The sequence below is a fragment of the Scyliorhinus torazame genome, chromosome 8, assembly GCF_047496885.1.
Source record: "Scyliorhinus torazame isolate Kashiwa2021f chromosome 8, sScyTor2.1, whole genome shotgun sequence".
Classification (NCBI taxonomy): Eukaryota; Metazoa; Chordata; class Chondrichthyes; order Carcharhiniformes; family Scyliorhinidae; genus Scyliorhinus; species Scyliorhinus torazame.
This window is the reverse complement of record NC_092714.1, coordinates 51826076-51970254: the sequence shown is the minus strand read 5'-3', so window position 1 is coordinate 51970254 and position 144179 is coordinate 51826076. Positions and strand designations below refer to the sequence as shown.

General features: G+C 49.7%; 2 protein-coding genes across 2 annotated transcripts; both read right to left on the bottom strand.

The window, feature by feature from the left end:
- Positions 1–7587: 7587 nt before the first annotated feature.
- Positions 7588–61739, bottom strand: LOC140427841 (NXPE family member 3-like). The gene is made up of 6 exons (XM_072513606.1): positions 61587–61739; positions 37629–37805; positions 33850–34637; positions 21377–21450; positions 13624–13833; positions 7588–9032 (listed from the first exon to the last, which is right to left on the bottom strand). Exons 2-6 carry the CDS (start codon positions 37746–37748, stop codon positions 8482–8484), a joined length of 1743 nt encoding a protein of 580 aa, XP_072369707.1. The 5' UTR covers positions 37749–37805; positions 61587–61739; the 3' UTR covers positions 7588–8481.
- A 21667-nt stretch (positions 61740–83406) lies between these two features.
- Positions 83407–141363, bottom strand: LOC140428851 (NXPE family member 3-like). Its single transcript, XM_072515505.1, has 5 exons — positions 141322–141363; positions 120990–121777; positions 106416–106489; positions 96027–96236; positions 83407–85049 (listed from the first exon to the last, which is right to left on the bottom strand). The coding sequence occupies exons 1-5, from the start codon at positions 141361–141363 to the stop codon at positions 84496–84498; spliced, it is 1668 nt and encodes a 555-aa protein (XP_072371606.1). The 3' UTR covers positions 83407–84495.
- Between the last annotated feature and the right edge of the window lie 2816 nt (positions 141364–144179).

Sequence of the window (144179 nt, the reverse complement as noted above, 5' to 3'; positions counted from 1 at the left end):
TGGGCCCTGTGGACTACCTTGAACTGAATCAAGCTGAGTCTAGCACAGGACGAGGATGCATTTACCCTTTTCAAGGCTTTTTCCCAACAGTTCAGTTTCCAGCTCCCCTCCCAACTCCTTGTCCCACTTCCTCTTCACCTCTCTGATAGGGGCCCCTTCCCACTCTAACAATTCCTTGTATATGTCCGAAACCTTGCCACCTCCAACCCCTGTTTTTGACAGCACTTTATCCTGTAGTCCCCTCAGAGGGTGGCGAGGAAAGCTTGGGACCTGCCTCCGTACAAAGACCCGCACTTGAAGATACCAAAACCCGTTCCCTCCCGGCAAGTCAAACTCCTCCTCTAATGTCTCCAATGTCGGGAAGCCCTCCTGGATGAATACATCCCCAAACCTCTCAATCCCTGCCCGCTGCCATACCTTAAAGTCCCCATTCAGCACCCCGCCCCCGGAACAAACCGGTGATTGTCACAGATCGGTGACCACACTGACGTCCCCCTCCAGTCTCATATGCTGCGTCCATTGCCCCACGCCCGCCGGGCTGCCACCGCCACAAGACTTGTGGAGTACCGAGCCGGCGTGAATGGCAGGGGTGCCGTCAGTAAAGCCTCCAGACTCGTACCTTTGCAGGATGCTGCCTGCATCTGCTCCCGCACCGACCCCTCCCCCACTACCCACTTCCTGACCATCGATATGTTGGCAGCCCGGTAATAGTTAATAAAGCTCGGGAGAGCCAATCCCCCATCCCCGCGGGCCCGTTCCAGGAGTACCCTCTTTACTCTCGGGGTTTTACCTGCCCATATAAACCTCGATATCGCCACATTAATACTTCTGAAAAAAGCCTTTGGGACAAAAATCAGGAGACACAGAAAAAAGAGCAGTCTCGGAAGGACAGTCATCTTCACCGTCTGAACCCTCCCTGCCAGCATCAGTGGGAGCATGTCCCATCTACAAAAATCCCTTCTCATTTGATCCACTGCTTTGCCCAAATTTAACTTGTGAAGCTGCCCCCAATCCTTGGCCACTTGAATCCCCAGATACCTAAAACTCTTCCCAACCACTTTAAAAGGTAGCTCCTTCAGCCTCCTTTCCTGCCCCCGTGCCTGAATTATGAACATCTCGCTTTTTCCCATATTTAACTTATAGCCTGAAAATCACCCAAATTCTCCTAATACCGCCATGATTTCGGTCAACCCCCCACCGGGTTGGTGATATAAAACAGCAAATTGTCCGCATAGAGAGAGACCCTGTGCTCCACACCTCCACTCCCCCCTCCGCCCCCCTTCTCACTATTCCCCTCCAGGTATTCGCTGCTCTCAGAGCCATTGCTAAGGGTTCTATGGCCATGGAAAACAGTAATGGGGAGAGCAGGCATCCCTGCCTTGTCCCCCGACAAAGACTAAAGTATTCTGACCAAACTTGGTTAGTTCTTACATTTGCTACCGGGGCCTGGTACAGTAGCTGGACCCACTCCACAAATCCCTGCCCAAACACAAATCTGCCTAAAGTTTCCCACAGATACTTCCACTCCACTCGGCTGAAAGCCTTCTCCCCGTCCATGGCAACTACCACCTGAGCCTCGCGCCCTTCCGCTGGCATCATAATTACATTAAGGAGCCATCTAATGTTGGATGCCTGACCTTTACAAATCCCGTCTGATCCTCCACAATTATCTCCGGGACACAATCCTCTATTCGAGTGGCCAGGATCTTTGCCAATAATTTGGCATCTGCATTCAAGAGGGAGATTGGCCTGTACGATCCACTGCATCCGGATCCTTGTCGCGCTTCAGGATGAGAGAAATTGATGCCTGTGATAACGTTGGGGGGAGTACTCCCAGCTCCTTGGACTCATTGAAAGCCTTAACCAGGAGCGGCCCCAGTAACCCAGAGAACTTCTTATAAAGTTCCACTGTGAACCCATCAGGTCCCGGGGCTATACCCGATTGCATCGTCCCCAGTCCATCTATCATGTCCCCAAGCCCGATCGGGCCCCCCCCCCCCCCCCCCACCCCGGGCCTCCAGCAGCTCCTCATTTACCTTCGGGAACTCTAGCCACCCCAGGAATTGATTCATGCCCTCCTCCCCATCCGAGGGTGCCGACTCGTATAGCTGGCTATACAATTCCCGGAACACTTCATTCACTGACCCGGGTCCGTCACCATCTTCCCCCTCAAATCCTTTATTTTCCCTATTTCTCTCGCCGCCTCTTGTTTCCTCAGCTGATGTGCCAGGATCTGCGAGCTTTCTCCCCATGTTCATATATTGCCCCTTTTACCCTCCTCAGCTGACCCTCCGCCTTTCCTGTGGAAAGGAGCCCAAACTCCACTTGAAGTCTCTGACGCTCCTTCAGGAGCTCCTCATTTGGAGACTCCGAGTATCTCTTGTCCACCTGTATCTCTTGTCCACCTGTAAGATTTCTCCCATCAACCTGTCCAGATCCGACCTCTCAGTTTTATCCTTGTGGGCTCGAACCGAAATACATTCCCCTCTAATGACCGCTTTCAGTGCCTCCCAGCTGCAGTCTCTCCGTGTCATTGATCTTTAAGTACTCACGAATGGCCTCTCTCACTCACTCACAGATCTCCTCATCCGCTAACAGCCGCATCTAGTCTCCACTGAGGGCGCTGGGACATTCCCGTGTCTGCCCGTAGGTCCCATCACTTTCAAAGAGAATCAAACACAATAGAAGAAGCTCCAAGCAGCTTAATCAAAATTATAAATTCAAGAACCAACCATCTTTGTTACAGAGATAAAATCAAATTACACAAGACGAGAGAAAAGAAAAGAGAGAAAAACATTTTTTTTTAAACCAAAAAAACACCCAAACCCTTTTCTTCCCAAACAACGCAACTTAACTCACAGAATTAAAAGACTGAAATTTTAAACAAGACAAAGCAGAACACAGAACCATGTTTCTCTCCTCCTCGCCACTCCTTCCCGTCCCTCAAACTCAGTCCACCACAGTTAGAATTTAAGAGTCCTTAATTGAAGAGTCCTTAAGCCAGATTATTGTCTTTCATGAAAGTAACCACCTCTTCCGGAGAATTGGAGCCTGCTCGGCCTTCTCAGCGGGTAGAGACTGGCGAGTGCAATCCTCGCAAATTGGCTGGCGAGCCTTCACTTGCGGCGAGAATCCCGTCACGTGGGGCCTCATTCAGTGGACCAATTAATGTTGAAAAGCATTGCCAGCCTCACCGGGCTGAGCGCCGGGAAGCTCGCTGCAGTTCCCGCTCGCTACCACACTTGGAATTCTTCCCGGGGAATCGCGCACTAAGGCTGCCTTTGACTAACTGCGGCATCAAGGAGTCCTAACAAAACTAGAGTCAATGAGAATCAGGGGAAAACTGTCCACTGGTTGGACTCATACTTAGCACAAAGGAAGATGGCTGTGGTTGCTGGACGTCAGTCATCTCAGCTCCAAGACATCACCGCAGGAGCTCCTCAGAAGAGTCTACTAGGCCCAACCAGCTCTCATCAATAACCTTCCACCATCATAAAGTCAGAAGTGGGGATGCTCACTGATGACTGCACTACAGGAAATCACCAAGGCTCCTTAGACAGCTTCCTCCACACACATGACCACTACCATCTAGAAGGACAAGTGATACCTGGGGACACCACCACTTGGAGGTTCCCCTCTAAGCCACTCACCATTCTAACATGGAAATATAACACCTTTCCTCACTGGAGGAATATCCTGGAGCTCCCTCCCTAGCAGCATGGTGGGTGTACCTACAACTCACAGGCTGCAGTGGTTCAGGAATACAGCACACCACCACCTTCTCAACGGCAGCAAGGAATGCTGGCCTAGACAACAAAGCCTGTGTCCTGTAAATGCATTTAAAAATATATTTAAGTGATGCAAAATTTGTCATGTTTTATGATGGTGTAAAGGCACCAATCACTCAGAAGTGATTGATAAACATATTGAGGGTCCATTTATTTAAACTACTGGATAGAAAGTTTGAAGACATCAGCAGCAGATCTGTATGCCATATGCTCTGCTCAAAAGCAAAAGTGAAACTGGGGCTGGAACTTATGACATAGTTCTCTGCTACTTAAAGGCACATTACAATTCATGTGGGCATGGATTGATGCAGGTATTTGCCAGTGTGGCTCTGGTGCGGTGAACCTTGTGGTGGGCCAAGGGGGTAAGGCTTTAAGGTGGTTGCCCTCAAAGTCCATCGGAGGGCCCCTCCCCCACACATTGCAAATCCTGCCCACGCCCAGCACACCACCCCACCAGGCTCCACCAACAAGACTCCCTTCCAGAAGCCCCCACAAGAGGCCCCCATAACAGAGACCCTTACAACAGAGTACCCCCATAACAAAGACTCCCCATAACAAATCCCCAATAACATAGCCCCCCCCATGCCTGGAAGTTAGAGAGCAGTCCAGACAGAAAGTGAAACAAAATCACGGCTTTAAGACTCACCTGTCCCCTCCATCAGCTGTGTCAGCAGCTGTAAATTCCTAGAAAGTGAAAATCATATCTCCAAGGTTTAAACCCCCTCAGAACCTTTGATCTGCAAGGCTTTTATTCGCATCAATGGGAAATTGCATCCACTAGGCTGTGATTGACAGCTTTCAGACAGCCAGATATCTGGATTGTTTAATTCCATTTCCTTTCATGCTTGAATGGATCTCGAGTACCCTGCTGTGAAACTGACCACAATGTTTATTAACATCTAGCTATGATTACCAGCTCTTGACCACATCAAAAGCAGATAAGTGCTTTTCTCAGCGCAAATCAGGAGCGATAAATCTCCGGTGGGAGAACATAATCTCCCAAATTTAGAATCCAGCCCTGTATTTTTGTGTACAACTTATACTCTGAACCACAGAGACATTTCTCCATAGTATTGAAACCTCTTTGGTGCAAAAACCGATGGAGAGGAATATAGACTTGGAGCATCATTTTGTCACATTTGAAGTCTTTTTATTGGTTCTGGCATGTTGGTGGGGGTTCTTTTGGTCATCCACTCATTTGGTTCACTTTTTGTTTTACTTTCTCTTGTGTCTATGGGTGGGAAGAACAACAAATGATCTTTCAGCTTTCTTTCAATGTTCCGCTATGAAATCCGAAGCTGACCCACTTCTCATTGTCCATCTCCACAGATCTTCCCTAGTCCTCTGTCTCTCAGAATCTTTAGCCTTTGTTTCAGATTCTACTACATCCATGGCCTTCAGTGTGTTCCTCCTCACTCTTTCTAACCTGAGGTTTTAATTTGTTTTAACTGAGGTGAAAACCTATTGAATTTGAGGGAGGTGGAGTTTGCCACACTCGCAGTAACACAACAGTTTTCTACTCGAGCCATCTCTGGAAAAAGCCCCCTCTGCAATACAGTAAATAGTCACGTACAGCAGTTCCTTCAAAGAGACCAAATAGTGCTCCAGCTTAAATTGAACATTTATGCACAACAAAAATGAAATCCTCAGTTGGTTACAACTACAGTGAACATTCCCATCGTTGAATAATTCAAAAATTATCATTTATTTTAAAAAGGACAGTTGAATGAAATGTTCAAAAAGGACATTAATTCTCGGCAGTTACACAAACCTAACAGCGCTGATGGGGAGGGCTCGTGGCGCAGTGGGCCGCATCCTTACCTATAAGACAGAAGCTCTGGGTTCAGGTTCCACCCTGGGACTTAATGGCCAAGGGAGGCTTGTTCATAATAGGGCAAAACAGGTTGAGTGTCAACCTGCAAATCCTTCCAAATCGCTAATGGCTGCTGGTATGAGTGGGAGTGGCTCCTGGTCAGCCACGCTTGATGTGGAGTGTTGCCCCCGGCAACAGCCTCGTGACCTGTTCCAGGAATTACCAGGTGTGGAAACAGACAATAGTCTGCCTTAGAGCACCACTAGGTGTGGGGAGAGAATTGGAAGAGTACTGATGGCATTATTTTGAATCTCATGGGGCTTGAGAAGGGAGCTGCAGGACAGATGTTTGCCCCGGCTGGGTGGGTCTAGCACCAGAAGACACAGGAGTCTCAGAGAGAGGAGAGCCAATTAGGACTGAGATGAGGAGGATTTGTTGTTCACTCAGAGGATGTTGAATCGTTGTAATTCTCATCCCCGAGGGTTGTGGAGGCTCAGTCATTGAGAATGTTCAAGGCAGAGGACAATAGATAGTTTTCCAACCACATAAAAGGTGAACTGACTCCTCTGTATTCAACCTCCTCGGCTGGTCACAATAAAGGTTTAATTTTGTTTTTCTTGAAGATATGCCTTTTCCAAATCAGAAGGTGCTTAACTATTTAAGATGATAGCAACAAGGAGCCAATCAAACAAGGTTTTCTTGAGTTAAAGAAAAAGCCAAAACTGAAAAAAAAAACTGATTGCAAGCATGCAGTCATTTGGGCCTCATACACATAGATATCAAAGATAAGTTGGAGTTAGTGTTCAAAAAAAAGACACATCTAAGTGTCCTTTGATTGTCCTTGAGGTGTAGATTTTAAATGTCTGGCTGAATTAGGTTAGCTGGTTTCTTTGATGCAGTCAGATGTAGAAGATGTTGCAATTATTATGAGATCTTGGTTAATTGTTAGTTTTCTAGTCGTTGACTTCTCAAACACATTGGGCGGGATGCTCCGTTATCCGGCAGGCGGGCTGTACCGGCGCCAATGAGAGGCGTGAACCACTCCGGCATCAGGCTGCCCGGAAGGTGCGGAATCCTCCTCACTTTTGGGGGCTAGGCTGGCGCTGGAGTGATTGGCGCAGCCGAAGGGCTTCCGCCGGCAGGGCGAGTTGACGCATGCGCAGGAGCACCAGCGTGTTCCCAGAACCGCTGCCATGATTCCTGCGCATGCGCAGTGGGTTTCTTCTCCGCGCCGGCCATGGTAGAGCTTTACAGCGGCCGGCGTGGAGGAAAATAGTGCCCCCACAGCACAGGCCCACCTGCAGATCGGTGGGCCCCGATCGTGGGCCAGGCCACCGTGGGAGCCCCCCCCCAGGGCCAGATCCCCCCGCGTCCTCCCCGAGGACTCCGCAGGCCGCCCACAGAGCCAGGCCCCGCCGGTAAGAACCTTGTGTGCTTTACGCCGGCGGGACTGGCCGAAGACAGGCGGCCGCTCGGCCCGTGATAGAGCGGAGAATTGCCGGGGGGCCGCTACAAACGGCCCCCGGCCGGCGCAATGCGATTCCCGCCCCCGGCAAAAATCGGCGCTGGAGAATTCGACCGCCGACTTCGGTGCGACGGGGCGGGAGAGTCGGAGAGTTGCCGGGGGGGTCGGGGATTCCCGCCCATGATCTCAATGGATAGAGAGGGAGGAAGCCCAGCTTTCAGCCTGTGAGTTCTGCTGGAAATCTTCTTGCAATCTCGCTGCAGTGGTTGCAGCCTGGCTTTGAATTACGTCGCCCATTGTGTACTTCCAGGGGGTCTTGAGTGGGTTTGTCTGTGGCAGCCATTGTTTCAATATCCAACATTTTGCAATTTTCTGTCTCTTCCTTAGTATTATGGGCCAGGGTTTAGAAAACTCCAAAGTGTATCATGGAGTTCACCTGACCTACAACTGTTTATCGATTTCGATTCCGATGAGCACAAGAGCCTGCCATTCAGGTGTTATTCAATAGAGGTCTTAAGCACTTTTAATCAAAAACAAGCTTTATTCTACAAATGTATTTAACATTTTGATAAACACACAAAGCATTTTTCTCAACTACAAACATAAATACCCCACACAACTACAGTAATCTATGTATAAACCTGAATAAATTCCCCCCTTTAACTGTTCCAATTTAATAGCAAAATCCCATAAACCAGTACTTCCTTTTCAAAGGTGTGGCCCAGCACACGGTACGCAAGACATGGTATGGATGCTCCTGTTTCCTTTCCAAAACAGCAGGTTTGAATTCCTTCCAGAAAGCAATTATGTATTTTAAGTTGTCAAGTAATCTGGAAACAGCTTTTAAAATGAAGATAGAGAGATAGGCTAAGATACTTCTCTTTCTGAGTGCAGCAGCCAAATATGAAAATGAAAGCAAAATCTCAGAGCCACCAAAACAGCCACAAACCAAAGCGAAAGTAAAACCAACTCCCAGAGCCACAGCCCAGCTCCACCCACACAATGACATCACTGACTCCATGTGATAAGACAAAAACATTTCTTAAAGGGACACTCCCATGACATTTAGACAATTAGAAATGTTGATGGGTATCTGGATTATGACAATTCTCTCTCTTCAAATGCCCCCCCCCCCCCCCCCAAGGATTCACTTTGAAATATTGCCCTGCATTTCAAAGCAGTTTGCTTGGTCTCAGTCCAAATTGCAAATTTTGAATTGTAATTTCACGTTGAAACTTTCGGTAAACTGGTAAACTGGAATGCTCGAGGTCAGGTGACTTATGGCCACCATCTTTATTCAGTGTCTTTTCTTGTCTTTAAGAAATCAGTTTTAAGCAGGCTGGTATGGGTCTGGTCAGCCGTTGGAATGACAGATTGATATCACTCAAGCACATCATTGTTACAATCCCTATACATCACTTTGTAGATGGACACACGTAGGAAAGAAACACATCTATTTCATTCTTTACAATGACTCGCTCGGGGTGTAAGTTATGTGGTAGGTAATGTGCAATTGTCATCTCCCAGGCATCCACAAATGCCACGTTGGTGCCTGTGAACATTTTTCTCAACACTAAATCATGCTGGTAAGAGTACCAGTCACTGTTGTACAGACTGACTTCTCCAGGAAGGGCCTGGATATTGGCCGTCTTCATTACAACCACTGTATCTGGATTCCTGCCGAGTAACTGGAGAATTGATCTCCGGATATTCTGTAATCTTCGGATATAAACCTCTATTGGAAAAGTGCTGAAATGAGACCATAAGGAGATGGCTATAACTGTGTCCTTTCCTCCTTTAATTTCATCTAGTTCATTTGCAATGTAGTGCAGGTCCTGGCTTGAAACAGTGTTGAATCGGATTGGTGGGCCATGTGGGTGATATTCTACCATGATGTTGTTTTCCAAGTCCACAGCAAGGTGAGGGCCAATATTTTTAGGATTGCCAAGATTGAATATTTTGAGTCCTAAAAAAATAAAGGATAACATGATTTAACTTGCGAAGGTGCATTATTGTTGATGTTAACAGGTATAACATGGGGGGGGGGGGAGGTGATCATTATTAATCGGGTGACATTCAATGAGAATTTATTCAAACTGAGTGGACTAACAAAATCTGATTTACTGATTTGGCTTCAGAATTTTCCACCCATACACGTCGATTCCTATGAGAAAAACTGTGTCCATTTCTTCCTGCTACTGTCACTCTGCTTTGTTCTCTCTCTAATTCAACTCTTTGTTCTTCTTTGCCGATCTCTCGCCCTCAATTTTTACTTTACAATTTTTCTCTCCTTTTTGTCTTCAACAGAATGTTTCATTCTGCTAATCTTCTCTTCCCTCAACCATCTCCCGCCGATTACATAACTCTCACACATACAACTTTCCTGATTTATTCATCTTGCTTTTGTAACTTCTGTAAATCAGTCGGGATAAACAGCAAAATTGCCGGTGACATCGACTGGGTCGGATGTGTATGCACGGAGCAAGTGGGGAGAGGCATGGCTTGATGGGACCTGAGAACGACAGCAGCACACGTGAATGAAAGAAGCTGGGAAGGATAGCAATGCAGAGAGCGAGACAGAGCAGGGATCAGGGTTAGGCTTTGGGACTCGGATCAGAAGTTCTTTTTGTTGACTGTCAGAAAGCACCCAGTGCAATTGCTGCAACAGGTACAGACATGTAGGAGATATTACAAAACACGGAATGAAACACAACTCAGGGCCCATCATTGGAAAGGAGATTTGGATTTAAACTCAGATAGGCAGCCACTGAAGGATACCTGGACACGAGTCTTTATTCACTTACGAAGGCTTGTAACCTCCTGCTCCCTGGCATTAGATTTTATGGGTACTCCAATGATGCGCGGGGGAATCCTCCTCGGACGTTCCCAGGTAAGGTTTTCCCGGCTGTTGTCCTGAAGCGTAAACCTCCGCTAGACAATTGCGCTGCGCTGGGAGCCAACCGACAGAAGTGATTTAAATTGCTAACTTTGAATGATTGTAACAGTGTTATGCTAATAGTTACTCTGAAAGTGTTAGAAGCAATAAAAGCACTTTTAACTTCAGTGTATCTATTTAAAATACACAGACCGATCCATCCTGCTCCAATGTCCAACACCCTCACCTCACCCTCACAATCATGACCTCCGGATTGTCTTGATATGCAGACATGCAGATAATGATATACAGACAGGCACAGACAAGCTGCTAGTAAACACAGAGAATAGGATATGACCAATGAGCAGGCAGGACACTCAGGGGTGGTATCTCACTATAAAAGGCACGAGGCACTCACACTCCGCCTCTTTCCACTGATGAACATCTACAGAGTGAGTCAGGGTGTATGTACAGTATCACACCTCCAGCACGTGGCTAAGAGCCAGTCTGGTTCAGTCAGACAGAGTAACCACACTTAGGTTAGCAGGGAGTCAAACTCATAGAGAACTGTGCTACTGGTTCAATAAATCAGATTGAACCAACTTCAAGGTCTGGAGTATCTTTTGGTTAAAGCTGCATCCAGTTGCAGCCTGTGCCATCCCAGAGTACATAACACGACACCGATGTCCGACCACTCACTCCCCCAGTGTCCGACCACCCCCATTTCCAACCTTGTCTGACCCCCTCAATATCTGACCCACGCTGATGTCCCACCACTGTCTCCCCCATTGCCCATTTCCTTAATATCCGATCCCTCCACCTCCCCCGATGTCCATCCTTCCCACACCCTGGTATCTGACCCACCCCGCACTGTCCCCTACCCCTCACCCCTCCTCCCATCCCACCCATGTCTGACAGAAGCCAGGGACTGGGACTATGGTTGAGAAGCACTGGGGAGCTTTCCCCAGAGATACAGAGTGGTAAAGCTGCTGAGTTTGTAACCACTCACAAATCAGATGCATTCAAAAGAACAGAAACCAATTTATTTGAATTTTGGTTTGTTTACAACTACCCTTAATCAATCCTTTTTGCCTCAATATCAAGGTGTTTGTAGTTTGCATAAGCTATCTGGCTCCATCCAATGCTATGTATAAGATAATGTGCTGTCATGGACACCCATTCCTGGAGACTGAATCAAATTGTATTTTCAATACATGGTACTCTGGAACTTTGCTGATACTCTTGGGATTGAACTCCTCAATCTTATCCATTATTCGCAAAAAACAGTAATTCACAAAGTGCAGTGCTGTCCTTACCCAGCACATTTGGTATTTATGTTCTGATACAGGAGCATGGCACATGCCCCAACTTGTCCTAGCTAGGTCCACTGCTCAGGCCCACAGCTATGGATCAGGTTGCAAATTCTGGGTCTTGTCACTGCTGACGGAGGCAAAGAAGCCACAAAACATCCTGGGAAATACAAAACCTGCAGAGCTGAAACTTTACCAGCCTGTCCTTGATCTGTTCTGGGGACATTCTGATCAGTGGGGCGGTGGGGGGCACAGATCTCAGCTCCATGGTTCACTGGGATTCCAGTGACCATTCCTTTGGGGAAGTGAAGGGGAAGGCTGGAATACTGACTCAGCTTCATTACTTGACTCATTGTCTGGGTGCATTCTTTCAGACACTTACCCAATACATCTCAGCCGGAAAGGCCTGAGCCATGGGACCGATCAAAACAGATCTGCATCAATATTCCAGCTCTCTGCACTGAGAGAAAAGGCCATTTTTGCAGCACCATTAGGCAAAATAAAAAATCTACCAGGTTAAGCCCAAGTTCTGTTTAAAATTTATTTTATAATATGTATTTTTTAAACATCTCACGTTTACTTTTCTGCCCCTAAATCAGTGAAATAAGAGAGTAAAATGGGGAATGAAAATCATTTTCCACAGTATTCTGATTGGTTCACCTCCACTTTTCCTTTATTGTTTCATAAACCCTGAGATGTTTCTAATCAGTACATTTATAAAAATCTCTGTTCGGATTTGTACTTGAGCCAATTATAAAGTTATAATTTACAAATTTTGGTTTGGAGGGTTCTCGGGATGCAAGCTGAATGTCGGGAAAAGCGAGGTATTCCTGGTGAATGAGCTGGCACAGCAGGCTAATTCAGGGGGGAAATGTCATTTACAGTAGCGAGGGATAGGTTTAGGTACTTGGGGATTCAGGTAGCGAGTGAATGGACAGGGCTCCATAAGTGGAACTTAACAAAACTGGTGGAGGAGGCCAGGGAGGATCTTAAGAGGTGGGATACACTGCGATGGTGGGAAGGAGAAGGGGTAGAGTGGGTTAGGATGGAGCAGGAATCTTGTGAGGGGTCTAGTTTGGGGGCTATGGTGACGGCAGCATTGTCAATGGCTCCGAGTAGATATTCAGGGAGCCCAGTGGTGCAGTTCACGGTGAAGATATGGAATCAGCTGAGGAGGCATTTTAATGTGGAAGGGATGTTGGTGCTAACGCCGCTGTGCGAGAATCATGGGTTTGAGCTGGGGGGGGATGGATAGTGTATACAGGAGGTGGAGGGAAGTGTGGCTGGTCAAGGTGAGGGATTTGTATTTGGAGGAAGGGTTCGCCAGTCTGGAGGAGCTAAGGGGGAGGGTAGAGCTGTTGAAGTGGAGTGGGTTCAGGTATATACAGGTTAGGAAATTTGCACGAAAGGTCTGGAAGGGGTTCCCTAGATTGATGGGATACACCCTGCTGGAGCGACTGCTGCTTCCGGATGTGGAAGGGGAGGGAAGAATTGGGGATATATATGAGTGGCTGGGGAGCAGAGAGGCGAGTGGGTGGTGAAGATCAAGGAGAAATGGGAAGTGGAGTTGGGAATGGAGATTAATTGGGGAACATGGAGTGTGCCACTGCGAAGGGTAAACAGGACCTCCTCTTGTGCAAGGATGAGTCTGATACAGTTTAAGGTGGTGCACAAGGTGCATATGACTCGGGCGAGAATGAGTGGGTTCTTTCAGGGGGTAGCAGATGAGTGTGAGAGGTGTGGAATCATGCATGCACACATGTTTTGGGGTTGTGAAAAATTGAGAAGATTCTGGGTGGGAGTGTTCGCGGTCCTAGCCAGGGTAGTGGAGGAGGAGGTTGACCCGGACCCTTTGGTGGCGATATTTGGGGTTTCAGAGAAGCCGGAGCTCATGGAGAGGAGGAAGGCCGATGTCTTGGCCTTCGCCTCTGATTGCACGGCGACAAATTTTACTGGAGTGGCTGTTGACATCGCCACCGGGGGGAGCAGCATGGTTGGGTGACCTGTACGACTTCCTGCGATTAGAGAAGATAAAGTATGAGTTAAGGGGCTCAGCAGGGGAGTTTGAGAAGAGGTGGGGGATGTTCGTGACCGTGTTTGAGGAGCTGTTCATTGCAGGGGGTTTGGGGGGGGGGGGGGGGGGGGGGGGCGAGGGGGGGGGGTGAGAAAGGAGGAAAATCTGTACAAACTGTACAGCTGATTGTTGGGAAGAATGTTTCCCGGGGTTTTTATTTGCTGTAACTACTTTGATACAAGTTTGAATAAAATGCATTAAAAGATTTCAGGTATCACATGTGCATTAATGTGTGATCTAAGTTAAATGCAAGATACAGGAGGTTTGATGAATGGGTAGATGGACTAACCGACCTAACCTGGCAAAAATGCAGTGAAATATTCAAACCACTGACGCACAGTGGAATCTCCAAACAGGTAAACCATTTTTCTGCGGAGACAGCTTGTAATTCTTGCAGGACTCTCAAAGCGGCGAATATTGCAGGTCATTGACATCCACTGGTCCTTATAATAAAAACCAGATGGTGACACCAAGGGCTTTCCCCGGACGCACTCTCCGAGAGCTGTGGCTGAAAATAAAGAGAAACAGGCAGAGGAGTCATGAGGCACAAGACTTTAGGTTGTCAATACATTGTCAATTGGTTAATCACAGTTTCCATGGCAATGACAAATTCAGGACGATTAGTATTATTACAGGAAATACTTAAGAACATAATGAATTGGAGCAGGAGTAGACCATTCAATCCTTCTTGCCCGCTCCGCTATTCAATGAAACCATGGCCAATCTTCTCCTTCAACACCGTTTTCCTGCACTGTCCCCTCTATCCCTTGATGTCTTAATATTCAGAAATTTTTATGAATCTCTGTCTTGACTGAGCCTCCATGACTGAGCCTCCATAGCACCTTGGGGCAGAGAATTATCAAGAATCTTGGAACTTTACAGATAAGGGTTTGCATGGCTATTGCCAGCAGTGCTGGGCAGTCGCCCTGTGTTGGGAACCATTCGAAAATGCGATCACAAACTTCAGATGGTTCCGACAGTTACACCAATAGTTCCCCGGAGAAGGTTAGAAGAATTAAAACCTCCTCTAACTTCTGGGTAACTATTGTAAAGACCCAGACTGATCTCCGCCCCCCCCCCCCCACTCGCCACACCCTCGACTACCCCCTCCCCATAGTTTTCCACACCAACCGAGCCCCCAAGGACTGCTAACCCCCAGGCCCACATTTCCCCCACCCCCATGACCCACAGATCTGACCCAATCTGTGGCCCTAACCAGACACAACACCCCTGACCTCAAAACCCACACCCTCTGACTTCTGACTCCTCAACCTCCACTGACCTTCCCTACCCAAAGCTTTCATATAATGTGAAAACATTCACTTTCAACAGCTTTCATTTTATGTCAACCACACTCAATTGCAATCATGTTGCCATCATTTGACATAGTTCTCAAGTAACACAGTGGCACGGTAGCACAGTGGTTAGCACTGTTTCTTCACAGCACCTGGATCCCAGGTTCGATTTTCACTTGACTCACTGTGCGGAATCTGCACGTTCTCCCCGTGTCTGCGTGAGTTACCTCTGGGTGCTCAGGTTTCCTCCCACAAGTACCGAAAGGCATGCTTGTTAGGTGAATTGGACATTCTGAGTTCTCCCTCTGTGTACCTGAACAGGTACCGTGGTGTAGCGACTGGGGGTTTTCATAGTAATTTCATTGCAGTGTTAATGTAAGTCTACTTGTGACACTAATAAAGATTATTATTATTATTATTAAGTGCAATCATTTTGTCATTGTTTGATATGACTTGCCCCCAGAAGCAATCGGCTAGCTATCATTCTATTTCACTTTCACTCAGAACTGACCATTTAGTTATCCTTTTCACTCAGACCATACTTGTGATAGTTATCAACTGCTATCATTGGCACCAATTGCCATCCTGCAGCGACCACAACAAAATGTGACTGTATACAGTCAAAGTTTTCACAGATTCCAGCTGGTTTTGCATGCAGTGTGTACATCCCCACCCAGCCTCTCCCTCTCCATCCTGTCTTTCCCCTCCCTCCCACCACATTCCTTATTCCCCTACTGAAACCCCACTTACACCCCGCCCCTTCTCCCCTTATTTTGTTGCCCTCCTTGTTGCCCCCTCACCTACTCATCCTTCCCCTGTTCCCCACCCCTTCCTCCTCTCCCTCTTTTCTCCCTCTCTTGCCCCTCCCATTCCTCTCCTCCCCTTCCGCTACACCTCGTTCCCACCACCTCACCCTTCTCCTCCACCTCTCTCGCTCCCCCCCTTCCGCTCCCCTCCCCTTCCCCACACCGTCCCTCCCCTTTCCCCACCTTTTCATTGTCCTTCCTTACACCCTCCAGTCCTCCTCTCTCCCCCTCACCGTCTTCCCCCTTCGCCAACCATTGGCGATCTCTGTTCACAGGGTTGGCTGGAAACTTGAAGTAACATTTTGTAGCCAGTCCTGGTGTAGATTTGAAATTGGTGCAGGAGCAGCGAAGATGAGGCAATGAGGCAGGTATTGGGGAATTTCTTGGAGGGGGCCCATAAAGAGAAATCGGGCAGCCTGATTCCAGGTGGATTTGTGAATCTTGGGCGATTTGTGAATCTCGAGGCCCATAAGACCAAAGAGTCGTGAGGCCTGGAGACTGGAGGTAGGGGTGGGGAGGAGCTCAGAGATGGGTGGCATAAAAGGAAGAATTTGGAGATTGGGTGGAGCAGGGGAGAACTTTGGACACTGAATGTAAAGGAGGGAGACTTTGGAGGTTGGAGGACAAGAGTAAGTAATGGAGGGGAGAGGGGAGAATTAAAACCCTGGGAGGTGGGTGATGGAAAGTATAGATCCTGAGATTAAAAATAATTTAGAACCATTGAGGATCAGGTGGAGCTCTCAAGCATATACCATATAGAGGAATGATTATTTTGGACAAAATGAAAAAACAAATAAATATATTCCAGCTGTTCATGCTGGCTGGATCTTCTCGTCCCGGCGACGGCACACCCCTGCCACGAGTTTCATGGCAGTGAGGGGGGTATTCAACGGCAAGCCCCATTGACAATGGTGCGACCAGAAGATCCTGCCGCTGGCCAATGATGGGCTGCCCCAGCGAGTTACGTGATAAATCCCATCCCTTTTATTTTTCAATGCACATTGCTGAGCATATTTGATAGCTTTGAGTGTACTGGATAGCTTTGAGCGCATTGGATATAGATTTGACTACTCTATTTGATGTCAAATTCATTCAAAATGCGAACTTTTGATATCAAGTTGTAATTGAGAGCATTGAGAGCAACAATTATGTTACAATTTCTGGGTAGGATTGGACACTTTCTCCCTGGCCTGTCAATTTCACTGAACCCTTTAAATTATCTGCCTTCATCGAATGTCTACAGTGCAGAAGAATGCCATTTGGCCCATTGAGTCTGCACCGACGCTTAAAAGAGCACCCTACCTTGGCCCACCCCCTCGCCCGATCCATGTAACCCCACTGAACCTTTAGACACTCAAAGACAATTTACCATGGCCAATCCACCTAACCTTCACATCTTTGGACTGTGGGAGGAGACCGCAGCACCTGGAGGAAACCCATGAAGACACGTGGGGAATGTGCAAACTCCACACACACAGTCGCCCAAAGTCGGAATTGAACCCAGGTCCCTGGCGCTGTGAGGCAGCAGTGCTAACCACTGTGTCCCTATTTCGCCCCTGCTTTATGGCAGCTGGTACAGTAGAAAGAGTGGCGTGTCCTCCTTAAATCCACTGGAACTGGACTGCAGTCAGGCCTACAAGGAGTCATTCGATGTAGGCCCTGACCATCTGCTGCCATTGGAACTTTCAGCGCTGTTTTCAGGGCAGGTAAGTATGCATTACAATTTTTATTACCTGTGGGCCATCTCTTTCCGAAGCTAGTTGGACATAATGGCCCTGGCCCTAATTCTTCAGAGAATAAAGTCCCAGTTTATTTAATTTTTCCTCACAGGACAATCCCTCCAGCCCAGGAATTAATTTAGTGAATCTTTGTTGCACATCCGCTACGACAGAAATATTGTTCTTTCGGTCAGGAGACCAATACTCCAGGTGCAGCCTCCCCAAAGGCAAATCCGTCTCCGGGCTACCAGGGAGGCAAAGGCCAACACCTCGGCCTCTTTCGCTTCCTGCACTCCTGGATCCTCTGACACCCCAAATATCGCTATTGTTGGATTCGGCTTCCCCGCATGTCCAAAATCCTGGACATAGCCCTCGCAACGCCCTGCCAGAATTCTTTGAGCGCCGGGCATGCCCAGAACGTATGGACATGGTTCGTCGGACTCCCTGAACACCTCGCGCACCTGTCCTCCACCCAAAGAACTTGCTCATTCTCGCCGTCGTCATGTGAGCCCGGTGTACCACCTTAAACTGAATTAAGCTGAGCCTGGCACATGATGCGGAAGAATTCACCCTGCCCAGGGCATCAGCCCACAGGCTCTCATCTAGCTCCTCACCTAGCTCCTCCTCCCACTTGCCCTTCAGTTCCTCCACTGAGACTTCCTCTGCCTCCTGCAGCTCTTGGTAGATGTCCGACACCTTCCCCTCTCCTACCCAGTTGCCAGACACCACCCTGTCCTGTATCCTTTGAGGGGGTAGCAACGGAAATGTCCCCACCTGTTTTTTGAGAAAGTCGTGAACTTGGAGGTATCTGAAGGTTTTTCCCGGGGGCAGGCTGAACTTCCCCCCCAGCGCTTTCAAGCTAGGGAAAGTCCCATCTATAAACAGGTCTCCCGTCCTTCTAATGCCTGCCCAATGCCAGCCTTGAAGCCCCCCCATTTATCTTGCCCCGAGCAAATCTATGGTTGTTCCGTATCGGGGTCCAAACTGAGGCCCCCTCCTCCTTCCTGTGCCTTCTCCACTGACCCCAGACCCTCAGTGCCGCCATCACCACCGGGCTTGTGGTGTATCGTGCCGGCGAGAACGGCAGCGGTGTCGTTACTAGTGCCGCTAGGCTGGTGCCTTTGCATGACGCCGCCTCTAGCCACCACCATGCTGACCCCTCCTCCATTACCCATTTCCTAATCATAGCCACATTAGCCACCCAATAGTCGTGACAGAATTTCGGCAGTGCCAACCCTCCCCCCCACCCCCGGCTACGCTCCAAAAACAGTCTTTTAACTCGTGGGGTCTTGTTTGCCCACACAAATCCCATGATAATCATGTTCACCCGCTTGAAGAAGATTTGGGGATGAAGATGGGAAGGCACTGAAAAACAAACAGGAATCTGGGGAGAACTGTCTCTTCACAGTCTACACCCTTCCCGACAGGGAAAGTGGGAGCATGTCCCATCTTTTAAAGTCTCCCTCCATCTGCTCTACAAGCCGAGATAGATTGAGCCTGTGTAGGGCATCCCAGTTCCTGGCCACCTGTATACCCAGGTGACGAAAGCTCCTCTCCACCATCTTGAGCGGGAGCTCTCCCAGTCTCTCCTCCTGACCCCTAGCGTGGATTACAAACAGCTCACTTTTACCCACGTTCAACTTGTGCCCCAAGAAGTTCCCAACGTTCCAAAGGATCCGCATGACCACCCCCATCCCCTCTAGCGGGTCCGAAATATACAATAGCAGGTCGTCTGCGTAGAGGGAAACCCAGTGCCCCCCCCCACCGGACCAGCCCCCTCCAGTTCCTTGAAGGCCTCAGCGCTATGGCCAACAGCTCAATTGCCAGGGCAAATAGTAGCGGGGATAGGGGGCACCCCTGCCTCATCCCTCGGTGCAGCCTGAAATACTCCAACCTCAGCCGGTTCGTGGATACACTTGCTACGGGGGCCTGATACAGTAGCTTGACCCACCCTATGAATCCCTCACCGAATCCAAACCTACCTAACACTTCCCACAGGTACTCCCATTCCACCCGGTCAAAGGCTTTCTCTGCATCCATTGCAGCCACTACTTCTGCATCCCCTCCTTCCGAGGGCATCATAATAATATTCAAGAGCCTCCTCACATTTGTGTTCAATTGCCTGCCCTTCACGAAACCTGTCTGGCCCTCCTCAATCACTCCCCGGATGCAGTCCTCTATTCTGGTAGCCAAAGTTTTTGCCAGCAGTTTGGCATCCACATTCAGGAGCGATATCGGCCTGTAGGACCCATATTGAAGCGGATCCTTCTCCCTCTTCAAAATGAGCGAGATCAATGCCTGCAACATCGTTGGGGGGTGGGGGGGGGGGGGGGGGGGGTTCCTCTCTCCTTCGCCTCGTTAAAGGTTCTTAGCAGGAGTGGGCTCAGTAGCTCCGAAAATTTCTTATAAAATTCTACAGGGAAGCCGTCCGGACCCGGGGCCTTGCCCGACTGCATACTTGCTAGGCCCTTAACTATCTCCTCCAACTCAATTGGGGCCCTCAGTCCCTCCACCAGATCTTCGTCCACACTTGGGAACCTCAATTGATCCATAAATTGCTTCATCCCTTCCACTCACTTCGGGGGTTCTGACTCATACAGCTTACAATAAAATTCCTTGAATACTTCATTGATCGTCTCTGGGCCCAACACCGTATTACCTTCCTTATCCCTCACTCCCCCGATCTCCCTGGCCGCCGCCTCTCATGAGAAGCTGGTGCGCCAGCATCCTACTTGCCTTCCCCCCCATGCTCGTAGACTGCCCCTTTCACCTTCCTCAGCTGTGCCTCCGCCTTCCCAGTGATCAGCAAATCGAACTCCGCCTGCAATCTCCGGCGCTCCTTTAGCAGCCCCCCCTCGGGGGTCTCCGCGTACTTCCTGTCTACTCTAAGTATCTCTCCCACCAGCCTCTCTCTCTCCGCCCTCTCCCTCTTCTCTCTGTGGGACCTAATAGAAATTAACCACCTTAAAATATTCACTGACAATCCCCCCCCCCCCCCCCCCCCTCCGGCCACTCCACTGGCCCTCTGGCCCCAGTCGACCAATCAGCTGTATGGGCGCTAAAGCACAACCTGTCCCATCCTTTTAGCCATGATCAGTATGGGTGTGGTGGGTGTCATGTGAGAGTACCTGTTAAGAAATGGGTGTTTAAGAAATCTACCTTTAAGAAATGGAGCTGCTCATGTTACTGGAGTGATGTCAGAGTGTGGGTGGAGCTGAGCTCCTCTTCTGCTTTTTTAGTTTCAGTTTGAGAAAAGCTTGGGTGTGTCTGTGAGCTGTTGTTGATCTCTGCCATGAAGGACTATCTCTTAATAATTTGGTGAATTCAGAAGAAGTATAAATGTTTTCAGTCTTGAATATAAACCCTGATGTGCTCCTGTTTAGAGGTTTGTTAAGTCTTTTGGATGTTGAAAGATCAGCATACTGATTACTTAGTGTTGTATTCTTTGGGGGGGTGTATTTGATTTACTGGTTGCTAAGATGTTCACTGTTTGTTTTAGATAGGTTAACTTGAGTTCATAGACTAAACATTGTTTTGTTTTCATAGATTATCACAGAATTTACAGTGCAGAAGGAGGCCATTCGGCCCATTGAGTCTGCACTGGCTCTTGGAAAGAGCACCCTACGCAAGGTCAACACCTCCACCCTATCCCTATAACCCAGTAACCCCACCCAACACTAAGGGCAATTTTGGACACTAAGGGCAATTTATCATGGCCCATGCACCTAACCTGCACATCTTTGGACTGTGGGACGAAACCGGAGCACCCGGAGGAAACCCACGCACACACGGGGAGGATGTGCAGACTCCGCATAGGCAGTGACCCAAGCTGGAATCGAACATGGGACCCTGGAGCTGTGAAGCAATTGTGCTATCCACAATGCTACTGTACTGCGGAATAAGTTTCGGAATAAAACACCGCACATAACATGAGGGTCAGATAAGATTGTAACATTTAGTTGTATGTTAAAAGTATGATCTAAAATTAAACAATAATGTGCACCATTATGGCAAGGCTCACTTGTCATTGTCATTCTCCACAAAGACCACTTGATTGAAATAATCTTGGACCAGAATGATATTTTAACTGAATAAATAACTGTGTGGGGCATTAAGTTATACTTTCGTTGAAAAGAATTAAACAAAGAATTACTCCAGCATTCTGCTTACTCAAACTCCCTCTGATATACACAAATTTCAATTTACTCGTGATGAATTTGTAGCAGTCTTACCTGTTCGAGGTGAAGGTTGGACCATTATATAACCTGTGGCTCTAGGTAATATGGGCTCCTTGAGGTTGACTTTACTGAAAATATAACCATATTATACATGAAATCATTGTATCATTGTAAAACGTTGTCTCAGACAGGCAATATCCCAAAATGAATTGCAGCTGTCCTATTCCGTAAACATTTGCCCCAAAGTTATTTAAACAGAAAGTTTGTAAGGAAAAACTCCTGATAGGTCAGAGGTAAACTTTTCATCCCAGGCACACAGGACGGTATGTCTACTTTGAGTTAGCTCTCAGCTGAGATAGCAATAGGGGCACTCACTATGCATGAGCACAATAGTCTTGGGTTAATATAAATGGAGAAATCAAGCTGAGCTCCTCATAACTAAACAGCAACCTCTACTGGGAGTGTCTGCCATTGGACGCTGGGCAAGAGCATGAAACTCAGCCTTGCTGTTCTCCAAGTCAGGGGTCGCTTACCAAAACTCACTGTCAATGCTCACACATCATTAATGATCACGTGGATCAGTGCAAATGCCTGTGCGGAATGACCTCCAATGAAGGAGGATTCAGGAAAGCAAGGTAAGGGTGAAAATAGAAGGAAGAGTTCCCTAAAGGGGAACAAAGTCCCCACCGAGCGCGTTTAACCGCATGTTTCCCGGAACTCACGTTGAATAAGAGGCCTAAACAGGGAACGTATGGCCGACGCCGCACATAGCCCCAATTTTTACAACGGGATGCTCCACTTGCCGGAATTCCCCGTTGTAGCGAGAGATCCGGACGCCATTAAAAAATGTAACGAGAGCTGTCGTCCTGATTTTAAAAGAAGAAACAGAAGGCAGAAGTTTGCTGCAGTTAAATAGGTTCGGAGGCTAAAAAGAGCAAAAGGGAAAGAAAAGCCTCAGGAGGATTTTGGCACTGCCCGGGTTTCCCAGGATTCACCCGCAGCGTTGTGCTCTCGCTTGAGCGCAACACGGCCAGAGAATCGTACCCTAAGTGTCATTTGATAGCGGTGGGAACTCGCCAGCAGAACCGACGGGGATCTCCCTGAAGAAAACGCCACAAATGAACTCTGATATTTTTGTGTGAAATTCCGTTCTCTATCTAGTTTATTCCATATTCAGATGAGCAGATTAATTGCCCTCTGTCGCACTACTTAATTAAAAACAACTTAAACTTCATCAAGAACTACAAAAACAGCTTGAAATTATGCAGCGACTTTAACTTTGTAAAACATCTCAAGTTGCTTAATCGGAATGTTTTCAAAATTTAACACTGAGCCACACAAGGAGATATTACAGCAGAGGAACAAAACCATGGTCAAAGATATAGGTTTTAAGGTGAGTCTTAAAGGAGAAACAATAACTAGAAAGGTGCAGAGTTTCATCATATATGTTCAAGTCAGAGTTCCTTGGACTTAGGGAGTGGTGTTAACGGCCTGACCAGAGGATTGAGCAGAGGGAGACAGCAATGGCTTTAATACAGAAAAGGAGCATCAAAGGTATTACTTATACTGTAACATTACCTTCACCAAAAGACAAAATCAAAAAAAACAATTATCTGTTCTACATCTATCAGGGGCTGGTTTAGCACAGGGCTAAATCGCTGGCTTTGAAAGCAGATCAAGGCAGGCCAGCAGCACGGTTCGATTCCCGTACCCAACCTCCCCGAACAGGCGCCGGAATGTGGCGACTAGGGGCTTTTCACAGTAACTTCATTTGAAGCTTACTTGTGACAATAAGCAATTTTCATTTAATTTCATTTTCATCTTTTAAAATGCAACATTTGACGTTTTTGCTTGAATTGCAGAAGAAAGTTTATAAACATTTTATTTGTTATTTTCTGGACTTTTAAGGCCTTCATCGTTCCAGCCTGAGAAATGGATCCATTCCGCGGCCTTTACAAGTTGAGCACTTGGGGGAATTCTAAGAGGTGTTTGGGCATAATCTACCTATCCATTCAATTTTCCATTATTCACTGTGGCATTTCTGAAATTGGGTATTTGCTAGTGCTGTTGGGGAGAGTGTAAACTCGAGTGGCCGAGCCTGAGTGTGGAGATTCAAGAGGAAGAAACAAATACAGAAAGAAAACTAAAATACAGAAAAGAGGAAATTATAGCGAACAGCAAATTGGGGCAAAGTACGAAAATCTGTGTAAAAATGTGAAAAGACAAGTCTAAAGGCACTGTGTGCGATTTAACTAAGTGGGAACAAAGTCCCATAGCGAGCGCGTTTAGCACTCGCACCGCTGAGAAACACCCCACTATTTAACGTGCCCTGGTTAGATAGGGAGCCTCAGCGTGGAACGCCCAGCCGATGCTGCATATAGCCCCGGTCTGTGCACTGAGGAGCTCCATTCGCCGGAACTCCTCTGTAGCGAGAGATCGGGACGTAATATTTAAATGCCATCCTGATCTCTGGAACCCTCCCCCCCAACCCAGCTGACACCCAGATGGCACTGCCAGGGTTCCAGGCTGGCAGTGCCAGGGTGCCATCCTGCCCAGAGGGGAAGCACCAGGGGGCCTCCAATCCCCTTGGGACCCCCATGTGTGCCGTTCCGTCTGGTCCCCGTTGGCGGAGACCAGTACCGAATGGCGCTCAATCGAGGTCACCGAGGCGAAGGGGATAGATCCCAACACCTTGGGTGCCTCGGGAAACTGCATATTAATGTGAGACTAGCTGTCTAGCTCTAATATGCAGATCTGCCAAAAAGTGATCCTGCCAACAACGATCGGGGATTCACATCGCAACGTCTTGCGAGATCACATTCGATCTCGCGAGGCATTGAGAGCTGGGTAGATCCTGGCTGCAGGGTCTCCCGGCTTTTATCGGCCATGTTGCACTGCGGTGTGCTGCCTTTCAGGTGCAACGGAGCTCTTTGATCACACCCACTGTATCTGAATGCATGGAGCATTCTCAATCGGTAGTTGAATTAGAAGTGCAAATTGATATAAACAGGTATGATATAATAGTGATTACAGAGTCATGACTGCAGGGTGACCAAGGCTGAGAACTGAATATCCAAAAGAATTCAATAAATAGGAAGGACAGGCAAAAAGGAAAAGGAGGTGGGGTAGTGTTATTCATTAAGGGTGAAATCAGTAAAATAATGAGAGGATATTGCCTCAGAAAATCTAGATATAGAATCAGTCTGTGTAACCAAGCCCCAAATCGGGCTCCATACTGGGCGTCGGGCCAATCGTGAGTCGTCCTCGCTGGGTGAGAGAAAAGCAAATTACTGCGGATGCTGGAATCAGAAACCAAAGAGAAAATGCTGGAAAATCTCAGCAGGTCTGGCAGCATCTGTAGGGAAAAAAAAGAGCTAATGTTTCGAGTCCAGATTACCCTTTGTCAAAGCGTTAATCATCATATTGTGCGGATTCCTTTAGAGAACTTGCGTGAGAGTTTGGTGACTGAGGGACATTAACGGTTCATTTTTATCTAAAGACTATTTGGTCTTTTGTTTAGTAAATGAACTTAAAAGTTGCTGTTTGGTTTAGACTTTTTATATGGTCTTACTACTCTAATTTTAAAAAGAAAAAAAATATTTTTGTTTATGTGTTTTGTCTTTTTTATTATTTTTGTTTTTTTGTGAATTAATGACCTATACATTTATCTACACGTACAGGATTTAAGCCAGCATCCGCCACTGACACTGGCGTGATGCTGGGTGTGACAACCAAGCAAAAGAACATAAAGGAACTGATGGATAAAACAAAAGAGGGGAGTGCCCCAAAACAGCGAGTGGAGCACAGCCCAAAAAGAACGAGAAAGGAAACAAAAACTTATCGAAAACCCGTCAAATTAAAGTGTGAAAATCGGGGTCGATAAGGCAATCCAATCCCTGCGGTGCCCACCACCGAGCACGTAAGACCTCGAGTGTGCCCATGGACACCGCATGCTCCCTCTCCAGGGACACCCAGCCGCGAACAAGGCCACGGAAATGGGCAGACAGTCAGGTTGGATGACCCCCCTCGGTCGCCCGCTGCCTGGACCTATAAATGGCAAGTTTGGCCAAGCCCAGGAGCAGGTTCACGAGGAGGTCCTCCGCCCTCCCTGCCCCCCTCCGCACCGGATGTCCGTAGATCAGGAGCGTGGGCCTGAAGTGCAAAGAAAACCTCAACAACAACGCTGTCAAGAAACCAAAAAGGGAGTGCAGCCTAAGACAGACAACATACACATGCTCCACGGTCTCCACCAGGCTGCAAAAGTGGCAGGTCTCTGGCAAAGCTGTGAAGTGGTTCAAACGATGGTTGCACGGCACTGTCATGCACAGCACCCTCCACCCCAGGTCCCCTAGTTTCTGTTTGGTTTAGAAGAAGGTGAATTTTCAGTCAGCATAAAGGTGAGCCAGCTACAGTGCAGACTTTGTTTGCACTGAGTGCTGAATTTGGGTGCATTTGAGTGCTATAGTGAGAGTTTGGTGACTGAGGGAGTTAGCCGAGGAGGAAGTAAGGTGCTCCTTTCATTTTGTTTCCTATATTTCTTCAAAGAGCGTGAAGGGAGACGTGAGTTTACAGACAGTGCAGCTGACTGGGAGCAGAGTCGGAGGGCGGAGATCCAGTTGGTCCACAGGGCAGCTATATTCTGTAAGGTAAGAGGGGATGGAGGCTAGGGCAGTTGCATGCTCCTCCTGTAGGATGTGGGTGGTGAGGGATTGATGCACTATCAATTACGACGAGAGGAGAGTAATCTAGGCTTTATTACACAGAGATGTGTGGCCTCCTACAGCAGCTTATGAAATGGCTGCTGTTCGGAGAGCACACACATTTATACTCCGCCTCCTGGGCAGAGCCAGCAGGCAGGGATCTACCCCCGCACCTGTAGTACAGGGGCCTTACCCTAATACCCATATATACAATATAATACAACAGTGGTGACTACCACAGGGATACCACCGGTGTCCCCGCTGACTATACCTGCGGGAAGTGCGTCCAACTCCAGCTCCTCAGAGACCGTGTTAGGGAACTGGAGCTGGAGCTGGATGAACTTCGGATCATCTGGGAGGCAGAGGGGGTTATAGAGAAGAGTTACAGGGAGGTAGCCACACCCAAGGTACAGGACAAGAGTAGCTGGGTTACAGTCAGGGGAAGGAAAACGAACGGGCAGACAGTGTAGGGATCCCTCGTAGCCCTTCTTCTTTAAAACAAGTATACCGTTTTGGATACTGTTGGGGGGGGATGACCTACCGGGGAAAGGCCCTCACGGCCAGGTCTCTGGCACTGAGTCTGGCTCTGGGGCTCAGAAGGGAAGGGGGGAGAATAGAAAAGCAATAGTGATATGAGACTCAACAGTTAGGGGAATAGATAAGAGATTCTGTGGTCGCGAGTGAGACTCCCGGAAGGTATGTTGCTTCCCGGGTGCCAGGGCCAGGGATGTCTCGGATCAATGTCTACAGGATTCTTAAGGGGGAGGAGGGGGAGCAACTAGAAGTCGTGGTGTACATAGGCACCAACGACATAGGGATGAGGATCTAAAAATGATTTTAGGGAGTTAGGTTGGAAGCTCAAGAGCAGGACAAGCAGAGTAGTGATCTCAGGATTGCTACCGGTACCACATGCAAGTGAGGCAAGGAACAGAGAGCGAATACAGCTGAACACGTGGCTGCAGGGCTGGTGCAGGAGGGAAGGCTTCAGATATGTGGATCATTGGGATATCTTCTGGAGAAGGTGGGACCTATACATGAAGGACGGATTGCACCTAAACTGGAGGGGCACCAATATCCTGGGTTGGAGGTTTGCTAGAGCTCTTCGGGAGGGTTTAAACTAGTTTGGCAGGGGGATGGGAACCAAAGCTATGGATCAGAGGATAGGGTAGCTGTTGAACAGGCAGAAGTAGTATGCAGCAAGTCTGTGAGGAAGGATAGACAGTTGATAGGGCAAAGTTGCACTCAGTGGGATGGGTTAAAGTGTGTCCGTTTCAATGCAAGGAGTGTCAGGAATAAGGGAGATGAACTTAGAGCATGGCTCAATCAGTACTTGGAACTACGATGTTGTGGCCATTACGGAGACATGGCTTTCACAGGGGCAGGAATGGTTGTTAAATGTTCCGGTGTTTAGATGTTTTCAGAAGAATAGGGAGGGAGGTAAAAGAGGAGGGGGAGTGGCTGTTAATTAGGGAGTGCACCACAGCTGCAGAAAAGGAGGTAGTCGAGGAGGGTTTGTCTACTGAGTCAGTATGGGTGGAAGTCACAAACAAGAAAGGAAAAGTCACTTTATTGGGAGTTTTCTATAGACCCCCCAATAGCAGCAGAGAGATAGAGGAACAGATTGGACGGCAGATCATGGAAAAGTGCAGAAGTAACAGAGTTGTTGTCATGGGTGACTTCAACTTCCCTAATATTGACTGGAACCTCCTTAGTGCAAATGGTTTGGATGGAGCAGATTTTGTCAGGTGTGTACAGGAAGGATTCCTGACTCAATATATAGATAGGCCGACTAGGGGGGGGAGGCCATATTGGACTTGGTGCTCGGCAACGAATCAGGCCAGGTGTCAGATGTTTCGGAGGGAGAGCATTTCGGTGATGGTGACCATAACTCCTTGACCTTTACCATAGTCATGGAAAGGGATAGGAACACACAGTATGGGAAGGTATTTAATTGGGGAAGGGGAAATTATACTGCTATTAGACAGGAGCTGAGGAGCATCAAGTGGGGACAATTGTTCTTAGGGAAAGCACAACAGTAATATGGGGAATGTTTAAGGAGCACTTGCTGCGAGTGCTGAATAGTTTTGTCCCACTGAGCCGAGGAAAGAATGGTAAGGTGAAGGAGCCTTGGATTACAAGAGAAGTGGAGCTTCTAGTCAAGAGGAAGAAGGAAGCTTACGTAAGGTTGAGGAAGCAAGGATCTGACTCGGCTCTAGAGGGTTACAAGGTAGCCAGGAAGGAACTCAAAAATGTACTGAGGAGAGCTAGAAGGGGGCATGAAAAAGCCCTGGTGGGAAGGATTAGGGAAAACCCCAGGCGTTCTACACTTATGTGAGAAATAAGAGGATGATCAGAGTGAGAGTAGGGCCGATCAGGGATAGTGGAGGGAACTTGTGCCTAGAGTCTGAAGAGATGGGGGAGGCCCTAAATGAATACATTGCTTCAGTATTCACTAGAGAGAGGGACCTTGTTGCCCATGAGAACAATGTGAACAGGTTAATAGACTCAAACAGGTTTATACTAAGGAGGATGTGCTAGAAATTTTGTAAGACATCAGGATAGATAAGTCCCCTGGGCCTGAGGGGATATACCCAAGGTTACTACGGGAAGGGAGGGAGGAGATTGCTGCGCGTTGGCGATGTTCTTTGCGTCCTCACTCTCCACTGGAGTAGTACCGGATGATTGGAGGGAGGCGAATGTTGTGCCCCTGTTCAAGAAAGGGAATAGGGAAATCCCTGGGAATTACAGACCCATCAGTCTTACATCTCTGGTGAGAAAAATATTGGAAAGGATTCTGAGAGATAGTATTTATGATTATTTAGAAAAACATAGTTTGATTTAAGATAGTCAGCATGGCTTTGTGAGGGGCAGATGATGCCTCACAAGCCTCACTAAATTCTTTCAGGCTGTGATGAGGCACATTGATGAAGGTCGGGCAGTGGATGTGGTGTATATGGATTTCAGTAAGGCATTTGATAAGGTTCTCCATGGTAGGCTCATTTATCATAGAATTTATAGTGCAGAAGGAGGCCATTCGGGCCATCGAGTCTGCACCGGCTCTTGGAAAGAGCACCCTACCCAAGGTCAACACCTCCACCCTATCCCCATAACCCAGTAACCCCACCCAACACTAAGGGTAATTTTGGACACTAAGGGCAATTTATCATGGCCAATCCACATAACCTGTACATCTTTGGACTGTGGGAGGAAACTGGAGCACCCGGAGGAAACCCATGCACACACGGGGAGGGTGTGCAGAAAGTTAAGGGGCGTGGGATACAGGGAAATTTGGCTGTCTGGATACAGAATTGACTGGCCAAAAGAAGACAGCAAGTGGTAGTGGATGGAAAGTATTCCGCCTGGAGGTTGGTGACCAGTGATGTCCCGCAAGGATCTTTTCTGGGACCTCTGCTCTTTGTGGTTGTTATAAATGACTTGGATGAGGAAGTGGAAAGGTGCGTTAGTAAGTTTGCCGATTACACAAAGGTTGGTGGAGTTGTAGATAGTGTTGAGGGTTGTTGCAGGTTACAACAGGACATTGACTGGATGCAGAGCTGGGCTGAGAAGTGGCAGATGGAGTTCAACCTCGATAAATGTGAAGTGATTCATTTTGGAAGATCAATTTGAATGCTGATTACAGTGTTAAAGGCAGGATTCTTGGAAGTGTGGAGGAACAGAGGGATCTTGGACTCCACGTACTTAGATCCCTCAAAGTTGCCACCCAGGTTGATAGGATTGTTAAGAAGGCGTATGGGGTGTTGGCTTTCATTAACAGGGGGATTGAGTTTAAGAGCCGCTAGGTTTTGCTGCAGCTTTATAAAACTCTAGTTCGACCACACTTGGAATATTGTGTCCAATTCTGGGCGCCTCATTATAGGAAGGATGTGGATGCTTTGGAAAGGGTACAGAGGAGATTTACCAGGATGCTGCCTGGACAGGAGGGCATGGCTTATGAAGAAGGTTTGAGGGAGCTAGGGCTTTTCTCACTGGTGCGAAGAAGGCAGAGAGGTGACTTGATAGAGGTGTTCAAGGTGATGAGAGGCATGGATAGAGTGGATAGCCAGAGATTGTTCCCCAGGGTAGAAATGGCTGTCATGAGGGGACATAATTTTAAGGTGATTGGAGGAAGGTATAGGGGAGATGTCAGAGGTAGGTTCTTTACACAGAGAGTGGTGGGTGTGTGGAATGCACGGCCAGCAGAGGTGGTGGAGTCAGAGTCATTAGGGATATTTAAGCGACTCTTAGACGGGCACATGGACAGCAGTAAATTGAAGGGGTGTAGGTTAGGTTGATCTTAGATTAGGATAAATGGTCGGCACAACATCGTGGCTGAAGGGCCTGGACTGTGCTGTACTGTTCTATGTTCTATGTTCTAGAACACAGACCTTAACGTGACAGAATCCTTCATTATGATGGAAAGCAAAGAAGTCTAATAAAAATTAGGGTCCTAAGTCTAAACAAAGGAAACTCCGGAGATATGGGGTGGGATTTTCCATTTGCCGACACCAAAATCGCAGAACGCAATTGGGCGGAAAATAGGTTCGATGGCAAAATCACGGTGGGCGCTGATATGACGCCAAATCGCGATTCCCCGTCACCTCGACAGCGGCGTCAATGAGTACAGGAACGCACGCATAGTAAACACCGCTAGCATTTCATTAGCAGGCCCGACCCAGTATTCTCCGGGGCCTCCGCGATTCTTCTCCTCCTCCGATGGGCCGAGTTCCCAATGGCGTGGTTCACTTGTGCTTTTAAAAGTCATGAAACCGATGTTGTGGCTGATGGGGGAGAGAGGAGAGAGGACAGAGAGAGGCGCGACTGTGGGCTCTCGGGCCGTACACTGGCTAGGCTGGCTGGGGTGGGGGAGCCCTGCCAGGGCCAGAGGAGGTTGGGGGTGAATGGGGGAACAGGCGGAGTGGCCGGGGTGACCCCCAAGGGACTGGGACGGTGCCCAGGCAACGATCGCCATTGCTGCGGCCATCTGGCTGCACACCCACTGACCACCCACCTTGGCCCTGGCTCTGCAGAGTGACACCAGTCATATGGATGCCCTAATCGCTCACCCCACCCTCTGCCACTCCCCTCTATCCTGCCGCCACCCACCGCGGCCCACCCTGGGCAACACCCACAGTAGCCCCCACCGGGGGTGTGGTGCATACCTGGCGAAGGCAGTGACCAATGGTACCCCTGGAATCAGGTACTGGCACCAGGGCCAGAGGCCCTCAAGGTGCCTGCCACCTATGTGGCCAGGAGTGCGGACCGGGTGGGGGGGAGGGGGAACATGCGAGGGCAGAGTCCGCAGTGCCAAGGGGCCACCATCTAGCCAGTTGGACCTGGTTGGAAACGGGGGTACCGACCATGCTCACATGTCAGCCTCTCAGCTTCTGCAGACAATGGATATTGGAATTCAACCAGCAATGGTGGCCTTCCTGCTAGTTGCCCCAGTCCTGGGGATGCTCTGTGGCTGTACGAGTGGGTGTTGCTCGACGAGGAAGAGGCAGAAGTGGAGCGTGTAGCAATGGAGGGACAGGTGGCAACTGCACAGTTTTGAGAGATGCTTGCCCAACAGGCTGAAGAGGAGTAGGTGCCAAGAAGGCGCCATGAGGCCTCATGTGTACCGGCCTGTGATTCGAAGACCTGCCGTACCGGGCATGCCGTCGAAGACTCTGGCTGAGCAAAGAGACAGTGCGACATATCTGCCAGATGATGGCACCACTGGGGTATGGGGAGGACACCCACTTCCGGCGGCCGCCAAGGCGACGGTCGCCGTGAACCTTTACGCGACCAGGTCCTTCCAGCCGCCAAGTGGAGACCTGTCTGGGATCTCACAGACCTTGGTGCACAGGTGCGTCGACGCTGACATGGAGGCCCGAAATGTCCAGGCGGCTCAATAAATCCACTTCAATGTATACCGCGCCCACCAGGGTGCCCGGTCAGCAGGGATCGCCGGTATGCCCAGGGTCCAGGGATGATCGACTGGATGCATGTCCCCCTACGAGCAACTGCAGATGACAGGCTGCTTTACACAAACCGAAAGGGGTTCCACTTGATCAACGTGCAGCTGATATGTGACCATCAGCTGTGCATCACACACATCTGCGCCCGGTATCTGGGCAGTGTGCATGATGCCTTCATCTTGGCACATTCGACAATTGCTGACATTTCGAGATGCCACCCCGGCTGGCGGGTTGGCTCCGGGCAACAGGGGTTATCCACTGTGATCATGGCAGATGACACCTATCTGGAGGTCACAGACCGACGCCAAAACCCGCTACAACACCGCCCTTGCTGAAACTAGGTCCGTGATCAAGCGGAGCTTCAACATCCTGAAGATGCGGTTGAGGTGCCTGGGCTGCTCTGGAGCGGCCCTCCAGTATGATGCTGGGAGGGTCGCCTGCATCGTGGTGGCCTGCTGTGTCCTCCAAAACATTGCGCAGCCGAGGGACGATGGTCTGGAGGAGGAGGAGGAACGCCAGGCCTCGTCCGACAAGGAGGATGCGGAGGAGAGCAAGGGTGGGCAGGACATGGAGCCCAGGCAGGCATGGGCGACCGCACAAAGTGCGCACCAAGGTCAAGGCACACGGCACACTCTGATCGCCTTCAGGATCACTGACTGAGGGGGGGGGGGGGGAGACTGGCGAGGTGTACAGACACCACATGCCACCCCCACACACCCTCACTCCCACCCCCAGCCACCCTCCGCCTGCAACTCCATCCGTGATACATAACTGTCACACTACGAGGTGGGGGTCCTCAGTTGGCAGTAACAGCAGGTCTGGTCCAAGGGATGGAGGATGATTACAACCCGCTCTTCCTAACAAGCAGTTAGGAAGGCAAATGGTTTGTTGGCCTTCATGGCAAGAGGACTTGAGAACAGGAGCTAGGATGTCTTCCTGCATCTGCATGGGGCCTTGTTGAGACCACATCTGGCATATTGTGTGCCATTTTGGTCTCCTTATAGAAGAAAGGATATACTTGCCATGGAGGGAGTGCAATGAAGGTTCACCAGACTGTTTCCTGGGATGGCAGGATTGTCATATGAGGAGAGATTGGGTCAACTGGGTCTGTATTCACTGGAATATAGGAGACTGAAGGGCGATTTAATTGAGATGTCTGACAGGGCTGGACAGACGATGCAGTAATGCTGTTTCATCTGGCTGGGGTTCTAGAATAAGGGGTCACAGTCTGATGATGCAGGGTATGACATTTAGGACTGAGATGAGGAGAACCTTATTCACTCAGAAGATGGTAAACCTGTGGAATTCTCTACCACAGAAGGCTGTGGAGGCCAAGTCACTGAATATATTTAAGAAGGAAATAGATAGATTTCTAGACTCTAAAGGTGTCAGGTGGCAGAGGGAGAGTGCAGGAGTATGGAGCGTGGACAGAGGATCAGCCGTGATCATAATGAATGGCAGAGAAGGCCGGAGGAGAATGGCCAACTCCTGCTCCTCTTTCCTCTGTCTCTATGATGTGGAGATGCCAGCGTTGGACTGGGGTGGGCACAGTAAGAAGTCTTACAACACCAGGTTAAAGTCCAACAGGTTTGTTTCAAATCACTGGCTTTCGGAGCACTGCTCCTTCCTCAGGTGAAATCACAAACCTGTTGGACTTTTACCTGGTGTTGCAAGACTTCTTACTCTGTCTCTGTCTCTAATGAGAGCTCTAAGTCAGTGTGACAGAAATAAATGAAATGCTTTCATGTTGTCGGAGGTACTTCATGTTCAAACATTTCATCAATTTTCTAGTGGAGTTTTATGCCTTGTTCAAATAGCAGGAGGAGAGGCAGAAAAATAAGATGGAAAAAAAAAACATCAAGTGACATACCTTTGGAAATAACGCTTCTCTTCCCCAATTAAGAGACCTTTCAAATAATCTCCTTTTGCATGGTTGATACGGGCAGAGCAGGGAAGCTTCTTTGGTTTGTAACAGAACCAAGGCTCCCCGGTCCTGGGATCAGTAAAGTTACAGAGCGGTTTAGTTTGAGGCAAACAGAGATTACACACAGTGGTCTCTGAAGTACCCCGATATTTGAAGGTACTTATAAAATACACCCTATCTGGGCGTTCCTTGCGAAGTCTTTCAAGTGCTTGGATTCCTTCACTGGGATGAACCAGGGAAACAGACACTTCAACTTTCCCCGGCCAAGATAAATTAAAATTTAGATAGTAAAATCCATTTTGGTTATCTATAACTGTTCCGGCTGAACCAGCTTTTAAAGCTGGAGTGTGGATCCGGCCTTGGAGATAGTCACCCCCATATTGCTTTGGGTGTCCTTCCAAATCTTTCATTTGCAGCATCACTTGTAACTGATCCCCAACATAGAAAGTCTTTGTAGAATTTAAAATTACAAAGCGAACATGTGCTGGGTCGCTGCTTTTCACAAAGGGCACAGAAACGTTGGGTGGTTTTGGCCATTCGATCATTTTCATAATGGACGTCCCCTCTGACCTTTCTTCAGGGGTGAAGCTGTGATTCTGGTAGCCACATTGCAACAGTTTGTCTGTCCAAAAAGATGTTTTATTCTCCTTCAGTTGTACATTTGTGGAATAAATCTTTGGAGTTTGGTACCTCTTCCAATTTGCCTCTATTCCTGAGGTTGGTACTTGTTTGTACTGTGGAAAGGAGCAACTTTGTAAAATAATAAATATAGTTTAATTTCAGATTCACTTTCCGAAACAGACCCACCTCCAGCCAAGAAAGAAGCAGTGATTTACAAAGGGGAAGCCTCCGAGATGTGTTCAGGATCTTTCCGGAGTTTGGAATTGTTCAAGGAAGGTACACTGGAGATTATCCGATAGTGAGGGTATCGGTACGTTTGATTATAAAAGTGAGAAGGAGAACATTGGGATCAGAGACCAGAAATTGTCACGTCACAGAAAATATTTGGGAAAATCACAGTTTTTGGAGTGAATGGAGTCTGCAAAAGGAGAAATTGATTGAGTCAAGAATCAAGGTGATTAAAGCATGCGAACAGGAACATGCTGAAATACTGATTTTCCAGAATCATTCTGTTCGTGCACTTTAGAGATCAGGCCCAGTTAAAGTGATGGATGGACAGAAGGACCATGTGGAATTGGAAAGCAGAGAAGCAGCAATAAAGATGGAGTAAAAGCGAGTTGTTACGATCTGGAATGTACTGCCTGAGTGTGTGATGGATACAGATTCAATCGAGCCATTCAAGAGCGAATTGGATTGTTATCTGGAAAGGAAGAATGTGCAGGGCTATGGAGAGAAGATGGAGGAGTGCCAATAAACATGATGGGCTGAATGGCCTCCTTCGGTGTTGTAACCATTCTGTCATTCTGTAATTCCATTAACTTGAGGTAATCCAATATTCTGCGCCCCACATCTTCACCAAGTTTACCCTCCCCTTTGTTTACGGCAAAATGTGAACTAAAAAGGAGCCTTAAGCTCCAATCACAATTTACAATTAATGCAAGAATGATTGGCTGCGAATTGTGAAAGGGGATTCTGCATTTTTTTAAACTTTGATCTCTCTTCAGTCCAATCTGAACCTCCTGATTCCCCCGATTGACTCCAGGATTCACTGCTTGTGTGAGACACAGGTCCCTCTGCTTGGTCACGACAGGTGAGGGTGCTGGCCATATTGGGCGGCACTGCAGCCTAGTGGCTAGCACTGTTGCTTCCCATCACCAGGGACCCGGCTTGGGTCGCTGTCTGCGGTGTCTGCACGTTCTCCCCGTGATTGCATGGGTTTCCTCCGGGTGCTCCGGTTTCCTCCCACAAGTCCCGAAAGACGTGCTTGTTCAGTGAACTGGACATTCTGAATTCCCCCTCAGTGTACCTGACAAGGCACCGTAGTGTGCTGCACTTCATTGCAGTGTTAATGTAAGCCTACTTGTATTTATGTAAATTATCCTGTCCCCTTGATTTGGGATGGGATCAGTGGCAGATCAGCAGATGGAGGCTTCACATCTTCACAAATTCTGTGGGCCTGAATTGAACACAGAATTTCTCAGTCAAATGTTCCTAAACTCTGCGGACCAGAAATACCCCATGTTCAATCTCTGGTTGGTGCAGAGTTAACTGATCTTGACTGGGTAGCATTAAGAATGATACAATTAGCCTCAGCTTAAATAGATTTAGAAATGAAAATACCATCATTAGCCACTGCCTCCAACTCTGAGTGCTATAACCTTGCTGCGTGTTTGTATATCAGCTACAGAAACACTTACTCTTATCTGGAGTAGCCTTTAGTTGCATAGCTTGTCAACATTTACTGTCAAATGCTCAAACTTGAATAACAGTTGTTTAAGGAAGATACAAGAGGACAGTAACTGCCGGTGGAATGATATTGCTGCAGAAGAGACAATGGTATCAGGAGAGGAAAATAGGTTAATGAGTGTGAAAGTTGGAGAGCAAGAGAAATCTGAAATAAAACTGCGAACCCTTCCCACCCCCAAACATCGCGCTGCTTTCTATTTACAGCAGTCAACACACACACACACACACATCATGGGCGGGATTCTCCGTCGGCCGATGCCGAAAGGCGATTGGGCAAAAAAGTGGTTGTGAGACTAAATTTGTGGATGGTGCCGGGCGCCCGACGGAATGCCATGCTCCAATGCTCCGACTGCGGCATCAATACGTTCTATTTCACACGTACAGTAAACGCCATTCGCATACCATAAGAGGGCCTGACAAGGTATTCTCCGGAGCCTCCGCGATACCCCACCTCCGCAGGGAGGAATTACCGACGATGAGTTTCACTTGTGGCATCAGAAATCGGGACATAGGCGCCGTCACTGGCGAGGGAGAGAGAGGGGATACAGAATATCGCCATCGTGTGCTGACAGTTGTGCTGATGGCTGGGGAACCCGTGCCAGGGTCGGGGGGCGTAGCGGGGGTGGCCATGAGGTGGGCCGTGGGGTCAGGGTGCATGTGCACGGAACACCATTCTCACAGCTGACAAGGCAGCCATGCCACTGACTGCTCACTGTGAACTTAGTGCCACGGGTCATATGGGTGTCCCCTGAGGCCACCCCCCTAGGTACCCTGTGGCCCCAGCCGACCCGTTAATGGGATGGGTGTGCCCAACCACAACCAGTGCCATCTTGTTGGTTCGAATGAGTGTGTGTGGGGAGTGGAGTACTAATAGGCGGCTGTGGCTTGTCAGCCTCTCAAGTGTCAATCCTGACCCTGACGAATCAGACACCATTTGTCATTGTAATCGGTCATGTTCCAAGTTGCACTGGTGTAGTCCCTTAACGAATTTTCCTGCCATGGAACACCACCGATTCAATCCCAGAGTCACCACTGTCTCTCAAATGGAGAATCCAGACCCATGTTTTTAGACTCTGCTCCCCATCTCAGATAAGATCATCTCCACCTACATCCCCATCACTGGGGCTGTTTAGCATGGGGCTGTTTAGCACAGGGCTAAATCGCTGGCCTTGAAAGCAGACCAAGGCAGGCCAGCAGCATGGTTCAATTCCCGTACCTGCCTCCCCGAACAAGTGCCGGAATGTGGCGACTAGGGGCTTTTCACAGTAACTTCATTTGAAGCCTACTTGTGACAATAAGCAATTTTCATTTCATTTTTTCATTTCATTTCATTCCAGCTGTTTTATCATTCTACACACCTTTATGTGACGAAGACTCAGATTCCCCATCAGCAGCAAAACCAACAGTATCAACATCCAGAAAAGGGCTTGGAAAACAGACCAGGAATGCAATGATTCTTTTCTTGCTCGTTGACCCATACTTGGAGCTCACAGTTCACCAGAGTTCGATCCGGCTGGTCACTTCCTGCTTCTTAACTGTAATGACAAAACAAATAAAATTCAGAAAAAGTTAGACCACAGCTGGCGAATTGAATATGGGCACAATACGTGAATAAAAGATATGCTGCCCTTGAACAAGTAGGTAATGGCTGAATCCAAAAATGTGCAGGTTTGGTGGATTGGCCATGCTAAACTGCCCCTCTTGTCCAGGGACGTGCAGGTTGGTTTACAGGGTTACAAGGATAGGGGGGAGTGGGATGGGTAGAGTGCTCATATGGAGGGTCAGTACAGACTCGCTGGGCTGAATGGCCTCCCTCTGACCTGTAGGGATTCTATGAGATCTTCCAGCTGTTCATGCCGGTGAGATCTTCCCGTCTAGCCAACAGCATTATCCCTGCTGCAGGTCTCCCGGCGACGTGGGGAGGAGTCAATGGGAAATCCCATTGACAGCAGCAAGACAAGAAGATCCCTCCACCAGCCAACGGCAGGCCGCATCCCACCGCCGAGAAACACACCGAGGAGAGGCCAGAGAATCTCACCCAATATGTTAATAGGGCTCGAAATGTCACATTTATGAGGAGAGATTATACGATCTAATCTTGTGGGAATGTCGTTGGCAGTGTTTTGTTATGCTCTTGACGTAGCATAAGCTGCTTCCTTGATGTGCACTCTGACAAAGGAAGGTTCAGACTTGGAGATAGCTTTAACACGTTTATTAAACTGTTAACGATTCTCCTACTTGGATTCGACTCTACTGTTAATCCTACTATAGCTACTCAGACTGACGAACCAGTCTGCTACAATCCACATGGTGGGTGTGATGTTCAATCAACCCTGTGTCTGTACTCACTGTGTGTCTCCACTGGAAAGAGACTGAGCATGTGTGATGTGTCCTTTTATATGGGTTGGTGTAATGCCCTCCTGTGGTAGTGTCACCTGTGTGTGTATCTTGAATGCCCATTGGTCGTGTCCTATCTTACTGACCTATTGGTTGAATGTCTGTGTGTCATGTCTCTGGTGCACCCTCTAGTGTCTAGCTAGGTGCAGTGTATGTACATTAACCCTTTGTGTACTTACAGTGATGTATATCACCACAGGCAGGACCAGCATTTATTGACCTGAATGCCTCACTTTTTTAAATTCTTTTATGGGATGTGAACATCACTGGCTCAGCCAGCATTGACTGCCCATCCCTAATTGCCCTTGAGAAGCTGCATTATTGAACCATAACAGTCCATGTGGTGTAGGTATTGCCACAGTGCTGTTAGGAAGGGAGGATTTTGTCAGGATGGTGAGTGTCTTGGCAGGAACTTGCAGGTGGTGGTGTTCCCATGCAAGTGCTGCCCTTATCCTTCTTGGTGGGAGAGGCCGTGGATTGGATGGCACTGTCGATGGTGACTTGACAAGTTGCTGCAGTGCATGTTGTATATGAGACAAATTGCTGCCCAGGTGTCAGTGTTGGAGGGAGTGGATGCTGAAAGTGGTGAATGGGATCCAATCAAGCGAGCTGCTTTGTCCTGGACATTATTGAGCTTCTTGAGTGCTGTTGGAGCTGCAATGATCCAGGCAAATGGGAAGTATTCTATTGCACTCCTGACTTGTGCCTTGTAAGTGGTGGACAATCATTGGGGCATCACAAGGTGAGTGACTCACACAGAATTCCCAGCCTCTGACCTCCTCTGGTAGCCACAGTATTTATCTGGCTGATCCAGTTCAGTTTCTGGTTATTGGTAGCCTCCAAGATGTTGATCGTGGGTGATCCAGCGATGGTAATGTCATTGAATGTCAAAGGGAGATGGGTGAATTTGCTCTTGTTGGAGATGGTCATTGCCTGACACTTGTTTGGCGTGAATGGTACTTGTTAATTAAAAGCCAAAACCTGAATGTTGTCCAGGTCTCGCTGCTCATGGTCACAAACTGCTTCAGTGTCCAAGAGTCACAAATAGTGCGGAACATTGTGCGATCATCAATGACAATCTGCACTTCTGGGAGCGGGAGAAGAGAGGAGGGTGACCCCCGGATCTGTGGCCCCTAACCATGGCAGTGCAGAGTCCTGGACGTGGTCGGCGGCCTGGAGGAAAGGGAGGTCTCCGGGGTGGAGTTCGGTCTCGAGCGAGGAAGTGAGTATGTGCTGAGTTGCGGTTCCCAGTGTCAACATGTGTCAACTCCCCCACCCAACACACCCCCACATCACCATCACCCCCACACTACCCTCACTCCAACACCACCCTCACTCCCACACTACCCTCACCCTCACCCTCACTCCCACACCACCCTCACACCTACAGCACCCTAACCCGCACCCTCACACCATCCAAACCCTCACACCACCTCAACACCACCCTCGCCCTACACCACCCCCACCCTCACGACCCATCACCCGCACCCACATGCTCACCCCCACATTGTAATCATGTGTCTTGTCTTGCAGGAGCCCGCCCTGTGAGTCGAGCAGCGATGAACAGAGCAGGTCAGCTGGCAACCCCCTCCCAAGACTCAGGTATCCCGTAGCTCGAGTCAGAGGATGACACGGATTTCCCGTCACAGCTGTCTCCAACATTCTCCGCCATCCCAGAGACACTCACCTTAGTTGGGCACTTTAATGGAGAGGGTCCTGGGGCAGTATCTGGTGCTCACCTCACAGCTGATCCAGTACAGCTGATCTCAATTGTGGAGATGCAGTCACAGAGCCAGGGACTACATGAGGGGTTATCAGCGAGTGTCCAACACCTGCAGGCGCAGTTGGAGGACTCCAACTTCGTGCTGGCGCAGGAGATGGTACCGGCCATGCGTGGCATCCAGACCAAAACTGCCCAGGTGGCATCTGTGGTGGAGGCATTGGGGGCAATGGTATTGGCAATGGATCAGCATGTCCAAGGTCCAAGACCTGGGGCATTCTGTGAAGGCAGTGGCCGAAGTCCAGGCCAGGGTCCTACCTCACAGGCAACCATGTGCCAGAGCCACCGAGAAATTGCAACGGTGTTCCTGAGTGTGGCCCAGTCACAGCGGGCCAAGGCTGGGAACGTCGGCTGCATTGCCAGGCGCTGGTCGACGTGGCACAGACCCAGATGGAGGTGGCCCAGTCAATGGGTGATGTGGCGCAGTCCCAGATGTAGATGGTCCACTCCCTGTGCTCCATCGCTCTGAGCATGCAGACCCTGGAGGAGACCGGAACAGGCCTCCAGGATTGACAGCACCAGGTGGCGGGGGAGCCTCAGGCAATAGCGTTGCTCCCACCCCGTCCCATGGCATAGCCCGGAGGCCATCGGGTATTCCGAGGAAAGAGGTGGTGATGGGGCCCGTGCCAGTGATTCTCGCAGGGGAGGTGCTAGAACACCACAACATCTCAGACTCCCCTCATCCTTTCCCTGGTGCATCTGGTGGCAGCAGGCAGAACAGGGTAGCACCATGCCACCTGGGACACTCAAGCATAAGCCGGGCCCTTCCAAGCCTGGTCACCCCAGGAGACTCCCGCCAACAGGACCCAGGTCGCAGGCAGGGATTCACAGCAGGCCGCTTCCAGTCCTCCTGTACCATCGGGGGACCCACCTAGATGTAGCATCAGGGCCCGTTAGGTCAGAAGGTTAAACGCTAGGTAAGTTGTCATGGTGCTGGGCACAGTTTAGGGCACAAATCTGTCGAGACGTTGTCACATTAAACATCTGTGACCGCTGTTACAACGTGTCTCATTGCTCTTCAGATGGGTGTGAAGGGTGGGGTGGTCTGAGTTGGCCACAGAGCAACCAGTGTGGGGGTGGGGGGGGGGGGTGGAATGGCTGGATGTTGTGGGTAGCCTGGACTCGCCATCCTCTCCCCCCACCCCCAACCGTCCCCAGCACCGTCACCCTAGGGAAGATGCCAGCTCGCATGCGTCATCCTCCATCCCATGGACCAGATCCACTGTTACTGCCAGTCACATGTAGGCCAGGTCAGGTAAAGATGGCAGATTTCCTTCCCTAAAGGACATTACTGAACCAGATGGATTTCACTCAATCAATTCATGGTCATCATTAGACTTTAAATTCCAGATATTGTATTGAATTTAAATTTCATCACCTGCTTTGGTGGGATTTGAACTCAGGTCCCCAGATCATTACTCTGGGTCCCTGTATTACGAGCCCAGCGGCAATGCTACTACACCACCACTTCTATCCCAGCCAGCTTCCTGGTGAATCTCCTCTTCATGGTCTCCAATGCAATCACATTCTTCCTATAGTGAGGCGATCAAAACTGCACAGCTGTGGCCTAACCAACGTTCTATGGAGCTCCAACACAACCTCCCTTCTCTTATGATCTATGCTACGGCTGATAAAGGCAAGTGTCCCTTATGCCTTCTTAACTACCCTATTAACCTGTCCTGCCGCCTTCAGTGATCTTTGGACACGCACCCCAAGATCCTCCTGTTCCTCGAAGCTTCCTCATGTCCTGCCATTCATTGAGCACCCCCTTGTCTTGTTACACCTTCCAAAGTGCATCACCTCGCATTTTTAGGGGTTAAATTCCATCTGCCATTGATCTGCCCAACTGACCAGCCTGTCTGTACCTTCCTGCAACCTAAGACCTTCTTTCTCATTATTAATCACCCTGCCTAGCTTTGTGTCATCCGCAAACTTACTGAACATCCCCCCTGCATTCTCATCGAGATAGTTTATTTGTATCATGAACAGTCTGGGACCGAACACTGATCCCTGGGGTTCGCCACATGACATCGGCCTCCAGTCACACAAACACCCTTCTGCCACCACCTTCTGTCTCCTCCCACTAAACCAATTTTGGGTCCAAATTGCCAAGTTACCCTGATTCCATGGTGCTTTTCCCTTTTTTATCAATCTCCCATGTGGGACCTTGTCAAAGGCTTTGCTGAGATCTAAGTAACTACATCAACTGCATTACCTTCATCTACACACCTGATCACCTCCTCGAAAACTTCAATCAAATTCGTTAGGCCTGACCTCCCGCTGACAAAACCATGCTGACGATTCCTGATCAAACCTTGCCTCTCCAAGTGGAGATTAATTTTCTCCAATAGTTTCCCTCCCACTGATATGAGACTCATTGTTGTGTAATTCCCTGGTTTATCTCTATCACCCTTCTTGAAAAGTGGAACAACATTAACTTACCTCCAATCCTCTGGCACTTACCCTGTGGTCAGAGCTCCTGTAATTTCCTCTCTTGCCTCCTACAGAAGCCTGGGATATAATTCATCCTCACCTGGGGATTTGCCCACTTTCGAGTCTGCTAAAGCCTCCAAAACCTCCTCACTCCGCATGTCAAACTGTTCAAGAAGCTCACAATCCCTCACCCTGAATTCTGTACCTACGTCCTCCTTCTCCTGAGTGAAGACAGATGTGAAGTTCTCATTTAACACCCTACCAATATCCACTGGCTTCATGCACAGATTGCCCTTTTGTCCCGAATGGGCACTACTCTTTCTCCGGTTGTCCTCTTCCCCTTAATATACCGATAGAATATCTTGGGATTCTCCCTGATTCTACCCGCCAATGCTTTTTCATGTCCACTCTTTGCTCTCAGTTCATAGAAAAAGTTGATTTCTACGTTCCCCCTGCACTTTCTATACTCCACTATGGCCTCTGCTAATTTGCTCCCTTTGTACCTGCTAAAAGCCTCTTTTCCTTCTTATCCAGTCCTGAATATTCTGAGTCATCCAGGGTTCTCTGACCTTGTTGCTCCCATATTTCACCCTAAAGGGCACATGTTGGGCTTGTACCCTCCGTATTTCCTTTATGAATGCCACCCCTCCACCTCCGTGCCCCCCCACCCCCCCACCCACCCACTGCTCTATAAGACCATAAGTTATCAGAGCAGAAAATTTAGAATTTATTCTAATGATCTGTGAGGAATGGTCTTTTACTGTATAATTCTCCTGCTGGATAATCATTGTTTTCCCCTCTGTAAGGACCCTCCTGTTTGTTCCTGACTATTCTCTTATTTTTCCCTTTTATTTTTGCAGTTACCATTTTGATTCATCGATGATTAATGGACATGTGACTTTAAGGCAAAGCAGCTTGTACGTGGCCTGTGCCTTTAATTCGAGCAGAGGATTGTAGCAGTCGGAGAGATCGGTGATGACTCGCTTTGACTGATTTGGCTGGCGGCCAATGAACTGGCTCAAAATGCTGTGCTTTGCCCAGTAACAAGTGGTGATTCGTTCTGATATCACTGAGATGTTTGTTCAGAGACTAGGCTGGATTTCTAGTTTCACCGTTGGTTCTGGAGCTTGAAAGGAGCAGCTCTAAGTCTCTCTCTCTGATCAGATGTATTCACTCTAAAAATCCACTGTAAGAGCTCTTTTCTCTCCCCAGTAAGGCTGGATGTCGTTCTCTCGAGACTGCAAAGGATTAGAGTCATCCCGCGGGCTGGAAGCCGGGTTTGATGTGAGACAAAGGATCTCAAGAAAAAAACAGGCCTGAAGGTGAAGTTTCAAGTTGAAGGCCCAGTTTAATAACAGCGAAAATGTGTCTCCAGAATAAAGATTACTGCTTGTGAGTACTGAACGAATGACTCTGCAAAAAGACCATTACCAACGATAACCCAGAGGCTTTGATCAATCAGCATGTTGAGGGGAAGGCCTACGGCAAAGAACTCATCATCTGAAGCAAGCACTCGTTCTTTTGATCTTAACCATTATTTCTTTTTACCCCTTTGCACCCGTCTGTGTGTGTCTGGTAGAGGATGGGACAGTTAAAGAGGGGGAGATAGTAGGTTAGCTTGCTTGCTATCAAGCTCAAATTATTGCATGTTACATATTTATTTGTGTTATTAGAAAAGTAAGCGTGTTTCAACTTACAAACGTGGTGACTGCAATTATTGGATAGCCAAGGGCCAAGGATTTCAGGAATTTATATCCATATTATTGGTTAATTTACTTGTGTTGTGTCTCCGGGGCATGTCAGACTGGAATTGACTGCGCACTAGCTCACCGTGTTGTTACACCTCAGGCCTTACAACGTTCCCTGGGCCTTTCCATTCACTATTCTGGTTTAAGATTAAACCATAAGATCATAAAATATAGTAGTAGAATTTGGCTATTCAGCCCATTGTGAGTGAGAACGAAGAGTAGGAAGACAGTATAAGGGTCCCCTGTGGTCATCTCCCTCCAAAACAGATATATAATTTTGGATACTGTTGGGGGAGATGGCTCACCAGGGGAAGGTGGCAGCAACCAAATTCATGGCACCGTGGCTAGCTCTGCTGCACAGGAGGGCAGGAAAAAGAGTGGAAAAGCTATAGTGATAGGGGACACAATGGTAAAGGGCATAGACAGGCGTTTCTGCAGACACAAACGAGACTCCAGGATGGTATGTTGCCTCCCTGGTGCAAAGGTGAAGGATGTCTCGGAGCAGCTGCAGGACATTCTAGAGGGGGAGGGTGAACAACCAGCTGCCGTGGTGCCTTTAGGCACCAATGATATGGGTAGAAAACGTGATGAGGTCCTAGAAGCTGAATTTCGGGAGTGAGGTGTTCAAACTAGGAAAGTGAGGATAGATAAGATGAATACGTCGCTTGAGAGATGGTGCAAGAGGACAGGATTCAAATTCTTGGGGCATTGGAACCGGTTCAAACTGGACGGTCTGCGCGTGGGCTGAGGTGGGACCATTACAAACTGGACGGTCTGCACCTGGGCTGGACTGGAACCAATGTCCTCGGGGCTGTGTTTGCTAGTGCTGTTGGGGAGGGTTTAAACTAATGGGGCAGGTGGATGGGAACCAAAGCTCAAATTCTGAGGAAATTAAAGTGCAGACAGAAACAAATGGCAGTAAGGGGAAAAGTGAAAGGCAGGGAAACCAAAGTGAAAAATTTAAAAGAGCCACAGTACAGAGTACAGAGACTGTGGAGAACTCAGTGAACAGGTCCAGTGAAATAAAACACAGGGAGAGCATACAAAACATGACCGGACAGATGGTCTGTTGAAGCAGACCAGAGAGCAAGTGAAGTTGAGATAAAACTGCATTTATTTCACTGCAAGAGGCCTGATGGGCAAGGCTGATGAACTCAGGGCATGGATGGGTACATGGGACTGGGATATGACAGCTATTACTGAAACGTGGCTAAGGTAGGGGCAGGACTAGCAGCTCAATGTTCCAGGGTACAGATGCGATAGGAAAGATAGAACGTGAGGTAAGACAGGATGAGGAGTTGTGTTTTTGATTGTATTAATAACCTTTATGTCACAAGACGGTTTACATTAACACTGCAATGAAGTTACTGAGAAAAGCCCCCAGTCGCAACATTCCGGCGCCCGTTCGGGAACACATTGGGAGAATTCAGAATGTCCAAATTACGTGACAGCATGTCTTTCGGGACTTGTGCGAGGAAACCAGAGCAACTGGAGGAAGTCCTCACAGACACGGGGAGCACAGACAGTGACCCAAGCCGGGAATTGAACCTGGGACCCTGGAGCTGTTAAGCAACAGTGCTAACCACTGTGCCGCCCTGAGATGACTGTCCTCTAACAACCACAACCATCTTCCTTTGTGCTCGGTGTTATATTACGTGATTGTAATGTGTCGTTACTCTTTTGCTTCCTTCTAAAATGGTCTGATGGTTGTAGTTGAATGAAACTATCAGTCTTTAAATTAAGTAAATAACATTTAATGAATAACGAATATAAACATCAATGAGTTTGTTCACTCCTCTACAACTATAACTGATGACTAAATAAATAAGAAGAAGTATAAATAATGTTTAACTACACGTGCCAACTAAGCTATCTCTCTAGCACTCTGTTATCTAGTCATTCCTGATACGAAGAGATGGGAAGAACCTCTGAGTTCAGTTTATATACATGGATCTGGTGCTGCCATCTAGTGGTTGTCTAGCACTATGACACAGTTGTTAACCCTTTACATACCAGCATAGATACAGATCACTACTTCCCCCTTTTTTTTAACATATTTTCTGAATTTCAAAGAAAATTGTATAATTCTATAACAATAAATCATGAGATGTATATCTGTACAAGCAAAACTGGAGTAATGACTATACGCAACAATTGATATATTACATGTTCAGTCTGTTTGGTTTTCGTCATCGTCTTGTCGATCTTCTTAACAGACGAGGTGGTGAAAGTTATGTTTTCACTGTCTTGTGCGTGTCATCTGAATTTCTGGTATGCAATAAATTGTCACGAGTAATTGACTCTGAAGTTTGAATCTGGAAAACTTTGGTGGTATAATCAAATTTTTTGCAAAGCATGTCTGTTTCATTGAAGAATCGTGCCTTCCACTGATTTTACTATGTAGGAGCATGGAGCTGCTTTCCTAATGATTGTTGCTGGAGCAGACCATCCTCCATCTGGAAGTTTGATTCTTACTAGGTCATCCATTGTGAGTGGTTCCAATTGAAATGCGTGTCTGTTGCAGTATGTCTGTTGACTTAAATGTTGTTCTTCTATCTTCTTCAGCACTGGCAAGTGGTCTGGATTCTGCAGTCTAATTGATGGTAAGGTGGTCCTGAGATCCTGATTAAATAACATTTGAGCCGGTGAGAGTCCTGAAGATAGTGGTGTAGCTCTATAAGATAACAACGCGAGGTGGATATCCAACATCGAATCAATAGCTTTACTGATCAACTGTTTGACAATGTGAACACCCTTCTCTACCTTGCCATTGGACTGAGGGTAGTGAGGACTAGATGTCACACGCGTGAAGTTATATTTCTGTTAAAATTCTGTCCATTCAAAACTGCCAAAACTGCCAAAGCATGGACCATTGTCTGACATGACAGTGTCATGCGAGAGTGCCTTTAAGAACTGGATGTTTAAGCAATGTACCTTTAAGAAAACAGTGATGTCATAGAGTGAGTGGAGCTCAGCTCAGGTCAGCCATTTTGCAGGTTTTTAGTTTCAGTTCAAAAGCAGTGTCTGTGTGTTTCCAGAGAGCTGCAAGTTTTGCAGTTTGGTTTTGCTGAGAGCAGCAAAAAAGTGCCTGGCTGGTTTTGCTGAGAGCAGTTTAAAAGTAGAAAGCCAGTTTGCGACAGTCTCTGCCATTCTACAGAAAATATATATATCCTTTAACTTGATGTGATACTGTTTAAAGGTGTTAAGTCTTGGAAGTTTGAAGGAACATTTTAAGGAATTATTTACTGTTGCAATATTTTCTGAGTTATCTTTGAAGGAAGGGGTGTTAAGAGATCCAATGTTTACTTTAGATGTTAAGTTGAGTTCACGGAATAAACAGTGTTTTGTGTTTTGGGTGATTAGAGTAATAATCTATTATTAAGATGTAGTCTTGACCAGTCGAATGAAATAGGTCAATTCCTACTTTGGCCCAAGGAGAGGTAACTAATTTGTGTTGTTGCAAAGTATCCCCGCATTGCACAGGTTGGTGTTTTTGACACATTTCGCAAGTAATGATCATGTCAGTAATGTCCCTATTAATTCCCACCAGTAGACTGCCTGTCGTGCTCGTCATTTACATTTTTCTATCCCACGGTGTCCCTCATGGATCTGTTCAAGTATGTTGGAACAAAGACATTGTAGAATAACAATTCGGTCAAGTTTCAAAAGTAGATCATCTACGATCATCAATTCAGAGTGAATACTTCTGTACTGAGGACATCCCCCCTTCGGCCACCCATTTTTCAAGTGGTGCATGACCTTTTGAAGTGTGGCATCTTTCTTTGTTTCTAACTTGATCAAATTCAACTTTTTATCTGATGCAGGAAGGTTCTCTGCACAGAGTTGAGCCTGAGCTTCAGCACCACATATAAATTCAAATGGTTGATTGTCAATTGTGATGGATCGTGATAAAGTGTCTGCAATAATTAATTATTTCCCAGGTGTGTATATTAAATTGAAATCATAACGTTATCATTTCATCATTCTCCTTTGAAGTCTTGGTGTCATATCGTTGAGATCCTTGTCGATGATGTGGACTAACGGCCTGTGATCCGTCTCAACTGTGAAGGTTGGAAGCCCATAGAAATAATCATGGAATTTGAGTATTCCTATCAATAGACCTAGACATTCCTTCTCAATTTGGGCGTATCTGCATTCTGCCCCTGTCATTGCTCTTGAAGCGTTTGCTACAGGAACTCAATACGAATTTTCCTCTCTTTGTAAGAGAACTGAGCCTATCCCATCCTGACTTGCATCAGTGGATATCTTGGTTGCTCTTTTTGGATCGAAGAAAGCGAGTATGGGTGCTGTCATGAGCTGAGTTTTCAAATCTTGCCACTCTTTCTGATGGTTGTCCGTCCATTCGAAAGTGTTGACTTTCTAATGAGGTTTATCAATTCTGTTGTTCTTGCTGACAGGTTGGAAATAAACTTGCCAAGACAATTGATGAAGCCTAAAAATCTGAGAACCGCTTTCATGTCTTCTGGTATCTTCATGTTCTGAATTGCTGCAATTTTTTCATCATCAGGCTTTACACCATGCTGAGAAATGGTATCTCCGAGAAATCTTAGTGATGGCTGTCCAAACGTACATTTTCATTGATTGAGTTTGAGTCCATACTTACTTGTCGATGCGTTTGAATACTGGTTTTAGACACTTAATGTCTTCTTCTCTGGTGGTAGACCAAATAATGATGTTGTCTACGTACACCCTCACACCTTCAATTCCTTCTGTCATTTGCTCCATGATCCTGTGGAATATCTCCTTTGCAGATATGATACCGAACGTCATACAATTGAAACAAAATCTTCCAAAAGATGTGTTAAATGTGCATAGTTGTCTGCTCAAGTTGTTGAGTTGCATTTGCCGAAATCAATGCAGATGCGAAGATCACCAGACTTTTTTTTATGCAAACCAATGAGCTCACCCAGTCAGTCGGTTTTGTTACTCGTGATATAATGCCTTGGGCTTGCCTTAGAGCACTGTTTTTGCCACACTTAGAGCACTGTTTTTGCCACACATAGAGCATTGTTTTTGCCACACTTAGAGCACTGTTTTTGCCACACTTAGAGCACTGTTTTTGCCACACTTAGAGCACTGTTTTTGCCACACTTAGAGCATTGTTTTTGCCACACGTAGAGCACTGTTTTTGCCACACTTAGAGCACTGTTTTTGCCACACTTAGAGCACTGTTTTTGCCACACTTAGAGCACTGTTTTTGCCACACTTAGAGCATTGTTTTTGCCACACTTAGAGCACTGTTTTTGCCACACTTAGAGCACTGTTTTTGCCACACTTAGAGCACTGTTTTTGCCACACTTAGAGCATTGTTTTTGCCACACTTAGAGCACTGTTTTTGCCACACTTAGAGCACTGTTTTTACCACACTTAGAGCATTGTTTTTGCCACACTTAGAGCACTGTTTTCGCCACACTTAGAGCACTGTTTTTGCCACACTTAGAGCATTGTTTTTGCCACACTTAGAGCATTGTTTTTGCCACACTTAGAGCACTGTTTTTGCCACACTTAGAGCACTGTTTTTGCCACACTTAGAGCACTGTTTTTGCCACACTTAGAGCATTGTTTTTGCCACACTTAGAGCACTGTTTTTGCCACACTTAGAGCACTGTTTTTACCACACTTAGAGCATTGTTTTTGCCACACTTAGAGCACTGTTTTCGCCACACTTAGAGCACTGTTTTTGCCACACTTAGAGCATTGTTTTTGCCACACTTAGAGCATTGTTTTTGCCACACTTAGAGCACTGTTTTTGCCACACTTAGAGCACTGTTTTTGCCACACTTAGAGCACTGTTTTTGCCACACTTAGAGCACTGTTTTTGCCACACTTAGAGCATTGTTTTCCATGTGCTGGACAATTCCTCTTTAAATGTCCTTTATTTAAAAAAAATATTTTTATTCAATTTTTTCAATTTCAGACAGAACAAAAATGATAACAGGGAATAACAGATTCCCCCGCAACTAAACAGAAGTCCCACCTGCTCTCACGGCGCCGAGGTCCCAGGTTCGATCCCGACTCTGGGTCACTGTCCATGTGGAGTTTGTCCATTTTCCCCGTGTTTGCGTGGGTTTCACCCCCACAACCCAAAGATGTGCAGGTTAGGTGGATTGGCCACGCTAAATTGGCCCTTAATTGGAAAAAAATAATTGGACACTCTAAATTTATTTAATAAAAAGATCCCCCAGCCACACCGAGGTAGTGGGTGGAGAAGCTGACCTCCAACCCCTCAGCACCGCCTTCGAGCAACTAGCGAGACCATGGCCTGAATGTCAGTGGTTAGCACTGCTGCCTCACAGCTCCAGAGTCCTAGGTTCAATTCTGGCCTTGGGTCACTGTCTGCGTGGAGTTTGTCCGGGTGCTCCGGTTTCCTTCCACAGTCCATGATGTGCAGGTTAGATGGATTTGCCCCTTAGTCCATAAGATTAGGTGATTTCCCGTAACAGCCTCCCCGAACAGGCGCCGGAATGTGGTGACTAGGGGCTTTTCACAGTAACTTCATTGAAGCCTACTAGTGACAATAAGCGATTTTCATTTTCATTTTTCATTTCATTTCATTTTCATTTACTGGGTTGCGGGGATAGGGTGAGGGTGTGTGTAAAGAGGTCTTAAGTAAGGTGCTCTTTCCAAGCGCCGGTGCAGACTCGATGGGCTGAATGGCTTCTTTCTGCACTGTAAATTCGATGAAACTATGTAACTCCAGCCACAGTCAGCAGCTCCGGCAGGTCCAATACCCCAAATATGACCCGAGGGGACAAGACTTCGATTCCATTTGTAGAATCGACAACATGGCTCCAAACAAGACCCAGAACACCACAAATGTAGGACACAACATGAACATGTGTACATGGTTAGACAGGCTCCTTCCACAACACTCACACTCATACAACACAGAACATTACAGCGCAGTACAGGCCCTTCGGCCCTCGATGTTGCGCCGACCTGTGAAACCACTCTAAAGCCCATCTACACTATTCCCTTATCGTCCATATGTCTATCCAATGACTCATCCTCCCCACCTGCAAATAGTCTACTCAACCTGCATTTGGTCAAATGGGCCCTGTGCACTACCTCCAACTGTATCAGCCCTAACCTCGAACATGATGATGTTGTGTTCAACCTAAGCAGAATCTCACACCACACCAGGTCAAACCTCAACTCCTCCTCCCACTTGGCCTTAATCCCCTCCAAGGATACTGCCTCCTCCGCCGTAATCCACCCGTAAAACCCCGGGGTCCTCCCTCCTCCATCCCCACAGTGAAAAAAACCCTCTTTAGCAACGAGGAAGGTGGCACCACAGGGAATGTCGGAAAGATCTTCATTGCGAGGTCGCACCTGTAAATATCAAAATGTATACACCTGAAAGAAACTAGCTAGTTCGTTAGGTAAAAGAGGGTTAATTAATAAGTTGAATTAATAATTGATTTAAAAAGCTCAATCAGAAACTATTTAAAATGGATTCCATCTTCACTGTGCAAAATGAATATTGCTTGCTTGTGCAAAATGAATATTGTTTGCCTCTGCAACATGGATATCTGTTTGTAACGAGCTAAGGACCAGCTTGTAATGAGCTAAGCAAATGAAACATTTCCAATGAAGGTCAGGTTGACATTAGAGGTCCTATGAACCATCCTTTGTCCAAAAGAAACAATTATATTACGTTGGCAGGGGTACAGGGCATACTATTGCATTGGAGGTTGGGGCACCAAACTGTATATATTTGTTACATTAAACATTTGTGCACAACGTTGTAACCTGCCTCGGTGCTCTGTCAGAAAGGTGTGAAGGGGTGGGCTGAGCTGGGCTGGCCATAGAGGGGGCGGGGGGGAATGGATGGGCGTTGTCGGTGGGATTGGCCCGGGGACTACGCTTCGACCAGCGCTCACCGCTCAGATATCCCACCCCCGCAGACCCCCGCCCACACCCCAAGATCTCCCCACCACTGCCACCGCAGGGATTCGATGGGACTGTGTGATGGAATGGCCAGCATGCAGCGATCACCCGAGTGCTTGGTGGAAAGTGCGACCATGGGCAGGAGTCAGATGTTGTCAAACGATGCAGAGCACCAGCGCTTGTCCCAGTGCGGGTTGTCATCGTCCTCCAACCCGTCGACCAGACTCGCTGATACTACCAACCCAGGACCTGCATCCCGTAATAGGTCAGGAAGGAATCACGGAGGGGATTGCAAGCGTGTGGGGCAGGGTGGTGGTGGTGGTGGTGGGGGGGGGGGCTGCGTAGTGGGGGGGGTCCATCCCCCGCCAGTTGCTGAACCCGGAGGCAATTAGAGCATACCGTTCATGTTGGCCCAGATTCACACATTGTGCGGCCTCTCATTCCTGCCCGGGTCTCATGTCCTGTCCCTCCTCCCCCTCCCCTGCATCCTCTTCATCAGACTAGGACTGACATTCATCCTCCTTCTCCAGCACGTCGCCCCTCTGCTGCAGGTTTCCTCCAGAGGAGTTCATACACCTGAACTGCATCTTCAGGATACCGAAGCTCGGCTTGATCACGCCCCTGGTCACGGCAGGTTTTCCTTATAGTGAGTCTCCCGGTTGGTCTGTGGCCTCCAGATTGGTGTCATCAGCTACGACTACAGTGGAAACCCCCTGTTGCCCAGGAGCTACGCCCCCCACTCCCCTCAAGCCGGGACTGCGCCTCAAAGAGACCAGGAACCACCTAATGTGCCAGGATGAAGGCATCATGCACACTGCCCTCCCACCGCCCCCCCCCCTACCCCCACTGCTATGCTCCCCTTGCCCCTACCCCTCCCACTCAGGCTACCCACCGCAGCCCCCAGCTCCATACTGCTCCCGTTCACTAGCATTTCCTGCTAGCATGGTGACTCCCACCTCAAGGCCCAAACAAAGAACCCCACCTAAGCCCTCCAACCTACTCATCCCCCCATTCTTCGACCCACCCCCATGTCCCCTCCTGTTGTGCAAACCAAACAACTCCATGTCCTATGTACATAACACATCAAACAAAAACACCCATAATAATAAGACAACAGAAAAAATCCCACATACACAAAATTACCAATTACAATCAAACGCTAGCGTAAACACAAACAGAACGTAAACAATACAAAAGTTACAACCATTACAAAAGTCCCCTCCTCAGCCCTCCCCAATCCATGCTCCTTAACAAAGTAATTTGCCTCCTCCAGCATGAAGAAAGAGTGTTCCCTTCCCTTGAAAGTTATCCAAGGTTTTGCCGGGTACAGAATCCCAATCCGAACCTTGCTCCAGAAGAGCGCTGCCTTGACCTTATTGAACCTCGGCTGTCTCTTGGCCAGGCCAGCACCAATGTCCTGATAGTTCCGGATCCAATTCCCTTCCCAGCTGTAGTCCTGAGTCACCTTGTTCCACCTCAGAATCTTTTCTTTGTCCTGGAATTTTTGCATCCGCACAATCACCACCTGAGTTGACTCCCCAGCCCTTGGCCTCTGCCTCAAGGACCCGTGGGCTTGATCAACCTCTGGGTCTGTGGTGAACCACGTTCCACTGTTACTCACTGCTGTATATATATATTCACCGTTATTGTTTGTTCCATTGTTACTGTTGTTGTTGTTGATTCTGTTGGCACCGCCTGTGGCTCCGCCCCTCGGGCTTTGTATATAGTTGGCTGATCTGTGGCAGTTCCGATAGTGAGGGATCAGCAGCAGGCAGGCATACATCTCAGTGTATTAAAGACACAATTTAGTTCTATAACTCACTTTGTCTATTATTGATGGTCCATCAGGGAACTTGTCGAAAATTCTCTCCTCCACCAACTTTTCAAACACCTTTGCGGCATAGCCCTTGGCACTCATTCCCTCCACTCCCCCTGACAGGCCCACATACGCAGATTTTGCCACCCAGACCGATTCACCTGGATATCCATCCTTGCACTCAGCACCTTACAGGCCTCACCCAGGATCGCCATCTCCATATCCAAACACACGATCTGGTCACTCTGGTCTGACACCACCCTTTCCACCTCTTGGATTGTTGCTCCTTGTGCCTCCAAGCGCTTCTCCACCCGATCCAGTGACCCACGAAGAGGTGCTATCGCCCCATCAATCGCACTCGATCAGTCCGTCTGCATCTCCTTTCATTGCAGCTGAAATTCCTCATCAATAAAGCTCATCGACTGCTCCACAACCAGAGTGGCGGCTGGCAGCTGACAATGCCCCTTTCCCTCCGCCATCTTTCCCACTGGTGCTACGCCACAAGTGCCCTCCAACTCCTAAGCCAGGGCTTTCACCAACTTTAGCCGGGTTAGATACCCCATCAGCATTCCAATCCGGGGGGGAGAATCAATCACCCTCCACTCTCCTCACAATGCATCCACCAGAACCACCCATTAAATGGGTAAAAAGGACCAAAACCAACACTTCCCAGCAGGAGCCACCGCGTTTGTGACCGATCTGACCATGGCCGCCACCGGAAATCTCACCCTTCAGCATTCTTAACGACCCAGCCTCTACAGCCCTCGGTGGTAAATAACTCCACAGACTCATTACCCTCCGAGAGAAGAAATTCCCACTCATCTCTGTCTTAAATGGGCAGCCCCTTACTCTGAGATTATGCCGTCTGGTCGTAGATTCTCCCACAAGGGGAAACATCCCCTCAGCATCTACCCTGTTAATCCCCTCAGAATCCTTTTTAGAACATAGAACACAGAACATTACAGCGCAGTACAGGCCCTTCGGCCCTCGATGTTGCGCTGACCTGTGAAACCACTCTAAAGCCCATCTACACTATTCCCTTATCGTCCATATGTCTATCCAATGACCATTTCAATGCCCTTAGTGTTAGCGAGTCCACTACTGGTGCAGGCAGGGCATTCCACGCCCTTACTACTCTCTGAGTAAAGAACCTACCTCTGACATCTGTCTTATATCTATCTCCCCTCAATTTAAAGCTATGTCCCCTCGTGCTAGACATCACCATCCGAGGAAAAAGGCTCTCACTGTCCACCCTATCCAATCCTCTGATCATCTTGTACGCCTCAATTAAGTCACCTCTTAACCTTCTTCTCTCTAACGAAAACAGCCTCAAGTCCCTCAGCCTTTCCTCATAAGATCTTCCCTCCATACCAGGCAACATTCTGGTAAATCTCCTCTGCACCCTTTCCAATACTTCCACATCCTTCCTATAATGCGGCGACCAGAATTGCACGCAATACTCCAAATGCGGCCGCACCAGAGTTTTGTACAGCTGCAACATGACCTCATGGCTCCGAAACTCAATCCCTCTACCAATAAAAGCTAACACACCGTATGCCTTCTTAACAACCCTCTCAACCTGGGTGGCAACTTTCAGGGATCTATGTACATGGACACCGAGATCTCTCTGCTCATCCACACTGCCAAGAATCTTACCATTAGCCCAGTACTCTGTTTTCCTGTTGTTCCTTCCAAGATGAATCACCTCACACTTTTCTGCATTAAACTCCATTTGCCACCTCTCAGCCCAGCGTTGCAGCTTATCTATGTCCCTCTGTAACTTGTAACATCCTTCCGCACTGCCCACAACTCCACAGACTTTAGTGTCATCTGCAAATTTACTCACCCATCCTTTCTACGCCCTCCTCCAGGTCATTTACAAAAATGACAAACAGCAGTGACCCCAAAACAGATTCTTGTGGTACACCACGAGTAACTGGACTCCAGTCTGAACATTTCCCATCAACCACACCCCTTTGTCTTCTCCCAGCTAGCCAATTTCTGATCCAAACTGCTAAATCACCCTGAATCCCATGCCTCCGTATTTTCTGCAGTAGCCTACCGTGGGGAACATTATCAAACGCTTTACTGAAATCCATATACACCACATCAACTGCTTTACCCTCATCCACCTGTTTGGTCACCTTCTCAAAGAACTCAATAAGGTTTGTGAGGCACGGCCTCCCCTTCACAAAACTGTGTTGACTATCTCTAATCAAATTATTCCTTTCCAGATGATTATACATCCTATCTCTTAGAAACCTTTCCAAGATTTTGCCCACAACAGAAGGAAGGCTCACTGGTCTATCGTTACTGGGGTTGTCTCTACTTCCCGGGGGACAACATTTGCTATCCTCCAGTCTTCTGGCATTATTCCTGCAGACAAAGATGACTTAAAGATCGAAGCCAAAGGCTCAGCAATCTCCTCCCTAGCTTCCCAGAGAATCCTAGGATAAATCCTATCCGGCCCAGGGGACTTATCTATTTTCACACTTTCCAGAATTGCTAACACCTCCTCCTTATGAACCTCAAGCCCTTCTAGTCTAGTAGCCTGAATCTCTATTCTCCTCAACAACATTGCCTTTTTCCAGTGTGAATACTCACAAAAAATATTCATTTAGCACCTCTCCTATCTCCTCGGACACCAAGCACAACTTCCCACTACTGTCCTTGACTGGCCCTACTCTCACCCTAGTCATTCGTTTATTCCTGACTTATCTATAGAAAGCTTTAGGGTTATCCTTGATCCTACCTGCCAAATACTTCTCATGTCCCCTCCTGGCTCTTCTTAGCTCTCTCTTTAGGTCCTTCCTAGCAAACTTGTAACTCTTGAGCGCCCTTACTGAACCTTCATGTCTCATCATTACATAAGCCTCCTTCTTCCTCTTGACAAGTGTTTCGACTGCTTTAATAAACCACGGTTCCCTTGCTCGACCACTTCCTCCCTGCCTGACAGGTACATACTTATCAAAGACACGCAGTAGCTGTTCCTTGAACAAGCTTCACATTTCCCCTGCAGTTTTCCTCTCCATCCGATGCATCCTAAGTCTTGCCTCATCGCATCATAATTGCCTTTCCCCCAGATATAACTCTTGCACTGCGGTATATACCTATCCCTTTCCATCACCAAAGTAAATGTAATCGAATTGTGGTCACTATCACCAAAGTGCTCACCTACCTCCAAATCTAACACCTGTCCTGGTTCATTACCCAGTACCAAATCCAATATGGCCTCGCCTCTCGTTGGCCTATCTACATACTGTGTCAGGAAACCCTCCTGCACACATTGGACAAAAACAGACCCATCTAAAGTACTCGAACTATAGCGTTTCCAGTCAATATTTTGAAAGTTAAAGTCCCTCATAACAACTACCCTGTTGCTTTCGCTCCTATCCAGAATCATCTTTGCAATCCTTTCCTCTACATCTCTGGAACTTTTCAGAGGCCTAGAGAAAACCCCTAACAGGGTGACCTCTCCTTTCCTGTTTCTAACCTCAGCCCATACTACCTCAGTAGACGAGTCGTCATCAAACGTCCTTTCTGCCACCGTATTACTGTCCTTGACTAACAATGCCACCCCGCCCCCTCTTTTACCACCTTCCCTGAGCTTACTGAAATATCTAAACCCCGGCACCTGCAACAACCATTCCTGTCCCTGCTCTATCCATGTCTCCGAAATGGCAACCACATCGAAGTCCCAGGTACCATCCCATGCCGCATGTTCACCCACCTTATTCCGGATGCTCCTGGCATTGAAGAAGACACACTTTAAACCACCTTCCTGCCTGCCGGTACACTCCTGCAACTTTGAAACCTTACTCATGACCTCACTACTCTCAACCTCCTGTATGTCTCAATAAGATTGCCTGGATTCTTCGAAACTCCAACAACTACAGGCCCAACCTACTTAACCTCCACTCATAAGAAAATCCCTCCATACCTGGGATTAACCTGGTCAATCTTTTCTCGACTGTCTTCAATGTCAGTATGTCTTTCCTTAGTTATGGTCTAACTAGCACCTTGTACAGATTTAGCAGGATTTCCCTATTTTACACTCCATTCCCTTTGGAATAAAGGCCAATATTTCATTTGCCGCCCCTATTACCAACTGAGCTTGCATGCTAGCTCTTTGTGATTTATACACGAGGACCCCCAGACCCCTCTGCAACTTTCTGCCATCTTTCTCCAATTAAATAATATTCAGCTCATTTATTCTATTTAATTTTTATTTAAATTATTTTTTACGGGAAATGGGCTTCTCTGGCTAGGCCAGCATTTGTTGCCCATCCTAATTCTCCTCGGGAACCACTGCAGTCTGTCATAATATACATACAGGTATATGATTGTGCACAGACAGGCAGTGATTGACACACAGGATGACAAGTGATCACACAGAACATAGCAGCCAATCACCAGACAGGACACGGCCACTATAAAGCCAGAGGGCACTAGTTTTCCCGCTCTCTTGGGATCCAGAGTCTGAGACAGTCAGAGCCCGTGAGCAGCAACTAGAACATACACCATGTGGTAGTAAGATAGTCTAGTCAGGTTAGCCTCAGGTCTCCAGTCAAACCATAGTGTCAACCCACAGTTAAAGTATGTATGATAGTTAAGAGTTCAATAAAATCGAGTTGCATTTCTTCAAGTGTTGGAAGCCTGTCTCTCTCACTGCAACAGTAAACGTAGTCCTCGCAGACCCGGCACACCCAACACATCACAGTCCACGTGGTGTAGGTACACCCACAGTGCTGTTCGGGAAAGAGTTCCAGAATTTTGACCAAGCCTTACGGCCCTAATGCTACGTCTTGGTGGATCCCCAGATGGTACATCAGGAGTGGAGGCGGCCTGCTGTGATTCCTGCCCTGTGATCTGGGTCCCCTTTGGCACCTATCTGCTGGGACAACCGGGCCTGGATGAGTTTGGCTGCTGCTTGGGTGTCCCAGTTGGCATGGTTCCGCCCTGTTCTCCCACTGCCCATGTGATGCGCCAGGGACAGGAGGGGGGGTTGCGAGGCCCTGCAGTGTTCAGGCACCTCCCCTGCAGGAGTCACCGGCATGGGACCCCAACACCTCCTCCTCCCTCGGGGTGCCTGATGGCCCCTGGGCTACTCCATGGGACGGGGGTGTGAGGGGAGCTAACTGCTGAGGTTCCCCTGCCACCTGTTGCTGCCAGTCCTGGAGACCTGCTCTTGTCTCGACCAGGGTTTCTGTGTTCGCAGCCATGGAGCAGAGAGAGTGAACCGCCTCCCACTAGGACTGCGCCACATCACCCAGTGACTGTGCCTTCTCGCTCTGGGACTGGGCCATGCCAGCCAGAGGCCAGGCATTGCCACCGACACTCTCAGCTGTGACTGGGCCACGCTCTGGAGCATCGCTGCAATGTCCAGGTACAAGGCTGCCTGTTATAGGGCGGCCCCATTCTGGGCCTCGGCCACCACCTCCACAGAGTGCAGCAGGCCTTGCACATCCTGACCCATGGACGAAACCTTCACCCCCAAGACCTCCACCGCTGACGCCACCCGTGCAGTGTTGGCCTGGGTGGCATGAATGGTCAGCACCACCTCCTGCACGCGATTGGACTCCTCCACCTGCATCTGCATGCATTGGATACTTGCCAACAATCCCTTATGTAGTCTCTGGCTCTGAGACTGGATCTCCGCAATCGATGGGACCGTCCGATCCAGAAGCCTGAAATCCATCTGGACGGCGGCCAATCCCTGGGCTCGGCCTACCCTCCGACCAACTGCCCCCTCAAGGGTTCCTACCTCCAACTGTTATACCGCTGCATGTGTGTGGAGTGCACCAGATAGTGTCCCAGGAGCCTCTTCACTAAAGTGCCCAACTGTGGTGAGTCCCTCTGGGATGGTGGAGGGTGTTGGAAACAGCTCTGAGGGAACGTCGGGGTCTTCCCTGGACTCAAGCTCCAGGGTGTGACGGGATGCAAGTTAAGGCCTCTTGTCGCTGTCGGTGTCCTCGTCGTTGGTGGTGGTTTGAGCCGGGGACGGGGGAAACGAGAAGGGCTCACAACATTACCAGGCTCACCTGCAAGACACAAGACAAGATGCATGATTGGACCATGGGGTGGGGGTTGTGAGGGGGGGAGGGGAGGGGGGGGTGATGGAGGTGTTTGGGGGAAGGGGGACTGTGGGGAGCGGGGTGGGGGTTGGTGGTGGACAGGGGGTGTGAGGGTGGTAGTGGTGGAGTGGTGTGTGGGAGAGGTGTGACATGGGGAACCACAACGTGGCGGCGTCTCACTTCCTCACTAGATACCGATTTCTGCCTCGGCAACTGGCCTTTCTCCAGGCCCAGTGACCATGTCCAGTGCCCTCTGTTCCATTGTGGCGAGGGCCACAGTCCCGGTGGTCCCCCTCCGCTCTTCTCCCTCTCACGTTGATTAAGAGATTATGAGGGGGGGGTGGAAGAGAAAATGCACAGTGTGAGACAGTCTGAGGCATGAAGCCAAGGGGGTGGGTGACTGGTGGCTTTAGTGCCCAGGGCACCTGGTCATGACGGCTGTGATGGTGCCGGCATGTGTTGCAGGGTGGGGATTCGGCCGCCGTTCTGGTGCGGGGGTTGTAGTTGTGTGGGATGGAGGTTGGTCGGAGGGGCACAGTGCTGCCCACACACCCTGGCTGCCCTGAGGAGGTCATGCAGATTTTTCGCCAGTACTGGCCAGTCCTCTCAGGGTTGCCAACAACGCTGACTGCCTCTGCCACCTGCCCCCTGGCACAGCAAACGGCAGTGACTGGCAGCCTCCTTCCCACCCCGGGGTATAGGGTCGCCTGCCTCTCCTTCAGGGTGTCTAACAGGGTCTCCAGTTCAGTGTCCATGAAACGGGGTGCTGTTCTCCTTGCTGCCATCTTGTTGTCTGGGATGGTGTGTGTGGGTAGTGGAGTGTGTATATGCTGCTGCAGCTTGTCAGCCTCCTGAGTGTAAATCCCGGATCCGGCACCATTTCTCATTAGAATGGATTGTGTCCCACGTGGCACCGGTGCTGGCCCCCTGACGGTCGGTGAATTAGTCCAGGTGCGGCGTAGGTTTGCTGTCATAGTCGTCAACTAATCCTGCCTCAACATCAACACTTAATCTGAGGCACGAGAATCTGGCCCACTTACTCTTATCTGGAGTAACCTTTAGTCGCGTAGCTCGTCAACATTTACTGTCAAAGACTCAAACATGAATAACAGTTTAACTTTTCAATTTCTTATGAACAAGTTGCTTTATTATTTTACCTTTATGTGACGAAGACTCAGATTCCCATCACCAGCAAAGCCAACCGTATCAGCAGGCAGTAAAGCAACCAGAATACGGGCCAGGAATACGCATTTCTCTCTCTTGCTCATTGATCCATACTTGAAAGTCACAGTTCACAGTGTTACCAATCTGTCTGATCACTTCCTGTTTCTTAACGATATGCCAAAACAAATAAAATTCAGAAAAAGTTAGACCACAGCTGGAGCTTTGCATAGAGGCACAACACGTGACTAAAAGATATGCTGCCTTTGGAACATGTGGTTAATATTTAACCTGGGCTCAATATGTCACATATATGAGGAGAGATGATATGATCTAATCATAGATTATCATAGAATTTACAGCGCAGAAGGAGGCCATTCAGCCCATCGAGTCTGCACCGGATCTTGGAAAGAGCACCCTACCCAAGGTCAACACCGCCACCCCATCCCCATAACCCAGTAACCCCACTAAGGGCAATTTTGGACACTAAGGGCAATTTACCATGGCCAATCCACCTAACCTACACATCTTTGGACTGATATTGTGTGAATATCATTGGCAGGACCGCATTTATTGCCCTGAATGCATAACTTTTTAAATTCTTTTTCGGGATGTGAGCATCACTGGATTGGATTGGATTGGATTTGTTTATTGTCACGTGTACCGAGGTACAGTGAAAAGTATTTTTCTGCGAGCAGCTCAACTGATCATTAAGTACATGGGAAGAAAAGGGAATAAAAGAAAATACATAGTAGGGCAACACAAGGTATACAATGTAACTACATAAGCACCGGCATCGGATGAAGCATACAGGGTGTAGTGTTAATGAGGTCAGTCCATAAGAGGGTCATTTAGGAGTCTGGTGACAGTGGGGAAGAAGCTGTTTTCGAGTCTGTTCGTGCGTGTTCTCAGACTTCTGTATCTCCTGCCCGATGGAAGAAGTTGGAAGAGTGAGTAAGCCGGGTGGGAGGGATCTTTGCTTATGTTGCTCGCTTTCCCCAGGCAGCGGGAGGTGTAGATGGAGTCAATGGATGGGAGGCAGGTTTGTGTGATGGACTGGGCGGTGTTCACTACTCTCTGAAGTTTCTTGCGGTCCTGGGCCGAGCAGTTGCCATACCAGGCTGTGATGCAGCCAGATAGGATGCTTTCTATGGTGCATCTGTAAAAGTTGGTAAGGGTTAATGTGGACGTGCCGAATTTCCTTAGTTTCCTGAGGAAGTATAGGTGCTGTTGTGCTTTCTTGATGGTAGCGTCGACGTGGGTGGACTAGGACAGAGTTTTAGAGATGTGCACCCCGAGGAATTTAAAACTGCTGACCATCTCCACCTCGGCCCCGTTGATGCTGACAGGGGTGTGTACAGTACTTTGCTTCCTGAAGTCAATGACCAGCTCTTTAGTTTTGCTGGCATTGAGGGAGTGATTGTTGTCGCTACACCACTCCACTAGGTTCTCTATCTCCCGCCTGTATTCGGACTCGTCGTTATTCGAGATCCGGCCCACTATCGTCGTATCGTCAGCAAACTTGTAGATGGAGTTGGAACCAAATTTTGCCACACAGTCGTGTGTGTACAGGGAGTAGAGTAGGGAGCTAAGTACGCAGCCTTGCGGGGCCCCGGTATTGAGGACTATTGTGGAGGAGGTGTTGTTGTTCATTCTTGCTGATTGTGGTCTGTGGGTCAGAAAGTCGATCCAGTTGCAGAGTGGGGTGCCAAGTCCTAGGTTTTGGAGCTTTGATATGAGCTTGTCTGGCATTATGGTGTTGGATGCGGAGCTGTAGTCAATAAATAGGAGTCTGATGTAGGAATCCTTGTTGTCGAGATGCTCTGGGGATGAATGTAGGGCCAGGGAAATGGCGTCTGCTGTGGACCGGTTGCGACGGTATGCGAATTGCAGTGGATCAAGGTGTTCTGGGAGTATAGAGGTGATGCGCTTCATGATCAACCTCTCGAAGCACTTCATTACGACTGAAGTCAGGGCCACCGGACAGTAGTCATTGAGGCACGTTGCCTGGTTCTTTGGCACCGGTATAATGGTGGTCTTCTTGAAGCAGCTGGGGATCTTGGAGAGGAGTAGGGACAGGTTAAAGATGTCCAAGCTGGTCCTCTGCTAGCTGGTCCGTGCCGGCTCTGAGTGCACGACCAGGGATCCCGTCCAGGCCCGTCGCCTTCCGAGGGTTCACTTTCAGAAAGGCCGATCTGACTTTGGAATGTGTGATGGTGGGTATGGGTGAATTATGGGCTGCTGGGACACTCAACAGCGGATTGTTGGTTACCTGCTTGAACCAAGCATAGAATGCATTGAGTTCATTGGGGAGGGGTGCGCTGCTGCCGGAGATACTGCTCAGCTTGGCTTTGTAGCCCGTTATGTTGTTTAGTCCTTGCCACAATCACTGAGCATCTGTCTGTGACTCTAGCTTGGATTGATATTCTCTCTTGGCATCTCGGATGGCTTTGCGGAGGTCAGACCTAGATTTCTTGTATAGGTCAGAGTCGTCTGACTTGAATGCCTCAGATCTGTCCTTCAGTAGAGAGTCAATCTTGTGATTGAGCCATGGTTTCCGGTTGGGGAACGTACGTACTGCTTTCTTTGGCACGCAGTCGTCCACACATTTGCTGATGAAGTCTGTGACGGTGGTGGCATACTCATTTAAGTTGGTCGCTGAGTCCTTAAATATGGACCAGTCCACTGTCTCTAGGCAGTCACGTAAGAGCTCTTCTGTTTCCTTGGACCAGCACTGCACAACCTTCTTAGCTGGATTCTCCCACTTGAGTTTCTGCTTGTATGCCGGGAGAAGGATGATGAACGATTAGTTGGACAAAGACGAGAGTTGAATACAACTGAGGCTTTATTACTCTAAGATGTGTGGCCTCCCACAGCAGCTGGCAAAATGGCTGCTGCACGGAGAACAAACATATTTATACTCCACCTACTGGGTTAAGCCAGCAGGCAGGGACTACCGCTGTACCTATAGTGCAGGGTCTTACCGTACATCTCCTAATATATGTACAACAGTTGTTTACCACAAATGAGCACCGTCTTATGGTCTGATTTCCCAAAGTGCAGTCGGGGGATGGAACGGTAGGCGCCCTTGATTTTTGAGTAGCAGTGGTCAAGAGTGTTGTCGCCCTGGTGGGACAGGGGATGTGCTGGTGGAATTTTGGCAGTACACTCTTGAGGTTGGCCTTGTTGAAGTCTCCGGCCACGATGAACAAGGCCTCCGGATGTTCTGTTTCGTAGTTGTTTATAACTGTGTACAGTTCATCCAGGGCCTTTCTCTCTTCTGCCTGGTGTGGGATGTAGACCGCTGTGATGATGGCTGAAGTGAACTCACCTGGAAGATAGTATGGGCGGCACTTCACGGTCAGGTATTCCAGGTCCGGGGAGCAGTAGGTCGCCAGGGTCACCACATCCAAGCACCAGGAGGAGTTGATGAGGAGGCAAACCCCTCCACCCTTTGTTTTGCCTGATGACGCGGTGCGGTCCGCCTGATGATTTGAGAAGCTTTCAGGTTGTATGGCACAGTCCGGTAAGGCAGAGGTGAGCCATGTCTCTGTGAAACAGAGCACACAGCAGTTTCTTACTTCCCTCTGAGTGGTAAGTCTGGCGTTAAGTTCATCCAGCTTGTTTTCAATCGCTTGGACATCGTTTGCCAGGAGTATGCTGGGGAGAGGGGTCTTGAAACCACGTTGCTTCAGTCTAACCTGCAGACCACCATGTTTCCCTCGCTTCCTCGGTCGGCGACTGCGGCTGGATGTCCCTGGGATCCGATGGGAGACGTCTGACCTTGTGGAAGGTACGTGGTTGCGTCTGGCAGGGTCCAGGGCGCTGGCGGGGACCAGGGAGCTGGTTACGTTTCGGGGGCCGGGTCTGGCAGGGTTCCGGGCGCAGGTTGAGGTAGAAGGTTTGCGAGGGGGAAATGTTTGCGATCCGAATGGGTCGCGAATACCTTGCGGCGCGTTTGGGTCCTCGTGCGGGGTCTCCGCCATTTCGGGGGTCCTGGGTCATGGATAGGGGCTTCCTGAGGCAGGTTGGGCTGAATTCTGTGGTCTGTTCCCTCCCTGGGTGCTCCTGGGGTCGGGCCTCCACGTGGATTTTTCTTTCTTCCATCTCCAGGTAGGTCGGGTTGCTGGGCGGGTCTCTCCGGGTCAGGTCGCTGGGCAGATCTCTCGGAGTCGAGTTGGGCCGGGTCTCGTCGTCGGAGGTCGGGTCGGGAGCTCCGGGGACTGGGTCGGGCGATCCGGGGGCTGGCGTTGGTTGTTAGGCCGGGTTGGGAGCTCCGAGGTCCGCGTCGGCTCCAAATCGAGGTCGGGACTTCACTTCCGGTTTGGGCCTGATCCACTTCCAGGTCGTGGAGGTCAGGTCGGGTCGGGTAAAAAGGTCTCCATGGGTCTCGGAGGATGTTCAAGCCTGCAAGAAAAGATAAAAGAGAGAGTTTAGTAATAATGTTAGTCTTAGAATTAAATTTTAAAAGATTAAAATGAGTATAAGTTAAGTAAAAAGTGGATCTGTTGGGGAGAGCTCGCAGAGAGTCGCCTCGCTCCGGCGCCATCTTCTGATCACATGTGCCACATTTGGCAACTGTTGGCTCAGCCAAAAGTTATTGCCACATCCCTAATTGCCTTGAGAAGATGATGGTGAGCTGCATTATTGAACCATTACAGTCCATGTGGTGCAGGTACACCCACAGTGCTGTTAGGAAGGGAGGATTTTGTCAGGATGGTGAGTGTCTTGGAAGGAACTTGCAGGTGGTGGTGTTTCCATGCATCTGCTGCCCTTATCCTTCTCGGTGGGAGAGGCTGTGGATTGGATGGCACTGTCGATGGTGACTAGACTTGCTGCAGTGCATCTTGTATATGAGACAAATTGCTGCCCATGTGTCAGTGTTGGAGGGAGTGGATGTTGAAAGCGGTGATTGGGGTGACAATCAAGCGAGCTGCTTTGTCTTGAAGTTGTTGAGTTTCTTGAGTGCTGGAGCTGCAATGACCCAGGCAAGTGGAGAGTATTCTATCGCACTCCTGACTTAATAATAATCTTTATTATTGTCACAAGTACGGTACGGGCACAAGTACGGGCAGCACGGTAGCATTGTGGATAGCACAATTGCTTCACAGCTCCAGGGTCCCAGGTTCGATTCCGGCTTGGGTCACTGTCTGTGCGGGGTCTGCACATCCTCCCAATGTGCGCGTGGGTTTCCTCCGGGTGCTCCGGTTTCCTCCCATAGTCCAAAGATGTGCAGGTTAGGTGGATTGGCCATGCTAAATTGCCCTTAGTGCCCAAAATTGCCCTTAGTGTTCGGTGGGGTTACTGGGTTATGGGGATAGGGTGGAGGTGTTGACCTTGGGTAGGGTGCTCTTTCCAAGAGCCGGTGCAGACTCGATGGGTCGAATGGCCTCCTTCTGCACTGTAAATTCTATGATAATCTATGATTAATCTAGGACAAAGGTTCGGCACAACACCGACGCCTGTTCGGGTAAACTGAGGGAGAATTCAGAATGTCCAAATTACCTAACAAGCATGTCTTCCGGAACTTGTGGGAGGAAACCGGAGCACCCAGAGGAAACCCATGCAGACACGGGGGGAAGATGCAGACTCCGCACAGACATTGACCCAGGCCGGGAATCGAACCTGGGACCCTGGCGCTGTGAAGCAACAGTACTAACCATTGTGCTAACGTCCCGCCCATTTGTGCCTTGTAGATGGTGGACAGACGTTGCGGAGTCACAAGATGAATTACTCACACAGAATTCCCAGCTTCTGACCTGCTCTTATAGCCACAGTACTTATATGGCTGGTGCAATTCCGTTTCTGGTCAATGGTAACCCCCAAGATGTTATCAGTGGGGGATTCAGCAATGATAATGCCATTGAATATCAAGGGTTGATGGTGTGGCCACCTAAAATGGTGTCCAGCAAGGGATGCTGGGAAACATAGTCTGATTTTTATGGACAAGCAGGCTGCAGAACAAATCAAACAAAGTTGCAGCAAAAGGCTTTGCAGACTTCAAAAGATTTTGCAGGTTGATGCAAACAACATAGTGTGGCCATCTAAAATGGCCGCCGCAGAGATCGATGTGAAATCTGGCCAAGCCTGAGCACAGACAGGCTGCAGACTGCAAATATACAAAGCTGCAGCTCAGACTTATTCAGAAGCTAACGTAGGAAAAAGGCCATTAAAAGGTCTTCCCGGGACAATGGGCTCCAGATAGAAACTAACAATAAGTGGCAGACTCAGTGACATCTGCTTTCATTATTTGGGAAGGCCTACATGCCTCGGAAACTAACAGCTATGGCCGACCGGGACCCACCCAGCCATCAAGGTGTCCCCACCCTCAATTGGTCAAGATCAATCAGTGTGATCGAGACCTGATCGATCCATTGGACCTTCACGTGGGACCTCCCAAAAGAGCGCGAAAGCTTTAGGGATAAAAGGTGCTGCGTAGCCCACCACTCGCTCTCTTGACTGCAGCCTTCCAGACTACAGCTTTGGTAGGCAACAACAATGGTGAACCTTTCACCAGCCAAGAGTAAGAACATCCACGCCAGCCACAGAGGGACGAGAGCCAAGGCCACGGGACGACCAGCTACAAGAACTCCAGCACTGTCAGACTACAAGATCACAGGTAAAGCCATATCTGCACTGTACTTGCCAGTTACCTGCAAGTTAAGTTAAGATCGTTTCAGTGTATTAGTTTAGAGTCTAATGTGCATTTGTGTGTGATTGATTAGTATTAACCTTGTGTGTATATTAATAAACTATTATTTATTGAACAACCCATGTGATCATTTGTCCATTGTACAAGGTACAAGACATATCTATGTTTGATCCAGTGTTAAGTGCCCTCAAAAAATTATCTTGAGGCCAAAGAAAAGTATGATGATCGAATGATGGGCATATTGCCAGAAATGCCAGGAAAATGGTGAATCCATTAAACAAGATGATGAGAATGATGATTTGACCTTGGAAAAGGCCACAATTTTGGCAACCCATATGGAATCTGCTAGAATTGACTCAGAGGTTCAATAGAAATGCACCCTCAGACCCAGGGTTGCAGACACAGTTGCCTAAACAACGCAAGTGCAAGGGTTACAGAGAAGGAAACCTCCGCTCTCTGGTCAGCATATGCCCCATCAGTCAGAAAAATAAAAAACATGCCAAATTGATGGAAGCGCTCATCGACTCTCAATGCCATGTCCAGCTGGAGGGGAAAAGTACAACTCATGCTTAAAGTGGAAACATTTTGCAAAGGTGTGTAGGTCAAAAAAGAGGACTCCATTGCTTCAACATGTGAGACAGAGAGTTAAAACGTGTGCAGCATGGTAAAGTACCAGCCCATTTTAACGAATGCTGAGTTGCGATCACGGATATCTCAGTTATCTCTCATCAATGTTGGTGCAAAAGTTTCTATTTTAAGTGGTGAACGTTACCATTGATATTTCTCGCAGTTTTCACATCTGTGTCAGATAATCTTCAAGCTTATGAAGACTGAATGATTATGGTTATGGGAACGACAACAGTTCTACTCTTCTAAAAAATGGTCACCCTAGACCGGTTCACGGGTTACAACACCAGCCGCCAAAGCCTTCTAGGAGTAAACCTTTGTGGAAGGCCTGAAGTTATACTTCAAGACCCCATCACAGAAGACATTAATGTGAGCAATGATGCAGAACAAATTGTTATGGGCCAGGGAATAGAGACCCCAAAAGTGTATCATGGAGTTCACCTGACCCACAACTTTTAATAGATTGTGGTATGGGGAGCACACAGCCCACTCTACAGGTGTGGTACAGCAGAAATGGAAAAGTATTTTTTAAAGCAAAACAATATTTATTCTATGAACTCAAAACATACAGTGAACATCGTAGCAGCCATTAATTCAAATACAACCCCCAAAGTGTACAACACTAAGTAATCCTTAATAACTTCCCAAACAACATCCAGAAGACAGAAGGAACACCTTTCAACAGAAGCACATCAGGTTAAAGTCCCTACTGAAAACATTTATATTTCTGAATTCACCAAATGATCAAGAGATAGTGTTTTGATGGCAGAGAGAACAGCAGTACACCTGCTTGGTCTGGCTTCAGCCCCAACACTGAAAACGAAACTAAAACACACCCTGCAGCAAACATCCTAAAACAAAAGTAAAAAGCTGACAGACAGCCCAGCTCCACCCCCCTCTGACATCACTGCAGGAATAAACACCAATTTCTTAAAGGTACTCTCACTACAGATATTTATATACACACCCATTTATAAACACCAATTTCTTAAAGGTACTCTCACATGAAACCTCCCCCACGAAAAAAAATAAACCATCAGCTTCAAGATGGTTTCATTTTTCACCTTTTCACTATCCTTTAAGAAATACACACAGTAAATATACTTTTTCATTTCAAAAAACAACACAGGCAAACAGATAGAATAATATAGTCCATTTTTGTTCTTATTCGTCCAACTGAAATCCTTCTCGATTGACAAGAAGGTCCTTGCACGATCCGTTCATTTCTCTATGCCTCGGCATTTTTCTTTCAAGTCAGATACTTTAGTTCAATCTGATCACAGAGTCCCTTGTAATTCTCCAACACAGGAGCATTGGTTATCATAGCTTTCAGGCCATCAAATGCCTGTTGAGACTCCGCTGTCCATTGACATTTTCGACGTTTCTTCAGCAAGTCCATCAGTGGAGCAATCACGTTACAAAACATTTGCACAAATGGTCGATCAACTCCACTCATGCCAAGAAATCGCATTATTTCCCTTCATCTTGAGGGTATCGGAAACTCCTCAACAACTGTTGGTTTCACATTCCGTGTGACCATTCGACCCTGTCCAGTTGTATGGCCAAGGAAAGTGACTTGGGCTTTTCCAAATTCACTTTTGGCTAGGTTTATCACCAAACCCGCCTCCTGAAGTCGATCGAATAACTCCATCAGATGTTTTAAATGTTCTTTCCATGTCTGGCTGAAAATTACCAGATCGTCGATGTATACCGCACAATTGAGTAATCCTGAAACAATTTTGTTAGTTAACCGTTGAAATGTTGCTGGGGCGTTATTCATGCCAAATGGCATAACTTTGAATTGGTATATACAATCTTCACAAAAGCTGAAATTTCCTTCGCCCTTTCGGATAAAGGTACCTGCCAGTAACCTTTAAGTAAATCCAGTTTGGAAATAAAAGATGATTGTCCCACTTTCTCAATGCAACCCTCCAAACGTGGGATAGGATAAGAGTCCGTTCTTGTAACTGCATTAACTTTTCTATAGTCCACATACAACTGTTGGGTACCGTCTGGTTTAGGTACCATCACTATGGGTGAGCTCCATTGACTACAACCCACTTCAATTGTGCCATTTTTAAGCATACTCTCGATCTCTTTGTTAACCTGTGCAAATTTTAAAGGGTTAAGTCTGTATGGATGTTTGATCAGAACAGCTGTTCCCACATCTACATCATGTATAGCCATTTTAGTACTTCCCAATTTATCTCTACAAACTTGCCCACATGATATCAATAATTCTTTCAGGTCAGTTCGTTTTTCCTCTGGAAGGCAACTCAACAATTTATCCCAATTTTTAAGAACATCCTCGTTTTCCAGTTTAATTTGTGGTATGTCAAATTCCAAGTCATCTGGATTTGGTTTGTCACTTTGAGTTAGAATCATTAAAACCTCCTTTTTCTCTCCGTCCCTTTCAAAATACCTTTTAAGCGTATTCACATGACACACTCGGTGAGTCTTTCTTCTATCTGGTGTTTTTACCGCATAGTCCACCTCACTTAATTTTCTTTCAATCTGATAAGGTCCACAAAACCTAGCTTTTAAAGGTTCACCTACCACTGGTAACAATATTTAAACTTTATCTCCATTGGCAAAACTACGAACTTTGGATTTCTTGTCCGCTACCCGTTTCATCACATTTTGTGCAACTTTCAAATGTTGTCCAGCCAATTCACCTGCTCTATTTAATCGTTCCCTAAAATTTGACACGTAATCCAACAATGTAAATTCCGATTTCTCACTCACCAATTTTTCCTCAATCAATTTAAGTGGTCCTCTTACCTCATGACCAAAAATTAGTTCAAAAGGACTAAATTTGGTTGACTCATTAGGTGTATCCCTAATTGCAAACAGTACGAATGGAATTCCTTTATCCCAATCCTCTGGATAATCGTGACAATAAGCCCTCTGAAGGCGGGGTTCAGCGATGATACCTCTTAAAACTGAATCGTTAGCATGCCATTAGATTAGTTTTACATAAGTTGTTTTATTAAGGATTGAGATGAATTATAGAACTGAAATTAATCATTATTAACCATTAAACATGTATTTTTAGGACATAGCAGTAATAAGTAATCAAATGGGATTTAGGATAGCTAACTTGACCAAAAGGACATTACTTCTGACATTGTCTTTGTGAAACAATTCAGGGTGCTGGTTCTGGTGTTCTGCTTCTCACAGTCAGCAAGCTGCTGGGATTGTACACAGCTGTCAGGATGAGGATCAATCATGTTCTGCTTGCGACTCTATTGGGTAAAGTTTAAACACTGCTTGCAATTCCATTGGATAAGTTCAAAAGAAGCAGCTTCAGGGATTGGATCGCATTCAACTGGGGTGAGCTGTTGTTTTTGAACGTTGTGCAATTACTGTGTTCTGGGGCGGGATTCTCCGACCCCCCGCCGGGTCGGAGAATCGCCGGGGGCTGGCGTGAATCCCGCCCCCGCTGGTTGCCGAATTCTCCACCACCGGATATTCGGCGGGGGCGGGAATCGGGCCGCGCCGGTTAGCCGGCCCCCCGCCCCCCGCGATTCTCCGGCCCGAATGGGCCGAAGTCCCTCCGCTAAAATGCCTGTCCCGCCGGCAGAGATTAAACCACCTACCTTACCGGCGGGACAAGGCGGAGTTTGGTGGGCTCCAGGGTCCTGGGGGGAGTGCAGGGCGATCAGGCCACTGGGGGTGCCCCCAAGGTGGCCTGGCCCGCGATCGGGGCACACCGATCCGCGGGCGGGCCTGTGGCGTGGGGGCACTCTTTCCCTTCCGCCTTTGCCACGGTCTCCACCATGGCGGAGGCAGAAGAGACTCCCTCCACTGCGCATGTGCGGGAATGCCGTCAGCGGCCGCTGACGGTCCAGTGCATGCGCCGCCGGGAGATGTCATTTCCGCACCAGCTGGCGGGGCACCAAAGGCCTTTTCCGCCAGCTGGCGGGGCGGAAATTCGTCCGGCGCGGGCATAGCCCCTTAAGGTTGGGGCTTGGCCCCCAAAGATGTGGAGGATTCCACACCTTTGGGGCGGCGCGATGCCCGACTGATTTGCGCCGTTTTGGGCGCCAGTCGGCGGACATCGCGCCATTTCTGGAGAATTTCGCCCCTGGTCTTTGTTCGGTAGAACAGGGGCGAAATTCTCCGGAAACGGGGCGATGTCCGCCGACTGGCGCCCAAAACGGCGCAAATCAGTCGGGCATCGCGCCGCCCCAAAGGTGCGGAATCCTCCGCATCTTTGGGGGCTGAGCCCCAACCTTAAGGGGCTAGGCCCGCGCCGGACGAATTTCCGCCCCGCCAGCTGGCGGAAAAGACCTTTGGTGCCCCGCCAGCTGCCGCGGAAATTACATCTCCGGGCGGCACATGCGCGGGAGCGTCAGCGGCCGCTGACGGCATTCCCGCGCATGCGCAGTGGAGGGAGTCTCTTCCTCCTCCGCCATGGTGGAGACCATGGTGAAGGCAGAAGGGAAAGAGTGCCCCCACGGCACAGGCCCGCCCGCGGCTCGGTGGGCCCCGATCGCGGGCCAGGCCACCGTGGGGGCACCCCCGGGGCCAGATCGCCCCGCGCCACCCCAGGACCCCGGAGCCCGCCCACACCACCTTGTCCCGCCGGTAAGGTAGGTGGTTTAATCTACGCAGGCGGGACAGGCATTTTGGCGGCGGGACTTCGGCCCATCCGGGCCGGAGAATCGTGGGGGGGGGGGGCCGTCAACCGGCGCAGCGCGATTCCTGCCCCCGCCGAATATCCGATGGTGGAGAATTCGGCAACCGGCGGGGGCGGGATTCACGCCAGCCCCCGGCGATTCTCCGACCCGGCGGGAGGTCGGAGAATCCCGCCCCAGGTCTTGGCCGATATCCAGTCTGTTCTCCGTGTATATGTAACAAGCTTGATTAAATAAGCCATCTTTGACCCGGTTGTCGTGTTTGTTCCTTTCTGTACTGAGCTGAGCCACAGGGAATAACCCCACGTGGAAGCTGACTCAATACACAGATCTTGAAACCGCTCCTACATTATTTGGCGCTGTGAGCTCGGGCGTACACAGGATTCTGGCAGAATGATCCGCCTCATATATACAGGTGAGTACATTTCAATTTACCACCCAGTAGATAGAGGAGTTACGAATCAGGGGGTCGGATCCATAAGTTGTGCGAAAGTTGCGAGTCGGTAGCGGTGGACACACACAACACTGAGAATACACTAATGTTGGGTGGGCAAAGGCGGACTTTTGTGCCACGCCGATGAGCAGAGCAGGATAAACCGCCACGCGTTAAAAAGATTGGAAAAGGTAGGGCCCCATGACGATTCAATGGAGGCCAAAACAGTGAACCCCAGAGGGGCTCCGAGTAAGTGACCAGTCAGACAAAGCTGGTGTCATCATTCTGAGGTTGTATGTGTAACAGGATTTGAAACCCCACTGCTTAGAGCAGCTGTGGATAAAAGGGGAGGTAAAAAAAAATAACAACAAAGATACATGAATTGGAGCACAAAAGTTAACTGTTTTAGCATGCTATTGATTTGTTTTTAAATTGCCCCCAAACATGTGTGTAAATTACTTGATACAAGATTAAATTGTGGATGTATGGGAATTCAATAACGCCAGTTAAAAGTAGAAATTCTCAGCATGCATCACCCCTGTGAGGGAACAAAGTTTGTGTAAAATGCCTTTGAGATTTAAATTTACTAAAGGATTGGTCATGCCTATGAAATCAGGTGTTGATGATTGGATGAAATGGTAAAAAGAAAGATAAATGAATCAAACAAACAGTTTAACTTTTATAATGAAATAGGGGTAGTGAACCTTGTTCATTACTGTAACCGAAAGAATGCCAGGTTGCGGTGCAGCAAGAACAAACGCTGCTGTAAACTTTACCAGCAGAAGTATTGTGTTTCGTTTGTTTGGAGGAGATTCGTGGAGTAATGTTATTATTAAGATTTATCTTTCCGAGGAATGATTATTTTCGTTTCAAAACACTTGCTGCCTGAAGTTGCGTTTTTTTAAATGTTTAATCATTTAAGTGCTTCAAGTCCAAACAATTGACAAAAACCTGAAGTCATGTTTTCTGCCCAGGGGCATGATTCCAGGATTATTCTGAACCGCATGTGGGAATTTTAATCTGGACATAAATTCACACATGTAAGAATGAGGCCATTTTAATTTAATAGGATTGATTGGAGTTTGAGATGTCTAAATTGATTATGTCTGATCCTGTATTGGATTGATTTTGTGTTAAAACTTTGGGTCAGGTTGAAAAATAATTATTCCTGACACAATTGATATTGGTCGGATGAAAGGAAACAAAGTTTGAGGGACCAAAATGGGTGTAGATTAGAGACTGATAAAAATCCCTCCTCGTGCTTCTGGTTAAGTCAAACAAAGGAGGGCGGTGAAGTAATGACATCAGTTGAAGGCTTTTACCCTGCCTCTCTTCGTACAGCAGATAATTAACCCTTGTCTGTTAACAGCTAAAAGTGTTTTTTTACAGGCATTAAGAATTTTAATTTTGAATTGACAGCTGAAGAGATTTTCTTTGAACAGGAATTGCAAATTTTAATATTGACTTGTCCGAATGGATCTTTTGTGTTTTATTTTTTAGGTAACTGCCAGTGGAACAAGATTTGCAGTAGCTTCGAGGATTTGAGAATTTCTTAGTGACTTTCAGTAGTGCAGCAATAGCCGACATGATTTAAAATCTAGTGGAGGGGTAAGCAACCCTTGTGAAACCCCTACAAGATTTAGCAAAGCAGGGAAGAGCTAGCAAAGACAAAGTAGAGTGCAGGGAGGAGATGCAGGCTTTTCCAATCTATACACGTGATGGTGAATGGGCCCACCCACGGGTGGTCTGGCCTTAGTAAGCCATTCCACATCTTCTGCCAGAGGGCAAGTGGAATATAGGCCGATGTAATAGCCCAGAGGCATGGGGATGAATTAAGACCAGTGGGATATTACTCTGCCCAAATGGATGCAGTAGCCACAGGCATGCACCAATGTGTGTGGGTGTTGGCGTGCGCTTCATAGGCAATAAATGCATCAGAACCCATCACCCTGATGGGTAAGATAATCCTCCATAGCCCTCATAATATTGTTCAACTCTTAGAGGCTGGAAGACTGCAGGGTGTCTCGGGTAGTAGACGCTCAAAGTGGGAAGCTAGTAGTTTACCTGGGGACAGACATGTGGAAACCTGTAAAGATATGAGGGAAAATCCCGCGATAGGGTTAACAATACAAGGAATGGAGCATGAATGTGTTGTGGAAGTAGAGGAGGACACTAGTGGAAGCTTGGCAGAATAGCTACTGGTGGGAGAGGAAGTGATCAACTTGTAAGTGGATGGAGCAAGGGAGTATATAGGAGGGGAGCCCTGTACGGCATGTGCTGTAGTGGATACTGAAGGTGAGTTGATTGCAGGAGAACAGATCCCTGGGAACCACTCAGCATGAATAGCTGGATTAATAGTTCTAACGAAGGCCGTGGAATGGGGCAAGGGAAAGCGGATCAATGTGAACACTGACAGTTGGGACGCTTCTGGTGTAGTTCATGCCTATATGACAGCTTGGAGTAGGCGGGGGTTTGTGACCTCCAGCGGAGGACACATACAGCATGAGAATTTAATCAGGGACTTGATCCTGGCCGCCCGACAGCCCTTAGAAGTAGCCGTGATTAAGGTCTAGGCCCATCGGAGAATTGAGAATTATGCGCAGCAAGGTAACAGTTGGGCCGATGCTAGAACAAGCACTAGTGGAGGAAAAGGGGGGTGGAGAAATAACGGGAGACGGATAGGCCATGATGGAATATGGAGGAGAGAGGGAAAGATAATAGCCTCCGAAGCCGTGCAATAATCCCTGTGGGACGTATACCATGGACAAGCGCACACGGAGAGACAACATGATCAAACTATTTAAAGGAATGTTGGTGGTGGAAGGGAATGGACAGGGATGTGGCCAAATTCTGTGCACCCTGGTGGAACCAGGCCGTCCCTGCAAGATAAATGGGAAGTCAGCCCCCGCCCCAAGGGACCAGGGGGAAATTTACAACCAGATTTTACTGGGCCTTTGCCTCAGGTACAGGGTAGAACATAGTGTTGGTGATTGTAGATCAATTCCCCCGGTGGGTGGAAGCATCCCCATGTAAGGATGCCACTGCTAGTACCGTGGCTTTGATATTGGCTAATGAAATAATACCAAGGTGGGGGGGTGCCACTTCAACTGGATTCTGACCAAGGGGCCCGTCTCACGGGGAAAGTCATGAGGGAGGCTTGTGGGATTTTTGGCATCCAGCAAAGATTCCACATCCCACATCATCCTCCAAGTTCAGGAATGGTAGAGCGGATGAACCAATCCTTGAAAATAGCCTAGCCAAAGCTATTTTGCAGAAAGGGAATAATTGGGTATGGGCCCTGCATGCAAAATTGTTGCGACAAAGAGCCATTCCCGTCCGTGGAACGAGTCTAACCCCTTTTGAGTTAATGCCAGGAAGAGCAATGCGCCTCCCGGAGGAGGTGATAACTGGAGGAGTGGAACTTGAGATCAGCAAAGGCACTGTACTCCAATGCATGCAAGATCTGATGAACCGCCTGCATGCCCTTAAGGGTCAGGTAATTGCACAGCAACAGCATAGAGATTGGACCAAACTGACTGGAAAGGATACCTCTTCACTACCGACACCAGGGGATAGGGTCATGGTCAAACTCATGACAGGTAAAAAGGGACCAGGGGTTTGATGGGAGGGACCCTCTGCAGTAATCATCGCTGGACAAATATGTGCCTTAATAGATGTGAAACCCGGTCCGCGGTGGTGGCACTGGACGCAGTTGAAATCATACCCTCGTGAGTCACCCCATCGTCACAAGGATTGAGAGAACCCTCCGGTGGGTCGACGGATCCAGGGAGCGAGGGATAGCCATGGCATTGCCAGCTGCAGCACTTGTAATGGGGCTTATCTGGATTTGTAGATGGGTCACCAGAGTGGCTCAGGATATGGGACTAAGGCACGGAGAGGATGTTTTCGAGGAAGCAGTGGCGATGATGTGAATGATATAATACTAATTGAGCACGGGAAGGTGTTTGTTTATTCCTACAGGTTTATACTGCTAGCACACCTCTGGATCCTATCACATCTCTGGTTGCAGTCATCAACATCGACCACCTCGCCAGGGACGCGGAAGGAGCCGGACATTGCTGAAGTCAAGTCCAGTTATCGCATGTGTACTAATGTCACGCGGGTGCGTCGGGGTGCTGTTAATGTTATGAGGAATGCAAAGGGGAAGAGTGGTATAGGTTTTTATTCTGATGACACTCAGGATGCGTGCACAAACAGGATTCTATATGTCCCTGCGGGGCGGCTTATACGAATTACGAGCAATTCCAAAATACCAGGACCCTATATCAGTTGGGAACCAGGATCATGAGAGTTACAGGTGATACGGAAAGCTGGGATGCAGGACCTTTGCCCCCAGGCAGGATGACATTATTTTTTAAATGACCGATCAGGGAACGCTACATGCCATCGATGGCCCAAATCACCCGATTGTGAACTAGTAAGTTATGGGGGACCGTCTGGTAATTCACTGTATGGATCCCTGCTAGGCACCTAACCGTACTGACAATCATGAGATGATATGTGGTAGATTGACAACTTTGTATCGGGGAAGTGAGGTAGGCAGCCAGTCAGCGCAGGAGTCTGAGAATCGGGTGGGATATTGCAGGAAGCAAGGACTCCACAGGCTATGGGTGGGGACCAGGCCGAAGCCTACCACCACCACTGTGACACTGGTGAGCTCTAGCTCGATTACAACCACGAGTCCAAGGAAAATCCCCAAGCCCGAATGTGATGAGCATATCACGAGCCACACTGTGGGACAGGGGTTAGTTCTGACCCTCACTGATGAATCAGTGACGATGATGAATCAGTGACGATAGTATCAGAATATGGACATGTAAGAGTTATGATTGATGTCGCCAATCTACACTTACCAGTCTATTGCTGTGGTCTAGGATGTTTGTAGCCTTGGGAGAGGGCGATTTTGGACGGGAGTTGATAGAAAATACGTAAGCGACAACAGAGAGACATAGTGGAACTGAACGCCCTTGACATTGCGGAGATAAGTGAAGGGATTGAGGTTATGAAAGGGCAAATGAGAGCTGCGGTTCAGTATATAAACCAGGATGCCGAAACGGCTACAGCCCTTAGCCAGCAAGTCAATCAGCTTGTGTGGAAGGCACTTAAACAGCTGTAACCATACCAGACAACAATTAATGAGTTACATCGTATGACTATACCAAGCGAGGCATTGTGTGTGAATTGCCTGGGCATAATGTTGTTCGAACCAATTTATCTGAGTCTATTACCATTGGCCGACATGAGCTGACTCCATACAGGGATGTGTCCATCGTGGACGCGGATGACCTCGAGCAAACTGACGATGACCAGCAGATTCACCGATATGTCCAGAAGGGAGTTCCACGCATCCCGCACTTGCGGGCCGATTGGGAAGGACTTCAGGAGGAGGCAATGCCAATTGACCACCTCTGGAACAAGGCGCGGGAGCTCATCCAGACTCACGCTGAGAAGGCTGCGGAACTGTTTCAGTCACAGAACTTGTTCTCTACAATATGGAATTGCGGACTGAGTGCCAATATCCATCCATGGATACATATAGCGCACGTTGTTGTACTTTTGCGGCTGTTTCTATTGTTCGTCTTTTTTATTACGCTCTGTTGCCTCAGATCCGCATTAGGAAATGGCAGACAGACTGTCGCCCCCTAGTTAAAGAGGAACTGATACAGCTCTTACCTGTTGAATATTCCACACATCAGCCGGACTCCAGTAAATTCAGTATGTCTCTTTAATGGCCTATTCTTGGGCTAGCCAAGGGCCAAAAGGGGTGATTGAAGGGGGGGTTCAGCGATGATGCCTCTTAAAACCGAATCGTTAGCATGCCACTAGAATAGTTTTACATAAATTGTTTTATTGAGGATTGAGATGAATTATAGGATTGAGCAATCATTATTAACCATTAAATATGTATTTTTAGGACAGAGCAGTAATAAGTAATAAAATGGGATTTAGGATAGCTAACTTGACCAAAAGGACATTACTTCTGACATCTTGTCTTTGTGAAACAGTTCAGGGTGCTGGTTCTGTTGTTCTGCTTCTCACAGTCAGCAAGCTGCTGGGATTGTACGCAGCTGTCAGGATGAGGATCAATCATGTGCTGTTTGGGACTCTATTGGGTGAAGGTTAAACACTGCTTGCAATTCTATTGGATAAGTTTAAAAGAAGCAGCTTCAGGGATTGGGTCGTGTTCAACTGGGGTGGGCTATTGATTTTTGAATGTTGTATAATTACTGTGTTTGGCTCTTTGTTCGGTCGAACAGGTCTTGGCTGATATCCAGTCTGTTCTCCGTGTACACCTAACAAGCTTGATTAAATAAGCCATCTTTGTCCAGGTTGTCGTGTTTGTTCCTATCTGTACTGAGCTGAGCCACAAGGAATAACCCCACGTGGAAGCTGACTCAATGCACAGGTCTTGAAACCACTCCTGCACCCTCAACGTTGTCTTTAATGTCTGATGCCACCTTTCTAACGCTCCCTGCGATTCTGGATGATACGCAGTTCATTTAAATTGTTTTATTCCTAATCTATCCATAACTTCTTTGAATAACCTTGAGGTAAAATTTGATCCTTGATCCTATTGTATTTCTGTGGGTAGTCCATATCTAGTAAAGTATTTAAGTAACTCCGCCACAATCTTTTTAGCTGTAATATTATGTACTGGAATGGCCTCTGGAAACCTAGTAGACACATCCATTATCGTCAAAAGATAGTGATTCCCACTTTTCGTTTTAGGGAGTGGTCCTACGCAATCAATTAGGACCCTTGTAAAAGGTTCCTAAACTGCTGGAATGGGTATTAAGGGCACTGGTTTTATCACTGCTTGAGGTTTCCCTATCACTTGACATGTGTGACATGATTGACAAAATTTAACTACATCTTTATGTAGTCCAGGCCAATAAAAATGTTTTTATATTTTAGTTTGAGTTTTCCTTCTTCCCAAATGACCTCCCACTAGTAACTCATGTGCAACTCGCAACACCTCCTTTCTATGCCCTACCGGCAATACTACTTGATGAACATCTGCCCACTTTTCATCCGCTTGCATATGTAAAGTTCTCCATTTTCTCATTAAGACATCACTTTTACAATAATAACACACTGGTATATACTCAGATTCCTCTTCCGTGTATGCTTTCTGATACATCTGTTTTATTTCTATATCTTTCTGTTGTAACTCCGCCAATTTTCCTGAACTAAAAATATCCGCCTCATCCTCCACCTGTTCTTGTTATTTTTCAACCATCTGATCAAAAATCGTTTCTGATAATTGCACTTCAACTTCATCTTCACTCTTTGATTTCTCCTCTTGTCTTAACCTCTGACTTTGCGACCTTGTTACCACATAATCCGGAAAAATCCCAGGATGTTCGTCCTTCAACACTTCAGTTGTCTGATTTTCCACTGGCTTATCAACCACAGTAGGCATCACTCCCACCTGCGATCCAGCTATATCATTACCCAAGATAAACTGTATTCCTGGACAAGATAGTTTCGCTATTACTCCTATGACCACTTCACCACGCTTCACTGGAATTTCCAACCTTTCCTTATATAATTGAACACTACACCTCTCACCCTGAATTCCACATATTACCACCTTTTCTGGCAACATTCTTCCCAAACTACATAACTCCTCATCTCTTACCATTAAAGATTGACTAGCTCCCATATCTCTTAAAATAGTGACTTCTTTACCTGCTCTTCCTGATACACATGAGTAAACTTTACCTACACAAGTAAATTCTTTAAAGAGATCTGGCACCTTCTTATCAATCACCTCTTGATCAGGCTGTACAATCTTTTGCACCTCCTTCACTTCCCTTGGGCTTTCCTTTTCCACTTTAACAAACCCCACTGGCTTCTCCTGTTTTGCCACATCAGCCTTCCCAGTGCTTTTCTTTAACCTTCAACACTGTGACTTTGCATGGCTTAATTTATTGCAGTCAAAATATCTGAAACTTTTCATTTCTCTTCCACCCTTCTGGATTTCTTTTTTAATCTGAGGTACACTCTCTTTACTATCCCCCATTAGATCTCCTTTACCTTTACCACCTGAGTATTTCTCTTTTCCCCAGATTCCATCCCTCACAGGCTGAAACAGATGTTGGAAACCAAGCTTTGATTTATGAGCTAATTCATAATCATCTGCCATTTCTGCTGCTTACCTTGCAGTTTTAACCCTCTGTTCTTCCACATGAGTTCTCGCTACATCAGAAATTGAATTTTTAAACTCCTCCAAAATTACCATTCCTCTAAGAGCTTCATACGTTTGGTCTATTTTCAAAGCCCTTATCCAACTATCAAAATTACTCTGTTTGATCCTTTCAAACTCTATGTATGTTTGAGCAGGTTCTTTCCTTAAATTTCTAAACCTTTGTCTGTTGGCTTCAGGTACTAGTTCATATGCAGCTGATATGGATCTTTTTGCCTCCTCATATGCCCCAAATACCTCCTCTGATAGAGATGCAAACACTTCACCAGCTCTACCTACCAGCTTTTTTTGAATCAGTGATACCCACATGTCCTGTTTCATTTTTTAGCCACCTTCTCCAATGAAATGAAAAAGGCTTCTACATCCTTCTCATCAAATCTTGGCAATGCTTGGACATATTTAAATAGATCCCCACAAAGCCTTCGACTATGAACCTCTTGCTCTTTCTCACTATCCTCATTACTGTCTTCAGACTGTATTTTCCTCTTTACCACCGCCAATTTTAACTGACGTTCACTTTTCCTGACCAATTTCTGAAGTTCAAAGTCTCCCTCTTTTTCTTTTCCTCTCTCTGCTTTTCTTTTCCCCTGATCTGTATCTCCCTTTCTTTCGCTTTTTTTTTGCTCGGGCTATTCTTTCCCTTTCCTCTCTCTCCTTTTCTTTTCCCTCATTTTGAATTCCAGCTGTTTTATTTCTTTTTCATGTCCAAGCTGTTTCATCTGTAATTGAATTCTTGCCATTTCCAATGATTCCGACTGTGATTACTTCTCCTTTCCGTATTCTGTCAGGCAATGTTAACTGTAATGATTTTGCCAATTCTAAAAGCTTTGTTTTAGTTACAGTTTGTAAGGTACTTTGCGTGGCCTTCTCCACCCCCAAAAACCTCTGAGCCTCTGAAAGAGCCATTGTCCACAACGTACTCCCTATTTAAACTTGAATACAACACCTGAAAAGCAAACACAAATATGCTCACACATCACTGCCTTTGAGTTCATTAAGCCAACCCAATAATGAAATAGCCTTTTATCCGACGAGCCCCCAATCTGTTATGGGCCAGGGCTTAGAAACTCCAAAGTGTATTATGAAGCTCACCTGACCTATAACTTTTATGTTGAATTTGGCTAGGATGAGCACAAGAGCCTTCACTTCAGATGTGATTCATCAGGCGCTTTGATCAAAACAAAGTTTATTATAAGAATGTAGTTCACACAGATAAAATGCTTATCAAGAATTTGTCATCAATTACAAACATGAAAAAACACACAACAGGTGCAGAAATATATGTGTATAACTCTTAATGAATCCCCCTTAGTAGCTGTTCCAATTCAATACAAAATCCAATAAAACCAAAACCCAGCACACTGTGATCTCACTTGAATGGGACTGATCCTTTCCCTGAGATCCTGGTCCAGCCTCCAACCAGCAGATTCAAAACTAATTCCATAAATCTACTCTATCTTTAAAGTTACCAAGGCAGTTTGCCACACCCAATATGCCTTCAGTTCACTGGACAGCTTTAAAATAAAACAGATAAAACAGGGAAACGTCCTGCAGTTCAAACCAACGAACCGAAAATGAAACCAAAACGCAAAACCCCCTCTCACCTGACAGCCACAGCCCAGCTCCACCCACAAATGGCATCACTGAAGCCGTGCGACAAACCATGTGGTCAAACAAAACCTTTCTTAAAGGGACACTCACATGACATCACTGCTTCTTTTACCAGTCATCTTACATTGGTGCCCTCTGGTTCTTGATTCTTCCATTCAGCTTTTCCTTATCTTTCTGTGCAGACCCCTTTTGATTTTGAACATCTCTATCCAATCTCCTCTCAACCTTCTCTTTTCTGAGGAAAATAGTCCCAGCTTCTCCAAACTAACCACATGACTAAAGTTCCTAATCCCTGGAACCATTCTCTTGAATCATTGCTACATCCTCTCTAATGCCTTCACATCCTTCCTGAAGTGAGGTGCCCAGAACTGACCTGATACGACGGTTGAGGCTCAACCAATGTTTTAGACACCCTTATCATAAATTTCTTGAGCTGTATTCCATACCTCTATTCGGAAAATCCAGGATCTCATTCGCTTAATTAACCACTCTCTCAAACTGCCCCAGCAACGTCAATGTACAGATATACCCACAGGACCCCTCAGGGTCTGATTGAAACAGAAAAGATCCTGAGGGGACTTGATAGGCTGGATGCTGGAAAGATGTCCCCTCTTGTGGGGGAGGCTAGAACTAGGAGAACTAGGTGCTAATCTATTTCATTATGTCACACAATATAAATCTCCTGATTACCAAATTCGATCTAAAACAGTATTTAACTTTTCTCGGATGGACACACATAAGAAAGAAACACATCTACTTCATTCTTTATAATGACTCGTTCAGGGTGCAGGTTATGTGGCAGGTAATGTGCAATGGTCATCTCCCAGGCATCCACAAATGCCACGTTGATGCCGTCAAACATCTTTCTCATCACTAAATCAAGTTGGTAGGAATACCAGTCACTATTGTAGAGACTGACATCCCGTGGGAGGGCCTGGACATTGGCCGTCTTTATTACAACCAGTGTGTCTGGACTCCTATCCAGCAATCGGAGGATTGACCTACGGATGTTCTGGAGCCTTCGGATGTACGGTTCCACTGGGAAAGTGTTGAAATGACACCATATGGTGAAGGCTATAATTGTGCTCTTTCCTCCTTTAATCTCATCCAGTTTGTTTGCAACAAAAGGCAGATCCTGAGTCGCAATGGGGGCGATTCGGATTGGTTTGCCATGGGCGTAATACTCCACTTTGATCTTGTTGTCTATATCCAAAGCGAGATGTGGGCCGGTTTTTTGAGAATTTCCAAGGTCAAACTTCCTCAAACCTAAAACAGAAGATATCACATTGATTAACTCGATGCTGAATCCTAACTGTGTAGTTAACAGGCATGGAATAGATATACACAACAGTAATGTGGGGGTTGTTTAAGGAGTACTTGCTGCGAGTGCTGGATAGTTTTGTCCCACTGAGGCGAGGAAGGAATCGTAAGGTGAAGGAGCCTTGGATGACAAGAAAAGTGGAGTTTCTCGTCAAGAGGAAGAAGGAAGCTTACGTAAGGTTGAGGAAGCAAGGATCTGGCACGGCTCCAGAGGGTTACAAGATAGCCAGGAAGGAACTCAAAAATGGACTTAGGAGAGATAGAAGGAGGCATGAAAAAGCCCTGGCGGGAAAATTAGGGAAACCCCCAAGGTGTTCTACACTTATGTGAGAAATAAGAGGATGATCAGAGTGAGAGTAGGGCTGATCAGGGATAGTGGAGGGAACTTGTGCCGAGAGTCTGAGGAGATGGGGGAGGCCCTGAATGAATACTTTGCTTCAGTATTCAATAGAGAGAGGGACCTTGTTGCCCATGAGAACAATGTGAACCAGGTTAATAGACTCAAACAGGTTGATATTAAGAAGGAGGATGTGCTGGAAATTTTGAAAAGCATCAGGATAGATAAGTCCCCTGGGCCTGACAGGATATACCCAAGGTTACTACGGGAAGCGAGGGAGGAGATTGCTGCGCCGTTGGCGATGATCTTTGCATCCTCACTCTCCACTGGAGTAGTACCGGATGATTGGAGGGAGGCAAATGTATTCCCCTGTTCAAGAAAGGGGATAGGGAAATCCCAGGGAATTACAGACACATCAGTCTTTCGTCTGTGGTGAGCAAAATATTGGAAAGGATTCTGAGAGATAGAATTTATGATTATTTAGAAAAACATAGTTTGATTAAAGATAGTCAGCATGGCTTTGTGAAGGGCAGGTCATGCCTCACAAGCCTCATTGAATGCTTTAAGGGTGTGATGAGACACATTGATGAAGGTCGGGCAATGGATGTGGTGTATATGAATTTCAGTAAGGCATTTAATAAGGTTCCCCATGGTAGACTCATTCAGAAGGTTAGAAGACATGGGATACAGGGCAATTTGGCTGTCTGGATACAGAATTGGCTGGCCGAAAGAAGACAATGAGTGGTAGTGGATGGAATGCATTCTGCCTGGAGGTCGGTGACCAGTGGTATCCCGCAAGGATGTGTTCTGGGACCTCTGCTCTTTGTGGTTTTTATAAATGACTTGGATGAGGAAGTGGAAGGGTGGGTTAGTAAGTTTGCCGATGACACAAAGGTTGGGGAGTTGTAGATAGTGTTGAGGGCTGTTGCAGGTTACAACAGGACATTGACAGGATGTAGAGCTGGGCTGAGAAGTGGCAGATGGAGTTCAACCTTGATAAATGTGAAGCGATTCATTTTGGAAGGTCAAATTTGAATGCTGATTACAGTGTTAAAGGCAGGATTCTTGGAAGTGTGGAAGAACAGAGGGATCTTGGGGTCCACGTACATAGATCCCTCAAAGTTGCCACCCAGCTTGAAAGGGTTGTTAAGAAGGCGTATGGTGAGTTGGATTTCATTAACAGGGGGATTGCGTTCAAGAGCCGCAAGGTTTAGCAGCAGCTTTATAAATTGGAATATTGTGTCCAGTTCTGGTTGCCTCATTATAGGAAGGATGTGGATGCTTTGGAGAGGGTACAGAGGAGATTTACCAGAATGCTGCCTGGAATGGAGGGCATGTCTTATGAAGAAAGATTGAGGGAGCTCGGGCTTTTATCATTGGAGCGAAGAAGGAAGAGAGGTGACTTGATAGAGGTGTACAAGGTGATGAGAGGCATGGATAGAGTGGATAGCCAGAGACATTTCCCAGGGCGGAAATGGCTGTCACGAGGTGAAATTGTTTTACAGTGATCGGAGGAAGATACAGGGAGATGATACAGGGAGATGACAGAGGTAGGTTCTTTACACAGAGAGTGTTGGGTGTGTGGAATGCACGGCCAGCAGAGGTGGTGGAGTCAGAGTCATTCGGGACATTTAAGCGACTCTTGGACAGGCACATGGACAGCAATAAATTTAAGGGGTGTAGGCTAGGTTGACCTCAGATTAGGATAAATGGTCGGTACAACATCGTGCGCCAAAGGGCCTGTACTATGCTGCTCTGTTCTGTGATACTTAGAAACACAGTACAATAAATTAGAGTCTCTCACCCCTCAGAGTATTTGTATCATCAGCTTCACATCAGAATGGGTGTTCAGGAAGGCAAGTTAATAATAATCACTTATTGTCACAAGTAGGCTTCAATGAAGTTACTGTGAAAAGCCCCGAGTCGACACATTCCGGCACCTGTTCGGGGAGGCCGGTACAGGAATTGAACCCGCGCTGCTTGCCTTGTTCTGCTTTATAAGCCAGCTGTTTTGCCCACTGTGCTAAACCAGCTCACAGTTAACAGCTAGGTTAAAGAATTGAGAAACATTCAGTGGAAGCAGGTAGATAGGTTTGTGAACTTGTAAGTAATTGAGACAAGAGTCAGTAGTTGAGCAAGGAAGCACCATGTTCTCCCTGTGTCTGCGTGCGTTTCCTCCGGGTGCTCCAGTTTCCTACTTATAACAAGAATGGTATACAAAAATAGGAAACGTTTGCTTTATAAAACATTTAGACGTGACTTGGGGGGGATAAGGTGGAGAAGTAGGCTGCAAGTGTTGGGCACACTGGATAAGTGTAGCTTGTTCAAGGATCAGCTACTGCGTGTTCTTGATAAGTATGTCCCGTCAGGCAGGGAGGAAGGCGTCGAGCGAGGGAACCGTGGTTTACCAAAGAAGTGGAATCTCTTGTTAAGAGGAAGAAGGAGGCCTATGTGAAGATGAGGTGTGAAGTTTCAGTTGGGGCGATGGATAGTTACAAGGTAGCGAGGAAGGATCTAAAGAGAGAGCAAAGACGAGCAAGGAGGGGACATGAGAAGTATTTGGCAGGTAGGATCAAGGAAAACCCAAAAGCTTTCTATAAGTATGTCAGGAATAAGCGAATGACTAGGGAAAGAGTAGGACCAGTCAAGGACCGGGATGGGAAGTTGTGTGTGGAGTCTGAAGAGATAGGCGAGATACTAAATGAATATTTTTCGTCAGTATTCACTCAGGAAAAAGATAATGTTGTGGAGGAGAAAGCTGAGACCCAGGCTATTAGAATAGATGGCATTGAGGTACGTAGGGAAGAGGTGTTGGCAATTCTGGATAGGCTGAAAATAGATAAGTCCCCGGGGCCTGATGGGATTTATCCTAGGATTCTCTGGGAGGCCAGGGAAGAGATTGCTGGACCTTTGGCTTTGATTTTTATGTCATCATTGGCTACAGGAATAGTGCCAGAGGACTGGAGGATAGCAAATGTGGTCCCTTTGTTCAAAAAGGGGAGCAGAGACAACGCCGGCAACTATAGACCGGTGAGCCTCACGTCTGTAGTGGGTAAAGTCTTGGAGGGGATTAGAAGAGACAAGATTTAGAATCATCTAGATCGGAATAATATGATCAGGGATAGTCAGCATGGCTTTGTGAAGGGTAGGTCATGCCTCACAAACCTTATCGAGTTCTTTGAGAAGGTGACTGAACAGGTAGACGAGGGTAGAGCAGTTGATGTGGTGTATATGGATTTCAGTAAAGCGTTTGATAAGGTTCCCCACGGTAGGCTATTGCAGAAAATACGGAGGCTGGGGATTGAGGGTGATTTAGAGATGTGGATCAGAAAGTGGCTAGCTGAAAGAAGACAGAGGGTGGTGGTTGATGGGAAATATTCAGAATGGAGTTCAGTTACAAGTGGCGTACCACAAGGATCTGTTCTGGGGCCGTTGCTGTTTGTCATTTTTATCAATGACCTAGAGGAAGGCGCAGACGGGTGGGTGAGTAAATTTGCAGACGACACTAAAGTCGGTGGTGTTGTCGACAGTGTGGAAGGATGTAGCAGGTTACAGAGGGATATAGATAAGCTGCAGAGCTGGGCTGGGAGGTGGCAAATGGAATTTAATGTAAAGAAGTGTGAGGTGATTCACTTTGGAAGGAGTCACAGGAATGCGGAATATTTGGCTAATGGTAAAGTTCTTGGAAGTGTGGATGAGCAGAGGGATCTAGGGGTCCATGTACATAGATCCCTGAAAGTTGCCACCCAGGTTGATAGGGTTGTGAAGAAGGCCTATGGAGTGTTGGCCTTTATTGGTAGAGGGATTGAGTTCCGGAGTCAGGAGGTCATGTTGCAGCTGTACAAAACTCTGGTACGGCCGCATTTGGAGTATTGCGTACAGCTCTGGTCACCGCATTATAGGAAGGACGTGGAGGCTTTGGAGCGGGTGCAGAGGAGATTTACCAGGATGTTGCCTGGTATGGAGGGAAAATCTTATGAGGAAAGGCTGATGGACTTGAGGTTGTTTTCATTGGAGAGAAGAAGGTTAAGAGGAGACTTAATAGAGGCATACAAAATGATCAGGGGGTTAGATAGGGTGGACAGTGAGAGCCTTCTCCTGCGGATGGAAATGGCTGGCACGAGGGGACATAGCTTTAAACTGAGGGGTAATAGATATAGGACAGAGGTCAGAGGTAGGTTCTTTACGCAAAGAGTAGTGAGGTCGTGGAATGCCCTACCTGCAACAGTAGTGAACTCGCCAACATTGAGGGCATTTAAAAGTTTATTGGATAAACATATGGATGATAATGGCATAGTGTAGGTTAGATGGCTTTTGTTTCGGTGCAACATCGTGGGCCGAAGGGCCTGTACTGCGCTGTATCGTTCTATGTTCTATGTTCTATTTGGGAGTTGTTTGCCTATTTAAGTTGGAAAGTTAGGGAACACATTGAGATTTTGTTGGACACATAGGCAGCACGGTAGCATAGTGGTTAGCACTGTCGCTTCACAGCTCCAGGGACCCGGGTTTGATTCCTGGCTTGGGTCACTTTGCGGAGTCTGCACATTCTCCCCGTGTCTGCATGGGTTTCCTCCGGGTGCTCCGGTTTCCTCCCACAGTTCAAAGATGTGCAGGTTCGGTAGATTGGCCATGATACATTGCCCTTAGTGTCCAAAAAGGTTAAGTGGGGTTACTGGGATAGGGTGGAGGTGCGGGTGGAAGTAGGGCACTCTTTCCAGGGGCCAGTGCAGACTCGATGAGCCGAATGGCCTCCTTCTGCGCTGTAGATTCTATGATCTTTGATTTAGTTAGAAATACAGGGGGCACTCCAATAGCAACAGGAAAGTAATGGTGCAGTGGTATTGTCATTGGACTAGCAATCCAGAGGCCCTGGCTAATGCTGTGGAATCCCACCCTGGCACATTGTGAAATGTGAATTCCATGGAATCTTCCGTCTTTGTGACTCCTGATCCACAGCAATGTGGTCGGCTCTGCCATGCCCAGCAAGCCACTCGGTTCAAGGGCAACGAGGGATTGGCAATAAATGCCGGTGCAGCCAGCGACCACACCTCCCATCAAATTAAGAGAAAGGGAAAATTCACCAAAATAACCATCCACTCAAAAAAACAATCATCTCAGATCATTGCACTGCCATTTCTCTTTGCAAGGAACACAGTCCTGGATCGTTGATCAGATATTGTTTTGCTGATCAGTACGGCCTTGTCTATGCCAGTGATCATCTTTTGATGTCCAGCTGGAACGATCAGCGTATTCGAGCTTGGAATTAGAGGATATTTTTGAGATACTGAGCAAAACGACTGCGACTCAGCTCAACATGCACTCACAACCTATTTCACACCCAAATACAATATGTAAACAATTGTCTTTGGACGCACAAGGCAAGAAGCAAACAAGACAGTGACCAATATTGGACATGATTGAGGCAACTAGCAAACCACGTGTGACTTTGGTGATGTTGAACATGTTGAAAGGGAAATCCTGTCACCAAAAAATAAATTGTAGGTAGTCTTTCTAGTCAGCGACACCAAAAAACACAAAAGAAAGACAGAAAGCTGTTCGAGTTAGCAAGATCACCATCGCTCTTGAGCTAATGTATTAGAGGTTTTCACAGGAATTATCACACTCCAAGCTCAACTCCTGTGAACAGTGTTCATGATCCACCTGCGAGAAAACCAGCTGCAAAGCAACAACAGCAGCCCTATAGCCAGAACTGCAACTAGCCCAAAGTCCTGCTGGTAAACAGTGTAAAAAGCTTGTGGGCAACTCTATTGTTTTGTTTGTGTTAGTTGCTTTTGAGCAGAATCAGTTACTAAGAATAATACAGGTAAATCCCATTTTTAGAAAATGGGCCATTCTGTAAAAAGGGATTTTCCTTCAAATTGGTATTGTGTGGAGTAATATGCTGAATGACCCAAAACGTAGATTCTCTCACTGATTCTGCAGCATTTGTCAATGTCGTGGGAGACAAAACATCCAACAAACTTCAGGATCGCTCCAACCTCTGCAAATCAGGGAATATGAAAGATTTCCCTTATAAAGGTGACAAGCCAGTGAAAATTCCTGGGGGCTTTTGAAACACCGGACTTGGGATTCCCAACGGCATGGAGTGGCTTCAATGGGCAATCCCATTGACAATCCATGGGAGAATAGAAGTCATTAACCGAATACAGCCTGACTTGAAAGAAAGCCTTGGAAGTTGCTGCATCAGTGAAGTAGCAGCCAAAGTTGAGTTCAAGCACAAGAATTCACAAGATATCGACTGAAACACGAACGCAGACACAGACTTACACTTGCCAGAGGTGTGCTAAAATTGGACACTCAGCTGTAGACATCGTGGCAGAAAGTGTGGGAATAAAGACCACCTTAACCACGCATGTTGGAAAAGAAACAAGCTTCAGGTAAACGTTGCAAATGGCAAGAGCCGAATAAAACAATTGGCAAATGGACTAAAAGAGAAAGTGTCCATGTAGTACACAAAGGATGTGAGGAGGGACCCGATTCACAGTCCGAAGACGGGTCGCTACGGCTGGTGATACAATTTGGAACTGGGTCACTCCACTACTGGGTGCACGGCCGGTAAAGATGGAGGTGGACACTGGGGCAGCAGTCTCGCTGGTGCCAGACTGTTTCAAGGAAAAGCTCTGACTTATCTCTCTGAACCCCTCAAAAATAGAGTTAAAACCTTACACTGGAGAAGTGGTTCCATTGAGGGGTCATATTGATGTAACTGTACAATTGAAAGGACAGATGGCAGATTTGTCCTTGTAAATAGACTGTTATGGGCGAGGCGTTTTCAGAACCCCAAAATGTATCATGGAGTTCAACCAACCTCTCCCTTTACTGGATTTGTTGCTTTTCCGAGCACACGGCTTTTTCCCTAGGCGTGGGATTACAATTATGGACACGTGGGTTTTTTAACACAAAACACTGTTTATTCCATGAACTCAACTGAACATCTTAAATAAACATTGGATTCCTTAACACCCTTTATTTCAAAGATAACCCTGAAAATAATACACCACTAAATAATCCCTCATAATGTTCCTTCAAACATCCAAAAGGCTTCAAACCTTCAAAACAGTAACACACCAGTCACAGTTAATATATATTTTCTGTTGGGTGGCAGAGATATATATGCTTGGTTGACTTCAGCTCCAGCACCTTGCTTCCTTCCAGCAGCTCTCTGGAAACACACAGACACACACAAGCTGCTTTTTCAAACTAGCTTTCTCCCTTCAAGCAACTCACAGCAAACCAGAACTTCTCAAGCTGCTGTCTCAAACTGGCTTTCTCCTTTTAATCAGCTCACAGCAAAACAGCCAGGCACTTTTAAACTGCTCTCAGCAAAACCAGCCAGGCACTTTTCAAACTGCAAAACCAAACTGCAAAACTCAACTGCAAAATGGCTGACCTGAGCTCAGCCCCACCCACTCTCTGACATCACTGTTTTCTGAAAGGTACATTGCTTAAACATCGATGTCTTAAAGGTACTCTCAGATGACAAGACAAACAAAGCTAATGGAAAGAACTTGGTTGGAAAACATCAAATTACATTGGCTGAAGTAAACCTGATTGATGACAGATTCCGAATCAGGCCGTACTAAATTCCTGAAGAAACACGCTATTGTTTTCAACGGTGATCTGGGAAGTATGAGGAATATCTCAGGAAAGTTGAAGATCAAAGAAGAGCTTCAGGCAAAATGCTTAAAGGCTAGGTCCGTGTCTTACACAATCAGACCTAAAGTAGAGGCAGAATTAGAGTGACTGGTCGAGCTGGGAGTCCTAGAACTTGTTAAAGTGAGTAATTGGGCTATGCTGATCGTGCCAACAATGAAAAAAGACAAATGCATCCGGCATGGCCGATGAGGGAGAGAGAAGAGGTCGGAGACGCAGAGGTGCAAATGTGGGCTGCCGGCCCTGCTGCTGGCAGTGCTGGCTGAGGTGGGTGGGGAGCGGGGGGTGACATCTGCCAGGCCGGGGGTGCAGCGGGGTTGACGGGATGTGACCAGGGGATGAGCCATGTGGTCAAGGTGACCCCCATGGGACCAGATTGGCCAGGCATGAACCACAATTGCCGCGGCCAGTGAGGTAGCCATCTTACTGTGCACCCCACTGAACATCCAGCGTGGCCCGTGGTTGTGCAAAGTGACACTGGCTGTATGGGTGCTGCCACCCCAACATCCTCACCCTCCACCCCACCCCCTACCCTCCACGCCCACCATCATCACATTCCAGCCCACCCTCCACCCCAACATCCTCACCCTCCACCCCAACATCCTCACACTCCACCCCACCCCCTACCCTCCACCCCACCCCCTACCCTCCACCCCACCATCATCACATTCCAGCCCACCCTCCACCCCACCAGCCCCACACTCCACCCCACCCTCCACGCTCACCACCATTGCATTCCACCCCACCGTCCACCCCAATAGCCCCACACTCCACCCCACCCCCCACCCTCCATGCCCACCATCATCACATTCCAGCCCACCCTCCACCTCATCACCCCCACACTCCTCCCCACCCCCCACCCTCCACACCCACCACCGTCACATTCCACCATTCTCAAGCCCCACTCTCCACCTCACCACCCCCACACTCCACACTACACACTCCACTCCAACCCCCACCTCAACACCCCCGTACTCCATGCCCACCATCCACCCCACCCCCTGGGCACTTCATCCCCCCCCACACTCCCCCAACCCCGCACCCACCCTCCACTCACCAACTCTCCCCCCCCCACCTGGCTGCCACCTGCCAGGGTTGAAGCATGCAGCCCGCCCAAGGGTAACATCCACAGTAGCCCCTGCTGGAGGGTGCCTGACGTGGAATGCGGAGCGTACCGGTGGCATGGATAGCGCCAGCCACCATTACCCCTGGCAGCACTCCATGAGGCCACTTGCTTGCTGGCAGTACCTGTCATTCGGGGACCTGCCAGAGCGGGCATGCCCGTCAAAGACTTCGGCTGAGCAGGTCACAGTGCAACATATCTGCCAGATCATGGCGCACCTGGCACCGCGGGTGTATGGGGGAAGGACACCCGCTCCAGGTGGCCATCAAGGTGACAGTTGCCCTGAACATTTACGCCATGTGCCAAGTAGGGACCTGTCTGTATTCTCACAGAGCTCGGTGCACAGGTGCATCCTTGCGGTCACGGAGGCCCTAAATGCCAGTTCGGCACAAGACATCAAATTCACTGTGGACCGAGTCCACCAGGATGCTCGAGCAGTGGGGTTTGCCATCATCGCCAAGATGCCCCTTGTCCAGAGGGTGATCGACGGGATGCATGTCCGCCTATGTGCACCGGCATATGACAGGCGAATCTTCAGTAACCGAAAGGGGTTCCACTCGCTGAATGTGCAGCTGGTGTATGACCATGAGATGCTTCAACCTCCGAAGCAAGGATACTCATCTTCCATTTCATATTAATCCTCTTATTATATTACCCCTCCTCCCTCTCTGTGTGCCTGCCTTGTGTGTGTTTGTGTAGAGGGTGGGACGGTATAAGGTGGGGAGTAGTAAATTAGCTGGTCATTATTCCTTTGTAAATATTGCATGTCTTATCTCTATTTTTGTTACAAGTACAAATCAGGGCAGCACGGTAGCATGGTGGTTAGCACAATTGCTTCACAACTCCAGGGTCCCAGGTTCGATTCCCCGCTGGGTCACTGTCTGTGCGGAGTTTGCACGTTCTCCCCGTGTCTGCGTGGGTTTCCTCCGGGTGCTCCGGTTTCCTCCCACAGTCCAAAGATGTGCAGGTTAGGTGGATTGGCTATGCTAAATTGCCCTTAGTGTCCAAAATTGCCCTTAGTGCTGGGTGGGGTTTCTGGGTTATGGGGATGGGGTGGAGGTGTGGACTTGGGTAGGGTGCTCTTTCCAAGAGCCGGTGCAGACTCGATGGGCCGAATGGCCTCCTTCTGCACTGTAAATTCTATGTATCTATGTAAACAGTTGCTGTGTTTCACTTACAAATCTGGTGCCTGTAAGTCATTGGAGCAGTCAAGGGCCAAAGGTCTCAGAAACTATTGGCTAATTCACTTGTTTTACGACTCCAGCGTGTGTGGGGCTGGAATTGACCATGCACCAGCCCAGGGTGTCGTAACAGCTCCCACTCACTGGCATTTGTAATTCCATTGACTTTTTCCACGCAGGAAGAATTGCCCAGTGCACCATTTGATTTGCAGCCAAGTTTCTGACTCTGTGACGGAATGCTACAACACTCACAGCAAAGGAATCCAGTCTTTCCATTTGCCGGGCTATGATCTGCCCCATTTTAGTTCAGCAGTTATCGCATTTGCTGGTTTGCCGTGAAAAGAAATTTCAAGTTTTACTAGGAATCCGCAGGCATGAATGACAAGAATGGGTGAAAATGCCCTTCAGCTTCCTCCAGTCAAACATTTCCCCTCAGGAATTTTCCATTTCACAGCACATAAAGGTGTGTTGTGTAGAAATGCTGACCTTCGGATTCACATTGAGGGAAGAATAATTTTCCTGGATACTACACAAAACTGGATCGAAGTATTTGTGATCCATAAATAAGGCAGATTATGTCAAAAACATGAGAAAAAGCAAAACTTAACCTGGTACAACTTGTGTCAAATATTCAAACCATTGGCGTATTGTGGAATCTCCAAAAATGTGAACTTTTTTCCCACGGAGACAGTCTGTTATTCTTGCAGGACTGTTGAAGCGCCGAATGTCACAGCTTGTTGACATCCATTGGTCCTGGTAATAAAACCCAGATGGTGAAAGCAGAGACCTTCCAGGGACACATTTACCGAGATCTGTGCCTGAAAATAAAGAGAAAAGCATTTAAGTAGACAAAACCCATTGCCCTCCACCTGAAATGTAGGTCGCCCAAGATTTTTACAATTGGCCAATCACAGTTTCTAGAAAATCCCAAAAGCCATTCTATAGTTACTGTGGTGTTCTTTGTGTTGCTGAAGTCAGGATGGTTGGCGTAGTGTTCACAAACACCACAAAATAACTTTAACATGAACAATGCTGTGAATTTATTAACACTGCTAATTTGCATTCGATAATTACTCCTAAATAATACACAGTTGATAATTAACATAGAATCTACACTCATTTGCTACTAATCTCTACACTATTGCATGAAATATGACCTGCTCTCACTCACACTATCTTTTCTTCAGTCTGTCCTCTAATAATAATAGCTTATTTGTCACAAGTAGGCTTCAATGAAGTTTCTGTGAAAAGCCCAGAATAGATCCTTGCAGGACACCACTGGTCACCGACCTCCAGGCGGAATACTTTCCATCCACTACCACTCATTGTCTTTGTGGTAGTATGCATTAGGGGTCATGTGGGACTGTGAAGCCGTGATGCTATTGGCTGACAGATCCCGGGTCCTGGTTGGCTGTTGATCCCTAGCTCCGCCCTGAAGGCGGAGTATAAGAACCTGGGCTTCTCCCCGCAGCTCCAGTCTGTTGCTGAACTGCGGGGAACAAGTCACGCTTAATAAAGCCTCATCGACTTCATCTCTATTCGTCTCTCTCGGAAGTCATTGTGCGCTACAATTTATTAAGCGTGCTTAAAGGACTATGGAGCTCAGGATCGCCCCGGAATGCCTGCGGATCAGCCCCCACGCAGTGAACGTGGCAGCAGTTTTTAAACACTGGCAGACTTGTTTCGAAGGCTACCTCCGAACGGCCCCCGGCCGGATCACAGAAGACCAGAAACTACAGATCCTGCACTCAAGGGTAAGCCCGGAATTTACCCTCTCATAGAAGACGCAGAGGATTTCCCGACGGCGATCGCAGCACTAAAGAGCGTCTACGTTCACCCAGTGAACCAGGTCTACGCACGCTACCAACTCGCAACGAGACAGCAAAGTCCCGGAGAATCGCTAGAGGAGTTCTACGCCGCGCTGCTAATTTTGGGACGGGGCTGCGGCTGCCCGCCGGTAAACGCAACTGAACACACGGACATGTTAATTCGCGATGCGTTTGTGGCAGGTATGAACTGTCCCCAAATCCGCCAAAGACTTTTAGAAAAAGAGTCGCTAGGACTCTCAGAGGCACGGGCCATCGCAGCTTCCCTAGATGTGGCCTCGCAAAACGCCCGCGCCTACGGCCCCGACCGCGCGGCAGTCCCTTGGGCTCCGTGGACCCCCATCGCGACAAACCCCCCCCCTCCCTCACAGGCTTGCGCGGTTAAGACGCCAGATCATCCCCGGGGGGCCCGCTGCTATTTCTGCGGGCAGGCGAAACACCCCCGGCAGCGCTGCCCGGCCTGCGCAGCGACTTACAAGAGCTGCGGGAAAAAGGGCCATTTCGTGGCTGTGTGCCGGTCCCGGGGGGTCGCCGTTGCCCCCGGAGAAGAAAGAGTCCAGCGCATCCCAAACGCTCCCCAACCCCCCCAGCGCCCCACGTGCGACCCGCGGGCGCCGCCATTTTGGGTCCCGGCCACCACGAGGGAAGGATGGGCGCCGCCATCTTGTGACCCCCCCAGCCATGTGCGATGCATGGGGGCGGCCATTTTGTCCACCCCTGACCACGTGCGATCCGTGGGGGCGGCCATTTTGTCCACCCCCGGCCGCGTGCGATTCATGGATGCCGCCATCTTGGATGACAACAAAGGACCCCAGCATCGACGGCTCCACGGGGTCCGAAGAAGACGCTGAAACACTACAACCACATCTGGCCTCGGTGACGCTGGATCAAGCACGGCCCCGGACGCTCCTGACGACGACAACAACGGTGCTGATCAATGGACACGAGACACCATGCCTGATCGACTCCGGGAGCACCGAAAGCTTCATCCACCCCGACACGGTAAGACGCTGTTTTTTGAACATCCGTCCCAGTACGCAAAAGATTTCCCTAGCTGTAGGATCTCACTCCGTAGAGATCAAAGGGTTCTGCATAGTGACCCTAACGGTGCAAGGGAGGGAGTTTAAAAACTACAGGCTCTACGTCCTTCCCCAACTCTGCGCGCCCACATTACTGGGATTAGATTTCCAGTGCAACCTGCAGAGCCTAACGTTTCAATTCGACGGCCCTATACCCCCACTCACTATCTGCGGCCTCGCAACCCTCAAAGTTGAACCGCCATCCTTGTTTGCAAACCTCACCCCGGATTGCAAACCCGTCGCCACTAGGAGCAGACGGTACAGCGCCCAGGACCGGACATTTATCCGGTCCGAAGTCCAGCGGTTGCTGAAGGAAGGCATAATCCAGGCCAGCAATAGTCCCTGGAGAGCACAGGTGGTAGTAGTAAAGACCGGGGAGAAGCAAAGGATGGTCATAGACTATAGCCAGACATCAACAGGTACACACAGCTAGATGCGTACCCTCTCCCCCGCATATCCGACATGGTAAATCGGATTGCCCAATATAAGGTCTTCTCCACCGTGGACCTCAAGTCCGCCTATCACCAGCTCCCCATCCGCCCAAGTGACCGCAAGTACACAGCCTTCGAGGCAGATGGGCGACTATACCACTTCCTAAGGGTCCCTTTTGGCGTCACAAACGGGGTCTCGGTCTTCCAACGGGAGATGGACCGAATGGTTGATCAACATGGATTACAGGCCACGTTCCCGTATCTCGACAACGTAACCATCTGCGGCCACGATCAGCAGGACCACGACGCCAACCTCCAAAAATGCCTCCAGACCGCAAACGCCTTGAACCTCACATACAACGAGGACAAGTGCGTGTTTAGCACAAACCGGCTGGCCATCCTGGGATACGTAGTGCGCAACGGGATAATAGGCCCAGGCCCCGAACGCATGGGCCCCCTTATGGAATTTCCCCTTCCCCGCTGCACCAAAGCCCTGAAACGATGCCTGGGGTTTTTTTCATATTACGCCCAGTGGGTCCCCCAGTATGCAGACAAGGCCCGCCCACTAATACAGACTACTACCTTCCCCCTGTCGACAGAGGCTCGCCAGGCCTTCAGCCGCATCAAAGCGGATATCGCAAAGGCCACGATGTGCGCCATCGACGAGTCCCTCCCCTTCCAGGTCGAGAGCGACGCCTCCGATGTAGCTCTAGCGGCCACCCTTAACCAAGCGGGCAGACCCATGGCCTTCTTCTCCCGAACCCTCCACGCCTCAGAAATCCGCCACTCCTCAATGGAAAAGGAAGCCCAAGCCATAGTGGAAGCTGTGCGACACTGGAGGCATTACCTGGCCGGCAGGAGATTCACTCTCCTCACTGACCAACGGTCGGTAGCTTTCATGTTCGATAATGCACAGCGGGGCAAAATTAAAAATGACAAGATCTTAAGGTGGAGGATCGAGCTCTCCACCTTCAACTACGAGATCCTGTACCGTCCCGGAAAGCTGAACGAGCCGTCCGATGCCCTATCCCGCGGCACATGTGCCAACACACAAATAGACCGTCTCCAAACCCTCCACGAGGACCTCTGCCACCCGGGGGTCACTCGGTTCTACCATTTTATAAAGTCCCGCAACCTCCCCTACTCCGTGGAGGAGGTCCGTACTGTCACCAGGAACTGCCACATCTGCGCAGAGTGCAAACCGCACTTTTTCAGGCCAGATAGAGCGCACCTGATCAAGGCTTCCCGCCCCTTTGAACGCCACAGTCTGGCTTTCAAAGGGCCCCTCCCCTCCATCGACCGAAACATATACTTCCTGAACGTGGTGGACGAGTACTCCCGTTTCCCTTTCGCCATCCCCTGCCCCGACATGACAGCGGCCACAGTTATTAAAGCCCTTAGCACCATATTCACACTGTTCGGTTGCCCCGCATATATCCATAGCGACAGGGGGTCCTCCTTCATGAGTGACGAGCTGCGCCAGTTCCTGCTCAGCAAGGGCATAGCCTCGAGCAGGACGACCAGCTACAACCCCCGGGGGAACGGGCAAGTAGAGAGGGAGAACGGCACGGTCTGGAAGACCGTCCTACTGGCCCTACGGTCCAGGGATCTCCCAGTTTCACGGTGGCAGGAGGTCCTCCCGGACGCTCTCCACTCCATCCGGTCGCTGTTGTGTACCACCACTAACCAAACGCCTAATGAGCGCCTCCTTGTCTTCCCCAGGAAGTCCTCCTCCGGAACGTCGCCGCCGACCTGGCTGGCGGCCCCAGGACCCATCTTGCTCCGGAAACATGTGCAGGCGCACAAGTCAGACACGTTGGTCGAGAGGGTTCATCTCCTCCACGCGAACCCGCAGTACGCCTACGTGGCGTACCCCGACGGCCGACAGGACACGGTCTCCCTGCGAGACCTGGCGCCCGCTGGCAACACGCACACCCCCCCAACTCCGATCACCCCCTCTCTGCCACCGGCGCACCCCGCGACCGCCCCCTTCCCGGGAGGATCGGTCCTCCTCCCATGTCCGACCAGGAGTGAAACAGAAGCAGACACCGAAAATCTCCCGGAGACGACAACGCGGGAACAAGCACCTGCACCACCACCGGGGCCGAGGCGATCGACAAGGAAGACCAGACCGCCCGCTCGACTCGTGGCATCGGTGTAACACAAGAATGTTGTGGACTTTAACGAGAATGTTCTTTTTCCTCTTACGAATATTGTAAATAGTTCACAAACCCTGTACATAGCCCAATGTAGGGCAAAGTGTAGAGCATTGAAAGGACATGCCAAAAATGTTCTCCTCCCAGGACCAGCCTTGTAAACCCCTACCACCATGCGAAGCACCACCCCTCCGGGTTCATTTTAACAAGGGGTGAATGTGGTAGTATGCATTAGGGGTCATGTGGGACTGTGAAGCTGTGATGCTATTGGCTGACAGATCCCAGGTCCTGGTTGGCTGTCGATCCCTAGCTCCGCCCTGAAGGCGGAGTATAAGAACCTGGGCTTCTCCCCGCAGCTCCAGTCTGTTGCTGAACTGCGGGGAACAAGTCACGCTTAATAAAGCCTCATCGACTTCATCTCTATTCGTCTCTCTCGTAAGTCATTGTGCGCTACAGTCTTCTTTTGGCCAGCCAATTCTGTATCCAGACAGCCAAAATTCCCTGTATCCCATGCCCCCTAACTTTCTGAATGAGCCTTCCGTGGCAAACCTTATCAAATTCCCTTACTGAAACCCATATACACCACATCCACTGCCCGGCCTTTATCAATGTGTCTCGTCACATCCTCAAAGAATTCAATGAGGCTTGTGAGGCATGACCTGCCCCTCACAAAGCCATGCTGACTATCTTTAATCAAACTATGTTTTTCCAAATAAACATAAATTCTATCTCTCAGGATCCTTTCCAATATTTTGCTCACCACAGACATAAGACTGATGGGTCTGTAATTCCCAGGGATTTCCCTATTCCCTTTCTTGAACAGGGGAACAACATTCACCTCCCTCCAATCATCCGGTACTACTCCAGTGGCGAGTGAGGACGCAAAGATCATCGCCAACGGCGCAGCAATCTCCCTCGCTTACCGTAGTAACCTTGTGTATATCCCCTCAGGCCCAGGGGACTTATCTATCCTGATGCTTTTCAAAATTTCCAGCACATCCTCCTTCTTAATATCAGCCTGTTCGAGTCTATTAACCTGTTCACACTGTTCTCATGGGCAACAAGGACCCTCTCTCTATTGAATACTGAAGCAATGTATTCATTTTGGGCCTCTCCCATCTCTTCAGACTCTAGGTACAAGTTCCCTCCACTATCCCTGATCAACCCTGCTCTCACTCTGATCATCCTCTTATTTCTCACGCAAGTGTAGAACGCCTTGGGGTTTCCCTAATCCTGCCCGCTGGGCTTTTTCATGCCCCCTTCTAGCTCTCCTCAGTCCATTTTTGAGTTCCTTCCTGGCTACCTTGTAACCCTCTAGAGCCGAGTCAGATCCTTGCTTCCTCAACCCTACATAAGCTAAGTTTATTATGGGCAGTGAATCAAATAGTTTGAAGACTGGGATCTGTGATGTTGAGGACTTCAGAACAAGGCCAAAACGCTTATCCACCCAACACTTTTAGTTAAAGATGGTTGCAAATGCTTTAGCCTTGTCTTTGCATTGATGAGCTGGCTCTTCCATCACTGAGGATGGGAATATTTATAGATTTTTCTCCCCCTGTAAGTTGTTTAATTGTCCACCACGGTTCATGACTGGATTTCAGAGTTTAGATCTGATCCAATGTGGTTGTGTGATCTCTTAGCTCCGTCTTATCACATGGTCCTCGCGCTGCATGACATGCAATTATCCCTGCATTGTAGCTTCACCAGTTTGACAACGCATTTATATATATATATCTGCTGCTGTCTTGGAATGCCGTCCTGCACTCTTAATAAAACCAGCTCAATGATAATAGTAGATACTGGAGAAATGCCTGGACATGAGGTTACAGATTGTGGTTGAGTACAATTCTGCTCCTGCTGATGGCCCACAGCATCTCATGGTCGCCCAGTTTTAAATTGCCAGATCTGTATGAAATTTATCCCGTTTAATCCCACACAACATGATGGGAGGATATCCTCAATGTGAAAGAGGTGCTTCATCTCCACAAGAATTACGTGGTGGTCATTCCTACCAATACTGTCCTGGATTGATAGATCTAAGACAGCTAGATTGGGGAGGACACGGTTGTCGTGTTGGGTGTTCTGATACACAAATGATCCAACACGGCTGTAGATGGTACAACTCTGTTTTATTGTTTAATCAACGGTAACAACTAACTACTGGCTTGGGTACGTGCTTCACCAGCTAACCTGTGGACCCAGCCCTATCACTATCTTAGTGAGGCACTCAGCACATGGTCTATGTCTGAGTGGTACGCTGTGAGCTCTGGGCTCTGAGCTATCTCCTGGTAGAATGAGCGGGAACTGTGGTGCTCCCTGTTTTATAGTGCATGTGCTCTCACTGGTGATTGGCTGCGATGGTATGTGTGTGCTGCTTGGTCCAACTGCCTGTCCATCAGTGTGTGTGTGATTGCACCATGATATGCTGATGTGGATATCATGATAACGGTCACGTCGGTTTTTCCCCCCTGTTGACTCCCTCACTACCTGCCACAATCCCAGTCTAGCAGTTATGTCCTAGAGGACCTGGCCAGCTTGGTCTGTGGAGGTGCTACCGAGCCACACTTGGTGAGGGACGTTGAAGTTCCCACCCAGAGAACGTTCTGCACTCTTGTCACAATCAGTGCTTTCTCCAAATGGTGTTCAACATGGAGGAGTACTGATTCAGCAACTGAGGGGCTGCGGTTGTGATAACCAGCAGGCAGTTTCCTTGCTCACGTCATGAGAGTTTACAGGTTCCCGGGTCGATGTAAAGGCCTCCGAGGGCAATTCACTGCTGACTGTATACCACTGTGCTGCCATTTCTGGTGGGTCTGTCCTGCTGATGGGATAGGGATGGCGATGATCCAGAGAATCCCTACACTGCAGAATGGTGTCTGGGACATAATATGAATTCAGGGATGGCGAGATTGTCACGTGAGGAGGGATTGACTAGGTTGGGATTGTTCTCCATGGACGACAGAAGAATGAGAGGGGATCTCATAGAGACTTATAAAATTTTAATGGGACTAGACAGGGTAGATGCAGGGAAGATGTTACCAATGATGGGTGTGTCCAGAACCAGGGGTCACAGTCTGAGGATTCAGGATAAACCATTTCAGACAGAGATGAGGAGACATTTCTTCACCCAAAGAGTGGTGAGCCTGTGGAATTCATTACCACAGGAAGTAGTTGATGCTAAAACTTTGAATATATTCAAGAGGCGGCTGGATAAAGCACTTGGGGAGAATGGGATCAAAGGCTATGGGGAGAAAGCAGGATTAGGCTATTGAGTTGGGTGATCAGCCAAGATCGTGATGAATGGTGGAGCAGGCTCGAAGAGCCAAAAGTCCTCCTGCTCCTATCTTCTATGTATCCATGTATGAATATGGCTGTGACAGATTGTTCCTCGACTAGTCTGTGAGACAACTACCCCAATTTTGGCACAAACCCCCAGATGTTAGTAAGGAGGACTTTGTACAGTCGACAGTGCTGTGTGCCATTGCCGCTTCCGGTGCCTGAGTCAATGCGGGTGGTCCGTCTGGTTTCATTTCTTTGTTTCGACTTTGTAGTGGTTTTGCACAACTGAAAAGCTTGATAGGCCATTCCACAGAGCAGTTAGGAGTCACATGTAGGCCAGACCAGGTCAGGACGGAGCTGGCAAGATGGATACAGAACTGGCTAGGTCATAGAAGGCAGAGAGTAGCAATGGAAGGGTGCTTTTCTGATTGGAGGGCTGTGACTAGTGGTGTTCCGCAGGGATCAATGCTGGGACATTTGCTGTTCGTAGTATATATAAATGATTTGGAGGAAAATGTAACTGGTCTGATTAGTAAGTTTGCGGACGACACAAAGGTTAGTGGAATTGCGGATAGCAGAGGATACAGCAGGATTTAGATTGTTTGGAGACTTGGGCGGTGAGATGGCAGATGGAGTTTAATTCGGACAAATGCGAGGTAATGCATTTTGGAAGGTCTAATACAGGTAGGGAATATACAGTGAATGGTAGAACCCTCAAGAGTACTGACAGTCAGAAAGATCTTGGTGTACAGGTCCACAGGTCACTGAAAGAGCAACACAGGTGGAGAAGGTAGTCAAGAAGGCATACGGCATGCTTGCCTTCATTGGCCAGGGCATTGAGTATAAAAATTGGCAAGTCATGTTGCAGCTAATCTATGTGATCAATGTCAATGGCAGGGCTGTGCAGAAGCATATCAATCATGTGAGAAGCTGGGTGGCAGGCACCCCCATTTCAGTTCAAATGGGTCCAACTAGTGCTGCCGACAGTCACTATTGGACAGACAAGGACAGCCAGGCGGAGAGAGCCCAAGTCTTAAAAAAAGTGGGCAGCACGGTAGCATTGTGGATAGCACAATTGCTTCACAACTCCAGGGTCCCAGGTTCGATTCCGGCTTGGGTCACTGTCTGTGTGGAGTCTGCACATCCTCCCCGTGTGTGCGTAGGTTTCCTCCGGGTGCTCCGGTTTCCTCCCACAGTCCAAAGATGTGCAGGTTAGGTGGATTGGCCATGATAAATTGCCCTAAGTGTCCAAAATTGCCCTTAGTGTTGGGTGGAGGTGTTGACCTTGGGTAGGGTGCTCTTTCTAAGAGCCAGTGCAGACTCGATGGGCCGAATGGCCTCCTTCTGCACTGTAAATTCTATGATAATGAAAGCTGTACAGAACCTTAGTTGGCCAGACTTGGAGTATCGTGTTCAATTCAGGTCGCCACACTACCAGAAGGATGTGGAGGCTTTGGCGAGGGTGCAGAAGAGATTTACCAGGTGTTGCCTGGTATGGAGGGCATTAGCTATGAGGAGAGATTGAATAAACTTGGTTTGTTCTCACTGGAACGAAGGAGGTTGAGGGGCGGCCTGATAGTGGTCTACAAAATTATGAGGGGCACAGACAGAGTGGATAGTCAGAGGCTTTTCCCCAGGGTAGAGGGGTCAATTACTAGGGGGCATAGGCTTAAGGTGCGAGGGGCAAGGTTTAGAGGAGATGTAAGAGGTAAGTTTTTTACACAGAGGGTAGTGGGTGCCTGGAACCTGCCGCCGGAGGAGGTGGTGGAAGCAGGGACGATAGTGACATTTAAGGGGCATCTTGACAAATACATGAATAGGATGGGAATAGAGGGATACGGACCCCGGAAGTGTAGAAGATTTTAGTTTAGACGGACAACATGGTCGATGCAGGCTTGGAGGGCTGAAGGGCCTGTTCCTGTGCTGTACATTTCTTTGTTCTTTGTTCTTTGTCTTCCACTTGCAACAGATACACAGATACAAAGACTCTGGGTGATTGCAACTGTGATTTACTGGAATTGCACATAGGACCACCCCCCTGTTGTATAATTTGATAGATACTCACATTACTGTCACTGCTAAAAACCTCCCCTTTTGCAGCGAGCTCAAGCTTTGCACTATAATAATCCCTGTATCAAAGAATTACTCCAACATTCTTCTAACTTCTCCTCTCACACATTAAACCTCTAGTGCGATGGTCATTGTAATAATTGAAATTTCTCTTACCTGTTTGAGGTGAAGGCTTTACAATCACATAACCAGCACCATTGGGTAATATAGGCTTCTTGACATTGACCCCACTGAAAATAGATGATTGTTGTCGGTTAAACAATTATATCCATGAATGTTAACAAGTGAAAATGTCCTATGGCAAGAAACCTAGAAATACAAGGGCACGGGCATATTTTATCATTTGGAAGCAGAGTCAGCAAATCACCCCCTCCCAGACCCCTGAGCCATGACATATCCAAGAACTGTTTCCTTTGTCGATGATTAAAAAACGTTTCATCACACCCCTGCCTGGCACAGGACGATTTACCATCTACCATGGTGGGATTTGAACCTGGGACTTCAGAGCATTGCTCTAGGTTTGTGGTTGACCAGTTCAGTGACCTCTACCACTGGGCCACATCAGGAACCCCGGCTAAGGGTCACCAGCCTCTTCTAGCCGGTCTCAGTCAGAACATTGATTGGTTATAGCTGTGAACAGGAAGCCCAATCCAGCTAATTTATAACCAGGGCTTCTTTCCTTACTAAAGGAGAAATTTTAACTCCCTCAGCCTGATGAACAAAACACAAAGTGACACAGTTTCCCTTATATACAACCTTTGGCTATTGCACGCTGTAATAGGAAGCACTCCCCAGAATCAAGCCGATCCCCGTCGAGACTGCTAACTTTTTTTATAAATGCAAACATCCAGTTAATATCTGAAAGGATGGATGAGAAGATTTCGCATTTTAAAACTTAAAATCATAGAATCATAGAAAAGTTGTAGCATAGAAGGATGTCATTCAGCCCATCTGCTCCATGCCAGCCCAAGGCAACCCAGGTGCCCTTTCTAATCCCACCATCCTACACCCGGTCCAGAGTCTTGTAGCTTACAACATTTAATGTGCAGATCCAGGTCCCTTTTATAAGAGCTTAGGGGCTCTGGCTCCACCACCAACTCAAAGAACAAAGATCAAAAAATATTACAGCACAGGAAATCCTTTGGCCCTCCAAGCCTGCATCGACCATGTTGCCCATCTGAGCTAAAAACCCCTACCCTTCCGGGGACCATCTCCCTCTATTCACATCCTATTCATGTATTTGTCTAGAGTCCCAGTCAATATACTCGGGCAGTGAATTCCAGACTCCCACTACCCTCTGCGTAAAAAGGTTTCCCCTCATGTCCCCATAAACCTTCTGTGACTTATCTCGAATCTATGTCGCCTGGTTCTAGAATTCTCCACCAGAGGAAACAATTTTATTCTGTCCACCCTATTTCTTCCCCTCATAATTTTGTACCTCAATTAAGTCACCCTCAGCCTTCTTTGTTCCAAGGAAAATAACCCCACCCTCTCCAATCTCTCCTCGTAGCCACACTTTTCCAGCCCTGACCACATTCTTGTAAACCTCCTCTGCACTCTCTCCAGAGCAATAATGTCCTTCCTGGAATGTGGCGATCAGAACTGCACAAAATATTCCAGTTGTGGCCTCACCTGTGTTTAATACAATTTACAACTTACTGTAACAAATAGATTAAAAGCAGTAATGACTAAACGTGGGCCATATCTTCCTGATTCCCCAGCATCGGATTTGGGAGGATACCCCAAAGATGTATTACGGAATCCCAGTAGGAAGTTCACAGATGAGGGTTTACCCGGCAATCGACCAGTAACACTAACTTTCTCTGGACAATTGCGTTGCGTGGAGAACCATCCGACAAAGTGATATAAATTGTTAACTTTGGCTGGTTCAGCCAGTGTTACACTAATAGTTACTCTGAGAGAGTTAAAACAAATAAAACCACTTCTAACTTAAACAGAACTGTTTCAAAAACCCAGACCGAATCCCGTACGGGACCCCTTCCACACTGTGGACTACTCCGCCCCCTCCCCCCAGGGTATTCCCAACCCCGCATCACTACCACTGCCCACCATGGGATTCCCCCAACCACCCCCCTCCCTCAGCCCAACTGAACCTGACATCACCCTCCCAAACCGACACACCTCTCCCAAACTGTTCTCCCCAACTGCGACCTGACCCCCCATTCCCGGTCTGAAAACTTCCTCCTGACCTGATCCTCCCAACCCAAATTTACCCCCCTGGCCCACCCGGACTCCGTTCCCCCCTCCCACTCCATCCCGACCAGCCAAATCCCATTCACCTTGCTTGGTCACTTATCATTTCCCTGGTCTTTTAACTTCACTGGGCCCTTTATCCGACCTGTTTTATGGTGACCAGTAAGGGGTTGTGGCCTCCCTGAGTTTGCCAGAGGTGGTCTGTGCTGGAGAGTCTTTTGCTGCAGGCCTCAAACAGCTCCAGCCGCTGGAGCTTTGAATGAATTTTTATAGAACAGGTCACTGCCCTTTAAACTCTTGGAATTCCAGTGGGCCATCACTTTCCAATACTCGTTGGAAGCTATGGGTCAGTATTTTGTCAGCAACTTATACCATAAATTATGGAACAGAACCTTCTGCTTTTATTTTTAAGTGTGAAACCCACTTCACAGATATACACTGTCCCTTAAGTGGAGAATCAATATTCCTGGACACAATCCAAAGTGATTCTCAGCTTCTCAGGGGTTACTTCCATTCATTTGCTTTCCCATCGGGGCAAATTTCAACCTCAGAATTGTGTTTCACGCTAAGTGTTTTTTTCCTCGAGTTTCTTCCTCTAGCACAAGCTTGGTGTTCAGGCAACTCCCCGGCGGGAGTCAACGGCATGGGCCCCATCACCTCCTCCTCTCTTGGGGTGCCTGAAGGCCCCCTGGCTACTCCATTGGACAGGGGTGTGAATGGAGCACCTGGCGCTGCCAGTCCTGGAGACCCGCTCTAGTCTCGACCAGGGTCTGCACGCTCGCGACCATGCAGCACAGGGATGAACCACCTCAGTCTGGGACTGCACCACATCACGCTGCTACTGTGCCACCACCCTGTGGATCTGTGCCACATCAGCCAGTGACTGGGCCACCTCCCTCTGGGACTGGGACACCCCGCCCAGTGTCTGCGTCATGCTGCCCAGCGCCTGGGCAATGCCGCCGGCGTTCCCAGCCATGACCTGCTGTGACTGGGCCACGCTGAGGAGCGCCGTTGCAATGTCCAGGTGGCTCTGGGACATGGCTGCCTGTAAGAGGGCAGCCCTGTCCTGGGCCTCAGCCACCGCCTGCAAAGAATGTCCGCCGAGGCCTTGGACACGCTGATCCATAGCCGATACCGTCGCCCCCAATGCCTCCAGCTCGGGAACTGTCTGGACAGCAGCTAGTTCCTCGGGTCGGCCTCCCCTCCAACTGCCACTCGGCTGCTCCTAACTCCACCTGCTGCACCGGATGCAATGTGTGGTGCACACCAGATAATGTCCCAGGAGCCTCTTCACTAATGTACCCAACCGAGGTGATAGTCTCTGGGATGGTGGAGGGTGTTGGAGACAGCTGTGATGGAAAGTCCGTGTCCTCCGACCCAAGCTCCGGGGTGTCCCTAAGTCTCGGGTGGAGCGCTGTTGTTCCGGCTGCTCACCCCGTCAGTGCTCGGCTGTCTGGGGGCACCGACTCTCTGGCTGGGGGCGGGGGAGACTTTGGATGGACTGGCCCCATCTCCGGCAGGTCCTGTAAGACACAAGATGGCATGTCTGATTAGACAGCGGACTGGGGTGGGGTGTGAGGGGCAGGAGGGGGGGAGGGAGGTGTGGGGGGGGTGAGGGTGCTGTGGTGTGAGGGGCGTGAGGGGAGTGGTCTCCACACATGTGTCACATGTGTCATGGGGATCTGCAACTAATCAGTGCCTCACTTGCTTGCCCTCTGCCGAACTCCGCCTCGGCGACCTCCCTTTCCTCCGGCCGCCGACCACGTCCAGTGCCCTCTGCTCGGGCATGGTGAGGGGCGGCAGTTCTGGTGGTCTCTCTCCAGTCTTCTCCCGCTCCCGGCGGTTGTGCGTGGGCTTCTCCTGGTTGGGGGGGGGGGGGGGGGGGGGGGGGACGGGGGACACACACACACACAAACAGCACAACCGTTAAACGTTCTGGCGCATGCAGCCTCGGGGTTGGGTAGATGGCAGCTGGCATGGGTCCTGCCATGTGGGGCAGGGTGGGTGTCCGGCTGTCCCCCGTGGGTGGAAGTGCCGGGTTGCAAGTGTGTGGGGGGGGGGTGGCATTAGTACCAGGAGCACAGCGCTGCCTCCTCACCCTGGCCACCCTGAGGAGATTGTGGAGTTTCTTCCGGCACTGCATGCCAGTCCGGGCGACGTATCCACGGCGCTGACCGCCTCTGCCACTTGCGCCCAGGCACGATGAACGGCGGCACCTGCCGGCCTTGCTCCGGGGCCGGGGTACAGGGTCATCCTTCTCTCCTCCACGCCGTCCATGAGGGTGTCCCTGTACCGTGGTGCCGCTCTCCTTCCAGCCATCCTGTTCACTGGGACGGTGTGTGTGGGTGGGTGGATCGTTTAAGTGCGGCTGCGGTGTGTGAGCCTCATGTGCGTCAATCACGGACCCGGCGAATCCGGCACCGTTTGATTGCGTTCCATGTGGCGATGATGCGAGCCCATTTAGAGCAGCTGAATCGGTGCAGCTGTCGAGCCATTTTTTCTGTCGTAAAACGCCACTGTTTCCACGCCAGCGTCGGCGCTTAGTCTCAAATTCGGAGAATCCAGCCCAAAGGATACAATCTTCCCAAAAGAAACAAAGTCCCCGAGTGAGTGCCTTTAGTCGCATGTTTCACGGCACACGCCGTGCCGAGAAACACATGATTTTTCAATGCGACATGCGTTGAATAAGGGGCCTGAACGGGGAACATGCAGCTGAGACCGCACACAGCCCCGTTTTTTACAGTGGAGAGCTCCGCTCGCCGGAACTCCCCGTTGTAGCGAGAGATCGGGGCGCCATTTCCAACGCGTTCAAAATAATCCCACCCCCCCAGCTCAAACACAATATGGGAGGGTGTGGAACCCCGAGCCCTCCCCCCCGCCCTCAACCCCCCAACACCCATACTGGGAAAACAAGGCCGATGGCAGTGCCATTCTGGCTCCCCGGAAGTGTCTAAACCAGCTGGAAGTGGCACCTTGGCAGTGCCAGACTGACACCCAGGTGGCACTGATGGAAATAGTTTGCGATTTGCTTTCTGCAGAGTTAAGTGAAATGTATTTTAAGTTCCAGTCCTGTAATTGTGAAGGTTATTCATAAATTGCGATTGACATCATAAATGTTTCATTAGGAAATGGCTTGGTCGTGGATAAGGGGCGGATTCGCTGTTGGCCACTCCAAAATCATGATGTGATTGGGCGGAGAATCAGTTTTGATGCCGAAATCATGACCGGCGCTGGAGTCACCCAAAATCACAATTCTCTGCTGCCTCGACAGCGGCATCAATGCGTTCCATTCTGCACGTACAGTAAACGCCGTTTGCATATTATTAGCGGGCCTGGCCCGGTATTCTCCGGGGTCTCCACGATTCTCTGACTCCACAGGGGGGAGTTCCCGATGGTGAGGTTCACATGTGCTTTTAAAAATCCTGAAACTGGCGCCGTGGCTGATGAGGGAGAGAGAGAAGGTAGGACACGGAGAGGCGCGACTGTGGGCTGCCAGTCCTGAGACTAGCCGGGCCGGTTTGTGGGGGGGGGGGGCAATGGGGGGACGGGAGGTGCGGGACGTGGGGCCAGGGTGACTCCCACGAGACTGGGGCGGTGTCCAGGACTGCGATTTATCCTAGCATTCTCTGGGAAGCTTGGGAGGAGATTGCTGAGCCTTTGGCTTTGATCTTTAAGTCACCTTTGTCTACAGGAATAGTGCAAGAAGACTGGAGGATAGCAAATGTTGTCCCCTTGTTCAAGAAGGGGATTAAAGACAACCCCGGTAACTAGAGACCAGTGAGCCTTCCTTCTGTTGTGGGCAAAATCTTGGAAAGGATTATAAGAAATAGGATGTATAATCATCTGGAAAGGAATAATTTAATTAGAGGTAGTCAACACGGTTTTGTGAAGGGTAGGTCGTGCCTCACAAATCTTATTGAGTTCTTTGAGAAGGTGACCAAACAGGTGGATGAGGGTAAAGCAGTTGATGTGGTGTATATGGATTTCAGTAAAGCATTTGATAGGGTTGGCCACGGTAGGCTACTGCAGGGATGCGGAGGCATGGGATTCAGGGTGATTTATCAGTTTGGATCAGAAATTGGCTAGCTGGAAGAAGACAAAGGGTCGTGGTTGATGGGAAATGTTCAGACTGGAGTGCAGTTACTAGTGGTGTACCACAAGGATCTGTTTTGGGGCCACTGCTGTTTGTCATTTTTATAAATGACCTGGCGGAGGGCGTAGAAGGATGGGTGAGTAAATTTGCAGATGACACTAAAGTCGGTGGAGTTGTGGACAGTGCGGAAGGATGTTACAAGTTACAGAGGGACATAGATAAGCTGCAGCGCTGGGCTGAGAGGTGGAAAATGGAGTTTAATGCAGAAAAGTGTGAGGTGATTCATTTTGGAAGGAATAACAGGAAGACAGAATACTGGGCTAATGGTAAGATTCTTGGCAGTGTGGATGAGCAGAGAGATCTCGGTGTCCATGTACATAGATCCCTGAAAGTTGCCACCCAGGTTGAGAGTGTTGTGAAGAAGGCGTACGGTGTGTTAGCTTTTATTGGTAGAGGGATTGAGTTTCAGAGCCATGAGGTCATGCTGTACAAAACTCTGGTGCGGCCGCATTTGGAGTATTGCGTGCAATTCTGGTCATCGCTTTATAGGAAGGATGTGGAAGCATTGGAAAGGGTGCAGAGGAGATTTACCAGAATGTTGCCTGGTATGGAGGGAAGATCTTATGAGGAAAGGCTGAGGGACTTGAGGCTGTTTTCGTTAGAGAGAAGAAGGCTAAGAGGTGACTTAATTGAGGCATACAAGATGATCAGAGGATTGGAGAAGGTGGACAGTGAGAGCCTTTTTCCTCGGAAGGTGATGTGTAGCACGAGGGTACATAGCTTTAAATTGAGGGGAGATAGATATCAGACAGATGTCAGAGGTAGGTTCTTTACTCAGAGAATAGTAAGGGCGTGGAATGCCCTGCCTGCAACAGTAGTGGACTCGCCAACACTAAGGGCATATAAATGGTCATTGGATAAACATATGGACGATAAGGGAAGAGTGTAGATGGGCTTTAGAGTGGTTTCACAGGTCGGCGCAACATCGAGGCCCGAAGGGCCTGTACTGCGCTGTAATGTTCTACGTTCTATGTTCTGTGGACCACCATTGCCAATGCCAGCAAGGTGGCCATCTTGCTGTGCATCCCATTGACCACCCACCATGGCCCGTGGAATTGCAGAGTGCCACCGGCTGGATGGGTGCCACCACCCCACCATCCCCGCACCCCAGCCCTCATCCTCCACCCCACCATCCCCGCACCCCAGCCCTCATTCTCCACCCCACCATCCCCGCACCCCAGCCCTCATCCTCCACCCCACCATCCCCGCACCCCAGCCCTTATCCTCCACCCCACCATCCCCGCACCCCAGCCCTCATCCTCCACCCCACCATCCCCGCACACCAGCCCTCATCCTCCACCCCACCATGCCTGCACCCCAGCCCCTCACCCAGGCAAACCACCCAAGGGCAACGCACACAGTAGCCCCATATAGGAGAGCGCCAGACCGGGGCAGCGGAGTGCACGCTGGCAAACACATCACAAACCGATGGTGCCCTTGGCAGCAGGAACAGGCGCCAGGGCCAGAGGCCCCCAGGGTGCTGAGCACAGGCGGGGCTAGGAGTGCAGGGATGGGAGGGTGGGGGTGAGGGGGGAGGGGGACATGTGGGGGCAGGGTCAGGAGTGCCAACTGGAGCCACCAATGTAGTCGGTTGGACCTCGTTCATCACGGGGATACGTAACATGCTAACATACGTTTTCACCCCTTACAGACAATCGATATTGGAATACAACCAGCAATGTTGGCCTTCCTGCTGGTCGCCGCAGCCCTGGGTTGCACTACGGCTGCACAAGCTGGAGCTGCTCGAGGAGGAGGAGGGAGCGGCAGCAGCAGAGCCTGCCGCAGAGGAACAGGAGGCATCTGATGAGGAATAAGAGCTGGTCGCCCAACAGGCCGAGAAGGAGAGCGTGAAAAGGAGACGTCGCATGAGGTCTCGCGTGTACCGGCAGCGCCTGTCATTGGAGAACCTGCCGGACCGGGCATGCCGTCAAAGACTCCGGCTGAGCAGAGGAACAGTGTGACATATTTGGCGGATCATGGTGCACCTGGCACCACAGGGACGGACATCCGCTCCCGGTGACCGTCAAGGTGACGGTCTCCCTGAACCTCATCGCTACGGGGTCATTCAAAGTGGGACCTGTCCAGAATCTCACAGAGATCGGTGCACAGGTGCAGCTGCACCATCACGGAGGTCCTGTCTGCCCTGTCGGCAAAATACATAAACTTCAATGTGGACCGAGCCCCCCCAGAGGGCCCGGACAGCGGGGTTCACTGCCATTGCCGAGGTGTCCCGGTCCGGGGGCAATCAACGGGGTGCATGTCGCCGTTACAGAGGGCGTTTCCCATGGCGCTGATCACCTCTGCCACCTGCAGCCTCCTTCCCACCCTGGGGTACAGGGTCGTCCGCCTCTCCTCCATGGCATCTAGCAGGGTCTCCAGTCCACGACGTGTAACTCGGGGCCGCGCATCTTGCTGCCATCTTGTTGGCTGGATGGTGTGTGTGGGGAGTGCTGTGTATATGCGGCTGCAGCTTGTCAGCCTCCTGAGTGCCAATCCTGAACCCGGCGAATCCTGCACCATTTTCATTGGAATCGATTGTGTTCCACGTGCCGCCAGTGCTAGCCCCTTAATGGCCATTGAACCGGTGCAGGTACGGCACCAGCTTTGTTTTTGTAGAATCCCACCATTCCTGCCCCGGCGTTAACACTAAGGACGGGATTCTCCACTGTCCGACACCAATATCGTAATCGGCGATTGGACGGAGAATTCCTTTTAATGCCGAAATCAGGGACGGCGCCTGTTTTCGGATGCTCCACCCCCTCCAAAACGCCGTCCCTAGGGCTGTACGCTGCATCCGTTGGGATGGCCTCAGGACGTCACCTGAAGGCCCTCCCCCGATGCTCCACCCCCGATGGGCCGACTTCCTGACGGCGCGGGGCAGGTATGCTCAGAGTTTTTGTCAACCTCATGTGGCAGCTGCGGACTATATCCAGCACCGCCACAGTCAGGGGGGAGGCGATCCGGTGGCCGGGGGGGTTGTCCGGGGGTGGCGAGGAAGGGTACAGGTGGGAACTATCAGGTTGGTCGGGTCCACGCAAGGACGGCGCCATGCCGTATGGCGCGACCGCTGCAGGTCGTCGCCGTGCACATGCGCGGCCACGAATCAGGCTGTTCTCTGAACACTTTTGCCGCGGGAGCTGGGAGTTTTACCTGGCGCCGCAGCTAGCCCCTCACGGTGGAGGTTTGGCACCGATTTTGGCTTCATAAAACGCCACTGTTCCCATGCACCGGTATAATGGTGGTCTTCGTGAAGCAGGTGGGGACGTCGGAGTGGAGTAGGGACGGGTTAAAGATATCCGCGAATACCTCTGCCAGCTGGTCCGCGCAGGCTCTGAGTGCACGACCAGGGTTCACATCAGGACCCGTCGCCTTCCGAGGGTTCACTTTTAGGAAGGCCGATCTGACTTTGGAAGCTGTGATGGTGGGTATGGGTGAGTTATGGGCTGCTGGAGCACTTGACAGCGGATTGTTGGTTACCTGCTCGAACCGAGCATAGAATGCATTGAGTTCATCGGGGTGGCGTGCGCTGCTGCCAGAGATACTGCTCGGCTTCACTTTGTAGCCTGTTATGTTGTTTAGTCCTTGCCACAATCGCCGAGGGTCTGTCTGTGACTCGAGTTTGGTTTGATATTCTCTCTTGGCATCTCGGATGGCTTTGCTGAGGTCGTACCTGGATTTCTTATATAGGTCAGGGTCATCTGACTGGAACGCCTCAGATCTATCCTTCAGTAGGGACTCAATCTCATGATTGAGCCATGGTTTCCGATTAGGAACGTACGTACTGCTTTCGTTGGCACGCAGTCGTCCACACATTTGCTGATGAAGTCTATGACAGTGGTGGCATACTCATTTAAGTTGGCCACTGAGCTCTAAAATATGGACCAGTCACCGGAATAATCTTTTGGAAGATCAGAAAGCAGCTGAAGATTTTACTTGCCGTAAAAATGAATTGCTTGTGTTAATAGTCCGGGTTTACAGAACCCCAAAATGTTTCATGGAGTTCAACCGACCCACAACTTTAATAGATTGTGGTGTGGAATGCACACGGCCCACTCTACAGGCGTGGTACCGCAGAAAATGGACAAGTGGTTTTTAAAACTAAACAATGTTTATTCTATGAACTCAAGTTAACCTTTAAAAACAAACATTGAATATCTTAACACCCATTACTTTAAAGATAACCCCAAAAGACTACAGCACTAAATAATCCTTCAAACTGTTCCTTTAAACATCCAAAAGACTTCAAACCTTCAAAAACAGGCATGAGGTTACATTCAATATATTTAGAGTCTTTGGATTACAGACATCAACAGACCAGCTCTGTGTTTCTTCATGCAGCTCTCAGCAAAACACACAGACACTCCCAGCTGCGTTTTCAAACTGAAACTCAAAAAAGCAGAAGTGAGCTCAGCTCCCCCCACCCTCTGACATCACTTCAGTAGTATGATCAGCTCCATTTCTTAAAGGTACATTGCTCAAACATCCATTTCTTAAAGGTTCTCTCACTTGACACTTGCTCAAAATGAGGCAGTGCGAAACTTGCATCCTCTGGAATAAAAACACTGAAGGATTAAACCACGAAAACAAACTTCAAGATTAAAGATCCCTATATTTAAGCAGGATGAGGTGAATTCAATTATTATGTCGGACAATTTAGATGTTTGTCTGGTGGAAATTTGCTTCACAGATTTAGAAATTTGAAATATACAGGCATGGACAAAAATGTGGTAGGGCATGAAAAGAGAGCTCAGGGTCAGTTTTGAAACGTGGAACCCCTGATGACAATTTAGTGTCTGACCTTGAAGAAAAATGAAGGAAATTACTGAATGCAGAGGAAAGAAGAGCTATGACAGAGATTTCCTCCTTGGATTCCAATTTACAGCTAGCCACTGTTGCAGCATCAGATGGTTCACCAGCAATCGGCAGTGTTGTCTGTGACAAGGCTGACTAGACCAAACGAATTATGAAACTTTTCTGCCCATCAGGAATTCTAGCCCAGGATCCAGACTATGGTCAATCCAATCCTGATTTTACCTGAAGTAACATGAAGGATGTAAAACCATGGTATCATCTTTCAACCAAGGACATGGAAACAAAATACACAAAATGAAAAGGGGGGATTTTTTCTGGAGATTGGACACAAGTGAGTCAGCCAGTAGTGAAAGAATCTTTCATTTGCAAGAGGAATGGATCTGCAACAACTCACGGGGTAGGTCTGATGGATTTTGATTATTTTAATTATCTTCTTGGTTTTTAATGATCTTTTATGCCAAATAGCAAACCATGGTGGTTGCATTTTACAAAATATGTCAATGCATGGCTGTTAAGTTGTTTGTGAGAGTTTGCATGTACAAAGACACGTAAAGAGGAAATGTCCCTAGACTGCTGGACTCTGTGGGCTTGGCACTTGCTAAAATTAACCAATGTGGGTAAAACCCCCCTTGCCCGAAACTCTGTGTCAGAGTAAAGGTTGTGTTAAATACATAACATTTTTTTTAGTTTTCCCAATTAAGGGGCAATTTGGCGTGGCCAATCAAACTACCCTGCACATCTTTGGGTTGTAAAGGTGAGACCCACGCAGACACAGGAAGAATGTGGAAGCTTCACACTGACAGTGACCCGGGTCTGGGATCGAACCCGGGTTCTTGGTATGACATTATCATAAATGTAAAGAACTGCAAGGGTTAATGTAATGCCTGAATCAACCACAAGAGGGAGCTGGATGTACAACTATATAAGGCATCAATGCTAAGCCTTGTGGGTGAGAGGTTGAGGAGAAAGCAAGAGGACAGATTGAACGAAACATAGTGTGAGTGAGAGCAGATCATAGTTAATGTAATAGTATAGAGATTAGTTGTAGATGAGTGTAGATTCTATGTTTATTATCAACTGTGTATAATTTAGGCATAAGTGTTGAATAAAATTAAGTTGTGTTAATAAACTTACAGCTCTGTTCAAATTAAAAGCTATTTGTGATCTTTGTGAACACTACGCCTACCATCCTTAAATTAGCAACACAAAGAAAGCACATGGTACCAGGTGGCACAGAGGTTAGCACTGCTGCCTCACAGCACCGGGCACCTGGGTTCGAATATTGAGTCCCATATTCCACCCAACAGTCAATGACTTCAGGAGAGTAGACAATCTTGGTGGAGAATAGAAATCTTCCGACTGAAAGACAATTGAATCTTTGACATAGGGTGGATAGATTCATTTAAATTCTTGGAAACCTAATTAGATGTCTCACCATGGGTGCATAATATTAAGTTACCAAGCAAGAATTCACAATGTTCTTGAATTTTATCTCTCTATCTCTTACTTGTTTCTCCCTCTCTCCCACTCCCTCTCCTTCTGTACTGCATAACATTCCCTAATGGGGAAGTGGACCAGTTTCAAAGTACCTGCTAATGATGGTCTTCAGGCATCTTTATAGAGTGGTCTAAGAACAAAATAACTAGGAGCAGGAGTAGGCCATCTGGCCCTTTGAGCCTGCTCCGCCATTCAATGAGATCATGGCTGATCTTTTGTGGACGCAGCTCCACTTTCCCACCCGAACACCATAACCCTTTATTCCTTGATTCTTCAAAAAACTATCTTTCTTTATCTTGAAAACATTTAATGAAAGAGCCTCAACTGCTTCACTGGGCAGAGAATTCCATAGATTCAGAACCCTTTGGGTGAAGAAGTTCCTCCTAAACTCAGTCCGAAATCTACTTCTCCTTATTTTGAGGCTATGCCCCCTAGTTCTGCTTTCACCCCGCCAGTGGAAACAACCTGCCCGCATCTATCCTATCTATTCCCTTCATACTTTTATATGTTTCTATATGATCTCCCCCCCCCCCCCACCCCCCGCCCCGCATCCTTCTAAATTCGAATGAGTACAGTCCCAGTCTACTTAACTTCTCCTCGTTATCCAACCCCCTCAACTCTGGGATTTACCGAGTGAATCTCATCTCCACGCCCTCTAGTGCCAGTACGTCCTTTCTCAGGTAAGGAGATCAAAGCTGAACCCAATACTCGAGGTGTGGCCTCCCTAACACCTTATACAGCTGCAGCATAACCTCCCTAGTCTTAAACTCCATCCCTCTAGCAATGAAGGACAAAACTCTATTCGCCTTTCTAATGACCTGTTGCACCTGTAAACCAACTTTTGCAACTCATGCACTAGCACACCCAGGTCTCTCTGCACAGCAGCATGTTTTAATATTTTATCATTTAAATAATAATCCCTTTTGCTGTTATCCTACCAAAATGGATAACATCACATTTGTCAACATTGTATTCCATCTGCTAGATCCTAGCTGATTCACTTAAAATATCCAAATCCCTCTGCAGACTTCCAGTATCCTCTGCACTTTGTGCTTTACCACTCATCTTTGTGTCGTCTGCAAACTTGGACATTTTGCACTTGGTCCCCAACTCCAAATCATCTCTGTAAATTGTGAACAATTGTAGGCCCAACATTGATCCCTGAGGGATACCACTAGCTACTGATTGCCAACCAGAGAAACACCCATTAATCCCCACTCTTTGCTTTCTATTAATTAACCAATCCTCTATCTATGCTGCTACTTTACCCTTAACGCCATGCATCATTATATTATGCAGCAACCTTTTGACTGGCACCTTGTCAAACATTTTCTGAAAATCCAGATATACCACATCCCCGTTGTCTACTGCACTGGTAATGTCCTCAAAAATTTCCACTAAATTAGTTAATCTAGGATGGCTTGCACTTTGCATTTTCTTCCCAAACTTTCTACTTATTAAATTTCCAACTGCACCTCTGCCCCAAAACAGCTTCTAATCTCTGGTTGAATGCTATGCCATTCCCAGAAGTCTCAATATTCATGTTTTAAAATTGACATTCCAGCAATGACAGGTTTAATTCGATAAAATGCATTCATAATCTTTATTGTGTCACAAGTAGGTTTACATTAATACTGAAATGAAGTTACTATGAAATCCCCTAGTTGCCACACTCCGGCGCCTGTTCGGGTACACTGAGGGAGAATTCAGAATGCCCAAATTACCTTGTGGGAGGAAACCAGAGCATCCGGAGGAAACCCACGCAGACACGAGGCGAACGTGCAGACTCCACACAGACAGTGACCCAAGCGGGAATCATACCCGGGACCCTGGTGCAGTGACACAACAGTGCTAGCCACTGTGCCACCGTGTCGCCCATTCATCAACAACCCCACACTCTCAGCAACAAGCCACAGTCAAAAGGAGTTAGAATCAGAGGCAAGGATATCACACTCCAACATATTATCATTCACATGCAGTGAAGCATGAGATTGGTGAATTTACACTCGTCTCAGGGATGTGAAGAAAGGGAAGGAGAATGTTACGTGACGTACCTTTTGAAAAAATGTTTTTCTTCTGTCACTAGGAGTTTCTGCTCATAACCTCCCATTGCATGGTTGATACGGGCAGAGCAGGGAAGCTTCTTTGGTTTGTAACAGAACCAAGGCTCCCCGGTCCTGGGATCAGTAAAGTTACAGAGCGGTTTAGTTTGAGGCAAACAGAGATTACACACAGTGGTCTCTGAAATCCCCCGATATTTGAAGGTACTTTTAAAATACACCCTTTCTGGCCGTTCATTGCGAAGTCTTTCAAGTGCTTGGATTCCTTCACTGGGATGAACCAGGGAAACAGACACTTCAACTTTCCCCGGCCAAGATAAATTAAAATTTAGATAGTAAAATCCATTTTGGTTATCTATAACTGTTCCGGCTGAACCAGCTTTTAAAGCTGGAGTGTGGATCCGGCCTTGGAGATAGTCACCCCCATATTGCTTTGGGTGTCCTTCCAAATCTTTCATTTGCAGCATCACTTGTAACTGATCCCCAACATAGAAAGTCTTTGTAGAATTTAAAATTACAAAGCGAACATGTGCTGGGTCGCTGCTTTTCACAAAGGGCACAGAAACGTTGGGTGGTTTTGGCCATTCGATCATTTTCATAATGGACGTCCCCTCTGACCTTTCTTCAGGGGTGAAGCTGTGATTCTGGTAGCCACATTGCAACAGTTTGTCTGTCCAAAAAGATGTTTTATTCTCCTTCGGTTGTACATTTGTGGAATAAATCTTTGGAATTTGGTATCTCTTCCAATTTGCCTCTATTCCTGAGGTTGGTACTTGTTTGTACTGTGGAAAGAAACAACTTTGTAAACTAATATATGTAGTTTAATTCCAGATTCACTTGGACTTCCGGTGGCGTTTGCGAGCGGGTCGGCCGCATTGAGAGGAGCTCCCGCTGTCTACGGCGCTTTCGGGGGTTTCCCCATTGTTCTCTCCTCACCCCCGCCATCCCCCCGCCCCAATTTCTGTCGGCCTTTGGGGCCGTCCCAGGCGTCAAGCCGGGCCACTTTGAGAACCAGCGAGGAACCCCGTGCAAGTGTCGGGCGGCTGGAGCTGAGGCGTCGGGCTCAGGGAGCGTGACATTTGGAGCAGCGGGGGCAGAGCCGAACTGAGGACGAGGCGGCAGGCCCGAAGCCAGGGTGCGATGTAGTGGAGGTGTTCCACATCGGGTGGCCCCCGCCTAGAATGTGTTTTTTTTAAGAAGTCTGAAGTCCGGTCCCTGGGGAATTTGTGAGGATTATAAAAAAGGAAAAAAAAATTCTTATTTTTTTGAAGGAAGAATATATTTTTAAAAGATTGAAGAAGAAAAAAAGAAGAAAAATAATAAGTCGTTAAAGGATGCGAAAAACAGCGGCGAAGAAAGGAGGAATCACAGGCCCGCCGCTGAATGAGAGGACTAGCAAAAATGCTGACAAGATGGTGGATGCCGGACTGCATGGTGGGGCCGCACTGCTTACGGTGGAAAAGATGACCGAGGTGATGGCTATGGAGCTGGAAAAGCAGTTTGCGAGGCACATGGAGGCTTTGAGGAAGGAGATGGCGGTCGCATTGAAGTCATTGGTGGAGGAGGCAATCGCCCCGGTGAGGGTAGCTGTGGCAAAGACATCGGCCGAGGTGAGAGAGCAGGGCGAGGAGATGAAGGAAGTGGAGGAGGCCATGTCGCAGCACAGCGACCAGTTCACCTCGATGGGGGACAAGCTGCGGAAGGTGGTGGAGGTCAACTAAGGCTCCGAGGAAAGCTCGAGGACTTGGAGAACCGCTCGAGGCGGCACTATCTGAGAATTGTGGGCTTGCCCAAAGGGACAGAGGGCTCAAGGCCAACAGAGTACTTCGCTAAGATGCTGGCGGAGTTGATGGGGGTGGGTGAGAACCCCTCTCAGTATGAGCTGGACCAAGCTCATCGGTCATTAAGGCTGAAGCCCAAAGTAAATGAACCACCAATAAATACCGCATGAAGGAGAAGGTGTTAACTGGGCGAAGCAGAAGCGCAAGGTGCAGTGGGATGGTGCTGGAGTTCGGATTTACCAGGACTTGACGGTGGAGTTGGCAAAAAGACAAGCGGCGTTCGGGCGAGTGAAGGCAGCACTGTACAACAAGGGGGTGCGATTTGGTATGGTATACCCGGCGAAGCTGAGGGTGACGTATAATGCCAAAGACTTTCATTTTGAAACAGTGGAGGCTGCTGAGGCGACCGTGAAGCCAGAATGCTTGGGACAGGCGTGAGGAGCGGAGCTGGAAGAGAGACTGTGAACTGTGATTGGGGAGCTGGAAAATGATTAAATGCTGTAACTTTCTTTTCATTGTAAGAAGTCTTACAACAGCAGGGGAAAGTCCAACAGGTTTGTTTCGATGGTGACATCGAAACAAACCTGTTGGACTTTAACCTGGTGTTGTAAGACTTCTTACTGTGCTCACCCCAGTCCAACGCCGGCATCTCCACATCATTTCTTTTCATTGTAAGAAGTCTTACAACAGCAGGGGAAAGTCCAACAGGTTTCTTTCAAACACTAGCTTTCGGAGCATTGCTCCTTCCTCAGGTGAATGAGCAGTGCTCCGAAAGTTAGTGTTTGAAACAAACCTGTTGGACTTTAACCTGGTGATGTAAGACTTCTTACCGTGCTCACCTCAGTCCAACGCCGGCATCTCCACATCAATTCTTTTCATTGACATGTGCTGTTATTTACTTCACTTCACATTGTTACATAGTTCAAGTTATTGGTTGGGTTGATTGGCATTCTATGTTGCGATGGTTATATCTTATTTTAGTGAATGGTATGTGTTGGATTGCTGTTTTTGTATTTTCTCTGGGACTGAGTGGGAGGGGACGGTATACCTTGGCGTGGGAGCCACCAGCGCTAGCTAACTAAAGTTGGCTAGTGAACGGAGGTGAGGTGAGAGGAGGGCTGCGGACATTGGAGCCTGGTTAGCAGGTTTCGATGGGCCGACGAGGCAAGCAAGGGGTGGGGGGGAGGGATTGATGCTGGGAGATGTTTTTTCGAGAGGAAATGTAGTGGGGGGGGGTGTTTGGGAGGGGGGAAAGGATTCGATGTTTATAATGGATAGGGGAGGGTCAGGCTCATGGGGCAGGGCCCGGTGGTATGATGATGGTGGATAAGAAGGGTGGGGGGTGGTGAGAGACCCCCAGTTAGGATAGTCACGTGGAACTGCTTCGGGTGTTTGGGTCTTTCTCGGGGTACAAATTAAATCGAGAAAGAGTGAGTATTTTGTGGTGTCTCGACCAGGGGTGGGGGCAGGGGTTGCCATTCTGTAGGGCAGGGACTCACTTTAGATACCTGGGGGTGCAGGTTGCCTGGGAGTGGGGGAGGGGGCGGGGGTGGGATCCGCAGGTACAACATTTCTAGTGTGGTGGGAAGAGTGAAAGCTGATCTGGGGAGGTGGGATGGCCTCCCTCTGTCACTGGCGGGTCGGGTACAGGCGGTTAAAATGAACGTGCTGCTGCAATTTCTGTTTATTTTCCAATGCCTGCTGATTTTCCTGCCAAAGGCTTTTTTCAGAGAGATTGAACGAATGATTACTGTCATAATATACACCAGTATATCATGGTGCAGACACACACTGATGGACACACAGTGGGACCAATCAACACACGCAACACCGCAGCCAATCACCAGTGAGAGCACATGCACTATAAAGACAGGGGGCATCAGAGTTCCCGCTCATTCGAGTGGCAGCTAGCGAGGAGGACAGAGCTCACAGCCTGCAACACAGACATTCACCATGTGCTGAGTGCATCGACTGGTTAGGACAAGGCAAAGGTCTTTAGTTAAAGCTAGTATCGTATTAACCCACAGTCTAAGTAAGTTTAAACAGTTAATGATTCAATAAAATAGTGTTGCACTATTTCAAGTGTTGGTGACCTGTATGTGACCAGAACACCTAACACATTAATTACCTCGTTCATATGGGGAGGGAAGGTGGCCAGAATTAGAAAGGTGCTGCTATAGAGAGGAAGGCAGGGGGTTTGGGTCTTCCAAACCTGATGTATTATTACTGGGCGGCGAATGTGGAGAAGGTGCGGAGCTGGGTCAGAGGGGTGGATTGCCAGTGAGTCAGAATGGAGGAGAGTTTGTGCAGGGGGTCGGGATTGAAAGCACTAGCAACAGCGCCGCTCCCGATTTCCCCGGGGAAATACTCAGGGAGTCCGGTAATAATAGCTTCATTGAGAATTTGGAGGCAATTTCGCCAACACTTCGGGTTGGGGGCACGGTCAAGGGAAATGCGGATTTGGGAGAACCACAGATTTGAGCCAGGGAAGTGGGATGGAAATTTTCGGAAATGGGAGGAGAAGGGGATTAAGACACTAAAAGATTTGTTTCTTGGGGTCGCTTTGCAGGATTGAAGGAGCTGGAAGCGAAGTATGGGCTGGAGCAGGGGGAAATGTTTAGATACATGCAGGTTCGAGATTTTGCCAGAAAGGAGATACAGAGCTTCCCGGTGGAGCCGGACTCCACATTGCTGGAGGAGGTGCTGACGACAGGGGACTGGAGAAGGGGGTAGTGTCGGCGGTTTACGGAGCTATTTTGGAAGAGGAGAAGGCACCAATGGAAGGGATCAAAGCAAAGTGGGAGGAAGAGTTGGGACAGGATATGGAGGAGGGGTTCTGGTGTGAGGTGCTCCGGAGAGTAAATGCCTCCACCTCGCGCGCGAGGTTGGGGCTGATACAGATGAAGGTGGTATATAGAGCACACCTGACGAGGGCGAGGATGAGCCGATTCTTTGAAGGGGTAGAAGATGTGTGTGAATGTTGCCGGGGGGGGTTCCGCTAATCATGTTCATATGTTTTGGGCCTGTCCAAAGCTAGAGGATTACTGGAAGGAGGTTTTCAGGGTAATCTCTAAAGTGATGCACGTGAAACTGGACCCGGGCCCTCGGGTGGCCATATTTGGGGTGTCGGACCAGCCGGGGGTGGAAACGGGTGCGGAGGCAGATGTTGTCGCCTTCGCCTTGTTGATCACCCGAAGGCGGATCCTGATGGGTTGGAGAGCAACCACTCCACCCTGTGCCCTGGCGTGGCGGGGGAGACCTGCTGGAATTCTTGACTCTTGAGAAGGTTAAGTTTGAACTGAGGGGAAAGATGGAGGGATTCTACAATTCATGGGCATTATTCATTATGCACTTTCACTAACTGGATAACATTGAACATTAGTGGGGGGGGGGGGGGGTTGGGGGGAGGGGGAGGGGGACTGTGTGTGTTAATGGCGACTATGGGTGATTCCTGATTCCTTTTTGTTATTTGTTTATGTTAACATGCAGGCTAATGTTTGGGGTTTGGTGGAAGGATGGGATCGTTGTTATTGATATGGGGATTGACATTGGGCGAGATTCTCCACTCCCGCGTCGGTTGGGAGAATCGCCTGCCCCGCCAAAATTTCCCGGGACGCCGGTCCGACCCCCGTCCGCGATTCTCCCAAGCCGCGGGAACGGCCCGCTCGAGTTCCGCAGGCCGGAGAATCGCTGGAGACACCCAAAGTGGCGATTCTCCGGCACCCCCGCTATTCTCAGGCCCGGATGGGCCGAGCGGCCAGGCCAAAATGGCGGGTTCCCCCCGGCGCCGTCCACACCTGGTCGCTGCCGTCGGGAACAGCGTGCAAACGCTGGGGGGGCACGGCCTGCGGGGGGGCGAGGGGGGATCCTGCACCGGGGGGTACCTCAAATGTGGGGTGGCCCGCGATCGGTGCCCACCGATCGTCGGGCCATCCTCTCTGAAGGAGGACCTCCTTCCTTACTTCCGCGGCCCCGCAAGATCCGTCCGCCATCTTCTTGCGGGGCGGACTTAGAGAGGACGGCAACCACGCATGCGCGGGTTGGCGCCGGCCAACCTGCGCATGCGAGGTGACGCCAGTTATGCGGCGCCAGCCGCGTCAGCTATGCGGCGCCTCCTTTACGCGGCGACAAGGCCTGGCGCATGTAGATGACGCGGCCCCAATCCTAGCCCATTGTCGGGGCCTGAATCGTTCGGGATCGGGGCCGTTTCGCGCCGTTGTGAACCTCGACGGCGTTCACGACGGCGTGGGCATTTCGGCGCGGGAGTGGAGAATCCCGCCTCGGATATTCGTTACTGATTATTGTTTATTGTTCGGGGGTGCAAATATGGGAGAAAATATGAAAAAGGAGAATAAAAATATATATTTTAAAAATTCTCAGATTCACTTTCCAAAACATACCCACCTCCAGCCAAGAAAGAAGCAGTGATTTACAAAGGGGAAAAAGCCTCCGAGATCAGATCTATCAGGAGTTTGGAATTTTTCAAGCAAGGTACACTGGAGATTATCCGATAGTGAGGGTGTCGGCATGTTTGATGGTCACAGTGAGAAGGAGAACATTGGGGTCAGAGACCTGAAATTGTCAAGTGACAGAAAAAATTTGGGAAAATCACAGTTTTTTCAGTGAATGGAGTCTGCAAAAGGGGAAAAAGATTGAGTCAAGAACCAAGGTGATTAAAGCATGCGAACAGGAACATGCTGAAATACTGATTTTCCAGAATCATTCTGTTCGTGCACTTTGGAGATCAGGCCCTGTTAAAGTGATGGATGGACAGAAGGACCATGTGGAATTGGAAAGCAGAGAAGCAGCAATAAAGATGGAGTAAAAGCGAGTTGTTACGATCTGGAATGTACTGCCTGAGTGCGTGATGGATACAGATTCAATCGAGCCATTCAAGATCGAATTGGATTGTTATCTGGAAAGGAAGAATGTGCAGGGCTATGGAGAGAAGATGGAGGAGTGCCAATAAACATGTTGGGCTGAATGGCCTCCTTCGGTGTTGTAACCATTCTGTCATTCTGTAATTCCATTAACTTGAGGTAATCCACAATTCTGCTTCCCACATGTGCACCAAGTGCACTTTGTTTACGGCAAAATGTGAACTAAAAAGGAGCCTCAAGCTCCAATCACAATTTACAATTAATGCAAAAATGATTGGCTGCGAATTGTGAAAGGGGATTCTGCATTTTAAAAACTCTGATCTCTCTTCAGTCCAATCTGAACCTCCTGATTCCCCCGATTGTCTCCAGGATTCACTGCTTGTGTGAGACACAGGTGCCTTTGCCGGGTTATTACAGGTGAGAATGCCTACCATATCTATATAAAATATCCTGTCCCCTTGATTTGGTATGGGATCAGTGGAAAATCAGCAGGTGGAGGGTTCACATCGTTACAATACTGTGGGCTTGACACAAACACAGAATTTCTTTGCCAAATGTTCCTGAACTCTGCGGACCAGGAATACCCCATGTTCAATCTCTGGTTGGTGCAGAGTTAACTGATCTTGACTGGATAGCATTAAGAATGATACAATTAGCCTCAGCATAAATGGATTTAGAAATGAAGATACCGTCATTAGCCACTGCCTCCAACTCTGAGTGCTATAACCTTGCTGCGTGTTTGTATATCAGCTACAGAAACACTTACTCTTATCTGGAGTAGCCTTTAGTTACATAGCTTGTCAACATTTACTGCCAAATGCTCAAACTTGAACAACAGTTGTTTAAGGAAGGGACAAGAGGACAGTAACTGCCGGTGGAATGATATTGCTGCAGAAGAGACAATGGTATCAGGAGAGGAAAATAGGGTAATGAGTGTGAAAGTTGGAGAGCAAGAGAAATCTGAAATAAAACTGCGAACCCTTCCCACCCCCAAACATCACGCTGCTTTCTATTTACAGCAGTCAACACACACACACACACACACACACACACACACACACACACATCATGGGCGGGATTCTCCGTCGGCCGACGCCGAAATCGGGAAAGGCAATTTGGCAGAGAATCGATTGTGAGGCCAAAATTGTGGACGGTGCTGGTGCCCGTTGGAATGCCATGCTCCAGTGCCCCGACAGCAGCGTCAATGCGTTCTATTCCAGTAAACCGGCTTCGAATATCATTAGAGGGTCTGATCCGATATTCTCCGGGGCCTCCACGACGCCCCACCTCCACCGGGAAGAATGACCGACAACGAGTTTCACTTGTGGTTTCAAAAATCGGAACCAGGCGCCGTCGCTGGCGAGGGAGAGAGCGGGGGTACGGAAAGTGTCCAACGTTGGCGTAGTGTGCTGACAGTTGTGCTGCTGGCCAGGGGGCTTCTGCCAGGTCCGGGTGGAATAGCAGAGAGCAGCCAGGAAGTGGGCCCGGGGGGTCAGGATGGACGGGCATGGAACACCATTGCCGCATCCTGCAAGGCAGCCATGCGGCTGCGCACGGTGTTGACTGCTCACTGTGAACCTAGTGCCATGGGCCATATGGCCTGGGGGACACCCAGGAGGCTGACAAGCTGCAGCCACATATACACAATTCACTCCCCACACACACCATCCCAGCCAACAAGATGACAGCAAGACGCGCGGCCCCACGCTTCACGGATATAGAGCTTGAGACCCTCCTGGACACCGTGGAGGAGAGGAGGATGACCCTGTACCTTGACCCGGGAAGGAGGCCACTGAGGCCACCAGGTATTCATACCCTGGGCTGCATGCAGACTTTGTAACACTGTCTTTTTCTGTTTCCACCCTCCACCGCCCCCGCTCCCAGGAGAAGGCCGCCCATAACCGCCAGGAGTGGGAGAAAACAGGAGGGGGATGCCAGACCTGCGGCCCCCCACCGTTGCATAGCTGAAGGCCCTGGGCGTGGTTGGCGGCCTAGAGGAAAGGGAGATCGCCGGGGTGGATTTAGGCACCGGGCAAGGAAGTGGGAGCCCACTTAGTTGCGGTTCCCCATGACACGTGTGTCAACGTCCCCCAATACCACCCCCACACCACCCTCACCCCCACACCAACCTCACTCCCACACCAACTTCACCCCCACAACCCAACGCCACCCTCACCCCCACCCTCACCCCCATACCAACCTCAGCCCCACACCATCCTCACCTCCACCGTCACCCGCACACCACCCTCACCCTCACCCCCACTCCCACGCCCACAGCAACCTTACATCCATACTATCTTCACCCCCACACTCACCCCACTCCCACACCACCCTTTCCCCCGCCATTGCCAGACCCCCCCGGGCCGCAGTCTAATCATGCGCCTTGCCGTGTGTCTTGCAGGGATGCTGGAGATGGGACGGGTCAATCTGGTGTCCCCCACCCCAGCCACTGCCACAGCTGTAACCCCCCCCATGACCCAAGCACAGACAATGAAAGCAGCTCGGACAGCATCCCTCCACCCGAAATGCAGGACATCTCAGAGCTCGAGTCCGTGGATGACACAAACTTTCCGTCACAGCTGTCTCCAACATCCGCCCCCATCCCAGAGACACTCACCTCGGTTGGGCACATTAGTGAAGAGGACAGGTTACACCTGACCTGGAGAGGCACCAATATCCTGGCTGGGAGGTTTGCTAGTATGGTTAGGGTGGGTTTAAACTCATGTGGCAGGGTGGTGGGAGTCAGAACAGTAAGCCTGCAAATGTAGAGGCTGGGGATTAGCATGGTACCAGGGCCTGGCTGGCTAGGAGGAAGGGCAAGTTGGGGGAGGTCGAACTCAGTGGGCCTCGAGGTCCAGAATGTATCTGCTTCAATGCACAGAGTATAACAGGTAAGACAGATGAACTTAGAGCCATGGTTCATGCGCGGAACTTGGATGTGGTTGCGGTAACGGAGACTTGGTTAAAAAAGGGACTGGACTGGCAGCTAAACATTGCTGGATATAGGTGTTTTAGGCGAAACAGGGGGGGAAGGAAAAAGAGGTAAGGGAGTTGCAATACTGGTTAGAGAACATATTACAGCTGTACAGAGGGAGGACACCTTGGAAGAATCAAGTAACAAGACACTGTGGGTAGAACTCAGAAACAGGAAGGGGGCAGTCACTATGATGGGGGTGTACTACAGGCCTCCCAACAGCCCGCGGGAAGTTGAAAAACTGATATGTAAGCAGATTCTGGATAGATGTAGAAATAATAGGGTTGTTGTAGTGGGAGACTTTAATTTTCCTCATATTGTCTGGGGGTACCCCTTAGGGCTCGGTGTCCGGAAGGTGTTTTGGAACAATATGTATATAGTCCTGTCGTGTTGGGTGTTCTGGTCCACAAACAGGACAACATGGCTGGAGATGGTGTAACTCTATTTTATTAACAACTCAACTGTAATAAAAAACTGTAAGCTTGGGTACGCGCATTACCAGCTTATCTGTGGACCCTGTCCTATCACTATCTAGGTGAGGCACTCAGCACATGGTGAATGTCTGAGAGGCAGGCTGTGAGCTCTGTGCTCTGAGCTGGCTGCTGCTAGAATGAACGGGAACTCTGGTGTCCCCTGTCTTTATAGTGCGTGTGCTCTCACTGGTGCTTGGCTGCGATGTTGTGTGTGCTGGTTGGTCCTACTGTGTGTCCATCAATGTATCAGTGTGTGTGTGATTGCACCATGATATGCTGATGTATATCATGACAAGTCCGACTAGACAGGGTCTATACTGGAGCTAGTATAGGGAACGAGACCTGCCAGGTCATCAAAGCTGCAGTGAGGGAACATGTGGCGAACAGTGACCACAATTCCGTAAGCTTTTGGATACTCATGAAAAAGGACAAGTGTTGTCCTAGTGTTAAGGTGCTAAACTGGGGGAAGGCTAACTACAACCAGATTAGGCAGGATTTGGAGGCTGTTGTTTGGGAGAGACTGTTTGAGGGTAAATCCACATTTGGCATGTGGGAGTCGTTTAAGGAGCAGTTGATGGGAGTGCAGGACAGACATGTGCCGGTAAAAAGGAAAGATAGGAAAGGCAGGATTCGGGAACCATGGATGACCAGGAAAATTGTGAGTCTAGTCGAAAAGATAAATAATGCATACGTGAGGTCTAGCAAACTAAAAACAGATGAAGCACTTGAAGAATACAAGGAAAATAGAAACAAATTCAAGCAGGGAGTTAGGAGGGCAAAAAGGGGTCACAAAATGTCCTTGGCAGACAGGGTTAAGGAGAATCCCAAGGCATTTTGTACATATATTAGGAACAAGAGGGTGGCGAGAGAAAGAGTTGGTTCACTCAAGATCAAAGGAGGGAAATTATGGGTAGAATCAAAGGAAGTAGGTGAGATTCTAAATGAGTATTATGCACCGGTATTCACAAAGGCGAGGAACACGTTGATTGGTGGCGAGTCAGAGGGATGTGTAAACACTTTAAAACAGGTCGTTATTACGAGGGAGGAAGTGTTAGGTGAGTTAAAAAGCATTAAGGTATTCAAATTCCCAGAGCCAGATGGCATCTATCTCAGTTTACTGAGGAAGACAAGAGATGAAATCGCTGGGCCTCTAACAGAAATCTTTGTTTCCTAGTTGGCCATAGGTGAGATCCCAGAGGATTAATAATAATCTTTTATTGTCACAGGTATGAAGTTACTGTGAAAAGCCCCCAGTCACCACATTCCGGCACCTGTTCGGGTAAGCTGGGACGGGAATTGAACCCGCGCTGCTGGCCTTATTCTGCATCACAAACCAGCTGTGTAGCCCACTGAGCTAAACCAGCTCTTAGTGGAGCATAGCCAAAGTTGTACCATTATTTAACAAGGGTAGCAAGGATAACCCGGGTAATTATAGGCCAGTGAGCTTGGATCTATACACATTTGGAAGTGAATGGTCTTATCAGCGACAGACAGCATGGTTTTGTCCAACTGAGGTCATATCTCACTAATTTAATGGAGTTTTTTGAGGAGATGACAAAAATGATTGATGAGGGAAGGGCTGTGGATGTTGTCTACATGGACTTTAGTAAACACAAGGGGCGCGATTCTCCGCTCCGACGACAGAGTGTCGGCGTCTGAGCCAAAACGGGAGCGTTTCACTCCGCGGTCGGCGCCCGTTCCGGGACCCCATTCTGCGCAGTAGAAGGGGGCCAGCAGGGGCCCGGCAGGAAGCGTGGGGGTGCGGCCTCGGAGCATCATAGGAGATGCGACGCAGCGCAATCGATACAGCGCAGCGGCGCACATAAGGCGATACGAGCGCACAGGCTGCCGATGGAGCAACATGGCGTCACGCCGAGCAGCGCTCCGGTTCACAGACCACGGCCTGGAGACGCTCCTGGACGCCCTCGAGGAGAGGAGAGGGCATCTGTACCCTGGATCCGGCCAGAGGGTCCCACTCAATGTGGCCCGGTGTCTGTGGAGGGAGTTGGGCGCGGCCGTCAGTGCCATCGCGCTGACACCCAGGACTGGCGAGCAGTGCTGCAAAAAGCGCAACGATCTACTGAGGGCAGCCAGAGTGAGTATCCAGCAATGCCCCATGGCACCAACCCCCCTACCCCCCACATGTGTGACACCCACCTCCTCCCCAGGGGGATGGTACAACCACAGTCGTGACCCACATTGCTGCAGCCACCCATTCAAGCCGCGTTGGCCGTGTGCCCTGTGAACCCATACCAACTGCATGCATTGGACCGCCTAACAATGCTGTCATTTCCACACCCCTCCCCCCAGGAGAACAGCGCCCATAACCCGCGAGAGCGAGCCCGAACAGGAGCGGGTGAACCTGACTTGCCGCCCCTCACCGTGCACGAGCAGAGGGCACTGGACATAGCACCCGAGGACCGGGAGATTGCCCATGCTGAGGTCGGGGGCGCACCACCAAGTGAGATCCTCCCCTGCCTGGCCCCTTTCCCCACAGCGCCCTCCCCTCAGCCCTTTCCCCTCAGCACTCTCCGCTCAGCACTCTCCCCTCAGCCCTCTCCCCTCAGCCCTCTCCCCTCAACACTCTCACCTCAGCACTCTCCCCTCAGCCCTCTACCCTCAGCACTCTCCCCTCAGCCCTCTCCCCTCAACACTCTCACCTCAGCCCTCTCCCCTCAGCCCTCTCCCCTCAGCACTCTCCCCTCAGCCCTTTCCCCTCAGCACTCTCCGCTCAGCACTCGCCCCTCAGCCCTCGCCCCTCAGCACTCTCCGCTCAGCACTCGCCCCTCAGCCCTCTCCCCTCAGCACTCTCCCCTCAGCACACTCCGCTCAGCCCTCTCCCCTCAGCCCTCTCCCCTCAGCCCTCTCCCCTCAGCCCTCTCCCCTCAGAACACTCCCCTCAGCACTCTCCCCTCAGCACACTCCCCTCAGCACTCTCCGCTCAACCCTCTCCCCTCAGCCCTCTCCCCTCAGCCCTCTTCCCTCAGCACACTCCCCTCAGCACTCTCCGCTCAGCCCTCTCCCCTCAGCCCTCTCCGCTCAGCCCTCTCCCCTCAGCACTCTCCCCTCAGCACACTCCCCTCAGCCCTCTCCCCTCAGCCCTCTCCCCTCAGCCCTCTCCCCTCAGCACTCTCCCCTCAGCCCTCACCGCTCAGTACTCTCCGCTCAGCCCTCTCCGCTCAGTACTCTCCGCTCAGCCCCCTCCTCTCAGCCCTCTCCCCTCAGCCCTCTCCCCTCAGCACTCTCCTCTCAGCCCTCTCCGCTCAGCACTCTCCTCTCAGCCCCAACAACAGCCCTCCGGCCAAGTCCAGTGACGACACAACGACACAGGAGACTAGCACACAGGGCACAGACAGACATGAAAGAACACAACACAACACCACCATAAAGGGGACGGCCATACAGGACATGGCACCCAGGGGACCCCCGACCGCAGGTCCGATGAAGACACTGAGGTTGCGTCACAGCTGTCCCCTGCACCCTCCGCCACTGGAGATACTCTCACCTCGATTGGCCATTTTAGTGATGAGGCTTCTGGGATACTAACTGGTGCGCACCACACAGCCGCTCCGGTACAGCAGGTGGAGGTAGGAGCAGCCGAGGGGCCGGACGGTCGGAGGGCAGCCCAGCCCCGGCAAACACCTGCTGCCCAGATGGGTCCCGGGTCCCTGGAGTTCCCTACCCACCCATAGACCCGATGCAGTCAGGGACCCTGGGGCATGAGAAGGTGACGGCCAGTTTCCAGCACCTGCAGACGCAAGTGCAGGAGTGCATCCGCGTCCTGGAGCAGGAAATGGTGTCGGTCATGAGTGCCACACAGGCCAACATTGCACGGGTGGCGTCCGCGGTGGAGACAATGGTGGCGATGGTGTCGGGCATGAGACTGAGTTTGCAGGGCCTGGGGCTATCTGCGCGGACTCCGCGGCCCAGGGCAGGGCTGCCGCCTCACAGGCAGCCATGAGCCAGGGCCAGCTGAATATCGCAGAGGCACTCAACAACCTGGCGCAGTCTCAGCAGTCCATGGCCCAGCCCCAGCAGGCCATCGCTGAGAGCATCAGTGCCATTGCCCGGGTGATGGACGGCGTTGTACAGAGCCAGACAGGGATGGCAAACTCCCTGAGCTCCATGGCTGCAAACGTCCAGACCCTGTTCGATACCAGCGCGGGCCTCCAGGACTGGCAGCGCCAGGTGATGGTGGTACTCCGGGTGCTGGATCCGCTCGCACCCCCATCCCATGGAGAGCCCCGGGGGCCACCAGGCACCCCGAGGGAGGAGGAGGTGCTGGGGCCCGTTCCGGCTCCCCCTGCAGGGGGGACGCCGGAATTCCGCGCCACCTCGGACTCCCTCCACTACCTTTCCTGGTACATTTAGTGGGCAGCGGGTAGAACAGGGTGGCACAACGCCATCCAAATTGCCCGAGGTGTAGCCTGACCCATCCAGGCAGGGCCGCCCCAGGAAACGGCCGCCAAAGGGGACCCTAGTCACAGGGCAGGAATCACAGGAGTCCACCTCCAGTTCTGCTGTACCGTCTGGGGGAACACCGAGACGTAGTCATAGGGCCCGTAAGGCCAGAAAGGTAGACACTGATGAGTAAGTTGGCACGGGTGCAGGGCACAGAATAGTTAGATGGGCTAGGGCACATGTACAGGACGTCTGTTATTAAACACATTCCACACCTCTGTGAGCTGCCTCTGTACTCTGTCCGACGCAGGAGGGGACTGTGTGCCAGTGTGTGTGAAGGGCGCAGCGGTACGTGTGATGTGCAGCCCCGGGCCCCCCCCCCACCCAGTTCTCCAATGCCAATCCTCCCCCAGCCATACACCATGGCCATGGGATGCAGTGTCTGGGCCGCGTGCAGGGTCTCCCCAGGTGGAGGGTCTTGATGTGGCCTTGAGTCAGACATTGTCGAATGATGTATGGCTCGGAGTCCATCGCAGGAGCGGGCTGTCATCATCCCCCATGCTTGTACCAGACCCACTTACACCATCAACCGTTTGCCCCCATCCTGTTGTGCCGCAGGTGAATGTGTCATGGAGGGGTCGTATGTGTGCGGGTGATGTGGTGGTAGGGGAGGTGAGGGTGGTCGGTGGTGGGGGAGGTGAGGGTGGTGAGGGTGGTCGGTGGTGGGGGAGGTGAGGGTGGTCGGTGGTGGGGGAGGTGAGGGTGGTGAGGGTGGTCGGTGGTGGGGGAGGTGAGGGTGGTCGGTGGTGGGGGAGGTGAGGGTGGTCAGTGGTGGGGGTAGTGCTGAACTCTGTTGTCTGTGCCCATGCCCATCACTGCTGACCCCCACCATGGTCGCCGAAATGTGCAGCTACCAGCGACACCCGTGCCTGCTGGCCCAGCCTATGGCGCTGGGCAGCCTCCTGTTGCCGTCTATCCCCCATGTCCCGTGCATCTGCTTCGCCCTCGCCATCCCCCTAATCTGGAGAAGAATTTTCATAGAATTTACAGTGAATTTAAGGAGGCCATTCAGCCCATCGAGTCTGCACCGGCTCTTGGAAAGAGCACCCCACCCAAGGTCAACACCTCCATCCTATCCCCATAACCCAGTAATCCCACCCAACACTAAGGGCAATTTTGGACACTAAGGGCAATTTATCATGGCCAATCCACCTAACCTGCACATCTTTGGACTGTGGAGGAAACCGGAGCACCCGGAGGAAACCCACGCACACACGGGGAGAATGTGCAGACTCCGCACAGACAGTGACCCAAGCCGGGAATCGAACCTGGGACCCTGGAGCTGTGAAGCAATTATGCTATCCACAATGCTACCGTGCTGCCCTTCGTCCTGACCGTCCTCGTCCTCCTCCAGCATATCGCCCCTCTGCTGGGCTATGGTGTGCAGGACGCAGCAGACCACGATGAAGCGGACGACCCTCTCCGGTGGGTACTCGATGGCCCCCCCAGAGCGGTCCAGGCACCTGAAGCGCATCTTCAGCAGCCGAAAGCACCTCTCGACCACACTCCTGGTCGCTGCATGGGCATCATTGTAGCGTTGCTCCGTGTCGGTCTGTGGCCTCCGTATCGGCGTCATGAGCCACGACCACAACGGATAACCTCCGCCGCCCAGCAACCAGCCCCGCAGGTGGGGGGGGTGTACCTCGAACATGGCAGTGATGAACGATTGGGCCAGTATAAAGGAGTCATGCACAGTGCCAGGGTACCTGGCGCAGACGTGCAGGATCGTCATCCTGTAGTCACAGACAACCTGCACGTTCATTGAATGTGTACCCTACCTGTTCAGGCACATGACCCTTTCCTCCAAGGTGGGCCGCATGGTAATGTGTATTCCATCGATCGCCCCCTGCACCATGGGTATCTGGGCAACAGCGGCGAAACCCGCTGCGCGGGCATCCTGGTGGGCGCGGTCCACAGGGAACTGTATGTACCGGTCCGCGATATTGTACAGCGCGTCAGTGACGGCCCGGATGCACCTGTGCACTGATCGCTGGGAGATGCCGGAAGGTCCCCATTCGGTGACTGGAACGACCCCGTCGCAAAGAAGTTGAAGGCGACCGTCACCTTGACGGTCACCGGGAGGGCATGTCCACCCCCGGTCCCACGTGGTGCCAGGTGTGCCATCAGGTGGCAGATGTGGGCGACGGTCTCCCGGCTCAGCCGGAGTCTCCTCCTGCACGCCCTGTCCGGGAGGTCCTCGAAGGACGCGCGGGGCCGGTACACACGTTGTCGCATCGGACGCCTCCGTGGCCGTTGCACACCCTCCTCCTCCTCGTCATTCTCCTCCTGTGACTCCCACACGGCGTGGTACTCCTCCTGTGCCTCTCGGGCGTGTGGCCAAGCGGCCTGCGTGGCTTGCATGAGCCCCACTGCAGCCCGTTGCTCTACAACAGGTTCCGCCACCTCCCTGTCACGCCCGTGCTCCAGCTCCCACTGGGCCTCATGCAGGGCAGCAGCCCCCGCCACGGCAGCCAACAATGCTAGAAGATGGCTAAACATTGTACTATCTGTAGGGGGTGGGATAGACAGGGTAGACATTGGTATACACCTCTCCACTACCAGGTGCCATGGGCTACATGGCCGGCTCGGTTGCCAGCACGCGCCCCACCCCTGCCCCCTCGGTGCCCTGAGACCAGTCGGCCGTCCCCTCTGCCAGGGCCACCGTCTGGTGGCAGAGCCAGCACCATGGGTCTCCCATGTGTGCCGCCCTGGATATACCATCTGGTGGGCGCCGCCAGTTTGGTGGGGGGGGGGCGCATTGCGGGTGTCTGGAACACGTCAGGACGGCTGGGCTGCCTGCGCCGCAAAGCGAACGGGTTGGGTGGACAGCCGTGTGTCCGCCGTCATGGGGTCTGGGCGTTGGATCCGCCCTGCCATGGCGGGCCACGGCCGCCCGCAGCCTTTGTTGCCCCCACTGCTCCTTTCCAACCCACATCCCCGGATGTGTACCCCCCCCCCCCAACACCCCCGGATGTGTGGGCCCCCCCCAATACCCCCGGATGGGTGGCCCCCACCCCGCCCGCCCCCACCCCCGGCAGTCTCCCCCACACCGTCCGCAGACTCGGCCGTGTCGTTCCCTCTCCCGTGCTCCCCAGCCCCAACGCCATCAACTAAACCCCCCCGCCCCGGGGCCCGCCCCACGCCGTCACCCATCTCCTCCCTCAGCGTCAGCCAGCACGCTGCTTTATACCATGTTAGAACGGCGCCGGCGTGACATCCAGTCACGCCGGCGGGACTTCGGCCCATCCGGCCCGGAGAATCCCTGCTCCAGTGGAGAATCGCCGCTGCGACCGGTATCGCCGATTCTCCGAGTGGCCGGGCGCCATGCGCGGGCACCCATTTTGCCACGCATCGGAGAATGGCGTTCCGGCGACGGAGCGGCGTCGCGCAATTTGCGTGGCGATTCTCCAACCCGACGGGAGGTCAGACTATTCCGCCCATGATCCCTCGTGGCGGGTTGGTGCAAAAGGTTAGATCACATGGGGTCAGGGGTGATCTAGCTGGATGGATCCAGAACTGGCTTGGCCATGGAAGACAGAGGGTAGCAGTGGAAGGATGTTTTTCCGAATGGAGGTCTGTAACTAGTGATGTTCCGCAGGGATCAGTTCTGGGACCTCTGCTCTTTGTAATATATATAAATGACTTGAAAGAAAATGTAGTGGGTCTGATTAGCAAGTTTGCGGGTGATACTAAGATTGCAGGAGTTGTGGTAGCGATGAGATTGTCAGTGAATACAGCAGGATATAGATAGGCTGCACAATTGGCAGAGAAATGGCAGATGGAATTTAATCCGGACAAATGCGAGGTGATGCATTTTGGTAGATCCAATTCAGGTGGGAGCTATAAAATAAATGGCAGAACCATCAGGAGCATAAACACAGAGAGATCTGGGTGTGCAGGTCCACAGATCCTTAAAAGTGTCAGCACAGGTGGAAATGACATGCTTGCTTTCACAGGACGGGGTATCGAGTATAAAAGCTCGCAAATTATCTTACAGTTATGTCGAACTTTGGTTCGGCCACATTTGGAATACTGTATCCAATTCTGGTCACCGCACTACCAGAAGGATGTGAAGGCTTTGGAGAGAGTGCAGAAAAGGCTGTTGCCTGGTATGGAGGGTATTAGCTATGAAGAGAGATTGAATAAACTGGGATTGTTCTCCCTGGAAAGATGGGGGCTGAGGGGTGACCTGATAGAAGTTTATAAAATTATGAGGGGTAAAAGGTGAACAGTTGGAGGCTTTTTCCATGAATAGACGGGGTATAGAAGGATACAGGCGTTTGGTCTCGATAGGACACGTGATTGGCGCAGGCTTGGACGGCCAAAGAGCCTGTTCCTGCGCTGTATTGTTCTTTGTTCTTTGTTCGTCCTCACCACCATCACCCCAGGGATTCGACGGCACCGTGTGATGGAATGGTCAGCTCGCATGCAGGGATCCCCCAAGTGAACGGTGCAAAGTGGGAAGGAGTCAGACGTTGTCATACGATGCGGAGCACCAGGGCTCATCACAGAGCGGGTTGTCATCATCCTCCATCCCTTGGAATATGCCTGCTGTTGCTGCCAACCCAGGGACCTGACCAGGGCTGTGGCAGGTATGTGTCACAGAGAGAGTTGCAGGCAGAGGGGTGGCCAGGGGGGTGCGGAGGGGGGGTGGGGGTGTAAGCGGGTGTCGGGGTTGGATGAGGTGTACGTGCCCCTGGCCAGTCCGGTTGCTGAACCTGGAGGCGATCAGAGCGTCCCTTGCACGTTGGCCCTGGCGCACATATCGTGCGGCCTCCCGTGCCTGCCTGGCCTCCATGTATGCCCATGCTCACCCTCCCCCGCATCCTCCTCATCGGATGAGGCTGTCATCATCTTCCTCTTCCTGCACATCGCCCCCCCTGCTGTGCGATGTTGTGGAGGATGCAACAGGCCGCCACGATGTGGACCACCCGCTCAACAACATACTTGAGGGCCCCTCCAGAGCGGTTCAGGCATTTGAACCGCATTTTCTGAAGGCCGAAGCACCGCTCGAGCACGCTCCTGGTTGCTGTATGGGCGTCATTGTAGCGGGTCCCGGCACCTGTCTGTGGCCTCTGGATAGGCGCCATCGGCCACGACCGCAGCGGATAACCCCGTCACCCAAGAGCCAAACCGCCAGCCGGGGGGAGGCATCTCAAAAACGTCTGCAATCATCGAGTGTGCCAGGATGAAGACATCGTGCACACTGCTCGGGTATCGGGCGCAGACGTGTATGATGCGCAGCTGATGGTCACGTATCAGCTCCACATTCATCGGGTGGAACTCCTTTCGGTTTGTGTAGGTGTGGTGGTATGTATTAGGTGTAATGTGGCACCTGTGAAGCCGAGAGGCTATTGGCTGACAGGTCCCGGGTCCTGGTTGGATCTGCCGACTTCTGGCTCCGCCCTGAAGGCGGAGTATAGGAGCCCGAGCTTCTCCCCGCAGCCTCATTCTGTTGCTGAGCTGCTGGGGACAAGTCTCGCTGAATAAAGCCTAGATCGACTTCATCGCTTCTCGTCTCGCATAAGTCATTGTGCGCTACAGTAGGGCAGCCTGTCATCTGCAGGTGCTCGGAGGGGGACAGGCATCCCGTTGATCACCGCCTGGACTCGGGGCATCCCGCCGATGGCGGTGAACGCTCGGGCATCTTGGTGGACTCGGTCCACATTGAGCCGCCTGGGCATATAAGGCCTCCGTGACACTGCAGATGCACCTGTGCACCAAGCTCTGTGAGATCCCGGACAGATTCCCACTCACCGCTTGGAAGGACCTCATTGTGTAGCAGTTCAGGGCGACCATCACTTTGACGGTCCCCGGGAGCGGGTGTCCTCCTTCAAATCCCCGTCATGCCAGGTGTGCCATCGTCTGACAGATATGTCGCACGGTCTCCCTGCTCAGCCGGAGTCTCCGATGACGTGTCCAGTTTGGCAGGTCCTCGAATGACAGGCGAAGCCGGTACACACGAGGCCTCATGCGGCGCCTCCTTGGCACCTCCTCCTCCTCGGCTTGTTGGGCGGTTTGCTCTCCATCCTGGGCGGCTGCCTCCTGTTCCGCTGCTGCACGTCCGCTGCTGCACACTCCGCTGCTGCACACTCCGCTGCTGCACACTCCGCTGCTGCACGCTCCGCTGCTGCACGCTCCGCTGCTGCACGCTCCGCTGCTGCACGCTCCGCAGCTGCACGCTCCGCTGCTGCACGCTCCGCTGCTGCACGCTCCGCAGCTGCACACTCCGCTGCTGAACGCTCCGCTGCTGCACACTCCGCTGCTGCACACTCCGCTGCTGCACACTCCGCTGCTGCACACTCCGCTGCTGCACACTCCGCTGCTGAACGCTCCGCTGCTGCACACTCCGCTGCTGCACACTCCGCTGCTGCACACTCTGCTGCTGAACGCTCCGCTGCTGCACACTCCACTGCTGCACACTCCGCTGCTGCACACTCCACTGCTGCACACTCCGCTGCTGCACGCTCCGCTGCTGCACACTCCGCTGCTGCACACTCCGCTGCTGCACGCTCCGCTGCTGCACACTCCACTGCTGAACGCTCCGCTGCTGCACACTCCACTGCTGCACACTCCGCTGCTGCACACTCCGCTGCTGCACACTCCACTGCTGCACACTTCGCTGCTGCACGCTCTGCTGCTGCACACTCCGCTGCTGCACACTCCGCTGCTGCACGCTCTGCTGCTGCACACTCCGCTGCTGCACACTCCGCTGCTGCAGGCTCCGCTGCTGCACACTCCGCTGCTGCAGGCTCCGCTGCTGCACGCTCCGCTGCTGCACGCTCCACTGCTGCAGGCTCCGCTGCTGCACACTCCGCTGCTGCACGCTCCACTGCTGCACGCTCCGCTGCTGCACACTCCGCTGCTGCAGGCTCCACTGCTGTACGCTCCGCTACTGTACGTTCCGCTATAGAACGCTCCACTGCTGCACGCTCCGCTGCTGCACACTCCGCTGCTGCACACTCCGCTGCTGCACACTCCGCTGCTGCACGCTCCGCTGCTGCACACTCCTCTGCTGCACGCTCCGCTGCTGCATGCTCCGCTGCAGCACGCTCCGCTGCTGCACACTCCGCTCCTGCAGGCTCCGCTGCTGCACACTCCGCTGCTGCGCGCTCCGCTGCTGCACACTCCGCTGCTGCACACTCCGCTGCTGCACACTCCGCTGCTGCACACTCCGCTGCTGCACGCTCCGCTGCTGCACGCTCCGCTGCTGCACACTCCGCTGCTGCACACTCCGCTGCTGCACACTCCGCAGCTGCACACTCCGCTGCTGCACGCTCCGCTGCTGCACACTCCGCTGCTGCACACTCCGCTGCTGCACGCTCCGCTGCTGCACACTCCGCTGCTGCACACTCCGCTGCTGCACGCTCTGCAGCTGCACACTCCACTGCTGCACACTCCGCTGCTGCACATTCCGCTGCTGCACGCTCCGCTGCTGCACACTCCGCTGCTGCACGCTCTGCAGCTGCACACTCCACTGCTGCACACTCCGCTGCTGCACACTCCGCTGCTGCGCACTCCGCTGCTGCACACTCCACTGCTGCACGCTCCGCTGCTGCACACTCCGCTGCTGCACACTCCGCTGCTGCACGCTCCGCTGCTGCACACTCCGCTGCTGCACACTCCGCTGCTGCACGCTCCGCTGCTGCACACTCCACTGCTGCACACTTCGCTGCTGCACGCTCCGCCGCTGCACGCTCCGCTGCTGCACGCTCCGCTGCTGCACGCTCCGCTGCTGCACGCTCCGCTGCTGCACAATCCGCTGCTGCACGCTCCGCTGCTGCACAATCCTCTGCTGCACACTCCGCTGCTGCACACTCTGCTGCGGCACACTCCGCTGCTGCACACTCCGCTGCTGCATGCTACGCTGCTGCACACTACGCTGCTGCACACTCTGCTGCTGCACACTCCGCTGCTGCACGCTCTGCTGCTGCACACTCCGCTGCTGCACGCTCCGCTGCTGCACGCTCCGCTGCTGCACACTCCGCTGCTGAACGCTCCTCTGCTGCACGCTCCACTGCTGCACACTCCACTGCTGCACACTCCGCTGCTGCACAATCCGCTGCTGCACACTCCGCTGCTGCACGCTCCGCTGCTGCACACTCCGCTGCTGCACACTCTGCTGCTGCACACTCTGCTGCTGCACACTCCGCTGCTGCACGCTCCGCTGCTGCACCCTCCGCTGCTGCACACTCCGCTGCTGCACACTCTGCTGCTGCACACTCCGCTGCTGCACGCTCCGCTGCTGCACCCTCCGCTGCTGCACGCTCCGCTGCTGCACGCTCTGCTGCTGCACACTCCGCTGCTGCGCACTCCGCTGCTGCACGCTCCGCTGCTGCACACTCCGTTGCTGCACGCTCCGCTGCTGCACACTCCGCTGCTGCACGCTCCGCTGCTGCACGCTCTGCTGCTGCACGCTCCGCTGCTGCACGCTCTGCTGCTGCACACTCCGTTGCTGCACGCTCTGCTGCTGCACACTCCGCTGCTGCACGCTCCGCTGCTGCACACTCTGCTGCTGCACACTCCGCTGCTGCACGCTCTGCTGCTGCACACTCCGTTGCTGCACACTCCGTTGCTGCACACTCCGCTGCTGCACACTCCGCTGCTGCACGCTC

What these genes read in the sequence shown, in the direction of transcription:
- LOC140428851 (XM_072515505.1), bottom strand. Translation starts at nt 141,363, where the DNA reads ATGGTCGCCCTGAACTGCTACACAATGAGGTCCTTCCAAGCG. An exon ending in AAAGCCTTCACCTCAAACAG is followed by an intron (nt 96,237 to 106,415) that starts GTAAGAGAAATT and finishes CTTTATTTTCAG; the next exon opens with GCACAGATCTCGGTAAATGT. An exon ending in TTTGACACAAGTTGTACCAG is followed by an intron (nt 85,050 to 96,026) that starts GTTAAGTTTTGC and finishes CTTCTGTTTTAG; the next exon opens with GTTTGAGGAAGTTTGACCTT.
- LOC140427841 (XM_072513606.1), bottom strand. Translation starts at nt 37,748, where the DNA reads ATGGGTCAACGAGCAAGAAAAGAATCATTGCATTCCTGGTCTGTTTTC. An exon ending in CCAACCTTCACCTCGAACAG is followed by an intron (nt 13,834 to 21,376) that starts GTAAGACTGCTA and finishes CTTTATTTTCAG; the next exon opens with CCACAGCTCTCGGAGAGTGC. An exon ending in TTTCACTGCATTTTTGCCAG is followed by an intron (nt 9,033 to 13,623) that starts GTTAGGTCGGTT and finishes TTATTTTTTTAG; the next exon opens with GACTCAAAATATTCAATCTT.